The sequence below is a fragment of the Chroicocephalus ridibundus genome, chromosome 6, assembly GCF_963924245.1.
Source record: "Chroicocephalus ridibundus chromosome 6, bChrRid1.1, whole genome shotgun sequence".
NCBI lineage: Eukaryota > Metazoa > Chordata > Aves > Charadriiformes > Laridae > Chroicocephalus > Chroicocephalus ridibundus.
This window is the reverse complement of record NC_086289.1, coordinates 30,672,866-30,775,241: the sequence shown is the minus strand read 5'-3', so window position 1 is coordinate 30,775,241 and position 102,376 is coordinate 30,672,866. Positions and strand designations below refer to the sequence as shown.

The 102,376-nt window shown below is 37.7% G+C and overlaps 3 protein-coding genes across 11 annotated transcripts; 1 reads left to right on the top strand and 2 right to left on the bottom strand.

Moving 5' to 3' along the window:
- Nucleotides 1-1,579: 1,579 nt before the first annotated feature.
- Nucleotides 1,580-32,191, bottom strand: GLUD1 (glutamate dehydrogenase 1). The gene is made up of 13 exons (XM_063337653.1): nt 31,659-32,191; nt 19,744-19,824; nt 18,839-18,894; nt 17,897-17,960; nt 16,099-16,193; nt 11,447-11,626; nt 9,542-9,679; nt 8,444-8,581; nt 8,238-8,318; nt 7,253-7,376; nt 5,920-6,011; nt 3,590-3,652; nt 1,580-2,948 (listed from the first exon to the last, which is right to left on the bottom strand). The coding sequence occupies exons 1-13, from the start codon at nt 32,089-32,091 to the stop codon at nt 2,829-2,831; spliced, it is 1,665 nt and encodes a 554-aa protein (XP_063193723.1). The 5' UTR covers nt 32,092-32,191; the 3' UTR covers nt 1,580-2,828.
- A 334-nt stretch (nt 32,192-32,525) lies between these two features.
- SHLD2 (shieldin complex subunit 2) lies at nt 32,526-74,401 on the top strand. Of its 5 annotated transcripts, XM_063339375.1 has the most exons (16): nt 32,526-32,693; nt 41,300-41,366; nt 42,224-42,267; nt 43,381-43,464; nt 50,906-51,056; nt 52,044-52,159; nt 54,571-54,677; nt 56,378-56,476; nt 58,003-58,875; nt 60,368-60,475; nt 61,265-61,459; nt 63,826-63,960; nt 66,784-66,990; nt 67,873-68,107; nt 71,937-72,052; nt 72,677-74,400. In XM_063339375.1, exons 9-16 carry the CDS (start codon nt 58,083-58,085, stop codon nt 72,847-72,849), a joined length of 1,962 nt encoding a protein of 653 aa, XP_063195445.1. In that variant the 5' UTR covers nt 32,526-32,693; nt 41,300-41,366; nt 42,224-42,267; nt 43,381-43,464; nt 50,906-51,056; nt 52,044-52,159; nt 54,571-54,677; nt 56,378-56,476; nt 58,003-58,082; the 3' UTR covers nt 72,850-74,400. The 5 variants fall into 5 exon arrangements, with proteins under 5 accessions (XP_063195445.1, XP_063195442.1, XP_063195444.1 ...); XM_063339372.1 differs by lacking the exons at nt 50,906-51,056; nt 52,044-52,159 and having other exon boundaries at nt 56,378-58,875; nt 72,677-74,401; XM_063339374.1 differs by lacking the exons at nt 41,300-41,366; nt 42,224-42,267; nt 43,381-43,464 and having other exon boundaries at nt 56,378-58,875; nt 72,677-74,401.
- Nucleotides 74,402-76,546: 2,145 nt separating this feature from the next.
- On the bottom strand, nt 76,547-89,174 carry SYT15 (synaptotagmin 15). 5 transcript variants are annotated; one of them, XM_063339814.1, is made up of 8 exons: nt 89,109-89,174; nt 85,541-85,739; nt 84,737-84,930; nt 83,862-84,157; nt 82,873-83,043; nt 82,239-82,359; nt 79,438-79,617; nt 76,547-78,519 (listed from the first exon to the last, which is right to left on the bottom strand). In XM_063339814.1, exons 1-8 carry the CDS (start codon nt 89,113-89,115, stop codon nt 78,383-78,385), a joined length of 1,305 nt encoding a protein of 434 aa, XP_063195884.1. In that variant the 5' UTR covers nt 89,116-89,174; the 3' UTR covers nt 76,547-78,382. The 5 variants fall into 5 exon arrangements, with proteins under 5 accessions (XP_063195884.1, XP_063195887.1, XP_063195888.1 ...); XM_063339815.1 differs by having other exon boundaries at nt 76,549-78,519; nt 84,737-84,879; XM_063339817.1 differs by lacking the exon at nt 85,541-85,739 and having other exon boundaries at nt 84,737-84,879; nt 89,109-89,161.
- Nucleotides 89,175-102,376: the final 13,202 nt, after the last annotated feature.

Here is a 102,376-nt window from a genome sequence, read left to right as displayed (position 1 = left end):
TCTAACACCGAACTGGAGTTACAGTAAAAAAACCCCAGTAGAGTTATTTATAACCTACATCCCAGAGAGTGAGTGCTTTCTTCAGCTGTGGCTAGGAAAAGGCCAGAGCTGCTTTAAACCCAAGCTTCTAAAACCATGTTAACTCACTTTCTTCTCTCTGTTCCTGTTGCCAGGTCTTGAGAGGTATGTGCCACAAAATTTTATTTATTTTTTAACTGTCTGATCTTAGGACTGAGCGCAAGCACCAGTCCTTTTTGTACAAGGCCATTTCAGAACAGGCTATCCATCATAAGAAGTCTGGACTCGCCGATACAGTTTGGTTTTTGGCTACAACAAAAGGGGCAAATGAGCTGATGTGCTGTAACCTGAAGTCAGATTACAACCCATCAACTCCAGGCATTAATCTCAAAGATCTTAGGTCTTTGATCAAAAACACCCCAAGTTCTCCTTATACTAGCCTTTGCATATGCTCAGATTTGCGCCTTGCAGCTCTCCAACACCAACTCTCTTAACAAGAGGCTGGTAACTATTGCTATTTGCCATCAAGTTGGCTGAGGTGAAATCCAGTCAACCTTAAGGGCTCATCTCTGGGTTTGGTAAAATCCTACCCGGTGGTAGGTCTGCTTTATTTCAAGATGTCCTGGGAAAAGAAGTGGTAATGTGTGGATGTACAAAAGTGTAAGATTCTAATGAACTAGGGAATTCAGGCATTGTGCAGGTCTTGGCTTTTTCCTTCCAAGTACGTAGGAAGTAGAAGATATCCCAGTTAGCTTTCCTATATGCTCCAACATTGAAAGGGTCAATGTTTCAAGTTTGCACAGCTAAACTCAATGTGCTTTACTAGCTGGAGAAGAAATGTTGGGGGGAGGGAGGACAACAGTAAATTAGCCAAGGTTCTTCACAGCTACTTCACTTTGCTTTCAACTTTGCTGCCAGATTATGCAACTCAGCTTTTAAGATTCTTTCTCTTTTCAATAACACAACTCTTTATTAGTGTGTGTTTTAGCCTCCAAGTTTTGGTGGAAGCAGGTTACAATCTTAGTTTCATTTTACTATCCAATAAATGTTTCCATAAAAAGTACAGTGAAAAGTATGATCCAAGATACAGATCTCTAAACATGAGATCCACACTTTGATCATGGTAATTCTTTCATGCTCAAAGGGTTCTCTTTTTTTTTTAAATAAATGCCAGTATATATAAATACTGCATTTAGGTGATTTGTAGTACTTTTATAGCCCTAGATATCAGCATATATGATGGAGTAAGCCACTAATTAAATGCATCACACAGGTTTATTGCTCCATGCTAACTATTAGAATAGTTCTTCACACAAATTTGAGAGGACACAGTAAAGACCCAAAATGATTTACCAAATATACCCAACTTTGAAAGTCTTGCTGACAGGCAACTTCAAGAGACAGAGATCTATATTAGTGAGCCCCTTAAAATAAATCAGAGACGATATCTCATCAGTAGGCATGTAATGAATAAACAAAAGTATGCTGTGAAGATTCACGGACTGATTGTAACTACGGAAAGCTATTGAATTAAATAGAAAACAGTAATACACCAGCATAATAGGTTTGGAAAGGTCAACTTTTTTTAATAACTGCTCTTCTCTCCAGGTTATGTCATGCAGTTACAAAGTAGTTAGAAAAAAAGCATGAGTTTCTGGGAGGGACTAGTTGTCTTTTAAAAAAAACATTCATATTCATTACATAAATAACATCTGGCACTTCAAGGGGACTCCACTGGACAAAAGCCTTACACTTTAAAAACTGTGCTTGATCCAATATTGTGTTGAGGTCCATTTTGTTGTCCTCCAGTATGTTCAAAACTTTCAAGACCTCCTGATGATAAAAAAAAGAGGCTGTGTGTGTTAAGACAGTGGATTAAGTTCATAGCAGCATTCTAGCTCCTCTGTAGTTTGGCCAAGGATTTCTGGGTTCACTTTCACTTTAGTTGTTCACTGAGGCAGTATCTAATTTTCAGAAAGCCTCTGAAAGGAAAAGACTAAAAAAGAATTCCAAAAAACCTAAGTATGATTGCTTTACCAAATTCAGACTATCCCTTTTTTTAAAAAAAAAAAAAAGAAAACAATCTATAGTCAGAATAGTTATGTAGATACTTGATTAAAAACATAACTAGAGTTGCTCGATAGTTTCAGCTTATAAAAATATTAGTCTGCCACCTCTACATACTTCATGGTGATAGTCAAGCTAGCTTGAACAAGCAATAAAAGGCAGTCCTATAACAGCAGCACAGTTAAAGAATAAACATTGCCCAAAGATAATCAGGCCTGAAGCTTTACTACAAATAAAAATTAGACTTCTATCAAAGTTAATCCCTGCTGGAGGCCCATTCTTCCTTTGACAATGCCACAGCATTGATCATACAAGGCCTTACTGAAAGTGCCAAAGCCAAAATTACATCATTAAACAAAAGTGCATGAAGTAATAATGAGCTAAGTGCTCATTTAGTACAGTATCTGATCTGAAGTCTGAGAAGTGGCTCAGGTGGCAAGACCACTCTTCCATACGTAGAATGTACCATTTTGTTTTGTAGGCGAAATACCCAGAATGGCCCCCACAAGCGCAGATGAACTGTTATCTTCAGATGCATACTTGTATACAATTTCCTAATCCATGGGTTTTTATTGTAAAAAAAGACTAGTTTGGACTGAAACTAATTGAGAATAGAATCCACTATAATGTCAGAAGAAAAGAAAATTTTGTGGTTACATGTAAACTTGTGATAAGCTTTTTCAAGAAGAGGGTACATTAATGGCGAGAGGGATGGGATACAATAAGGAGCGATAATGGCCTATTTATGTGAAGGTCAGGCCAGCCTCATTGTACACTTTGAAGACTTTCTCAATTGCATTGACATAGGCAGCTGTTCTCAGGTCCAGACCCAGGTTGTACTTCATGGCAGTACGCATGATTTGCTGAAACGGAAAAGGTTACATGTGATTTCTGCAAGTTTCTCCATAGGAACTACACTAGATTTTGCTTAGAGGATCTAGGTTAGGAGTAGAAAAGCTGCTAGATTGGTATCAGAGCTCAGATCCTTTAAGGATCGAGTCTAAAATTCCCTGATTCCCCTTAAAACTGAGATCTGAAAGGCTCTTTCCCAGGTTACTATATTGCTTCTTTTCAGGTCTTGGATTCGCATGTACCTAAGATACAGGGAGAGACAAGATGTCTCAACTAGTCGTTGCCCCACTAATTAGAAATACTGCATAAAGGGGTTAATCTAAAACTGCTGATGGCAAAGTAAAACACTCTTAGGTATGTGTCCCAGACTAGTCAGGTACAAAGGGACAACTAAAAAAGTTTCTAATTACTACAGCTTCTACTAGAAAATACTTCCTGATTACGTGTATGAGTCTCTCATGTTTACTATACTCAGATAAAGTTGGGCATCCTTGCACAGAGCAGAAATACCTCATACTCACAGTGACTTCCATTATTGTGAACTGCTTATCTACTCCTTTAATTGCAAAGAAATTCTGTACCCCACATTCAAAACTGTCGCAAAACCATGTAAGTTTTTTCCTGTAAGTACATTTACTAATGCAGTATTTACCCGGGCAGAACGCTCCATTGTATAAGCCAGCCCAGAGTGGACAATGTCTTTCTCGGACGCGCCCTGCAACAACAGGAAATAAAAATCAGAGTTTAATTCAAAACACAAAAAGGTGGTAGTCATATATTAGGGACAATGACATGTTGGATTCCCATAATTACTGAGGTCTGCTCGCTCATTTTCTGCTAATAACTAGTGTAAGAAACTAAATCACCTTCACTGTGTTACTTGAAGAGCTAATTATGGTCAACTCAATTCTAAAACCTCAGATGTAAGCACTGGAATCTTTTATATGCCTAGCTTCTACACGCATGATGCTTGCCTTTTTTATTGATGTTGTAACTACTGCTTTCAGCCTTCAAAACACACAGTAAATGTTAAACAAAAAAGCTGCCAAGAGTTAATAACCTAGAGAAACTACTTCCAATTGTTTTGAAGATGATCAGGTTTTAGGATAGGCATGGATCCCCAGTTCATATATTCAATACTGTATTAGCCCTGAGCAACTCCACAATAACTTTGTTCCCATTAAAATTTAAATACACAGAATGATAAATAATTGAAGCTACTCAGTCATTCTAATTTAGGCTATCACCTTCAATGTTTCATCACTATGACTGTTGTAACTGACTAACAATTTGAGACCTGGCTTCACAAAATACATGCTTTTCCTCTAATACCAATTTGGGCTGGATGTAGAAATTACTAGGCCAGTTTCTACAGCTTGTGTTTACAAGATCACCGTAATCATGTTAAGCCACAGAACCTATCTACTGTGCTATTCATTCAGCCTAACATTTATGAAAGTGCTAGCATCATACTGGAGCAGGCTAAAGTCTCTTTCCATCACCTGACAGTGGCACAAGTTTACATGCACTTCCCCCAATTTCTTCCTGAGGAAGCATGGTTTAATGTTTTTCACATCTCACTGGATTGTTTCCCCCAGTCATTTGTCCCATCTCACCCTGAACTTGTGTTAAAAAACAAAACGACCAAACCTTTTAGCTCCTATACATCCCTTGGCAGGGTATTCCACATTGTAACTGTCTGCTGTGCTAAGAACATCCCCATTCTTCATTCTGTTCCTCACTCCGCTGGTTTTGACAGTGCCTCCTTCACCCTTCCTGCCAGTGAACAATCTATCCTTATCCATCCATTTTCACACCACTCGGTCTATGGATTACTGTTGCTACCCTAGGTAGACCTCGGTTAGGCCATTGTTCCATGTATGAGAAGCTTCTGCATCTTTGATTATTCTTGTGATCTTTCTCTGAACTTTCTTCATATCTACAATGTTTTAAGATACAGAGAGCTCACCTGCATGCAGGCTTCAGATGGCAGACACACTCTGGGTTAATACTGTGGCATCGTTACTCAGTCTTTTTTCCCTTCAGAACAATCTCTTAACACCGAGTTTGCTTTTTGATTTCTATGGATTTCTAAGCTTATGTTTTGTCATCCCCTCCAGATCTTCCATTTGAATGCAAATAGATGAGCTCATAACCCTTAATTTTAGAAGAAAATTTCCCCACCATGTATTGCCACACATTAGACAATGAGTTTTAGCTGACATTTCTTTGCTCATTAATTCAGTCCTAAAAGAACATTCTACATTTTTCAGTCAACTCTCGCCTATATTACAGAAACAGCATACCAAACTGTTTGTGGTGTGGGATCTTGTTGAAAGTTGTTTGGAAATCTGTGCAAACTATATCAACGAGATCTCAAAAACTAATTCTGGTAATGTTTAAGGTAGGATTTCCCACTACAAAACCTCTGTAGACGTTGATAGCTAGGGTTCAAAGAAATTATGGAATCTATATATTTATCAGGTTAGCCAGCAGAAATATCAAGTATTTCATAGCAAATAAAAGCATGAGGAAAAAAACCGCAGGTTTTTAAGTTTTCCTTACTGGCCTGCAAAAAAAGAATCATTCCCTACACCCTCCCCAGTAAAAAGAACTCACACAGTTTGCCTAAACAATTGGAGATAACCTGTTGCTCTCAAAAACTCTGAATGGCAACACGCAATCTAACAGTAGTTACAAATAGAAAATGCATCTGTATTAAAACTGTAGCTTTTAAGCAATATTGGAGGTATTTTGCATGGGCTCAAGTAAAAGAAAGAAAAAATTGCTTACTTCCAGTATTCTTAAGCAGTTCAGATCATTTGCTAGCTTTATTTGTTTGGCCATTAGGCCAACTATGACTAATGCCTTGCCTGGGGCAAAAACCTCTGCAACAGCTACAACGGTAAAATTTAGATTGCAGTTATAATATCAGAGTACAGCTACAGTAACAGTAAAAGAAATGCAACAGCAACAACTTACCGATATCCTATCTTGAAATTCTGCTGTAGGCACAACTGGAATAGTTCCACCGTGTTTCCCAAATTTTCTTTCCAAGCTTTCCTGGACAGACACTAGAGAGGAAGAAAAAGCAGAGGCAAGGTAATGGACAAGGAAAGGAATGTGCTCCCTAACAAGAGAGATGACTCCAGGACTTTCAGCATTCAATAGCATGAAATGCAGAATACAGGGGCTGAGGGCAAAGTGAGTCATCTTATTTTTGTTTTCTAAGAAAAGGGGGAAATGTTGATTTATCTGTTTTTACAGGTGAATCCCTCCAATATTAGCAGCAATATTGCTACAGTACAGTCACATGGCAAGTGACTGTGGACTTACTGATCCCACTTCACTAAACTCATAAAGCCGATAGAGCAATCTGGATTAATTTTCCTAACTTGATAGATAGCATTAGACAAAATATTTCCCAAAGTTAAAACAATCAATTATCTCTAATTGCACTTTGCATACACACTACTTCCTATGAAAGAAGCACAATGTGGAATTTTATTTTTTTTCTTTAAGGCATGAGAAGCGCTTTGGTATTCGGAATTGATATTTATTTCATCTTAATTCTTGTAATTTAATTAGTAAGATTTCAAAAACAACATTACAGAGTGTTTCAGATGACACAATCTTTAAGTTAAGAAAGGGATTTAAATTAGAATTGCCATAACCCTCAACCACTTTAGAAACACCTTGAAAGGTATCATTTACGAGAAAATGTTATAGTAAAAAACATTTAGATGTATGTTTTGTCAAGTCCTGTGTCCTGAAATTTTCATATTTTCTACAGAGTACTGTTTAAAATGGAGCGATATCCTGCAGTTCTTCTCCATTAAGCTTTCTCTCTCCATGTAATTGGTATTCTGGCCCTGGAGCTGCAGGCCATAAGCAGATTTCTACAGCACCTGTACCAATCACATTATTGTCCTTTATAGAAAATCTCTATCTACAGAACAATGTTACCCACTCAAACTTTGAATACTTCTCAAATACCAAGAGTACAGCTGAAAGACATTTATTAAGAAGTAATAAATATTTCACATAAGTGCTCTAAGTTTAGTATTTTCACAAAACTGAGGAAAGCATCACTTTATGAATTAAAAGATAACTGAAAAAGTACGCATTTAACTTAAGTCACTAGAGTTCAAGTCAATTAACCTATCAAATCTTTCCTACTCTTCAGTATGCAGCAATAATAGACTTGTGAGAAATTAAGGTGAATTTAAAATAGTTTTGTATTCATTTCTCCCACAGGTGGTGATTGCTAGTTCAATCTATCAATTAAACAGTGAAAGTGGAACTGAGCACTTACTGAGCAAGTGGTAGTTTGAATCCCTTTCATATTTAAAAGTCAAGCGGCCATAGCTGACGTGGTTCAAGTTTTTCAGCCACTCAAAATAGGACACTGTTACACCGCCAGCGTTCAGGTAAAGATCCTGCACAGAAATAGTAAATGGATTGAATTGTTACCATGGGACGAAGACAGCTCTATTGTATTAAGGAAAAGCAAGCGCAAGTGTTATGTACAAAGTACTAGTTTAAACTACAGTACAGAAGACAATCCAGTTCTGTTATTCTTGCATGACAATCCTTATCCTCTTCTGCAGCCCAGGGATAATTTTTACTGATTTAGAGGACTTGACATTAGAACACGTGAAGTTCAGGTGTGCTTGACTGACCACTTTTTTTTATTTTAGTACAAGTTTTTAATTAAGAAAGTTAAAACATTCTTAGGCCATCTTAGTGAGTAAAGGCTGAAGATCAGCCGCTCTTTCAGCAGCATCACTCGATCAGGGCACCCTTTCTCTGGGAAAAGGATATCATTATACGTAAATACGTCTTACTCTTTCAAATTATCACTATAGACAATATTTGTGCTATACAATCTACGATACACAGTTCTGTCAGCGCATCACCCAGAGACACAATGTTTACAAATAGATTGGCCAGTGTATTTACTCTGCCTTCTTCCTTTGCTTAGCGGGCTATTTAGTTGAGCAAACGTCAGCCAATACTCCGAAATGCAAAACTACAGATTTAAGAACTAATTGCGCATTGTTCTCTCTTCTGAATAGATAGCCTTCATTTAATAGTTATCTTTGGTCATTTACAGTTGCAGTGTAAGTAATTACTACCAATCTTAAGCAACATTGACACCCATTTCCCAGATATCAGTTAAAAACCACTTCATGAAAAGGATCGGCTATTAATAAAAACCTTCAATAAATAACATCTTGCTACAATTTACAGAAATATTACCCTTCTACTGAAAATCAAAAGTCATAATAGAATCTTACAGGGATAACCATGATATTCCGCTCCAAGAAGATTTTGTCAGCTTCAGGAGTCGTAGGCCCATTGGCACCTTCAGCAATAATCTGAAAGGAATCACAGCAGAGTAAATCAGAGGTATATTTTAGTTTCCATCCATGCTAATTATTGAATACCAGTATTTAAACAGGCCTTCTCCACTTTTCATTTGCATTTGAGCTCTCCGACTTACTTTTGCTTTAACCTTGTGAGCATTGGCCTTAGTCAACTGCTTCTCGCTGGCAGCGGGGATAAGAATGTCACAGTCTGTTTCCAGAATGCTGCCCTCAAGTGTCTGTGCTTTAGGGAAGCCCATGATTGTCCCGTGTTGCTGTTTGAAGAAAACAAACCAGGAGGTTTTTAGTGTGTGTGTGTACTTGTTTGGCTTACTTGCCCTCTTCTAACTTTCAAAAAAGAAAGAAGGGAGCAGCAACAGTAATAGACAAACAGCACATAACATAATTCCTATCTTTACTTAGCTTAGGCATAAAAAGGAAGCTACAAAACTTGGATAACAGTCCAAGTTGCCATGATTGAGGCATAAGTGCTCTCTGGCCAAAGACACTGATAACCATTTGGGCTCTGGAGCATTTAGTTATTTTGAGAAAGGGGTGATGATGACATTCAAATGCTACCTTTGCAAAAGAAGACACATCGATTAAGCCCCTTAAAAACCCTAAGTGGGAAATCGTGTTTTAGTGCCTGTGAACTGTTCCCTCAAGGCTGCTTCGCTTGGAAACTGAAAGACCATACCCAGTTTTCATTATAAACCACATATTCAAGTCACGCTGCCACACAGGCTTTCATTTTTTCAGAAACATCCCATTGGTAAGAAGCAGCAGAAGTGCACTTTGAAGTCTTAAATGCCACATGCTCCTGATTCTCCATCAGGAATCCTTTAGGAACCTCCTTGCCCTGGTTCCTTGATACATCCTTCCTAGTTTAGTCATAAGAAAGGCAAAATAATCACCAATACAATTCTGAAACCAAAGTAAGCCTGCACACATGCAAGCCTTGCCATTTTTCTGAGAGTCGGGTCAAAGGGTAAAAGAAGAACAACGTTATGAACCAAACAGAGAGCAAAGCGACAAGATCAGTTAGTGCTAACCACCTGCACTCATACTGGGGCTAAGGAGAAAGCTGGAAGAATCAACACTCCTAAGCTATTTTGTAAGTACTAATTGCAGCCTGATTTTAAAAATCACAAATTAACACTAGTCTACAGTCATCCTATGTGCTTGCAAAGCTGACAAAAATTAAATTATTTCCGCTCAGGAGCTAAGTTTCATACCAATTTGTAATCTTCTAGTTCCTTTGGGTCAATCCCATCAGGATTCCAGATAGAACCATTAAACTCTCCGACAGCAACGCACTTTGCTCCAAAACGATGCAAATATCTCATAGAATGCAAGCCCACATTACCAAATCCCTGAAGGCGGAAAGAGAAAGGGAAAAGTAGTTAACCCTTAAGTGAAAATGATGATTACTGCTAAGGTTTCTATAAATTTGAACAGCTTTAAATAGTTCTTAATCCATTGGCATATCTTGGCATTAGATGATGTGTATAGGAGAGACGGAAAAAATCTACGTGTTCTGTTCTAGTCTGAATACCACTGTAGAAATTATGCATTGTAGCCAGCAATGTACAGTTGTGCTAAATGTTTTATACTGGAAATACAGAAGGGAAGCATAAACACTACTATGAAAGTGTCGAAACTATGATATTTATCAACACAGAAACATTATACTTATCTATTTTATAACTGACGCTGTCTTAGAGGGGTTCATGGATTTTTGTATGACTACTCAAAGGTTTGACTAACATTTGCATGCCAAGAAACACTCCCATTTAATTTGGACAAGGGAGGCTTACAAGTGTAAAACCCACCCTACAATGGAAAGCATTAAACAAGAACATCGTTACTTCTTCACATTAAAACATACAACCTAATAGGAAGCTATGTAATTTCTAACACATTTCTGAAGTGGTCCTGTACAAAACAGATTGCCTAAATTTAAATTTAGATAATCTTTTATTTAATTAGCATCTTTTACATCCTCACTGGTGTAGAAAACCTAATTCCAGGCCGTTATTTAACATTCTGGAAGTAAAGGAACACATGTGGTAGACCAAAAGGTCACATGACCCATATCAAAAGTTTATAGTAAGATTATATGCTGGGAAAAAGCTGAATGTTAAATTCCTGTATAACAGCTCCAATTACATTTAGGATTTTTGTTTATATATTAGAAGCAAACTTCAATACAGTAGTTTGTCATGCATTAGGTCTCTTTGTAATGCTGTAACCTTATTTTTGTAGAAAAATCTTCAGCTATTCTTATGGCCGTATTTTCAGTCTAAGTTACGCTTAAGTGCCTGTTGGTTAGCCCTCTGCCAGGCATGAACATGCCAAAGTGCAGGGAGAAGAGTGTGCTGCTGGGTCCGTGCAGGGCAAAGATGTTTGTTTCAGCCCACTGGTTAACTAGAGGACAACTTGGAGGTTACAATTACTCTGCTACTGCAAACAACCAGTGCATTGGTACTAAAACCAACAAAACAAAGTAATCCCTCAAGTTAACATACTGTTCAAAGCTGAACAGACAAGTTCTTTCTTTGAAATTTTAGGAATGATAATGCATATTACTGAATATCAAACTCCTTCAAAAATCAACTATATAAATCCTGAAGTCTTACGAACACCAACAACGTACGTTTAACCCTACATATTTAGAATAAGGTACTGGTTTCTACTTTTCCAATTGCTCATTCCATAGCGGAACAAGAACATAACCCCCAATTCCTTCTCTCTCTAAATTTTTTTTATTACAAAACAGTGCAATGAGTTTTGTGTAGGCAGCACCATTGTCACAGCTCATTGAAAAGTGTGCAATGCGTTAGTTTAAAGAACTCCTGTAATAGTATTTCACTTTTTTCTTTGCAGCCTATGTTTATAAAGACTAGAGATGTGGCTCTGTGCCTGGCCTGTAGAGTGCAATTGAAAGTTCAGTTTTTATAAAACAGTCCAAAATAAAGGGCACCTATGTTGCTTGAGAAGTGTTTCTGAAGTTAGAGACTAAAGGTTAACTTGGAAGTCGTAAAACCCTAACAGGATTTATTGCTACAGCCCTTTTTAAAAACAGCTCTACTGGAAGTTTGTTTACTGCTTTTTCCCTGCAGTCAAAGGAAAAAAGTTACCTGAACAGCAAATGTTTTATCCCCAAATCCGGGAGTCATTCCTAATATACTCATATATGATGCTTCATTGATGAAATTTTCAATTCCGTGGAAAAGACCACGACCAGTTGCAGATATACGTCCGTGGATCCCACCCTGGCTGATGGGTTTACCAGTTACACATGCATGTGCGTTTATATCCTGTAAAACAGTGAAGGACTTGTGAGCTATAGAATTAATCAAACAGCTGGAACAAGAAGTTTTGTACATTTTAGAGATAAGTGAAAACACGAATCATAAGAGTCAGAACATGATATAGTTTATATACATTTAGTCTGTAAAGATGATTTCCTTCCTGACTTTGTCTGAACACCTCAGAAGTACTCTAGTAGATGGCAGGAAAGTTGCATAATGCAATATTGGATATGCTCTGTAATTTTTTGTTGTATTTAAGTGTACATGTTAACTTCAGTCTGTGGTTAATTAATTACGGTGACATCCATGTAGCACTGTTAGCAACGAGCAGGCCTTTAACAAATCATAAAGCTTTGAGGGACATGTTTCTCAAAATAATCTCCTATTACAGCCATAATTTCCATCATTATTCTTGACTTTTTAATCTTTTAAAGGGCTTAAGATGTATCCTTGGACTGGTTTTTAATCATCTTTAAACAGGCTTTAGTGTTCCTTTATACCAAATTCAATTATTTTGAAACAACAATACAGGCCTAATACCTTTCTGTTGTTGATCTCAGAGGAAAATCTATAGTAAGAAGGTATTATGGGAAAAGTTAGATAAGTATTTACTACTTTTATTCAGAAAGGCAATATATACAATCATGCCTCTGTTGTTAATTTGGTGGCAGTAAAATTAGTTTCTCCATATGCTAGACACTCGCCAAGATAAAATAGACCATTTAAAACCAGAGTTAATTTTTCAAATTGAAATTAGTAAGTTGAAAAAACTTCTTCCAAACTAGACACTGTTTGGGAGTCCCTCTTCTGTCACCACTGGTTCCCATGCTCCCACACCCTGGGAACAGTCACACAGTGGCTTGGCATCCAACACAAGTGAAAGAGTAGGGATGAAAGGCAATCCACTGAAATGAGTCTGCCAGCAGCCGGATGGGTTTCTGTTCCACCAACCACAAATTCGCTGGGAGGCTCCCTCCTTTCCATCACTTGTGCCAAATGCATTTGCATGCCTGTGGCGTGAGCACAAGATGCTTGGTGAGAGGAAGGAAAGGAGCAGACAAAAGTAAGTGGAGGCCGAATGGCAGGAGATGACTAGAGCCATGATGGAAACAAATCCTATTTATTATTTGAAAATGATAGTGAGTTAACTATAGAAAGCAAAAGAAAACCCCTCTTTAATAACAATAAAAGTGATGCTGGGCTCACCACAAAATTCTTATTTCAGTTTCCCAAAATGTAGCTGCATTGCTCTCATTAAGCTGTATGCTCCCTCTGGTGGCATATCGACCATAAACAAGATCTGTGGTGGTGTTTTGCTAGGAACAACTTGGCCCGGCATTTTGATGTATTTTTAGGTTTTCATTCTGTTTCAGACTGAAACTACATTATAGCCTTCATGCATTTACAAAGGAGGAAGTATGTTTTATAAATACTTCCAAAGAAATACAGCCTCCCACCGTACATAAGTATGTATTTATTAAAGTCCCTTCACGTGTCCCAAAAGTCAGTTGGATGTGTCAGGAAGTCCAGAAGAGTGGAAAGGATGAATTTAATCAAAAACTTTAGCCATATATAATTCAGTAATCCAGCAACTTACGATGGATTTTCTGGAACAGTTAACACAGTAGTTATTAAAGACTTGCATGGTTTGGCAAGAAAACAGAGCGTGAGGTGAGGGCAGGTCCGGGTCGTTTTGAAACACATAGAAACCACAGTCGGTGTCAAAGTCCTAAAACCTCTGGTTTTAAGTCTATTAAAAAAATGTTTAACGCATCTTGCGACAAAAAGAAAGACTATGGCTTTTAATGAGAAGCTTGTAAAACGGCTTATGGCATTAAAGACTTCTATATCAGTAATAATAGTCGATGAACTTAGCTGGCAAAGTTCAGACACTGAACTTTTGCTTGTTTCTTAACCCATTTCCATGCTGCAATAATATTCTCCTTGTCTTTCCAGCTTCCTGTCTCTGTATGTTAGGTTCCAAGCAGGCTTCCCCTATCTGTTTTTATCTGTTATTTGGCTTTTCCTTTCCACTGCAAGCTCCCTGAACACATCTGTGTGCAACCACACTGACTCATCAGGTCTGCAGATTTCTCACCGAAGAGTTATCTTTTCACTCAATTGAACATAGACCCTTGCATAGCTTCCATCTGTTTTCTGAATTGTGGTTTAGTTTTAGTTTTTTTCAGTGGTCGTTTTCTTTTCTTAGTTCCCTTCCCTCCTTCCCCCACGGTCACATTTATATATCTGGTGGTTCCTTATCACCTTTATTTTTGTTCTTGGTGTATCAACCAGATAGTTATCTGAAACATCTTCCTCTACAAACTGGTTTTGATAGGTTATTCCACTTTTTGCAGCCTCGTCAGAGTTGCCCCTTCCTTCTCCACACCTGGTCATTCTCCACCATAGCTCATAAGTTCCAATATGGCTACCATTCTCTCTTCCACATAAAACGAAGCAAACCAGCAAAATTAAGTAAACTGATTTAATTGTTGTCCTTATTTCAATTTTTTAATTCCCTTTTCAGAGAAATGTACCTAAATCCTCTCTCTTTTTTTTTTTTATTCTTTAAGAATAAGATACTGCCATGCAGAGAGTGCCTAGGAATAAGAGAAGCTGTTGTAGTGTAATTCAAATTGTATTTTTATCCTCGGTAGTTGTTGGTTTGTCTTCTTTTGTTACTGAAGCATGTGTATGTGTAGGACTATACAACAAGCTCAGATGACAAAGTGGAAAGAGTAAGTAATTCAGCCATTTAAAAATCTTTTCCTGTATGAGTGTTTAGTTTTCCACCTATTAAAAACCCTGAAGCTTCTGTATAAAACTGTATGGGAACTATTAACAGATACAGTAAATCTTAAAGGAGGTCATGTGCTGTGAGCCTTCTGTGTCAGTCGTAATACAGCAATGCTGTTGCACCACTGAGAAATACACATTTTAGTGAAATGAGTTAAATGTTATAACTTAAAATGTTATTGTTAAAATGTTATGACTGAGGGAGCAAGTTGCCATTGTGCATGCTAATGTATTTTTGAAGTCATAATTTTGGGGTTTTTGTCAGGTTTACAGTTTTAAATAGAATATTTGTGTTTACATACACAAATAACAAAAAGCAAGTAATGTTTTATACTGATATCCCTATCTAACAGACAGCTCTGTCTAAAAGTGATTTAAAGTCAACTAATCGGCATGCCATAGCCTACTCCCCAAGCATTCCTTCCCTCCTCCCCATCCCTAAGATACCTTAGACTGTATTTCAGATCTAGAAGAACCTGTGCCATCGTCCCCTCCTATTTTTAAAGGCATCGGACAGCACAAGACAAGTATTCTGCTAAAAGGCTGTCTCAGGAAGCCAGGCACGTCTTGAACAGACATGCCAAAGAGAAATACATGTTGGCTGGCTCTAATGCCTTATTACTGGGAGCGCACACCCTGCTCTGTTTCTCAGGAACTATTGGAAGGGACTGCAGACAGTGAAAAGTCTTTTCAACTCAAAAGGAGCAGGGACAGGCAAACATGTGAAACCTTAGCATATCAACACACTAATACAAAGCTATGGCAAGATTCTGTAGCAAAGCATGCCTTGCTGGAGTAGCGGAAACAACGTCTGAAAGAGAAACTAGAAGGTTTGGGTAGCATGGACAGTAGGGCCCTAAGAAATAAGTTATCTGTAATATATTTTCCTTTTGTCCTGTCAAAAGTATACAACAGAAGTGCTTGGTCTACAGTCACGTTTTTGGTAGAGCCAAAACAGGTACAAATAACCCCAGCAACATATGAACAAAGTGCAAATTAAGGGCTATAATTAAAAACTAATTTTTAAAAACTTGATTTTTTTATTGCCTTCTGGGCAATAAATTGTATCAGTTTTACATTTTGGAGACTTTGATTAAGTTTACACTGCTGATTACTTGCTACTTTTAGGGGACCCCAGACAACTTTAATACTTCTACAGATTATATGAATAGTGCAAACTTAATTTACATGGTGTCTTGAATGCACAAAACCAGAGCATTTATTTAATAACTCTTGTAAATTCAGTAGTCCGAAACAAAGATTTCAGTACCTTAAGGCTATACCAAATATTATGAACTAATTGTTTAACAACTTTAAATTAGTAATTATAGCACTAATGAAAAACAGAGGGAAATGGTAAAAAAAATAGAAATCAATTTTAGATTAAGTACGAGACCTTTAAAAAATGTGTATTTTCTTTTTGCTGAACAGTTGCAATCAGTATTGTCTCAAACTTAATTTAAGCCTAGTATAAAAAGATTAACCTTAAGGCTATTTTTCCTCAGCTGCACCCTAAAAACCTCACACCGATTAAGTTATTACAGTTTGCAAGAGTATATTTAGGTCCACGTAATTAAATAAAATTATATGGTTAAGCAGCACAGTAATAAATTTCTAGATAAAAGGATTTCTGTAAAGACCTAGAAAGCTTTTATACTTGAAAGCCCCTGCTCGAAACTTACATAGTGTCCTATGGTACTGGCATAGGTGTCGGCAATCCAGGACATCTCCCTCTCCCCTGTGCTCATATCAGGAGCAGGCACATCAACACCAGGTCCTGTTGGCAACAGTGAAAACAGCTTTTAAGGATTGAACATGAATAGTTATCTTCAACCATTATTCCCTTGGGAACTATGCAGGGCTTGGCAGAGAAGAACTGTTTTCCTGTTTAATCCTCAATTTATTATGCAATCAACAGATTCTTCTGGATTCAGTTGAGTTTTAGATGCTGTATCATGCATTTATACAATACTGTCAAGACCTCCAACCTTTCACGCAAGGCAGTCAGTAAAATGAACGTCAGTTTGTCAAAAAAAAAAAAAAAATTCAGAGTAAGATAATGCAGCAAAACCATATTTACAGTTTTATTTTTTTGTCAATTGTTGCTGTAACAACAGGAAGGGTGATATCTAGGTATGATTTCTACATACCATGATATTAATAAGGGCTTTTTGCATTAGAATTTCCTCTTTGTTTCTGTGTGAGTTTAAAAATTGAAAATATAGGCAGTTCCTAGTCATTGCACTGTAGCACATACATTCGATTTTACACCTCACTTCAAGAAAGAGACATTACATCTTTCTTGATGAAATAAAGCTTTAAAAGAACTTTCACACATCTGTTGTAATAAAAGCAAATTCTGTCTGTTTTTAATAGATAACTAAAAATAGCATTTGCCCAACCTATTTAAGATCAGAGGGACTCGCTCAGCAAGATTTTAAATGCAACTTTGCCTCTACTCATTTTTTTTTCCTAATTATTTTTAAAAGGTTTGTGAAAGCTACCTAGAACCAACCATAGAGCCAAAAAGGAAGACAAATTTAATTAAACCATTTTAATTGTCACTGAACTAACCATCACTATAGCTGGCTTAGTGTATAGTACTCCCCTAGTCACATGTCACATAAATAAGCGTGTTTATACAGAACTTAATTTATATGAGAAATGCTCTGTCTGAAAGAGCAGATAACAAACACTGGCTGAAGAGCAAGAAAATGCAGATAAATGGATATGCATTCCCAGGGGTATTCAGACATCAGGAACACATGACAGACCTTTAACTAGTTACAGGCCTTATTATTCAGTTGAGTAAGAACCTCCTCCAGGTAAAGATCCTCCATTTAATTACAAGTCCAGCTAGTAATATTCAGCTTTCTCCAGAAGAGACTTCCAGATAGAAACTCCAGACAGCAAGCTATCAGAACAACTCAGGATTGAGAGTCTGAATGAAACACCAACTAACATTAGACCTGAGGTTCTGTTACAACAGGCTCCTATGCTTCTTGCCTATGCTTCTTTTGCAGCCTGTGGTTGCCATGGGTGAAGCCATCAACTTTCTCTGGGGTAGATTTTCTATTTCCTTCCTCTGTTTCCTCAGATAGCTACCAAAAGCCTCAACTGAGACCACAGGCAACAGTAACAGTGAAGAGCTTGATATTAGAGGTCAAAATTGCAACAAACTTGGCCACAATTTTATAATCTACCTCAAAGAGAAATGTGATCCATTTTGGATCCTACGAGCTCAGCTTTTGGGGCTCTTCATAGCAGAACAGCCACCAGAAAAAAGTTAAGACACAGTTCCCTTTAAAATGCACTAAGATGCAATGACTCAATTCGTTGTGGCTCTTTGCTGAAAGTTCTATACCCAAATTATTTACAGCTCTCAAAAATATGGTTATTTTAAGGATACTAACTAGTGGACGCTGCCAGTGCACAGTAAGTCAGATTCCTAAATTTTAATAGTAAAATTGCACAACATACCAATAAAGCCTTTTTTTGCCAGCTCCATGGTAAACCTTCTTGTGATCTTTTCCAATTCATTGTCCTATAGAGAAAATGCAATAAATATCACAAGAAATCATTAGTGTTTATGAATATTTGCTAGAACTTATGCCCAAACATAAACAAATGCCCTTTTCTTTTAGAAGAAAGGATGATTCATATATTTATATGCCACTGCCTAACAGACCCTTGGTACTCAGGCAGCACAAGGAAACATTCGGCTTTCTTTCCGTACATTCTGATCCTCAAGTCAGGAGTGCGGCACAGGAAGAACCACCTGTGCTCGTGGCAGAGATTTCCAGCAAACAAATCTGATATCCTATGTGAGAGATTTATAACCAGCAACAGCAGTAGCCAGCCTGCCGGTTGTGTAATCAACACAGTAGAATGACTTCACACAAATCCTTACAGGAGTCTCCAGCTTACGATATCTGTTACGTATTCTAGTATGTCTTTCTGTACAAGTTATTTTAATTAGGGCAAGATGGCAAGCCTGCAGTAAACTTTTTATGAGCCAAGTTAGTTATTATTCACACTGGAACACTGCATAGAAAGGTTTAATGGAGCATAAAACTGTTTGTTAAAATAAACAAAAATATTAACTTTTTTCTAAGAGTAATTTAATTTAAGCCTTTATTAACAGTATCAACTTAAAAAAAAATCAGGTTCCAAATTATTGGTAGTCTTCTGACTTTAAGGAAAAAAGTAATAAATTAAATAGTTTGAAGTATTCCACCTCTGAAACACACATGTTTTAAAAATTCTTTTCCTACCTATTGCATGCACAAGCTAAATTCAGCCTTTACAGAGGCAGAAGTGGCAGGAAGTTTTAAGTGGTCAGTAATGCCCTTAGAAGAGCTTTTTTAACTGGCTGGCTTCAGTGCTGCAGGTAACTGAATTTTTATCTATGATTAAGCTTACTGTGTAGTTCTTGGGATTGATCTTGACACCAGCCTTTGCCCCACCAAATGGCACATCTACAAGAATGCAAAGGAAAATCATTTTACTTTTTCAACAAGGCAATAAAGGCAGAATGCATCAGTAATATGCGTGAGGAATTATAACTTTGATTTTAGCAGTGAATTTGCTTTTGCCACATTTAGGGCTTCACAAGCATAAGCTATAATCTCATCTAGGTACTCCTATAAAATGAGAAATCTCTCAAGCGCAGTTTGAAAATGGCCTTGAAACTCTGAAATTCATTATTTAAATTTTCTATGCTTCAAGCTCTTGTACTTGGCACTTGTAGAAACAGTAAGTTTTACCGTTTATATTTTACTGGTTTAGCGCAAAAATTTTACTTTGGAAGTCTCAAGTGAAGTGTCTCTATATACATTAATAAGTATTTTGTTTTCTTATACATAATGTGCAGATTCTCTCCAAACTCCCCTACAACTTAGCAGCCATGTATGCATTATACTTCTTTATGACCCACAGAGGAATTTTATCCTTCTCTCTCCACAGCTCCCCTACCTGAATCTTTTACAGCCTTCATCTGTTCCCCCTAAAATTAGCCCCCTCCTAATCCAAGTTTGTCATACTTTGATTTGAGTTCAAGAGCAGTACTTTTACAGGAGGGGGTAACTAGCAGAATTCTGACTTTTCAGTGAAAATGTAACTTTATTCAAAGTATTTACAGTAACAGCAGAAGGAATATGTATTATTATTATTTTGGTCACTATATATTTTTTCTCATCTTGCTACAGATTTTAATCAGAGATTAGTGTCTAAAACTTAATTTAATCCTTTAGATGCCTTTCCTGTAAACGACATCAGTACTGATTGAAATTAACGATTGTATCCTTGCTTGAAAAATTGTCACTTACCGACCACAGCACATTTGTATGTCATTAGAGATGCTAAGGCTTTCACTTCATCCACACTAACATCCAAACTATAACGAATACCTGCAAAAGACACACAAGAAAAAAAGGAATTCACTGAACAACTTCACAGGTATTTACCAATTGGGAAAGTTAATTCTAGACCAGCCATCTATAACATGCAAGTATGTAATTTATCAACTTAATTGCTCTAAGGCTTTAAAGAACGATCCCCCATTCCCCTACTTAAATATCTATCTTACAGTTAGCAGAAATTCAATGTCAGCAATTCTCTATTAAGTAGTTTAACAGCAGTACTCAACCTTGGACCAAAAGCGAATATTCCTTAGGAGGAAGATAAGCCAAGCTGATAGTAACTCAGAGCAGACTATTCAGGAGGCTGATAAAGCTCATCAGCATCCCATAAGAACTTTAGCTTTGGACTTCATCCATTGTACCTGAACATAACTTATCACTACAAGTTATAAGCAAGATCTCTTTGCTCAAGTAATGGAAGCACCTGTTATAAGCCTTGCAATGCGTTGGCTGTGGTCCAACAAAAGCATATGTAGCTTCAGAGCTCTGGCTACTAGGCACAGCCACATAACAGAAAGCAGCAAGTCACTCCACAAACTCAAATTTGTTCAAAACATTTTGATGGAATAACTCTACCCCAGCAAGCTTGTGTGAGCAGGCCACCCATCCCACACCTGTGTGGGAGCCAGCCCACACCTGCATTCCCTGCTCTGAGTCATTCAGCAGAACCACAAGTGTGTGCTGACACACGGTCCAGAAGCAAATTCAAATTGTTGTGATCTGATAGTGGCTCAGAGGCAAAATGGGTGATCCCAGCCATCCAGGCAGTTCAAAACTGAGTGGAAAACAATGACACAAAGGTAGGGAGATCTGTCACCTGCCTATTGCCAGTCTTCTAAAAAATGGGCTGTGGCCGTCCAATAAATTGATTGAACTCAAAGTTAAAACTCATGTATTCTGGAGATAGTTGCAGGGTAGAAAATATTTAACCAAACTGATAGGGCAAATATACAGAACTACAGAAGCTTAAACATGACTTTTAAGATCAACATAGCGCCCAAAGTCATGCGGCCACAGCAAAAATAAACCCCTACACCTATATGTTAGCTTCTATCCAAGCTTCTCCTCCATCACTAAGCATATGAAGAACTAACTCTCCCCACCTCTACCCCCCAAATCCTTGTCTGTAGGTTGTGCCAAGTTGCACGGTAGTTTGTAGCAGGCACAGAGTGTCCTTTAGATGCTAGGTACAAGGCATCACAAATTTCCTATTATGTAAAGTGAAGACCATATGCAGGTCCTCGGGAGTGAAAAAAGGCCAGCATACATTATCCAAACTAAAACACTGTGCTGCTATGAAAGCCATTCCTGAATGCTCTGGAAGCAATCCCAGTTTCAAAGGAACTGAGTGCTGCTCAAATAAAGCTCAGGGCCAAGTGCTGCTTTCTTATGTAAGTTCAATCAGTAAAAGAAAGTACCATGCCTCCGCAGAACAGAATTTAGATTTTGTGTGTACATGGAGGAAGGGTGGTCTCCAAAAGCAAACCAACTAGCTGTAAGGTGTTAATGTCTGGGCTTTCAAGAACCTTCTCACAGGAAGTAGTATTTGAAATTTAAGTGGACTCCATCAGAGCCCAACAGACCAGTCAAAGTTACAATGTATGTGGGTTTTTTAACACCTTACTCCGATCCTCCAGAGAAGTGGTCATCCTTCTGTCAATCCCCGAGCAAGAACAAACACCACCTTTGGCACTGACTGTCCTGCCTGGGGACACTGTTCCCTCTTGGCTGAGCAGGTACTCTGGGGACAGGTCTCATCTGAACATTGCTCAAGCCAGACAAGTCTGAAGCCCTGATCTATGCTGGGCAGAAATGAACTCTGCCCCGCCACCCCCAGCTGAAATAGGTCACTGTGTATTTATTCAACCCAGATATTTATTCAACTTCAAGCTGCATACACAAAGCAGTTTTGCTACAACTATACTCCTGCAGGCACACAAAATGCTGTTTATTGATATATGGAAAGCAGCAGTGGGCTAAATAGTTAGGGATAGTTATTTTGTACAGTTTTACCAGGGAAACAAAACATAAAAGCAGAGAGCAGCTTTTTCTGCATATCATATTGAAGGTGGGATCTGAAAAGGTGAACAAGCTGCATTTTAACTAGAAGACTCAAACACATGCAAAACAGTTAGGTCTCCAGTTTCCTTGTATTACAGTCAAGGGTTACTATAAACTTTACTGTAATAAATATTAAACTTTCTACCCAAGGAACTAGGGAAAAAGCCCCAAGACCAACAAACTACTGAAAGGCTTTAGCTGAGATGCCTATTTGTCACCCATGTAAATATACCAGAATAAGGAAAATGTTCAGTCTTGAGGCTGAAACTGTCATTTTTTGGTAAACTTCATATTTTTAAGTAAGATTTAGCTTTTTTTCTGGCCTTTTAAACGCTTTAATTGAAATGGCTTGTCTGTTGGCTTTATCTTTGTCAATTCTGAGAGCTGTGCTGACTTCACTAGCCACTTTGCTCCAGTTTATCTGCTAAAAACTTTCATTACAGTGTCAGGCATAGTTTAAGGTGTGGATTCCAGGCTCCCTGACAGATGTGACTATTTTTTCCCTTCTGTGGCATGAATGAGTAACATTTAAGATGTGCTAACATTTAATTCCTTTTCACAAATTGGCCAGTTACCATTTTCCAGGAATTGTAACTACTCTACAGGAGGCCCACCTCTTGACAGGGAAGTTATTTGTGCTAAGCTGTTAGGACTGATGAGAAGCAGGCATCTGAGAATGCTGTACATTCCATCTGCAAGGGGATGCACAAAGATAAAAGACTTAATTTCTATTCTATTTGGACATCAGTGAAATTTAGTTTGACAGCTTCCCAACTTGGCAGGAGGCGAGTATTGCCATGCATTTGTATGGCTCTTTTGGCAGTGTTACTATGCATTCAATAGCCTGAGTCTAAAAATGGACCGTATACACAGATAAAGTACTGGGTTGTTTTTTTTAAAGATTCTTGATATATACAAGCAAATGAAAGTCACTGCTATGCAGCAAGATTATCATTTTTTTAAGCCCTGGTAAATCCCACGCAGTAAGTCTCTGGAAACTTGTGACTTTTACAGCGAACTAGCTACAAAAAATAGTTTGAAGAAAGCCTCAAGTTACAGTATGACTCACTGCCATGGAAAATACTTTTCACTGGAAAACATACAAATTCTTGTTCTAGTTGAGAATTCTCTTTCCTTGCCACACCCCAAGAAGTTAAACAGTATGCTAAGAGAGACTGTTTTTCAATGCCCAAGGCCGTCTAGATGAGGAAATGTTTTAATTTTAATTTTATTACTGGTCAGCATAAAGAGAAGGCTTTATCATCACATTGCAGTGTCTACACTTTTAAAACTTCTTTTTTATGATCTGTGTTTTGGAGATATTATACTTCACCCAGCTACCTCTTGCGCTGAGCCCAGTAGTTGTTTTGTCCAAAGTAAAATTTTCTCATGATTTAAGCTTAGCTTCTTAGATAGATGCTATGGATTAATTTTCACTTTTCCAAATGGAGGTAGCAAAGCACTTGAAACACAGTGTTTTTTAAATCAATGTCAAAGTAGTAATTATCTGTAAGGCTGTATTTCGGATTCTATAATAACAGCAGTCATTTACCATTTCAATCACCAAGTTTGTACTAGCAGGCATGTGAAAAAGGTCTTGATTTCAAAGAAAACTGGCTATACATCCTACTAGATTTTACGTTGTACAGAGTTCAGTGTGTTTATTATGCTTCCTTTGAAAACATGGTGTACAGAACCACCAACTTTTCAAGGATGATTATTGCCTTTCTACTATGCCTAAAAATCTATATTTAGAAAAGTTAGTGTAATTATTTCCTGACCTTCTAGTCCAGTGATCTTAAATGGTAGTGTCTACGTAGGCCCTTACCACTAACTATGTGTGAACTATTCAAAGACAAGTCTCAAAACTAAACAGTTGCCATAGTAACAGTTCAGAGCAAAACACTTGGTAAACTACTCCTCCTGCACCAAATATCTTGCAAAACTTAGCAAGTCTCTCAAGTTCCCCACAACCTGGAACAGACTTGCATCTCAGTCTGAATTATTAATATCTAACCAAGGCTTTTGTCCTGGTTTGACTTCAGTGTTTTCTTCTAGTTATGATCATCTTTTGATCTTTGAAACTAAGTTGGGTCCTTTACAGATAGCAGTTCTTGTTAAGACCGTACATTTGTTTTGCTCACCTCTGTGTGCAAAATGCTTGGTCATCAGAACAAGTATTTCAGGGCAGCAGCTATCCTACGCTATCCATATGGCACTCAGCAAAACAGATCTCATTTGAAACTTCGTAGAACTGACTACAGCCATACTAATCTCCCAATTAGCAACACTGGATTCTACAGAGGCTCTCTGGGTTAACAGCTTGCCTGACCCTGTCCCGAAAGCTGACATTACATCCAGAGCCTAAAGGGACTTCAATAAAGATGCTCACCTTGTTCAAACTATTCAGCAAAATCCCCCCCAAAAATCCATAAATCAGCTCCAGCATTTATTGTAATGTCTTAGTTCCTCAATGTTCCTCAATGAACTCTGGATCATGTATTACATTTTCATTTAGATGAAGTTTGTGAAGTAAATGAGACTGTGATTATGCTACTATCAAACTCTATGTAATCACTGACACCTAACACAGAAGGAATCGATGTTCCAACCAATCCTTAGGCTCTTTCAGAACAAGAACATTTTTCTAAATCCAGTAAAACAATCCAGCCTTCCCTATAAGGAAACTGCTTAGCGTTATTTAACCATTTGGAAAGTCTGTTAAATAGCACAATGACAAATTTGTAATTACTGAAGACTAAGAAATTCCAGACAAACCTAACAAAGCAAGATGAGTAATTCAGTGCTGGAAAACAAGAACATTCCTAAACTCAATTCACTAACTGCCAAGAGAAGAGATAAAAATATTTATATCTTCCCACACAGCATTAGCTAGCTATAACCTAGGGCAGGAAAAAGACAGAAAAGAAACTCCCCTGTGGACACAGCCCACCATTCTGATTTAACCAGAATTATCTATTAGCAGCCATTATGGTACTCAACCAGACAGAACACTTCAGTATACCACTTCTTGTATACTTTCAATAACTTGTACTTATACTTGGAATATACTTAAACATATACGCGTATATGTTTATTTCATTCCACGCAGAGAAAAGCCAAGAATATTCTCCATTTAAAGAAGAGTGGTGGATTAGTAAGATCTTGTGTTTTTAATGCAAACGTGGCAAATTTAGTATACCACCAGGCAAGGAGATATTACCTGAATTCATGCACTTACAATATGGCTATGAAGTAGAGTCTCACCTATAGAACTACCTCAACCCTACCTAAAGGATTAAGTTGCTCGTTGAACTGCACTCACACTGTAATAACAAGGACTGATACAGAAAGATGCAGTAACACTACTTCCATGTGGATATTAATACCACGCGCATGGTTATGTGCAGAGGGTGGAAATAACACACGAGTTGGCCCTGACTAGTCCGAATGCCATAGCAGCCACAAAACAATAAGCCACCATAGTGCTGACATGAAGCAAGCAAATTCCATGCTTGCCTATAAGTTTATTTCCTAACAAGACGTAGCTGTTTTTAATTCATGCAACAAAGAATACCTGCTAGGATGACCCAGAGAACAGGAGGGAGACTACCACGCAAGAGATTCCCCTCCTCACTCTCTCCAACACGTGTTTATCCAGAAAGCCCAATGCTGAGAGAGGTATGATCTCTCTATAAATAGACAAGGAGCCAACAGCAGCAAGGGAAAACAACTATTTAAGATCAAGGACAAAGCTGGCTACTGCATGAACAATATGAGCTGATTATACGAAAAAGCTGAAAAGCTTTTGAAACAAAAAGATTGATTGAGAGCCAGAAGAGCAAGGCATAGATAACCTCCTGCAAGAATATCAAAGGTAAAAACACAAAACAGATATGGTTCACTGAGAATTGCAACTAGTTTATTAAAGGACAGCAAAAGCATGGGACGCCCGTTCCTTGTCCTGTTTTTTCAATTTGCAATTTAAATATATATCCACTGTTGTACTATTTGTAAATTTAGGTATGCTCTACAATAAGAAAACAGAACAGTATGAAAATAAGGCACTGATATAAACTTTAACTGTAACACTGCAAGTGGTGCTATCACAGTTAGGCTAATTACCTTTTTTTCTGTAAAACTCTCGTTTTCCTTTGTAGTTAGATCAGTTTCCATGGTTTATTTCAGGTTACAGATGGTCTATGTTATGGTTCCATCTGTTTCATGGTCCCTAGGGTATATTTCCACGTCTTACCCTCTAAAACCCCTGGGCCAAAGACATGACCTCAGAACTTTCATCCATGCATGACTTAAAAAAGCAAAGCTACCAATACAACCACAAAATAAACAGAGCTCTGCTGAAGTGAAGATACCTTACAGCACTACTTCTTACTTCCCCCACTTACAAAGGGGAATAAACAATGTCACGGTAGCCAAGACAACACATGGAATTGCACCGGTCCAACTCTTGCAGGTAAACCTTCTTCTTTTGCAAGTAAGGTTACCATCATGATGTAAATATATATTTTTTTAAACAAGGTAATGTGTGCAACAGAGGCTATTTGGTGACTGGGCACTGATAGGTTTCTGCAATTGGAAAACTGCAGCAAGCATAGCATGAAAAAATGTCACCTTATGCAGAAAGAAGCTCATTAACATGAAATCATTAAGTCAGGTGAGGAAGATAAATCCTAATAGGCAGAAGAAAAGCAGCCAACACCAGAACACAGGAAACTTTCGTAATGCAGAACAGTTCCTTCCACTAACCAGCCGAAGCAGCACCACCCAGAAAATCAGATTCATTCACCTCCAAGTCAACTGAACAAATAAAGTAAGAATCATCTATCTTTATATACAGATAGTGAACTTTGAAGTAATGCATGACAAAGTTTTTCAAAATCCCTATGTAAGTGAAAGTCAGCCTAAATCGAGTCTGGAACTAAAGATGGTGTTAAAGCTTTTCGGAACTGTGGAAGCCATTGAGACTTGGTTAAGGCAATTTGGGTGAGCATAAACAAAAGGTTAGGCTGTTTCCCAACTCTGATTCATTTGGTTTCATTGATAACAGACTTGTTGGACAGTCAGTTTACATGAAAAGGCTTTACAGAGTTTTAAACCACTTAATAGCTTTACCCCCACAGCAAATGCTGCCTAACAAACATGGAATCACTTCCATGCTACTAAGCAGGTAGGAATTTAATAAGCTTATTCATACTTGCACATAGGTTATTTTCACCAGTCTGTTCTCTGAAACTGACCTATTAATGAAAACAGCCGTCAGCAACCACATGAAAAAACAGTGTAACCAGTTTTATACCTTTCATAGAACCTGATAAAATCATTTACAAAGATTCATTATTTTAAGTAGGAACGGCCAGAGTACTTTTCAACAGTCATCTGTATTCAGCCATCTCATTTCCTGTACCCCATTTGGTTTGTTTTAGTTCTTTAGGCAGCTGTCAGTGCAGTGAACAAGAGCAGCTGTGGTTTCCTGTTAGTGCTGGCCACTAGCACGCGAGTCACTGCGTAAGCAAGGGAAAGAGTGATCTGACCCACAGCATTACTTCAGCTACCAGGCAGCATCAGTCCAGTCATACAAATACTAAGTTTGGATCATAAGCAACTTGAGTTCCAACAGACAAGAAAATTGCTTATCTCCATGTTCTCAGTGGGATGAGGAAGCTTCTAACTAATTTTCCTTTCCAGCAAATGGTTACATTGCAGAAAACAAAGTCTTTAAAATCTGTACTTGCATGCTGATCATACTGCAAGGCCTACCGCTTAAATGGGTATATGCATGACCGTTTTGTAAAGATTCCTAAAGCACAGAAGAGAAACACACCAAAAGAAAAAGAATCACCACCTTATTGAGTTGCAAAGGTTTCATTTCTACAACAATTAAATAGGTAAGCGCCACAGGATGCAACAATAAATGTTATTTCTGGGTTCTCAAAATGAGGTGGAAAAAGCCCACAAGTTATAAACAGAAAAGAAAGCATGTTTCAGTACTTAGTGGCAGTTTTCCTGAAGAGCTCTTCTCTTGACCCAATGAAGAATCACCTGCACTACCATGTAGTGACAAGTTTGTCCAACACAATCAAATTGACTTGTTTCTACACCCGTTTTGTGGGGAGAGAGGAGAGAAGGATAAGCCATTAAATAACTTCCTATTTTTATTAACTAGGCTTTAGATTCTTAGAACTAGGGTATTAAGAGCATCATCCTTCTTGAACAGAAATCTGACAGTCGAGTTACCCACCAAGGTGTAGAAGTTTGTCTATGCAAAAAATGTAAGACAAATCTTGAATTTTCACTCATCCAGCCCAACCCATGTGGTCTGCCATTCCATTTCTGTATCAGGCCACAGTCACCCATCCAGTCAGGCCTCTCCTGGCATTCACTCTGCTGAGTTATTTCTACTTGCAGGTAACAGAGAAGACAGCAGAGAAGGAGGTACAGAGGGAGCAGTAGTCAAGGAACTGCTGCATTTCTACTGGCAGGTGTCATCTGCAGGTGCATGTTAATTTTAAACTTGCTTCATAAAGATCAACCTTGCATAAGAAGTTTGGCACTTTCCAGATTTGGGCTAGACTACTAAGCAGGGGTTGAGGTTTCACCCTAGAAGAGAATGAGCAGGCAAGGAAACTGAAGATGATGTCTGTGGCAGAAGGAACATAATCTAACTGCTATAACGTTAAGCTAAAAACATTTCGTAGAAACAGAAGGTGCTGCTAAAGTGCAGATAATTCAAATGTTTATTTAGTCTCTGTTTTGTCAAGTAATTGAGTTGTCTCCAGGTTTAGAGCATTTCAATCGAGATCTTTTTTTAAAGTGATTTACAGTATAAATTCTTCATTAGTTCATGGTTAAATCTGTATATGACCTTATAAACAAAAACAGTATACAAAAGTAACATAAAACCACCAATGAAGTATTTTAGTATGGGTGTATAAAAAGAAATGAGGAACAAAATTAAAGGAAGACAGCCTTTAAATGACCTAAAAACATTTGTTTTCCTGCATTCCATACTTGAATCTTAAAGTGCACTTTGATAGTTTGTCTAATCTGCATACAGAACAGTACTGAATATTCTTTAAACAGCATCATATCCTTTAGCTTACTAGAAAGTAATAAATGGGCATACTTTGTCTGCAAATGTACCTAGAGATGTAAGGCCAAATTTTATTACAATTGATATAACATGTAAACCTCAAGAAATACAAGAGATGAGCATTTAAAGTACAATGCTTCTTGAAAGAATGACAGAGATGACAAAGCATCCCTTCCTGCTAGCGATTACGTAGCAGTAACTAAAGGCTGTCTCTTTCTTAGTAAAAAACACAGATCCTTAAAAAAAAACTAGTATGGGGAACCTTATTTTATCAAACTTTACTTTTCAGTAAGTGCAGAGATAGAGTTCACAATTCTGCATCTGAAAAGATCTGGAAGCTGTGTTCCTCCTACTGCTCTGCAAGCCTTCCAGATGCCAACTCACCCCTTCTTTTAAAAGGTGGCCTTATGTCCCTTAGTGTTTCTTGCTGGTGTGAATTACTTGCATTGGACTCTGGACTCCACAGAGTGTGAAACACTCACTTCAGCAAGTTTTCCTACATCATACTACTATGGAGGTTGAGTTGCATTTCACTGGGCTTTGAGTTTTTTCCCCTGTGAAATTTCCTAGGACTCTAATTTAAAAAAATCACTTTTAGACAAAAGCTCAAGTTGTTGGTGCATTTCCAGTAGATCAAGTGTACCATAAAGGCAGAAATATCTTTACTACCCCTGTTCTCTGCAGTTTAAGTAGAAATGTTCTATTTCCTCCCACCTTTTTTCACTGCAGGTTTCAAGCAGTTGATCTACACTTATCATACGTCCCATTTAAATTTACTACAAAGCCAGATCTGTCATCTGAGAGTAAGCAAATTCCTAGAGAGCATTAGAAGGTGAAATCCATTTATGATCACTACGCTGAAAAGAGTGGAAAGGAAATATCATTTGCAATTCCTTCCCTAAGCCCGTGGGGGGTGGGGACCAGCAGAGGAAGAAAAGGACAGACTGTTAAGAGGCAGTACTTTCTTTAGCTGTCACTTCCAACTGCCTTGAAATTTACAGTTGTAACTTTCCATAAGTGTTCCAGTGTTTGCTCCAGTGTCAGTGCTGACAGGCATAAGAAATGCTACTGAAAATCAAGATATTCTGGTGAGGATTTAGAAATGTAGGTACCAGAACAGAAAGTATCCAATCACCCAGCTGCTGGTTTTTGTTCATGTACAAAGTGTTTTATTTATAAGTCTTTGTTGTGAAGACATTAATTCTTTCAGTTCTGAGCAATACTAATGTGAAATATTAGACATTATCATACATTAAATACTATCTTGTTACTTCATTTGCCACTGAACTGTATTTTGTTATGCAAGTGGGGATCTTAAGAGTAACAGGCTGTACAGAAAAGGACTTCTTGTAAGGAGCTGCAAAAAGTAACTTAACCTAAACAGAGACAAAACAGAAGTGTAATACCCATCAGTTTTTAAAAGAAGTAATAGAAATGGCAGAGAAACAGTAGCTCCACACAGAATAAGCTTCAGCCATACCCAACTTCAGCTACAACTAAGTCTGATGCCCGTAACTCTTGTTCCAGATAATCACCAGAAATTATTTTGAATCAGCCTCTTTTGGGTAAGAATTAAACATGCCACAGGATGCTCACCACATATTTGATTTTGGAAAGTTAGGAACCACATTAACAGGACAGACTGTTAGTGCTGCAAAGAGAAAAATTCCCATGTCTATATACACACCAGATGACTGATTATCAAGAACCCATTTACCTAAAAACATCCTTCCTACTCTATTCTAGGAGTCAAGAGGTCTCCACCCATAAAAAATCAGAGAGAAAACTTTGCTTCCTGCAATCGTCATGATTTACCACAAAGCTGGTCTGCGCTGAATTAAGAAAAAATTGATTTACAGGCTATAGAAGCTCTGGTTTGAGACACAGTCCTGGAAAGGACTCCCAATACTTAACTATCCGCAAAGACCAGAGCTCCTGAATAAATTATGCTGAACGACATCTGTGTTTGTTTTTCAAGGAAATGCCATCTACCCCGGACTAAAAGGGAGCTCGATTCCTCCGGGATCGGAGCTGATCCCACGTGAGCCCAGCTCTGATCTCGATGCGACCCAGCAGGATTCTCCCTCCTGGCCGGTCCCTTTGCACAGCCACGCCGCTGCCCTCACCTGTGCCATGTCAGCTTTTCCCTTGAAAAAGCACTTTGGGATCTTCCTGTGTATCCAGCCGCTAACTGGGAAAACTTGTCATTTTTCTCTACTCGGGGTTTTCTGCGGGAACACTCGGGTTTCCCGAGCACAGCAGGGATGGCTCCTCCAGCTGCCGGCTCAAGAGCAGACACCTGGAGCCGTGTGTTTTCCCACACAGGCTACCGAGAGGCCTGAGCCACACCGAGCCGTCCGACGGGCTGCCCTCCCGCCCCCCGCCTTCCCCGACGCCGGGCCAGCGGGCGAGGAGCCCTCGGCACTTCGGCTGAGCGGGAGGTCACCGCCGGGGAGCCCGAGCTGCAGGGCCGCGGAAGAACCGCTCCCACCTTCCCTTCACAGGCGGCGCGGAGCCAAGCGTCTACCCCCCGGTACCTCAGGGCGGCGAGAGAGGGCCGGGGAAGGGCGGGCAGGGCAAGTCCGCAGCGGGCCCGGGCAGCGGGGCGTGAGGGGGCGCGCGGGGGGGGCGACAGGGCGGCGGGTCTCACCTCCCTTGCAGGGGGTGCGGTGCTGGCTGTGTTGCGCCCGGTAGCCCTCGATCACCTCCCACTCGCCGTTGTCGCGCTTGATGGGGAAGGAGACGCTGAGCACATGGTTACAGGGCTTGATGATGCGGAGGATGCCGCGGACGCGGTGGCGCCGGTCGTCCATGCTCTCCCGGGTGCGCAGCCCCTCCACCAGCTTGTCCTCCACGATGCTGGCGCCGCGGTCGAAGAACCCCTCCACCATCTTGAAGAAGTTGGGGTCGTCCTCCTTCTTCGCCGCCTCGCAGTAGTGCCGCCGCGGGCACCGGCCCCCGCCCCATGCCGCCGCCGCCGCTCCCCCGGCTGCCGCCGCCGCCGGCCCGCCCGGATCCGCGCCCGCCAGCACCGACCCGGCGGCCAGGCGGGACGCCAGCAGCTCCCCCAAGTAGCGGTACATGGCGGCGGCCGCCGGTGCTTCCGCTGGACGGGAGGAACGGGGAGGCTGTGGCGGAGCCCGGCGCTGCCGCTGCCGCCAGAGGCGCGAGGCGCCGCCGCCGCCGCCTTTAAACGGACCGGGGTGGGGAGGGGGGAAGGGGGTGCGAGGGGGGGACGACTGAAGGGCCTGGGAAGGGGGGGGGCAGCCCGAGGAACGCGCCGCGCCCGCCCGCTGCGCCTGCGCGAGCTCCGCGCTCCGCCCCGCCCCCGACGGCATTGGCGGAGGGGAAGGGGGCGCGGCGCGCGGGCAGCCTCGCCATGGGCGGGACAGAGGGGGGTGTGGCGGGCATGCGCGCGCGGGTGGGAGGGGGGGAAGGGGTGTGAGGCGGTGCGCGCCCCACGCCCCGCCCTACAAAGCCGCTCCCGCCGCGCGCTTCCCTTTCCTCTCGCGCCTGGGTGACTGTTAACGGCTGCCGCTGGCGGGGCGCTCGTCAGCCTTGGCACCGCCGCCCTGCGCTGGGCAAGGCGCCGGTGCCCGTGAAGAACGTGGGGCAAGCAGCCTTCCCTGAAGCCCAAGTGTGAGCCTGGAGGTGGCTGCCCGGGTCCGCTCCGTGCCCGGCGCGGGTACGACAGGGTTCCGGGCGAGGGGAGGGAGGCCTGGCTGGGCAAAGCCTCTCGTACCGTGGGTGCAAATACAAGTAAGGGTGCTTCCACATAGCGCAGCATGCAAAATTCTTCAGGGAAAATGTAGTTTCTGTGAAGACCCCTTTTGAAGGGAGCCTGTTAGGCAAACACAGCTTATCCACGTGTGTTTAATTGGCTGTCCAGTTAAGTGGGCACAGAGGCCTCAAGTTAATACCTGCGTCATCTGCTAACAGGTCCTGTTAAGGGGAATTTGTTGTTACGTAGCTCAGACTTCTGAGTACATCTCTAAGAATGATGTTCTGAACTGTCAGATCCGCTTTTGGGGCCTGCAAGACAGTGTGTTGCAGCATTTTTACCAGGTTTGCTTCAGAAAGAATAAGCGATTTGTTCATTTCTGTAGGAGTTGGGCTGCTAATTAGGAAATACAGATTTGGGTTTCTTTCTCTTTAGGCATGTGGGAGACCAATGCCCTTAGGGCAGGAATAACTAGGAAGTTGCTTTATCTCTGTGGGGAATCTCTCTAACCACTATGGACATACAAGGACTGTGCTGCAAGGCTTGTGGGAAAGTAATATAACTTTTGTGTGTATTTGTCAACAGGAAATTTAGTCACAGACTCTTTTAATATGCATAAATTTTTCAGGCAACTGATACTCAAATTTTATCTTGATTTCATGTTTCTCTGTCTTAAGATTCCTGAGAAGTTGTCATAAGGACCAGTAATAAGGAGAATGGTTGTCTCTTATCTGTTGTGAGGATGTTTTATAACCATAGTCTTGATATGGTTGTGATACGGATAGTATGTGATATGGGAACAAAAGCAAGGAAGGAGCTTATTCTTAGGTCAGTTTCTTATTTGGATGTTCCCACAGGGCTTCAGAAACAAACTTACTGATTTATGTTTTTGTGTCCATGCTCTAGGTGGTTAGTAGATAATTTCCACTTTGGTGTTCATTTTCAGTTCACAGAATAGCAGTGTTCTCAGTGGTTCTAATGGTTTTGAGCTACTATTTGATTTCTATCATCTCCAGATTCTCATTAGCAGCTCAACTTGTATACAAGGTTTTAACTTTTGTAAATGTGTAAGAAAGAAGGCGGTGAAAGATACTGTCCTTATCAGCTAATTATTTTCACCTGGTTTGGTAGGTTATTTAGAATAGTATTTCACAGGTACAAAGGCTGAATGAAAAATATGATTAACCAGTTTGTGCAAGTGTGTATACTTAGGGTCGAAATAAGGTTAGCATGCTTAGCTCCTGTCCAGCCTTCAGCTGTGGCATCTCTAATTTAGCTTTACTCAATTATCAGCTGCTTGCAATATTGTGCTGTGTTTGCAGTATGCATTTGTGAATGTATTTGAGACTGAGTATGGGACATGACAGTGTGAGAACAAAATGGATCTCTCTGTGGGTTCAGTCACACAACTCCATTTGGAGTAATGGCAGCACCATAGCTGCCCTCTTTTCTAAATGAGACTGGATTTCAGCAAAATATTCAACAAGCTGTGTGCTGAATGCTAAGAATAACTGAATCAGTGTGTTAAATTTCTTAGTCTTAAAATATTGTAAATTAAAAAATAGGTAGGGATTTTTATTTGCGAGTTTTTATGAATGAAATAATGTGTACAGTTCACAGGCACTTTACCAACCTCAGCAAGTCCCTACTGTATTTTTGTTTGCTTGAAATCCCTTGTGGAGGCAAGAGTAACCACATTGCCTGAGGGGTATTCAAGAAAAATAAGAATAGGAGTCGTATGCCCTATTCCAATATTCTTATATGGTAAGTTGTGAGCAACTGAAGCAAAATCTATTTGTCAGAGGAAATTAAAATTCACATGCTTTAGAATGAGTTTTAGCAGGTATGAAAGGGATAATTGTAATAATAAATGGTTAACTGTATCTTTGTTCTTGTATAGCATTGGGGGTGCCATCAGAAGATTCACTTTTGACTAGCATCAGTGAAAAAAAAAAAATCTCTTGGATGAATTAAAAAGTAACTTTTTGTCTTCGCAACCAGAAGTTTCACTAACTTTGTTAGTTTCATATTGAATGTTGGCCTTAGGCCTGCATCTGAGAGAGAGATACACTCAGAAAACTTAGTACATGTGTGGTAGGAGCTGACTGTATGATTCATGGACTCTACAACAACGTTGTATTTAATTGTGTATGTATAACAGATTGGTATATGTTTTTATTTAAAATTTGTGCGGTATAGGTGAGAGAGACAAGCAAGTTGATTTAATTCCTAACCTGCTTCCAAAATATCTTTATGTATAATTTTAAGAGATTATTTTTATTATATATAAGAGCAATAATAAAAACTGTATTGTGCCTTCCTGAAACAATCCATGGTTTTAAGGTGTAAATTAGCAATTTCATAGCAAGTGGAGTCAAATTTATGTGTCAAATCTTAAAGTTTTATTGAAAAAAGTGACCTCAGACAGGAATCCAGTACTTTCTGCTTTAATCCATGATATTATTTGAAGTATTAGCTATTTCAGAATATGTAGGTGACTAGGATAACCTTTTTCCTGTGACTAACTTCATTAATAAAGTTGTTGTAAATGAAAAATATTTGTTTATTAAAGTTAAAAGTCAGTTAGCTTAATGTTGTTCAACAAAGTTTGTCAATTTGGCTAAAATGTTCTTAGGATGTACTGGTACTGGATTCTCTCAGAAGCTAGGATTGCTGTGCCCAGTTTGCATCCCAGTCTCCTTACTACCTCATCAAAGTAGGTGAGAGAGAGCAGAGAAGCTGGAAATTAGGGATCCTCACAAGGCTCTAATTGCCTGTTGTCTGGTTAAGCCCCTTTGAATCCAGGGTAACCCTGGGATTTACCTCCAGTTCAGGGGCTCCGGAGTCTAAACATCCACTGGACAACAGGTGGAAAGTTGATTCGTACAGTGTGCAGAAAACTAATTCCTTTCAGTGGTTAAACAAACTTTCTTCTGGGCACAGGAATGGATTTTGAAGTACTCTACAAATGGAATTACAGTTGCTTCAGGAAGCTTCATTTTAAGCTGTCAGCTGTATCACATGAAGCGTTTGGCAGTTAACCTTTGCTTGAAGATATGGTTGAGATAAATTCCAAATATTGGTAACACTTAACATACGATGACGTTTTTTTCTAGTGATTCCAGAAATAATTTGTCAAGTTGTAAAACTGAGGTTCTAGTCCAGTGGGATAATTTAGAATATTATACAAGCTGAAACATGTTCTTGTTCCCCTTTGAATTGACTATATAAGCAACTATGTTTTCTTTCCTCATTTTACCAGAAGTTGCAAAAAAAATTGCGTATTTTTCTTGGACGTAAGTGTTATGCCGTATTGCTTTATGTAGACCTTGGTAGTGTAACTAAACAGTTGAGAGCTGGGGTTATTGTTTTATGCCAAACTCTTGTTGAAGAAAAATTGTTCGGCCTCTGAGTTAACAGACCTGTGGATGGCTGAATAATAGTTACTCGGAGAATGGGAGGGACTGAATCTGTCAGGAATACTAACTGTGGTCCTATTCATATTCCTCTTGGTTGAAATCCTGTGTGTGTGTCTGTTAAATAGAGGGTATGCAGGTAGGCAGCAAGTGTGTAGGGCTTCACAGTAATCGTACTGCATTGGAGCTGCCTGCATATTGTGTCAAAGTATGTTAAGATAGTATCGAATAGCGATCTAATTCTTTTGCAGGTCTTTAGCTTGAGATATTCTCAAGTTTTATGGATTGTATTTTCCACCTTCACAGTGCTTTAAAGTAAAACTTCATGTATAATTATTTTTGGCATGGGATGTGAAAGTAGTGAAGAGATGGCTGTTTCTTTATCTGCAGGAAAATGTTGTACCAGCATTCAGTCTTCAGAATAATGGGGGGAAATGTTGATAAGGCATGTGGTCTTTTAAATATGTATATTTTTATAAAATAAATACACTACAGTTTAAAGAATCTAAGGAATTATTAATGTAATCTGAGTCTAATTTTGATTCTAAATTTGTGAATAAGTTATATGTATTTGTCACTTAGATATGAATCTAAGTGCCACATTTCTTGGTTATATTTTTCCCTTTTTATGCCAAGCCAATACATGATATAACAGAGATGAAATGAAAAGGGTGGCGCAGTTGTCTAGCTTTACAGTGTTGCTAGAGGGCTGGCTCTGTAAGATGCTATTACAGGCAACACACAAATTAGGTGAATCCCAGAAGATGACTTTAATTTGTGACCTGCCTATATAAGCACTTTTACAAAAAGAACACCTCACTGGGAATCTTCATTTCAGTCATCTCTTTATAACCAATTAGACACTAAAGCTGACAAAAAGGCATTTCACTGGTAGCATAAGGTATCAATACTTAGATCTTTTGGTTTGCAGACTAAGGGGGAGCCAGCTGAATTTAAAATTCTGGTAAAGACCTATGAATCACTTAATTGAGGTCTGTGAGATACTTTTTCTTTCCTTTATAAATAGCTTCAGCTGTGTTCAGCCATACCAAAGCTGGAGAGCAGGCTGGCAGGTTTTCATTTTTTGCTGCCTTTGCCTTGATACAAAAGAACCTGAATTTGGTGGTTTTCCAGGCAGGCTGCAGAAGTTAGATTTGCATATGCTGCAAATCTGAGATGTGCTTTCTGTAGTGCTGCAGAGTGGGAGAAGAGGTATATGGATTATTTCCTGTTGAGATAAAGACTTTAAAGTGTCCAGTATTTTGTGTTATTAGCGAGGTGCCTAGGTACCTGTAGTCTGACTATTTAACATTATTTTTGTGTTTTGCATTAAATGTAAGTATTTCATGATTGCTAAATTCAAGTATAAGCTGCTAACATCTTGTTCATATATAAATAGTAGCTTTTTTGCCTGTCTGTAGCACTGTAAAAGTAGGGAATGAAACTCAAGTGTACAAGTAAAGTAGGAAGTTTAGAGGCTTAGGCTGGTAGGGACTTTCTTTAGGAAATGCTAGTCTAAAGTGAGAGTCCTGTTTTCTGGATTTGAGGTACTGATATAAAAATAAGAAGTAGGTGAGCAAAATAATGATTAAATTTATTGCTTAAGCAATCATAAGACTTTTTTACTTTTCCAGATTTTCTGCAAGATACTGTTCTTATTTTACAGTTCTGACAATAGAATTATTAGTCTGTTTTCCATAATGTAAATTTGACAGGGATTCTTAATTCTCTCGGTGAAAGGTCCTTGAAAAACCTTCAGAAAGTGGACTAATCTGCCAATGTTTCAGAGCAAGTGTCAGAGGGCAGTTTTCTGAGCTTTTAAAATGTTAATAATTCTGCTGCAGAAGTCAGAAAATATTGAATGAATCCTGATAAGTACCTCATGAGTAAATACAGTTTTGATTGCCATGAAAAGTGGTGGTGCTTATGTTTATCAGCTTTGAAGACTGTCTGTCTCCATCTGTTTATATTGTTGCTGTGCATGATGACTGAGGTTGCCAACTGGTTACTTCAGCTTTGTGACAGAAGAGATATAAAAAGCTCTTCATGTATACAGGAGATAATGTCCTCATCTCTTGTTTAGACAGTCTATAGATAGGCAAAAATTTTCTGTGCCATGTTTTGGTGCTGTTACAGTCAATATAGTACTAACAGGCATTGCCAGAAAATATATCTGAGAAATATAAAATATGCTTTTTGTATATTTCCCGTAATGCTACTTAGGGTTTTCAGATGTCTAGGACAAAAAGTAACTTTCTCTGAAAGCTGCAGATCTGATCTGAAGCTTACTGAAGTCAGTAACAAATTAATATGATTTCAGTGACCTTTCAGTTAACATTGCCCTACATGAAGTGATAGAGGCTTTTGTAGGTTAATGTGAAGGCTCTACCGTTCTCAGTTCCTCTGTTGGTGAGAATCTGTTAAAGCAGCTGCTTTGTGTCTATGTGGAGTAATCTGTAGCTTTTGCTTGGTTTTTGTCTCATTTCTAGTTTAAAAGACAGAAGAGGGAGTGATACAGTTATCAAACTCAATATATTTGAGATTCCCATTTACATGTTAAATGTGTTTGAAATTAGCTGATGTAAAAGGCTAGTTATGGGAAAGCTGACAGGTATACAGGCATAAAAGCCTTCACAGATGCACTGTGAGCATTTGAGCTTTGTTGCCTTAAATAGGGCTAGGAGGGAAAGTAAGTACTTTAGTTGGTTTATTTCCTGGAAATGATATTTTTTTGTAGAGAATTGCTCTCTATTTTAGTAAACACAGCAAAAACCAGGTAGCAGAAAGTATGGTTTGCCAGGAGTGAACTAAGAATTGTTTGAAAGTGACATTTACAATTGAAATTAGTTTGGTGGGGTTTGGTGGGGTTTTTTTTGCAACTCTTTGTGTCCTTGGCTGGCTGAAAATTATACCTGAGATCTTAACAGCCTGGAATCACAGCATCAGAGACTGCAAACCAGTTTTTTCTTGCTTTAATACTCAATTGACAATCAGAAGTTGTTGACGTAAACTAAGTGCCTATTGTTTAAATAACAAACATTGAAGCTTTTATGAAGTAGAGGATACTAGTCTCCTGTAGTGCTTTTGTTTGCATTTCTGTTAACAAAATCAATTTTATCCTCTTTCACTTTGGAAGACTGTTTATAGAAATCCATATTGGTAAAATACATTTGAGTGCTTAATCCTTTGTGAAAGTTGTTGGTGGATGAAGCTCAGATCCAAAGGAATTAAGAATTGCCTCTCAAGTTTGTTGGTACAGTTGAAATTGGTATTATTCATCAGAAAATCCAGGAGGACATTGGTTGGAATTTTTCAGCACATCATGTGTTTCCCAAAAAATATATATAAATAAATCACTGTTTATGCTGGATATGAAAAATGTGTATGTGATATCTTTTCTTAGTCATCTTTCACAGACCTCAGAATTGTTCGTGGTGCCCACTGTGTGTGGAGATCCAGTGCAAAAAGTCACTGGAAAAAGATCCACTGCAAAAAGCTCACCCCAGAGAAATCTCAGAAGGGTGAAAATAGATCAGAATAAGAAATACTTCTGTTTTAATTAAATTGTCCCATCTTGAGCACATCTAAACAATTTTTTAAAACACTGTATTTTAAAGAAACAGTTAGATATTTTTCCAGTCCTTTTGGTCTGTCTTCTAGTTAAATGACCTGGTTTATTAATAATATCCTTCAGTGGAAATGCTGGAGTTCATTAAAATCCCATGTTATATATAATGTTTAGATGCCCATATGGCAATCGTGTTCAATGTCTAGATATGCAGAGCCAGACGTAAGTGCCAGTTTATGGAGTCGTGGCAAGACCTGCACGGGCAAAATCTGTGTATCTTGGAATATCTTCTGGAGGTGTTGTTGCTGTCACTTGGTGCTGGTGTAGGAGCTGTGGACATCTGAAGGAGCAAGGGTGGGGTGGACCTAGTGGTGTCAGGAGATGTGAGAAGCATCAAAGAGATACTGGCAGTTGACATGAGAACAGTTTGCAATTGCTGCCATAGAATTTGATTTAGATAAACATACATTTTAATTAACAAGGTGAAGATTTTGTGCTGTTTAAGCTTTTCTTGATTATTATTTATTGTCTAATCTTGTCACTATTGGCAAGATAACGTCTAATTTATCTGTTCTACTTTATCTCTTCTGTTTTTTCTTTTGGAAGTCACTAGGTTGAAGGTAAGCTTATTTTGAAATACTTACAAGGTAGAGCATCTGCACATCATTGGTAACAGATTTTCTGATTTCAAAAGGAGTATTATATTGCTGTCATCTGGCTCAGTGAGTTAAAATCATCATGGAATTTGTAAAAGCTTATCTTGATTTCTTTTGTCTTGTCATTTTTTTGGATAAGCTGGTGTTTGTCTTTGGTAAAGGAAAACTAACTGGCAATCTAATTTATGCTTTCAGATTGTTCAATTATTGTTAGAGGTCAACTTTCTTGCACAAGTGTATCCTGTATGTTCATCTCAGATTTATAGTCTACATTAGCACTGTGTCAGTTATTTATGTAAATAAATGTAACATTGGCCTATATAAGCAGAAATTCAGCTTCATGTGACGAGTATCTCATGAAGGTAATAGAGGAGAAGGAAGGAAAAAGAAGCCAATCTCCTTCACTGTTCTGTTCCCTTGTATACTTTACGCCTCACCTAACAGTGAACCCATACTTGTAGTGCAAGTCCATTAGTGTTATTTAGTTTTAGGCTTAATTTATTCTTGTTTATTACATGGCTAATTCAGTGAAGGTTATTTTAAGTCAAAGAAATTAATGGGCCTGTTAACTAAAAGAAAAAAGATACCTAATTTGGCAAAACATTGTACCCCCTCACCTTTTTTCTTCCAGAGAGTATGAGTCTTAAAGTCATATCAAGACAAATTTTGAAGTAATTCTTAACATTTTGAAAATTAAGGCTTAGTTGTATGGGTAGGTTCTGTGCAACACATAAGGTAAGAGAAAACCTCTTTCAAATAGTGTATGAGATTCAAGAACTAAACAACAAAAAAAGTAACACCAGGTGCCCTGTGTTAATACCAACTTTGAATAATTTGATTATTTTATTGTGGTGTAAGTCAGCACCTGAGACCTCAATAAGGAATAAAAAGCATTTGACTGAGGAGGACAATACATTTTTTTTATTGCAGGAAGAGATAAAAATCACAGATATAGAAATGGGGTAACCAGAGATGATGAATGTTAAAATCTCAACAGGTAAGCTGAAAAGTTGAGATAAAATGGGTAGTCTTGTGACTTATCAAACTGGCAAAGGATTACACATTTGGCAATGTGTAAAGTATGGGTATGAAAGAGTCGCAGAGAGTGAGTTCTCCACTTGTTTCAGGTTACTGTGTGAGCCAAAGTAAATTACTTAATCTTTCCTAGCCTCAGTTCCCACATGAAAAACAGATGATAATTTATTCCCTACTTAAAGGTGTAGGGAGGCCAAATGTATTAAGTATCATTTGGAACTGAGCTGGTTATACAAACTTGTATGGTCCTCATATCTGAAAGAATATAGGTCAGAAATTACAGAGCATGGGCAGTATTTATTCTCAATGAGAAACTAATGGAACTTGGTTTTCTAGTAAACTGATACAGTTTTTCTTTCCTGTCAAACTTAAGTTTTCTCAAGAAATACAGGAAACTCTTAGATTGTCCTCTAAGTGATAAGTGAAATACTTCTTGCCTTGAATGTTTAACCTTTATTAGATCATATTAAATTTACTCAGGTTTTTTCCTTGTTAGGAACAGAAACAGTGAGCTCTAATGGAACTACAGTTCATTCACTTTATGTTGAAGATCATGAAAAATACAAGTTATGTAGGATTTTCCAGGTTCTGTTGGATTAAAAAACCCCATAGAAATTGGCGTTAGAGAAATAAGCAGAAATTCTCTTGGAATATCAAATACTAACTGTAGCTGCCTCCATAAGCTACTTTAAAGTGTCAGTTTGGATAAAAGGAGTGATTGTCAAATACATTACATACGTGTTTTTCCAGTAGACTTTACTTCAATCATTTCCACACCATGTGCTTAAAGTGTCTGAAAAAAAATAATCTGTCTTTCAGCAGGTCTTCATCCAGCAGATTGGATGATGACAGGTGAAGAGAAGGTAATATAACTTGACCTGTGACTATATTTGGTTATAAAACTTTCTAAAATGCCAACTAAGGTGAAATTACTCAACAAACAAAGGAAATAGATACTGGAATTGGCATGAGTTCTTTGGGAATGTGCCAGTGTAGATATGATTGTGCCTTTTTGCTGAGAATGTCAGATCAGCTTCTTTAAAGCAGTATAATTCCTTGAGCTTTGTCTGTATTTGCTTGTTTGTGTTTTGTTTTCCCATTCTAGATCCTAATAGAATATAAAGTCTGGAGATGTGATAGATCAAGGTGATTTTATTAGATCTTTAACTACATGGACTGCTCATTCTAACTGACCTATTGCGAGTATGGACATTGCAGTTCAGCTACTCCCCATTCTTCCTGTGTACAGCCATGTAACCCCAGTGGACAGAGCTCTGACTTCTCAGGCATGAGACGTTCATTCTACAGTAGGATAATCAGTCAAGATCAACCCCCTTATTGCATCAGTACTTGTAAAGCACCGCTAATCCTAAAGATCAATGACAAGCTTTCTTCCAGTAGTACTGCACTTGACATCTAGTTCTTGACCTAAGAAGTCAGTATTTCCTCCTTAGGATAATGGGGCTAGACTACTCATGAATTATCACGAGTACTATTACTAGTATGAGGCATGGTGGCAAATTTCTACCATGGAGCCTGGAACCATACTGGACCCTAGATAACTTTTAAATGGGAGCAGCTTCAGCCTCCACTTAGCTGCATTTTGATTCATACAAGATGAGCAGCTGAATAGGTCAAAACGCATTCTTTCAAAGTCTCAAGTAAGATTTCCCTGCTACTTTCTAAAATGCTAATGTTATCTGCAAGAGTGAAATTTTCTTTTTTTTTTTGAAAGATAAGTTTGAGTCGGGACATTTTTTTATAGTCTTTCATTTTATGTTTACAATTTAAGCAGCTGGGCTCTGATTGAGGATGGAAAAGCTTTGTGTAACACCACCGTTCTACATAGTGGTACAGTGCAAATGGCTTTGCATTGCTCAGCAGTGGAGGATACTACTGATGGACAGCCCCTCTCTCTGCATTTTTACATGCCTGGTGAAAGTCTGAGATGCCCACTAAACACTGTGTCGTTTCAGGGGTACTTGGAGAATGGTATCTGCATAAAGGAGGTTTCAGGATCGGGGCTTCAGACTTAATTAAAAATTACCTAGATTTAAAATGTAAGTACTTGTATTCTGAACACTGGGTTTCCCAAGTTAAAGGGACAGGCATAGGTAAAGGGACTTGACAGTTGGTTCCCATTTAGGATTAGAATTTTAACTTTCTTAAGAGCTGGTAGAGTAAAAATAATTTGTTTGCCAAACTGGAAACGGAGCATAAAGTAACATCATAATGTATACAAGAATTAAGAACTGTGTAGTCATATTGTGTAGTTCTTAATTCTTTTATATGTTATGATGTTATATCTTCCCTCTTCAATATTTGCCTTTTTAAATGAGGAATACAATTGAAGTGGACGCTGCTTTGAATTTTTTTCTTCCTGGCTTCATCAAATCAAGTACTTACACTTGCTTATGTTGTAAAGATTAAAGGCTTCCATCCATACCCTGTCATTTACTAATTTTTTCTCACTGTGATATGACTGTTCCGTTTTCTGCATGTTTTTTCTGTTGGCAGCTGCAGTTCATGGTATATTGTATAATATATTGTAATGTCATACAAGTTCCTGTTGAGAGAAAGTTTTAATTAGCAAGGTAATATTTTGCTTCTCACTTGTCACTGAATACCTTGTACTTAATGAAAGAATCCTGTCTTCATTTTGGAGAAGATGCCTTCAAGTATTTTTTTAATCTGATTTCCATACCATAAATTGAATCTCCATTTGTTGCTTTTTAGATTTATGCTGACAAATGTGATAGTTTAGCATTTTGTTTTTATGTATTTTTATTTATATCAGATTTTTCTTCTGCTCCAGTGTATCATAATGGTTAACATGAACTGTTACTGTATTTCATTTAACATTTGTTGTTCTGAGCTCATTAACTGCCATTAATTTGGATGGTAAGTTAATTTTAGCTGCAAGATAAAGCTTTATGTTATATATATATATAGTATAAACATCAGTATAGTTCTTGCAATGAGATGTCAGGTGGCTCAGGACATTAGCTAAGATAGAACAAATTGTACTGCTTTTTTAATTCCTTTCTGGTCAGTTGTAAGGGTTACTAATCTCTGGAGAAAGATAATAGGTCATATGTTTAATGTAATAGCTTTTTGGTTTTCTGCTTTATCTGCTAATTTTAAAATCTTTTAAAGTAAGCTCATATAAACATGTTTTAATGTGAAATTTATGGGAAGGACAAAACCAATGTGTATTTACTCATTACCTGTTACATGCTCAATACTACAATAGATGATTATTTGTATTCTGTGTGCTCCCTACTGCAAGCAAGTAAAATCTGGTGTTATTCAAATCGTTAGCTAAATACATAAAATAGTTTGATATGGAATGGATAGCTAGTTCCCTGTATTCCCTGATAAATCATAATTTACTTTACCTGTAATTTTCCTCTTTCAGGTCTTCACAGAAGGTAAAATTCACCTGTGGGAATTTTACAAAAGAATGAATTTTACAAAAGAATATCCAGAGCTAATTTATTACCAAACTAATTTGTGTATTGTGGCATTAAACAGAACTCTTCTTAAAGATACATTTTTAATGTTGACCCTGCCATTTCTGTTCTACATGAAAACTTCCTACTAGAGTTTTTAAAATACTTTTCTGGAGACTACTGTGATTGTAGCTTTGTATAGCCGCTCACATGGTTGTGTGGATAAAAATTACGCTAGTACACTAGTAGACACATTTGCCTTGTATACACTATCAGTCATACTGTTTCTATCCTAGTAAAGATCAAGTATAGAACTTGCAAACATTTGGCAGACAGGAAAAAAAAAATATTTGCAAACAGTATTGCAGTTCCAGTACAAGAAGTATTAAGTAAACTATGAGGTGTGCATTTGTTAAATCTAGTCTTTCCTGATTATATTGAATTATACTCAGAGGCAATTTTTAGTTTTACTTCAGCTTGAAGCAGCTTCTGCATGAAGACAGTGGATAAATAGATAACCCTCTTTTGCTTCCGTCCTTAACTTTTCATACTTCAGGAGGTTTGAAATTTGCACAACTTAAAATTTCATGGTTCCAGCACATTTTGTATTTTTGGTTTTGTCAACATAGTTTGGTGGTAAGATTGATCATCTAGAGTACCAGCTTCTCTCTGAAGAAAGGTGCTTTCCTCTAAGTGGGTTGCTGGTGTATGTGAAAGTGTTAAGTCTGCATATACTTGGCTGGACTTTCTCCCAAAGGACATGATGGAAAAGCTAGGGTGGGCAGAATATTCCCAGGTATCAAAATGGTGAGAGGGAAATAAATGATATTGAAGACTTTTCAGATTATCTGTGAGTTAGGCATATAGGGCTGGTCTGAACCCCTTAGTGTAATACACCTCAAAAATGAGGACTATATAGTACTGCAAGTAATAGAATAATTTGTAAGAGTTGTTGAATTAAGGAGAACTAAATTAAGATAGACAGAAATAGTCATATAGCATGGTACAGAAAATAGAGTTATTGCCTCTAACATAAAAACAGTGAAGAAAATTATGCATCTTTACCGAGAACATAGATGGGTACAATACGGTTTTTTATCAGTGATTATGCTGCTATGCACTATGACTTACAACAGTAGAGGGAGACCCAAGGTGACTTGTAACGCCACACCCTAAGTTATCTGATTTTGCTTGAAGTGTTTTCAGACAGCTGAATTACCAAGGAAAAGGGTAGATATATGTACAGGCCCTATAAATCAATGCTTCAAGCATTTTATTCAGATTTTGTTCAATTGTGATGATTTCATTTAACTTTTATGGGCATAGTAGGATAGAAATCGTGATCTACAATTTTTTTTGAAGCATAATCAATTAAGCTATTTTGAATAACTAGTCTAAGTGCCTTGCTGCCTCAAAGTCTGAGAGATTAGTTACCTCTTTGAAATAGGGAAATTTGCATCTAAAAGGCACCTTTGGCTCAGTCAGCTGTGTTGATAGTTACTCAGTGTCACCTGTTCTCTGTTAAAGCTTAACCAGTTTGCTAAACTAACTTCTATCTAAACCATTGAAATGTAAAGGCTTATATATTAAAAAGGTAATGCTAATTTCCTTTATGCATCATATCTTAATTTTTTGCTAGGTAAATGCTAAAGGACTTAAAACTTTCTTTCTGTTTCCAGAAGTTTCACTGTAGTTTTCACTAACTTAAAATACTCTAAAATTTTTATCTTTATTTTTCTGCAGTGCTTTAGTAAATTAACAACTTTACTCCTTATCCGTAATACCTGTGAAAGAGTATTTGCTTGGCTGATATTCCTACAGCTCTATAAGGAAGTTGGTAGCTATGTTGCTTCTGTAGCCACAATAAGGAGCAAATGTGTGCAGTGAACCATCTGTTATCTTTGTAGTGCTAGTTACTATCTTACAGAGACAGCTTGGTCCAAGTCTGAAGGTGGTATTTCCTTAAGGGAGCTTTATTTCTGAAAAAAATCTTAAACCTTTTAACTTCTAGATAGAAGAGTGTATCTTTTCCAGTTGTTAATGCTGAAGTGTATTCTTGAGGGGTGTGTGTAGTGTGTGCAATAGGAAGATCCTAAAATAACCTGGAAATTTCCTTGAATTTTCAAGAACAGAAATAATAGTGATTTGGCTATAAAAATCAGTACTGTCATGTAGTTGACATCTGTCAAGGGTTTTATTTAAAATACAGTGCTCACATCAGAAGCATGTTCTATGAACTTTCCTTTTTGAGACTTTAGTTTTATAGAAATTTTTTTGTGAAACCAGCTTTCCTCTTCCTGAGATATGAAAATATTTGGGAGATCAGCTATTTAGTATATCAGATTGGCAGTTATTTGAACCTCACAAAGATACACCAATGATACCACATGAAGGATGAGGCTGCATACTACAGAAACAGATAAAACGTGCAGAATGTGGCTCAGGGTGGGAAAAGAATAGAAAAGGTCTGGTGCCATAGGTTCATGCCTGTCAAAAAATACTTCCTGTTGTTTCTGTTTACAGGAAGGTTAAATATTTGCTCTTCTGGAGAGATCCTGCTTACACACTGAGGAGGTAAATGAACTCCTGATGGAGCTATTGGTCTAAAGAGATTTTGTGGGCTTGTATGCCATCTGGCTGCTTCTGGAGCTGCTTGTTGCACAGCCTTGAAGCATGTCTTGATCTAGTGATGACTTGTGTGCTCCTGTTATGACTTCTTTGAGCAGGTGGCTGGGTTTATTTTTGTTAACAGACATCTAACTTGAATTATTTAATGATGCTGTCAAATGAGATATACTCCACTCGCCTTAAATGTAAGAGGAAGTGTGGCTTTTGTTAAAGGCTACTGCTAACGTGTCTACTTGTGGTGAAGAGTGAAAGGCATTTTACTAATGCTAAGTAGACTCATGAATGATACCTCTTCAGTCCCCTGTCGCCCATAGTACAAAAGCACAGGCACAGGATAATCTTACCTACAACTGTTGTCCGAAATGACAATACCCCATTTTTGTCTGTGAATGAGCAGCCAGCATCCACTTTTCTTGTTAGAAAACTTCATCTTTTTTGAGTGAGGCTTTTATAAAGGTGAGAAATTAAGAGTGGTGGCTTTGTAGTGCAAATAATTTTTTTCTGCCATAGCGTGGAAGCCACATTCAATGTGAGGGAGTAAATTCTTTCCCAAGCCACTAAAGCAGCTGCAATTGAGAGAACAGCCTTTGATTGTGGCTGTCTGTCTGCTATAACCAGTTAATCCCAGTGATGTATGCAATTGCTGTGGAAGATGGATTCCAATAACTTTCATAATGTGAAATACCAGCTCATGTGATTTGAGCCTAAATAAGAATTTTTTTTTGAGAAATACAATGAATTTGTGCTGGAAAATGTACTTGATTAATACTATAATGCCTGTTGCACAGTATCGTAGTGATGTTCTGCCATTTGTATTACTAAGTCAAGCTGAAAGGTATTTGCTGTTCTGGAAATAGATTTTATAGAAATCCATTGAATCAAAGCCCAGAGAATTGTTGCTCAGTTTAGGAAAAAAAAGTCTATTTTCTCATTAATCAAAAAAATTCAGTTTAAGAAAATGGAAAAGACTTTTACAAGAAGAAAATAAAAGCTCATGTGAGCCTGTTATCTTGATTTTTATCTTCCAATCCTAATAAATCAAATCTACAGGCAGTTAATCTGATGGAAATAGGGCTTTTATGACCATGTTTTTGACCAGTTGGCTCATTTTCATCTTAGGTCCTGTATTGTTTTATCAGCCTCAGTTTATCAGAAGATTTAAGTCCTAAAATAGATTTTCATTGCTAATGATCCCTATGGATAATTTTCTGTAGACTTAACCATTTTTCTAAAAAAAAAAAAAAACCTGTGATGATGTCATTCTAATATTGTGAGTTTTTTAAATATGCTGAAATATCTGGAATATGTTTCTTGACAGAAGGTATAGCAGTTTAGTAGTTTAAATACTTCTCAAAAATAAGAGTTTGGGAAATGAGTGTTCTTCAACAAAACATGCACAGCACTTTTGTGTATCTTTGACCTTTTACCTTTATCTTTCCTTCCTACTCAAAAGGTCACTGTTCTTCAGGACTTTTAACTTCTTCTGTTAGTAACAGCCTCTGTATGTTCATATCTCCTTAATTATGTATTTTCATGTATTGCAAAACAAAAATCAATAAATAACATTTACTTAAAAGGAGCTCTCGCAAGGCACAAAAGCAGTGAGGAAAGAATTATCAAGTTAATCACAAAAGCCTACTACCTTTACTCCAATTTTCAAACACAATGAAGACCATCTCAGTGGCCAAATTGAAAATGTGTTATCAGTGTTCGGATTGTTGCATCGTTTGGTTCCAAAAAATAATCCTTTTAAAGTAAAATGGCTGATGAAACTGATGAGTGGATGCCTCCATGTGATCCAAACTCGTATTTTCAGAATAAATCTCTCAGATCAAGGAAAATATTTTCCTTTTAGGGCACAGTTCTAGAAATCACAGGCCTTGATCCTGCAGATAAGTTGGTACTCATTAAATGTTAGCAATGCCATTTGGTTGCTTGCCTTAGTTATGTATTTTATAATTCAGTAATTGTTATGAAGAACAATTTAGTGTTTCTAGCCTTTTATTCGGTATTTTGATTTAACTTTTGGAAAGTGACAGACTGTATGGAACTTCTCAAAACACCGTTTTTGGTTTAAATCTCTGATCTCCCTGCTTATGCTGCAGGAGTATTTAAGAACGTTTCTATTGCAATGCCTAAATCAGGTATTTCATATTCAAAAAAGCGTTTTGTTACTGAAAGCATTTCAGATAAGGAAAAAAGTTTGGATACATGTTGTTTTATGGCTATATATATTGCAGAAAACAGCTTTTATGTATTTGTAAACCAGCTGTATCTGTCTTGAGGTCAAATGGTTTTGTAGTCCTCTGCTAACAGCCAGTGACAAGAACTAAATACTGAATGGATTAGTATAGCTGCAATTTAACATAAATAAATACTAAAAGAAATTACTGTATGGTCAAGAATAATCTATATCCTGATAGCGTTTAGAGGTAACTTCATACTAATTATTACAGGCACGGCTGTAGGCAAATGAAAGCTTGTGACTTACATAAATTTAGATACTGAGTAGCAGGATTCTTGCTGTTCCACCGCGTCTGGTCGACAACTGCCTCTGTGTGCTGTATTCCAGAAACATGGCTTTATTATGTGAGTCAAATAACCATCTCTGAGTAAAATTATGTTTGGTTAAAAAGGTCAGTTATAAATAGGACTACAGTCTTTGACTGAAACTTTGTCTTAAAATTTAGATTAAAGATAATTGGTGATTGCTACTATTGCCAAACAAAGCATGACAAAAATAAGACCTGTAATTACCTGTCCTGTCTGTTTTTCCAGTTGCCCTTATGCACGCGTACTTTCTTCCACATGTGTTCTCTTGATTTCTTGTTAGGTCTCACTAGCCTAGTCTAAAGCAATCCACTTTGATTCCTTGAGCTGCCATTCACTTAGAGGTATAATCTTCCTTGAAGCCCATATGGTACATCCCTCACTCTTATGTAGAGTATAAGATTGCTTCAGCTATGAGTTGCTTAGTTTGATTTATTCTGGCAGTTTTTATTTTCCGTTGGGTTCCTCTTAATACATACATATATATATTTGGGGCCAAGCTTGTTGTTGATTTGGTGTGGATAGGTGCTGTTTCTAGTATATTGATTCACTTGCAGTGCCAGTAGGAGTTGTTGGCATAAAGATCATCCCATCCTTCTTGTTTCTTGCACAAGTTGCAAGCAAACATGTAATGTGTTCATCACTTCATCCTGGAGTTGTTTCAGATTCTAAGTGTGTGAAACTTACTACACTGCTTGCTGTTACTTCAGTTTTTCAAGATTATTATACAGCTACAGTACCTGGCTTTAAAAGACAAATTGAATTTTGGAGGAAGATTTGAGTAGCATGGTAAAAGTGCCAGAAGAGTTTTCTGTAGTGGATCAGAATTCTGCATCCAGAGGTTTATTTCTATTTTTTCTTTGGTTGGCAGGTGTCTTAGATTTTCTACTCTACCATCATATGGGAGTAACTGTAAAATAAAAATAAAAAATAAAAATCCCAACCAACCCTACAGCTTGAATTGAACTGAAAGTAAATACTCTGAAGATGGCTTTTAATAACTCAGTTTCTTCTTTTGTAAGGTTAGTGAAACAGTCCTTTAATTCTGTTTATACTACAGTTAGAAGTGTAAAATCAAGTGTGCAAATGAGGGAGGGGAAAGCTCACAGTAGAAGTTAAAATTTAGAATTTAAAGAATATCCTACTTTATTTATTTGTTATCTACAGGGCCAGCTTTTCAGCAAGTAAAGGATGGTATAATTGCTTTTGCATATTGCAGGAATCAAGTTATTAACTACTTAGATTAGGATGTTCATCATCAAGTTCTATCAAAGCTGTAAGTTAAAAGAATATACTGTTTTTACTCCCAAAATCGTCAGTGTTGGGGGGTGTGTGAGAATTCTGGAGAGGAAAAGAAGCTAAACTTTTGCATTATATTGCACTAATCCTTTGTCTTCTGATGCACTGCTGTCTTTTATGTCTGTAATTTTGTTTATAGCTTGAAGCTGTAGTGTGAAGCAAAGAAAGAAACCATTACCTGGAGGTGGAATTAGCGTGGTTTACTTTCAGTGTATAGGACTTAAGTAAAGACTAGATGAAACTATATTTGGATGTAACTTTTAAAAACAGGAATTTAGGCATCTCACTACCATTAACATTCAAGAGTGACAGGAAGCTGAAGCTGTGTCACCCTCTTTAAATTAGTTTGGCCTAATGCTTAAGTGACTATCATGGTGGGCGAATACTATCATGAATAGTGAAATATGGAATAAAAGTAATGAATACTTCTAAGGTATTTTAAGGGTAACTTAAGGCCATGTACACATGGTCCTAGAGTATTTAACCATTGAAAGAGAATTTTTAAAACTATTTTTAACTTTTTCCTATCTGTAGCAAATTACTGGAGATTAAGAAACTGTTAATGACATAATTGTTCATTTTTAAAACCTTTAAATTTAGGATTCCTGTCTTATGTACCGTAATGTATTTCTTGTAATAGGTATATTAAACTTTAATTGCAGTGTCATGGAAATGTAAAACTTGCTGACGTAGTTGCTGTTTTTGAATAGATCATTGACCCGTCAATCAGACTCTGACCATTTCAGAGATAAGAAGCTGGGATTTCATTGGCTATTATGACTAGAGCACCTTTCCACATATTAAGAAATGGTGTAATAATTAACAGGTATAATGGATATGTGCATTCAGGTTTCATTTATATCTTTATGAGCTTTAGCTCCTGTTATCTTTGGTTTAGTTAACCCCCTGTCTACCCACAGATAATTTAACTGCAGTATAAAAATGGATTTTTTTTTGTGGCAGTGGCATTTTGCTAATGTGATAAGTGGGGTTTTTGCTCATTTTTTTAAGATCTGTTCTTTCAGACTTTTTCTTTAAAACAGAACTTCACTAACAAAACTCATTAAATAAGTAATAATGCTGTTCTAAGGAATCATAGCAAAGATTCTTTAAGCAAATTTGCATATGGAGAATTTACCTGAACTTTCTTTTTTTTCCTATTTACAGACTTAAATGGTTATAAGTACTGATGATTCCTGGTAGTGGAGTTCGGTATCTTTGACCTAAAAAGTCACTCAGAAATTACCAAAGCATGTCATTCAATAGTGGGCTCATTAGGTGAAGCAGGAAGTAGGCAGAGGTCACTTACCATTCCTAAGCTCTAAATATCTTAAGAAAAATAAAAATTTTAGGTTTTGAAAATATAAATTATATTTTAGTTGCAAAAATTCATTAAATAATATCAAGATTCGATTGCTTTGATGTAATATACTTGCACTGCAAAATATGAATTAGGAAAGAAAATCCTAAGTTTAGAGAAGTCACAGAACTGGAAAGCTAAGGAAAACTTTTTGAATTTATGTGTAATGTTTATTAATCTTTAAACATGACAAAAAACAAAAGAGACGTGATAGTTAAAATAAGAGGCTGATAAAATACTATATAACTGCAAGTTTACCAAGGTATAGAAGTTATTTTTGTTTTGAAAAGTGTTTTCCTAGTAAAGTATTGTTGTCATCTTAATTAGTTCTGTTAGTCTGATTTCACATGTATTATATGCAATACTGTTTCAGGTGTGTTCTTATATACCAGATATTTACACAGAACACACTTGTATAGAGGCTCGCATTTTTGCTAAGCTCACTTCTGTACTAGAAGTTGGCATTGCCATCATCCTATTGTAAATTCAATTTAATCTATTTCAGGGAAATTCAGTTGCTTAATGATGTCAATTGTCCCTATATGTACACAGTGGTAGATCTTGGCAGTGTTCAGTTTTTGTGATCAGTAGTTCACAGATTTTTGTCACTGGCGTTTTAGTACTGTAGTAAATCAGTCACCACTTATTATTCATACATGTTTGTCATGTCAAAGCTACCTGGCTGTAAGGTGTGCTTATAAAAGCAAATACTGAGGTACTTGTCTAAAAAAAGTATTTTCAAAATACTTCTTAATATTAGTCACAGATTTTAATGTGCATTTATAGTGTAGATGTAAAAAGATGAGTTACTTTGGAAGAAAACACAGAAATTTTTCAATCATATTGGTCAGTGTCATGCCTGCTGTAACTTGAGTCCAAAACATTGCAGTTACAAGAGGAATTAGCTTTTTTAGAGTATAGTGTGAGGCTGCCAAGATCTTCAAGGTCCACAAAATGAAATCCTCAAGGCAAAAAAGGTGGAAGGGGCATGGTAGTTGTCTTTTTCTGCCCTGTTTATAGTATCTCAGTGCATGTCCAAGTAGGTAGTTTACCTTTGTAGAGATGAGAGGTAGTGGGATGTAGTCTAGATGCACTTCTGATCCAAGAGCGGCTTACATTGAGATTCTGGAATACAACCTTCCCTGTTCCTAACCTAATCTCATAAACCTTCCAGTTATTTGTTCCCTTATTTTTGATAGTCTGTTCTTTCATTAATTGTCTCATGTTGCAATGAACCCTTACTTCCTTAACTGGAGATACATATATAACTACTGTCTTGCTGTATTCTAATCCTCACACACATACTACTTAATATTGTAGTGCAAGCAAAACTACTTAAAGCAAACCACAGAACAAGTTAATACATAACAAATGAAAATCATTAAACATAATTCTGCTGTAATCTTTATCTTCCTATATCTTCATTTTTCCCCTTATTTAAGTCTAAACTAAAACTCCTGTTTTGCCACAAGGATCCTATCTTAATGTAAGAAGAATTCATACAGTTCAATCTCAAGGATAAAAATAGTAAGTAGATTTTTATGAAGACCACAAGTATGCCAAGATAACAGCTTTATCTAATTCAGACTCTGCATAAAGAGTTTGTGTGTGTGTATATATATATATGTATACTGAGAAGAAAGTTTGGGACTATTGGGATGCATTTAAATTTACGTTTTGTTGTTTTCACAGATTAGTAAAGCTTTTCATTAAAAATAATATAGTAGTGCTTGGGAATTAAAAACAGCTAGTTTCCATGGTTTTAATGTGGGGAATAGACAGAATTGCAAACAAACTGCATGCTTTAATATGATTCTTCAGTGATATTTTTCCTTCAAGTGTTAACTGATTAATTTGTTGTTCAACCCTGATTACAGGAAGAATACACTTGAAATATGAAACAGGATATCTCTGGAGGTAGAGTGAAATACAACTGCATTCCTAGGATCTTAAACTTTTATACTGAACTTCAAGTATTGAAAAGGTATGTTTAACCCATGAAATATAAAGTTATCTAAAAGCTTTCCTTTGTTACTGCTTTCTAGTTTGCTATAAAGTGCAAAAATTCTTCTAGTATGATATGTGAGGCCCTGCTTTATATTTATATGAAGTAGTCTAGTACACTTGACAGTTTTTTAATTTTAATGTTGGGTGCTTTACACTATGGCTTCTTAAGCACCAACTTCTCTACGAATACAAAATCTCTGAAAGGTCTTGCAACTCCAGGTTGTAAACTGGCCTCTAAACATACTGCTCTAATAATCTGATCTATTTAGCAGCCAAATTGCCTTTCTAGTGTTCTTAGAACTCGTCAAGAACTGAAGTATCCAATGGGATCATTTACAGTGTTGTTGAATCTCAGTTTTTCATTATCAAACTTAGAACTCTGTTTTTTATTAGCTTACTCTGAGGGTATAGAAAGTAGGTAAGCAAATTATTTTGTCCTGAACATATTTTAAATTAATGTTAAATTAAATTCACTTAATTTACGATTTCTGTCTCCCTGAAGCTTAATGTACAAAAGCTTGAGAATTTTTGTGGAATTAGGAAAAGCCTTTGAAATCTCTTCCAGGTTACAGACATGTAACAAAACAGTAAGGCTTGAATAAGACATTATTTTATATCTGTGACAGGTTGGTATTCAGCCCTTGTAGAAGAAGGTACAGATTGAAGTGAAAGAGCTGCTCACTGTACCAAAGCCCAGTTTGGAAATAACTGATTATTTCATTAGTCTTTGTATGGTATGCAAGTTCTTTAGAAGTGGCTCAGACTTGTGTCAGAATTCTGCTGTTCAACCTCTTCTGTACTATATGTGTAGAAGAAAAGTTTTGTAATTCACTTGAACCTCCTTATTGAGAGCCATTTATATTGTTATACTATAGAGTACCTAATTAAGAAAGCTACTCATCTGTAATGGCTGTAACCAAGGTAATAAATGAAAAAAAATACCAGTAGACTTACACATTTTGAAATGGAAGAAATTATTTAATCTCATCAGTTAGGTTACACCTCTGAAGTTCGTTTGAAGTGGTGGTAATGTTTTCTATTTGTCATGGGGGAACTGTTACTGAAGTTGTTTTTACATCAGATATTGGGCAGCCTTTTATCTACAAAACTTACTTTTAACATCACTCCTTTAGGGATTCAGCCTCACTGTCACTTTGCTTTGTCTTTCCCTTTTTGCCTGATCCATTATTTTAGTGTTGAACTGTAAATTCTGTCTTTTTGGTTATTTGTATATTACCATTCTTTAATTATATAACTTAAAACTTTCACAAGTATGGGAATTGTCCTTTAAAAGCTGCATTCTTATGAACCTGAATTTCAGTGAACAACTGTAGAAGTTTTGGTACTTCAGTCTTAAGTATTGTGCATTTTGCAATGGGCATAAAACAGAGTGATACCAGTTACTGCATTTTGTAGCTTCTTTGTATTATGACATGATATATCTAATTTTAGTTTTTGTATATTGTTTTTCCAGTTACACCTATAATATACCCAGGATCAGTGTTCCAGGATGTTCATAGTTTTTCCATGTTACTGTGAGCTTTATGAGAGTGAAGATTTATCGACCCCTAGTGGATTGTTAGGAAAATGGTTGTTAATTTAATAAGTGCTAAATGAAAAAACTAAATATTTTTAATACTGTTTGTGTTTCAATGGTCTTTTTTCTTCTGTTTGCAGCTGGATTAGCTCCTGAATTTCGTTTCTGGTGTTCCTACCTCTGCAGAATTACCTATTGCAGCAACTTATATTAGCAACATTCCCAAAATATGTAGCTAGGTGTCTGCATTTTAATGAACACTTGTAGCTGTAGCTGAGTATTTTAAAATTACAGTATAGCTTTTTTTTTCCCCCCCAAAAAGGGATCTTTTGTGCTGTGTAAGGTGGGCTTATTTTTAATAAACTAGAAAAAGCTAGTAACTTCTTGGTTAGTATGATACTATGTAAATGAATTAAAGCTAATTCTAAATCATCTGCTCAGGTTTCACTGACATCTTAGTGCTTATTAAATATTTATAATTTATCAGTAATATCCTGAAACCTTCCATTTCATGAAATAATCACTTAATACAGTATTTCATGCTAATCGAGCATGTAAAATACTGCATTTCTAGACAGCTTTTAAACTGATTTTAGATAGCTCTAGTATTTTTAATCCTTTAGTTGAAACTGTAATTTTCTGGGAGGTGAAATATCTTCTAAATATACTGTGACAGTTTCCCACAGGCATTTATTTCACATGGATTAAAATGAAGTACTGAATAGTAAATTCACATTTGGCTGTTTAATTAGCAATAATAAATGAAGATAAGCCTGCTCAATAATTAACTTAAATTGAACTTCACTATAATTCTGCATTTGCTACATGTTTCCAAGTATCAGAATCAGAAATTAAGCCCTATTGTAAATAACTTCTCTTTCTATGGAAGTTTGACACAATAAATAACTCACTTTTTTATTTCGTACATTTCATTTTATAGGCTTTAAGTGGTAAAGTGGTGTTTTTACCAGTTAAATTATGAAGTAGTCCTTTGAATTTTAGGTATTTTTAAAATGTTACAAAAAGGCCAAATATAATTTTTGGCATTTACTAATGCTTAGTGTTGTATTTATTGCATAAACCATATTGTTTAAAGACAAATTTACACAGTGATAAAAAATGTCAAAAAGACCTCAAATTCATATTTTTGTGGGAGCACCCAGTATTCCAAGCCTGCTGGAGGTGTCAGTGCAAAGTAGTTCAGCACCTGCTGCTGAAAAATGGAGAGAACTCCACTACTCATGTGACATACATCTTTTTTCAGAAAAAGTCAAAGGTCCTGACCATGTAGTGTTTGAGGCAGAAAGCTCTGTAGTCACAGCAGTTCCTACAGATGATGACAGCTCTCAGCAATCTAAACAGGGGAGATTAATGGCAGCAAAAGAGTATTTGACATCTTTTATACCTGTGGCAGTAACTTGTAGCAGCACACCTAAAAAGACTGAAAGCTTAATTTATTCTGATTGTCAAATATGTAAAGATAAATGCACACACGCAAATGTAAATCAAGCTGCAGACCAACACCTTCCTCAAAAATTTGCAGAATCAGATAGGCAGGATAAACAATCACATGGCTGTTATTCAAAACTCACTGAAAGAAAAGCCAATCATTTAGAAGTTAACAGCTCTGACATTTCTGATTTGGTTGCCAGTACTAAGCAGATTAGCATACATCTAAGGTCTGCGGGACAAGGTTTTCAATCAGATCACAGAAGTGATTGCCATGAAGATCTAACTCAATATCTGGATATGTTTTTCCCCAAAGATCAAGAGTCAAAACTGAAAGGAGAACCACATGATTGTTCAGACCTTGCAGTGTCAACTGATACTGAATTTCGTAGTATAATGACTTCAAGTCAGATGGCTGTTTTTGCACAGGATCGGAATGAGATGCAGAAAAGAATCATAAAACTATCGGAAACAGAAGCAGGCAAAAAAACTAAAGAAAGACAGTATGACTACTTCCAATATGATTCTGATGTTGGAATGTGTTTTGATGTGGCTGAAAATGAGTATAAGGAAGAATATACAAGTTCCCTTGAACTTTTCAGTTCTGAGGGTGATGGGAAAAATGTTTGCTTTGGAGCCATAAAACAAGAAGGAAATGCTCAGGAAAATATAGAGAAGTCTCAAGAACTTAATGTTCCTGTTGAGCAATTTGTAAATGAAATCCATATTGAACCACTGAGCTCAGGAATATTGTGCTCTCAAGTAGACAGTTCTCATAAGAGTTCTTCTAAAAGAGCCCGCAAGTGTGAAGATTCCTTTCATATTTTTCACTCAGTGTTGAAAACACAGCTGAAATCAAAGAGAGCTAAACTGAATTCTTCTCCAGCTGGTCCTGGGATGAGAGTGGATCAAGAGAGAGTGACAGAGTTCAAGAAACTTCAAAAGAAACTATCACCACTTAAGAACTGCTGCTGCAAAAATCAGAAGTACAATGTTTTGGTCACAATAGTACATCCTTGTCATATCAAAGAAATACAGGTGAAGACTAGACCAAAACCTTCTTGTAAAGTTCCTGTAGCAACAATTGTAGTTATTGACCAGTCGGAAATTGAGAGAAAGGTGGTGCTGTGGCGTGGTGCTGCATTTTGGTCACTCACTGTGTTTCCTGGGGATATTGTACTGCTTACAGGTGAGAATTCCTTTATTTGCCTTTCTAAAATGTGTTTCTTTAAAATGCCTGTTTAAAATAGAACAATATGTAACCAGTAATTTGGAACTATGGCTAAGCACTTGTAGGTATCTTTCTTGCATCACTTGCATTGCTCAACATCACTTAGAATTCTCAGTCATCCTGCCAGTGGAACATCGACTGTCCCATAGAAGTTTGTACATCTCTCATGTATAGTCTTTGGTCTGAGGCACAGCAGTGCCATAGGTAGTCAGGTATATTCTGTTTCAAAACAGTTGTTCATGAAAGGTGAAAGTGCTACTACAAAGTAGATGTGCTAGTTATTTGATTTATAGACTTTTTGTAATTCTCTGCTGTTGGACTGGTAGATGGACTGGAAAATTGTGATTTTGCTCAGTGTCAGGATGAGAAATACTTTTCCTCATAGGAAGGACTTTGCAGCTTAGCATTAGCATCTTGTGTTGTGAATTAGTAACTGATGTAGACTGCAGAAATATAAAATGCTGTTTGCAGTTCACTTTCTTCATAACATGTCAGCTAATAAAGAATATTCTTCCTGATAAATTCTTTGTACTCTTTAATACTTAATAGGAGAAAATCCACGTGTTGTGTAAGAGAATGCCGTGCTATACAAATGATATTGCACCTAATTTAAGGCTGGAATTGACCAGAACTTGAGAGTGATCTGACCATTTAGGTTTTGCAATATGCAAAAAATTACACAACATAAAATTGCTTGAATACTTATAAAATCATAGAATCATCTAGGTTGGAAGGAACCTTTAAGATCATTGAGTCCAACCATAAACCTAACACTGACGAACCACCACTAAACCATGTCCCTAAGCACCACATCTACACATCTTCTAAATACCTCCAGGGATGGTGATTCAACCGCTTCCCTGGGCAGCTTGTTCCAATGCTTGATAATGCTTTTGGTGAAGAAATTTTTCCTAATATCCAATCTAAACCTCCCCTTGTGCAATTTGAGGCCATTTCCTCTTGTCCTATCACTTGTTACTTGGGAGAAGAGACCGATCCCCAACCTCCTTTCAGGTAGTAAGATGCTGATTTCTCATTAAGAGTTCTTTAAGTGCTTATAGGTAGGTGCAAAGGTAGATATTTTAGGCAGTGAAGATAAGCTGGGCTTTTTCTTTTCTTCTTGGACATTATTGTCTCAAAATACATCATAAGTGTTTCTGGGTAAGCCTCGTACTTTATTACTCATCCTGAAATGTTGCACTATAATAATTTACCCTATACAGTACCTGCCATGAGGCTATTGACTATTTTATGACTTGAAGAATTACATCAAACTCTTGAGAAAATCTTATTAACTTGTTGTAAATGGTGTTGGTAGATTAAAAAAACTGCTTTGTTTTCAAGTGATCTCTTTCAAACTGTGCTTCACACCTATATGTATGATGGTTCTATAGTCAAGAAAAGTACGATACACTTCAATACTGTTGATAAGGTTGCATTTTTCTTGCAGATATAATAATGTATGAGAATCTTTGGTATGGAGAAATCATGCTGCAATCTACATTTACCAGTCAGCTACTGAATCTAGGAAACTGCTCTGCCCTCAATCCAGAAGAATGTAAGATTATTCTGCATAAGTTTCCACAAAAATCACAGTAAAATAGCTATTTAAAGTACTTCTTCTTGGGAATGCCTCATACATAGGATAAAATGGAAATGTGAGCAACTGAGAGATACAAAACACAAGTATGAAAGGAACACCTGTGGACAAGATGACATTAGATAAGTGTGTGAAGTTCATGGTGAAGTTGGGTGGTTACCATTCAGAACTCTGAAAACCTGAATTCTTTGAGCTTAGTTTAAGAAACAGCAGTTATCCCAGGACTCAACCATAAGATGTCTGAGATTTCATGAGGATTAAATTTCGAGGAAAGTAATTCACTGCAGGCTATTAAGCACAAAGACTTTAAAGATACCTGAGCCATGGAGGGCTGGAGACTAAGGGGAAAATACAATGTAAGTATGACCATGAACTTGCATTGTTCTTATGGTCTTCCTGATGTCCATTATTGCCAGCTATTTAAGGCAAGTTCTGGGGTAAATAATCAAGAATAGCTATGTTTCTTACCAACCTATGATAGAAGATTTTTTTCCTATTTTTGGTGTAATTTAAAATATCGTAGTTAGCTTAACTTTGAGGTGTTATGGAGGAGGCAGGTGAAGGAGACAGGTGAAGTACAGTTTAATTTTGGATCAAGTGTTACACATCTCAAGAATTTCTTGCCTTAGAATTATTGTGAAATGGTTTTGGTTTTGTCAGTGTAAATATGTACCAACTGATAAATTTTTAAGTTCTAAGCTTAAAAAAAAAATATGTCCCTTTAACTTTGTGGTTTTTTTATACAAGTTTATCCTGTAGTGGATGGTGGTGTTCTCCATGGTTTATTGGCATACATATCATCAGAATTTCCGCACTTTGGAGACATTCCTCGAAGGCAAGTTCAGAGACTGGATAGTGTTCAGTATGTGCAGCTAGACCAGCTCCAGCCAAATGCATTGGTTCACTCAATCTTGAAAATCGTCAATATTGCTGTATTAACAGGTAAGTTCAGGCACTAGACTTCGACTTCCAGAACTTCAACAACAGATGAAACTTAAATAATAATTTCGCAAGGCAGTTCTGGTTGTTTCCTATTTCATACACCAGTGCCTGACATAGGAGTCACAAGGAAAACCTTTTTAATGATCCACTCATGGGAGGCACAGCAGTTAAAGAAATGGAGTTAGAGACAGGAAGGAAATATTGACTGTTGTCATCTGCTGAAAGGAGGTTACTACACACTAGTTACTAGCACTGATCAATAGCATACGCATCTGTGGGAGAAGCATGCAGGCAGTGAGCGTGAAGTACTGAGAGATTGCTGTGTTTTCTCTAAGGAATGACCACTCATCACAGACCGCAGTTACTAATGTATTGACTTGTCAGTGAGATTGCTTGAGCATCTCCACAGCTCCAAATAGTGTGGACCTGATCTCCAATAAGATGGAGGACTGAAGAGAGATGCAGGTACGAAGTATAGTGTTGGCAGCAGGAACATCTTAGATATGTGGAATGTGGGCTTGAAATCCTTTTCAGGGAAGATAGTTGTGTATAGCAGGAGTGCAGAAAAGAGGGAATACTGCAGTTATGGTGGAGGAACATAAATATGTTTTTTTAATGGCTCTTGAAATTCAAGAGGTACATTCTTGCTGCAGCCCACTGCTTGAGAAAGGGGCTGGCTTATGAAAATGTCATGTGGAATAGTCAAGCTTTACTTATTCAAAGTAAAGCCTGCCAGCTACCTTCATGTAAGCATCCTGTAATTAAAATATGATTGCACTATAAAACAGGTGTTTTTCAGAATTAAATAAGTTCTTGATTATTTTAATCTGTTACAGGATTTGCTTGCCTTTCATACTTTATAGTGGAACTGTGTTGCTCTTTTCTAATGTTTTATTCAGAACACTTCTTGTTTATGTCTTTCTAATTTTTCCTACTTAAAATAGATTTTTAAAGCTAAGCATTTCTGGTTTCTTAAATACATGCAATATTTCTTTATAATCCTTACTTGTGTGCCTTTCTGTACAAGTTCTTTTTGATTTTCAACACTGGAAAATGCACAGTGTGAAACTATTAAGATATCTTACTGTGAAACTCCTATTTCTTTCACACAGGCACAACAAAACTACCTTATTAATAGAATTTGTTTTGGAAATCTGAGTTTCCTGTATATTTTTGTTGTAAAGACTCCTCTCCTGCAAAGGATCATGGTCAATGGTCCATGTACTGATTTTTTTGAGTTTGTTCTTCTACCGTAAATTACTTTTCTTCTAATAGTGAATGCAGTTACTTCAGGATTCCTTTTGCTGAAGCAATTTTCTATGCTAAAATTGATAATTTGTTTCCATTTCTTCATGATTAAGCCTTACAGCTGCTTCCTAGCATCTTCTCCACCTTCTGAAATGAACAAAACCAAATTATCTTGGGGCATTCTCAGTATTTCATGCAGTGTCTTACCATGTTTTTTTAACATGCTTTGGGCAGTTAAAGACCGCTGTTCCCACCTGGAAAAGGAGTTGTCTTTTCTTTCCCCTGCATAACTGTTCTGATTATCTTTTCTTTACAGTACCACTGTTTCTCAGTGCTTGACTTCAAGCTTTGCACATAAATTTGATCATATTGTGCTATCATCTGGTAGTAGTAAGATACAAATTTTTACCTACACTGTCAGTATTATGTTTATTCATTATAAATGGAAAATTTTGAAGATAGAAATCTTGATAATTTACTATTGTACATAAATCTCAGAACTGTTAGATATTTAAAGCAAGAGTTCTTGTTTAAAAAATACTTGTTTATGAAAAATATTCTAGTCAGTTGGAACTGAAACTTACAGGTAGTATCCTGGGTAAGAATGCTGGAGAGATCTTAATTTTTTCAATTCATGTATACTGTTACGAATCCTCTTAATGTACTTGTACATGACTATAGTTTTCTTCTATGTGAAAAAGTCTGGAGAAATGTTTCAGTGCATTCCACAGAAGTTACAGGAACTTTGACAATTATGACGGTCTGTTGCTGAGAGGTTGAGAATAATTTCTTTCCACTTATACCAGTCAGGATGAGTGGGAACTGAAAGATGCTTAGATATCTGCTGTTTCAAAGGGAGGTGCCCAGTTGCTGAGTATTTAGGTAGACAAAGATAAAGTAATATACTTTATGCATTCCTTCAAACTAGATTCATGTTGCTGAAGAAATAAGCTTGCTTTCATTCTAGCCTGAAGAAATTGTAGTTATATTCTTCTTTGGTTATAATAGTACCATAAAATACAATAGCAGCATGATTTCATCTTAATATTGAGGTGTGTGGGGTTTGTGTGTTTATGTGCTTTTTACTGTACAAGTCATGTAACTTCAAACTTTTTCAGAATCTGTGTATAGCTACAGAGGTGGCAACCAAAGAAAAATTATTCTAACAGTAGAACAAAACAGAGATCAGCAATATAGGATGGTGCTGTGGGGAGCAGGGGCTGCCTGGTGCCCTCAACTTCAAAGGAAAAAAGGTAAAGTCCTTGTACTTATAGGTAGCTTTGTGATGCTATTGATATCTTGAAAGTGGTCAGCTGGTAACCTTTTTCCATTCAACCTTTAAATACTCCCTTTAGAAGGGCAACATATGTGATACCGATTTTAATGTTTCCTCTGTTTAGAAGCAGTGCCATCAGCAACATAATTTGAATGCACTCGCTTCAGAAGAGTGAGAAAGCTTGAGCATTTAGAAAAGTGAATCTAGATACAAGGTGCACTGGTGCCTAGTCATGTAACTATAAAAAAAAGAACTTGAGCATTAACTATGTTATCAGTCTTCCTTATTGTTGTCTGCTTTAGCATGACTTGCTGGTTTTTTCTACTTTTGATTTTCATTCTCTGCTTTCGCCTTACTACAGTGTCAGGCTTGATAGCAAGACCATTAGGATATAAAGTCTAGCTGTAACTGACTAAAAGCATCTCTTGCAAAAATTACATAGGCTGTGTTTTAGCAGTGACTCTACTGAATTTTGGGTTATTCCTGGTTTTGATTTTTTTAAAAATAAGTGAAACTAGGTTTTTGCTAAATTGATAACTTAACAGTTTGTATTTTCTGATCAATGGATATGCTTAGGAAGTAAATGTATTACTTGAAGTGCTGAATATGTCTGCCTAAAAGTCTGTTTTTTGAATAGCACAAAGTAAAACCCAAAAGTTTAAACGACCTCATGGTGAATCTTTACTTATCAAATGTAGTCATTCTGAATTCTGCCCATTGTACTTCAATTTATAAGTAATCTCCACTCCTAGAAATCATTTAACTGCAAGACCTACCTCTTAAACTACTTGAAGGTGGTCCAATGTAAGCATTAACCAGTTAAATTTACTACATAATACCTACATCGCTCTTATTTTTGTGCATACTTCAGTGTGAGCAGGTATATACTGTTTGTTAGATGCTTAGCAATCTTACAGAATTTAGTATGCTAGAATATTACACTTTTCAAAGTACAGAATTTTGAATTTTTTTGGAGTTACTAAAAGACGATACAAAAGGTAATTTCTAAGACAAAATAATATATCATTCTCTGATACTTAAAGCAGAAAAGTATAAGATGTAGATATCTGTGGTATTAAGTTTTGATTTAAATTTTGTCTTATTTTCCAGCTAGTATTATGTGCATCTAGAAGCTGGCATTTTAATGATTAAAGGATTACCTGAAATTAAAGATAAGAGTGATTTCTCAACTGTTCAAGTACTTAATCACAGACAAACCATGAACATTTGATCCCAGTAAGATAGCCAAAAAGATAAATTCACATGATACTAAAGCATACACAACACAACTGCTGAATAGTGTGAGCGGGTTACAGGAAGAGCACGATGTCTGTTCTTGCTAGGAGTCATAGATCAGCTGTGGTATGTGTTTACTGGTTGCACTAGCAGATTAGAAACCTCCATAGTCTTGTAGAGAAAGGTATGGAGAGTTGTAATTTTTAAACTATCTACATACTTAAAGTGCATAAGAGCATAAAGTGCATAGAGCATCTAGAAATTGTTGCCAGAAAGAGTTAAATTTACCTTCATCTCTTGCTAAAAATCAGTCCAAGCTTCCAGTATACAGTTGTCAGACAGACATTCAATTCATGCTTTACGCTTATCTGGTTTAGGTTACCAAAAGAGAAAAATTTATTTCATTAAATACATTTCTGTAAACTTGATTACTTATAGTTTACTCCTGTTTTGTGATCGGTTTTCTAATCAATAGGGGAATGTTGAAGATCTGAATAATAGGTTAAATTCAGGTATCAACCAAATCTTGTACCCTAGTTAGAATGTGTCCTCTACTTCCATATATCCCCGCTTGCCAAGTGCCTCTTTGTTTCCTCCTGTTTAGATTTTCCCTCAGTGTTGCTCTAGTGTTACTGCCTGAATCTTGCTTTGGACTGGATCATAGTCAGTTCTGGAGAGCTGCAAGATCTCTCTTCAGATAAGAGGTGCATGAAACTGGACTGATGCTCAGAGGAGAAGGTTTTTTTGGAGTATTGTACTGTAAAACTCTGCATCTGACAGCAGATTTTTCAGGAGCTTGCAATTTTACCAAGCTACCACCAAAAACCAGACTAATCCAAAATAAGAAAATACTGAAACATGGTAATAAAATGCTTATGCAGACACATGAGTAAATTAAAAAAAAAAAATCTGTATTTTTCTAACCTTTTTTCCAAAAATGATTGTTTTGGCTGCAACTGTCAGCTTGAACAAACACAGGGAAAAAATAACAGCTAAATGGTTATCAGACTTGATTAGTAGGTGAGTACTGGATTCTTGTAACAAAGTGAGGGACAACCCAAAATATATTATTCTTCTATAATCTCCATTTTAAAGTATTTTTCTTTATTACAGAGTCAGTTGGAAGATGGGAAATTAATATTTTTAAATCTGAACATTACGGAGATAGAAGACTGAAAAAACAGGGACATATTAAAGATGGAAGTTGATTACTTACATGAAGATTTTCTTTTTCTTCTAGACATTGCCACCTTTTCCTTATTAGAGCTGAGAAGAAATTTCAAAGCTGGTTTATTTTTTCAAAAAGTTGAGTTGTCCTGAAAGCTGAATTCAGTACAAGTGAAATGAAAGCATCATTCTGTTATGGGAGAACTTGTGCAAAGTTTATAGGGAAAGGAAACAAAAAATCCTACATGTGATCAGGCTTGAAATAAAATTGCCAGAGCTGACCATATAAGAATGTCTTGCTAATTTGTTTCTCAATCTTGTGAGCGACCTTGGCTTTCTATACATTAACCAAGGTATAGAAAGCAAACTCTTCTCTTTGCTTTTTTTTTGTCTGTAGATCACATATGGGACTTTAAATACCTTCTCGTTCAACACAGTTCTGTCTCGGGTGACTTTGAACTGCACACAACTCCATGGTCATCCTATGAGTGCTTGTTTGATGATGACAAAAGGGCAATTGAATTTAAAGAAAAGTTTCAGAAAAGCAAAACATCCCGCATGCAGATGACAAAGCTCTCAACACATCTGGAGGAAAAATGCTCAGGTAAAGTTGTTATCCATAGCTCTAATGTCTGTTGTGCAGTGTATAACTAAGCAAAACAGACGCTCTGTTGATCAAGTAAAATGCTTTTTTTTTTTAACGTTAGCACAGTTTTTGGAGTCTGAATTTATTCTGGAGGCTGCTGCTCAGTACCCAGCCAAATTGTGAATGCAGCCTTCATTCAGTGAGCCCAGAGGTGAGATAGGTGTGGTATGTGGTAGCTCTAGAACATAGGGAGAAATGCTGCCTTTTGTTGTTCATGCCAACCACTCTAGTAATGATGTGATTAATCGCTGAAAGTTTGTTGAATAGTTCTTCTGCAAAAATAGAATTTTCTAAAGCAAGAGTAAAATAGATAGTGCTATTGAAAACTCCTTACAAAAGAACAAAGAATACATTTTACTCACAGTCACCCCTTCCAACATAAACCTAGAAGATTGCTAAGGCTGGTATTAAATGTTAAGTAACTAAATAAAGTTGGTATTGCAGCATTTAAGTCCAGCTTATGTATAAATAGTGGAAAGCTAACTTGTTAAAGCTATGCTTTTCAGTGTCTCTGAATTAGCAGGAAAGAAAAGCAATTGGAAATTATTTATACAATTGTAATCTCTTGGTCTCTGATTCAGGCTCTTCTGTGTTGGCATCTACCACAGCAGTACCTAAAAATGTAACACTTTTGTACATTTTAAAATAATATTTAACCACAATGATTTTTCACTGCATAAATGGTCTCTAAAAATATGACCATGTGCTACTTAAGGAAAAAAACATTCATAAAGTTTTATTGATAATTATTTTGTGTTTGAATCAGCTGTAACCCTTGATTTTGCTTTCAATTATAAATAAAACTGAATGCAGATTTGATTGAAATTGTTGTTTTTGTAGGAGTCATTCAAGTGAAAGCCCGTATCTTAGAACTGAAGTTTACTGTTTCAACTGGTCAGTACAAGCAACTCATCTTCCGTGCTGACACTTCACTGGAGTGTCTTTTGGCTGCTCTGCCTATGATTACATATTCGGGTTGTGCTAAATGTGGTTTGGAACTGCAGGCAGATGAGAACATGATCTACAAGCAATGTATTAGATGTTTGCCGTACAATAAAGTAAAAGCATTCTACAGGTAAACAAAATAAAACTAAAATAATGTGTACTATTACAGAAGTAAACTCCATTTTAAGTTCACCCATATATAAAATTCTATATTTAAGGTGTGGCTAGCAATTTCTGTTTTTCTAATGAATTTTCAAGGAGCTGTTCCTGAATTGCTGTATTATATTGCCATTATTTATATGTAATATTTTGTTTAAATCTAACAGTTATTTTTTTTAATACTGCGTCATACAGTAACAGGGTTTACCCAGTACTGTCAGTAAGCTAAGATGGAGTAGAAGCTTGAGGACCAAAGGAAGGCTCCTTAAGTGTTTTGTTTCAGCCTGAGTTTGAAATCGTGTGAACGCACAACCATATTTTTAAATTGATTAATCAATTTTAGCCTTGCAGAAATAATATTAACAAATGTTTTCAATGAACATTCTCATAGTGAGGAGAGATACTAAGTTATCAGCAGATGGCACTGTGAGACAAGATGTATATGCACATTTACTTGGAGAAAATAAAAACTAAACAGATCCAGGTGAAGTAGGAACAACATTATTAACTGATTGTTCAATTCCTAAATTTATCTTGGGCTTTCGAAATGCAAATATAGCAACTTGCAAGATGTGTAGGTAGAGAAAGTTGAAACAATCATAGACATAATAGAATTCTAGATTATGTAAATTTTCTACCAAAATTCTTTTTAAAATTATTCCTAAACTACTTCATATTGAGTTTAATGAATCATTGCGTACTCAGTAGTTTCTCCCTTGGCTTTGATTGAAATACTAGATGCCCATTTGTCTAACAAGGTAGTGACTTAGTCTTTTTCCTCTGCAAAATAGTCTTGCATCTTCTAAGTTTGCACGCTATTTTGTGATGAGGGAGGTTTAAGTGCAAAGAGTTTGTTCTTAACTGAGAAGGTTCCCCCTCTCTTTTATGAGATTAATGTCTCATGTTAGTCCTGAAGGACCTCAATTTACTCTCTCATGCAAAAGGTGATAGGAAAAATGGTAAAGACTTCCAATACTTGTATTCTCAGCATGTAAACACATCTCGATGTGGAACTTAAATGCACAACTTTCTTAAAGAAAGTCTGTCATTTTTGCACTGAAATTTTGCTCTGGTTAGTAAGAATGCATCTCCTTGGTAGTATTTCCAAATTCTTATTGTAGGATAACTTAGTACATTTACATCTTAACAGGAGAAAAATCTGTCTCTTGCTACAGAAATACCTTGTTAAAATGAAATTAGCTTATTGACTAAATATGCTGTCCTAGCATTATTGCACTACTCAAGAGCTTGATATGTTAATGGTTAGTTGTAGTCTTGTTTATAAAAATTGTATGCACAACTATTAGAAAATTACTTATTTTTTCTGTAGTTTACTAGTTTGTGTCCTCTTATCCCAGATTGCTTTTAATCCGTCAGCATAAGGGGGTAGGAAGTTGTATGCTCTGTTTTAGCAATGTGATGCTACCAGCATCATCTTGGGAGTAAAATCTCCATATTGTTTTCTACTTAGTGTGAGTAAATGTAATAATACTAAATACTGCAGACTTCTTAAAACATAGGATTAGTCTGTAATTTGATTTGCTGCTTTAGTTCAGGGAATGTAGCAACTTATTAACCTAACATAGAATTTCTTTTATTTTAAGGGTGTGACTATTTAAGATATGAAATAGGCACTACGATAGGAAAATAGATATGTCAGAGATCTTGGTATTTAAGAAACTTACATAGCCTTAAAATCTTGGGTTTCAGTACTGTAGGTCAGTGAAGTTATCCTCTATCATCGTTTTCCTTTGAAATGTAGGAGCCTGGTTTTGTTAATCTGCTGTGATTGTAATGAAGTTTGTCGTTTCCTTCAGATTCTGAAGACACAAGCTTAAGATAGATGCATGAGTATATGCTTAGATAACTTTGGTTTTTCTTCTATGTTAGGTACCCAGAATACTGAACACTTTAACGGTAGCAGTAATAATGAGGCAGAAGATTCTAGAAACTTACACTTAAGTGCTGTCATATAATGTGTGTAAATATTTCCATATTCTTTTTGAGCTAGGACAATATGAACATCAAGCTAGAAGAAATCATGAAAACTAATAGAAGGAAAAATACTTTGTTGCCCACCATTATTTGGGAAGCTGAGCATATAAGTGTACTGTTGTTAAGCTTTCTCTCATGAAGAGACCCAGCAGTCTTTAATGACTACAGACAGTGTGGGCCTTGGTTTCTGTCTAAACCAACAGATTTGAAATAATTCCACAGATGATCAGACATGGAGTTCTCTTATCTCTTTTGATCACTTCACTTAAGATTATGAAATTTAGCACTAGCTTTTAGATTAACAGATGGCAAGTCAAATGGTTTGCCTACTGGGAAAGTGGCATATTTGCAGTCATTTGTCTTCATGCCTCGCAGGCATTCAAATTAGTGCTGTTAGGAATATTCTGCATCATGCTAACTAAATAGATCTATTAATAACTCTCCAGTTGCCAATATACTGAAGTACTGGCTGATGGTCCTATTTGACAGTGCAGGTCTGCTACTCTCTTGAAGTGACTGCCTGCCGTTAATTTCTACCACCTTTGCAGTGAGCACATTTTCTTCAGTTGGGAGGATCTCCTATTGAAAAGTTCTGCACTGTAGATGATTGTGCACTATTTTATTACCTTATTTAACATAAACTGGTTTGGTACTCTTCCAATGTTGCTCTAACCAGGATTTACATTACTGTGATATATCCTGATGTTTACTAGTTTAGTTTCTTCTGTGGGATGGTCAGGATAGAGCATTGCATCCTGCTGTGATCAGAGCAGTGCAGATTTTCTAGGAAGTGTGAGGATTGCGATGGTGCAGATGTTCAAATTGTCAATAGTCTCAGCGTAGTCAAAGAGCATATGCTGGGTAGAAGCAGTATCAGCTGTATAAGTGATTAGGCTTAGTAAAATAATTCAGAAACTTGAAAACATGCAGAAACTACCTGTTGAGTAGTATATACCAGTACTATAGAGGACTGGTAAGGTAGCATCTCACAGAAGTATAGCAAAAACCAAAACTTATTTGGCAGAACAATAAAAAAAGGTATGGCATCAATAATGACAGGTTGGAAAGACAAACAGTCAAAGTACAGGGAATACCTGTACTAAGAAAAAGATCACTTCTTACCAGCTGCTTGTCATCCAGTATAATTTTTGAATCATGTGAAACAGCAAAACTTGGAAAGACCAGTGCTTGTAGGACAGTAGTCCCTAACCAGGTTCATTTCAGACCTAATAGGCATACTATTGACCATACCTTATGTAGGAAATGGTTTCCAGCAAGAGGAGAAATTTTTACTTGTTTAGTGGTATGTGAAACTATTTGGTATTTGTCACAGTAGAAGAGATACTATCTTGGTATTACGTAGTGGCTATGAAGACAGACAATATTACGTGATGTTGATACAGATGATACAATTCCAAGTGATACACTTAAGCCTGTCTCCCTACTTTGCATTTCAAATTTTTATTTATTCCTTGTATATTTGTAGGTATGTATACTTACACATGAACACTTATTATTTTTTTTAGTATTTATTTGGCATTGTTTTCTGCAGTTGTCTGAAAGTAAGGCTTACTTGATAGTTTTAGGAAGTTGTTTTAACATTGAGTAGTAAACTCAGCATATATCTCAAACTCATTCCAACTCTACAGTTTCGACAGAGATGAGTGCATATTTTCTAGTTTTTCTAGTTCTTGGTGTTATATTGGGGGGGTAATATTACATTATATTACTCTCATTTAGAAATTTTGCTTCAGTCAAAAAAACATAGCAAGTAACTTCCAAGAGTGTCTTGTTTTCTTATCTAGGCCTGCTTTGATGACAGTAGAAGATGGAGGATATGAAATTTATGTTCATGTGGTGTCTGAGTTGATGGAAAAAATCTTCCTCAATATTCCTGCAGGCTGGCTGAACAGATTAGTAGGTACTGTTTCATGAATTACTTCTGACAGAAACAATCAGTAAAGTTCACAATGGAAATAAAATTTTTAATTATTGACAGTTTAAAATTGGTATGAGATTGTTCTGGAAATGTGATTGCTCATATTGTATGAGACTTACAAAAAAAAAACAAACACCAACCTCCAAGAGAAAACTTCAGTTGCCTTCTGACAAACTCAGAAGTTCAGAGTTGAGGTAGCAACAAGAGGTGAGATGGTATGAACATTTATTATATGTTATATAACTAAGTATTCAGTAGCTAAATGGATTCCTTATGTGTAAAATAGAATCTCTTAGCAGTTTTTAGAAATAGCTGATGTGCTTTCATGATGTAAATAACCGAGTGGTGTTTCAGACAGGCTTCCCTTGAGAAATCCTGTTTGGCTTCTAGTGAGGTGTTTCACATGACTCACAGGTGCTACAGTTTAATGAGAGTGAGTCTTAGCATCTGGTTTTTAAAAAACTATTTAAAACAAAAGCTAACTTTCTATTCAGATGTTGAGCTACACTTCCAGTAATTCAGTGTAGTTTTCATGGAGGTTGATCTTGAATGTTAGGTGCTATTATGAAAATAAAGAGTAAATTGGATTTTTCTGTTTTTTTGCAGTCCCCTCTTCAGATATAACTTACAGCACAATAGTAGCAGATCTGTGTCATTTGCTGCTAGCAGATATGGAAGCATCCTATTTGTTGGAAATTAGGAGCCATTTTGTGCTAGATGAAAACAGCTATCCTTTGCAAAAGGACTTCCATCTGCTAAATTTCCATCCTGATCTTTGAAGCATTGACCTCTGCGATAACTGAGTAACAGAGACTATAGGAACACACAGATGGCCAACAGAAGAAAAATGAATTAACTCAAGGAAGCAAATATTTTTAAAAATACAAGAAAGGATTTTGTTTTTAACTTACACAAAAAAACACCAAAAGGACTGGTATGGAATATCTGCTAATAGTATATACTGTTGCTGTACTACTGATAAATTGTTATAAAGTATATTTTTATACATGTATTTTATCTTAATAAACTCTTACTGGGTATCTGTTTTCCTTTCCTCCTCAGGAAAGCTCACTAGTATGGAGAGACTGAGTTCTTCTCAGATATAGCAGCTTAGAGGAAGACAGACACAATTCAGTAATGTTATTTTAGTTATAAGATTTTTGTGTGTCTTATCCTGTACATTATCTGTAACTTGGTTATGCATTTGCTTGCTTTGTTGTGGTTGCTTACCTTCTTTTAACAGCAGAATTTCTGCCACTTACCCTCAGCAATTTTGCTGACACTGTTTTCTCTTGTAAAACAGAACTGTCTCACTGAATCTAATTTTGTGTATCTAGAAGTTGTTGCACCAAATTAAGAGGTTTTAAACAGCTTAAACTGGTGCATTCTTTCATGGACTGTTTAGATTATTTAATTTTTGTAGCATTTATTGTTGTAGTATCTATCCAGCATAAGCTGGCAAATAACTTAATTGCCTTAAGCCAGTTTAATCAGTTTAACACTGGTCTGTAAAATTTTCTCCAAACTTGATCAGATTTAGAAATTAATTTAAATCTTTTTAAAGTCTTAGTGTATTCTGATAGTGATTTTTATCAGTAAAAGACTGAGTACATTATGACTGTACCTGACTTCATAAAGTAATAATCTCGTAACTATTACTCTGTGAAAGAGATTAAATATATAGATCAGTATTTTTCTCTGATATAAGTGTCTTTCTCTGACATAAATTGTGCCTCTTACTGAGCCTGGTAGAAGCCATAGGGTATGAATCATATTTACTTTCTGGCTTGATCCTTGCAGATCTTCGCCTGCGCTGTTCTCATGTAGAAAATGTGTTTCCACATACACTGTTTCAGCTGTCCTCAGGCTTCCAACAGAACTGTTCTCAAAACTCAATTTGATAAATCAAGTTGTCAAATGTATTATAATGCAATTGATATGACTGTTGAACAGCTTTTGTATGTTGTTTCTTGGAAGTGGCTACTTCCAATTGAATAGCCATGTTTCTTGGTGCTAGTTTGGATTCTGTTGTTGTATCTCATGTGAAACCAATTTGGAACTGTCGGGTTTTTAATGATGTTGATTAGAGCTATGTGTAAGCCATGTGTTTTCTTGTGTACCAATAAAAGGGGAAGGTAGTAATGTGTTTGATCAGTCTGTCAGCAAGAGGGAATCCAAAGAATTATTGGATGACTTTGAAGAACTGAATTTTCAGATGAAGTTTCACAAGGTCACTGATCTTATTTCTGTATTTAACTACTTGTGTACTGATCAATCTGGTCAGATTATATTGATCAAACAAGTTTGTGCAGCACTGCTTCTCACAGCAGACTTAGTCTTCTGGTTTAAGCCCTAGCCATCTTGTGATAAAATAATTCCCCAGTACTTTTGTCTATCTCTGAGAGTTTTGTCTGCAAGCATAGAAATGCTGATCTCACAGCAGCAAAATCAATTTCCTGCTGTGCCAGGATACCTGAGACTAGTATAAGAAAGACAGCACAGTGACACCAAAAACTATGCTCAACACTAGCACCACTGGTGTGCAAATTGGGTGCAAATGGTGTGACAAAATCTCCAGAAACTAGGTAGTCCCTTATACAAAGGGAACACTGCAGACTCTCTGTAGAGGAATGATAATTTCCACAATGTCAAGCCTAGGGCAAGGGAGGAACCAGTTACAGAAGAGACTAATTGTGTCCTCAGATGAGTGTCTTCATCTGACAGTCTAGAATGAAAACTTACTTTTGCTACTGTTAATAAATTGTGCTAAAGATAATATGGAAAATCACAGCTTTGTAAAAGGAGAATGCAAGAGGCTTGCAATGACTGAATTTTGCCTCACTGTAAAAGCACTTTTTTTCTAGTTTCATGTGACTGGCAAAAACAGGATGACATTGTCCTAACCCATCACCTTGGGGAAAGTCCTAAGCGTCTGTGCCTTTTATACCTTATTCTAACTCTGCTTTTCTCAGAAGTGTCTGGTTCTCGAATGTGAATTTCTTAATGCCAGGGAAAAATATGTTGAAGGGAAGAGGAATTTCAGTGTTTGGATTTAAATGAGGTATTAGCACCAGTGCTAACATATGAGTGAAAACATTCTAGAAGCATTTTGAGTTTAGTAAGGCTCTTGAAAACCGGATATTGATTACATGAGAGAAATTGTAAAGATTGTTTTACCTCCTGTCAATGTGCATTTCATTAGGATGATTTGATAGCTTTGGGTGGAGGCCATGCTATCTGGATTGGTGAGCTCTGTGTGGCTAACCACCAAGTTCTATGTACTATGGTTAGGACTCTACAGCTGACTTGGACGTGACTGCCTCATTCCCCTTCTTGACTTTTCAGATCACCACTCTGACTCCTGTTTAACAGTATTCTGTCTTGAAATCCAAGCTACAAACATGACAGATACCATAGTTCAGTGTTAACTTTAATAAATTTAACAACTTCTATTGTTTCTTTGGTTCCTATATTCACTTTATAATTCCATGTAAAATTTCTAGGTCCTGCTGCCTTGTGTTTACTCCGTGCCTTTCAAATAGGAAGCCATTTCACTTTCTGTGCCTCCATCTGGCATAGAAATTTCTTCTGAAGGAGCTTTCTGATCCTTTATCACCTGTAATGCATCTTGCTCCCTTTCAGTTTCATCAAGCTGCTGCTTTTAGGATATATAGCTTGGTCTCATTTCCTCAGAGGAAAGATAGAGTAGTGCAGATTGCAGTCATCATTAGGCTTCCTAAAAGATTAGTATAGGTATAATTTTAATTGGGAGAGAAGGTAAGGTAGACACTGATCCACAAAGGAATAGAAATACTGAGTAGGGCTTCTTCTCCAAGATCCTGTTCTCTAGAACAAGAATGTAACCATTATTCGTGTCTGTTCTACAATGGTGCTAAATTGCTGCTTACTGTCATTTGAAGGGGTTATACTTTCATGAAGTTACATGTTAGATTTATTTCAGAGCTTTAGAAATCCCTGTATCTGTCAATAGTAATGGAAAGTATCGAGGAAGGGGTCACATTTTGTATGATCTTGTATCTATTTCTTGCGTACTTCTTGAGTGAGGGTTTTCTGGGCTATGCATCTTGGTAAAATTTTAAAATTTTTTAGAGGAAAAGAAGAACTGTTAGGCACTGTGAGGTCTTGTAATTATTCCTTCTTCATCTTGATGTAAGTCTCAAGCACAAGACCAGATGGATGATCTGTAAAAGGCAGTAGGTAAAAAAATTGCTCTGTTGTGTGTCAATTGATAAGACTGTATTATAACTCCTTATTTAATAATGTTTCTCACTTTACTGGAGTAACTCTCTTCTTCAGGAAGAGTCAAAAAGGGCCTTTCTCCTTTACTTCACTTGGATGACCTTTAGCAAAGTCAAGTACATTGGTAAGTGCATTTAAATATGTTTCTCCATGTTTTTAACTGTAGTTATTGAGCACACAAACTGGAAGTGTTGGTACTTTAAGAAGTGCAAAGAAAAGAGACCACGTTAGTACAATGCATTGTTTTATTACTTGGACCATACTGTACATCAGGTCAGACAGGTGACTTCCCACTTTAGAAGTTATGTTGATAGACACTGTACCTTACATGAATCTTCCTGTGCAAGCTAGTAAATCTAACTGCCTGAAGCATTCTTAAGTTTGCTTTTAAGGTCTTTAATTTTTATTGGTATGATTTAAATCATAGAGGGACACAATGTATTTGGTAAAATTGCTTTATAGTAGTAATATAGTTGTCATAGAGTTTATGTATAGTTTTCCTTCCCAGATTGAACGTGTTGCCTATTAGATTGATTTTCAGTGGTTTTGTAAAATTTGAAAAGGAGCTCTTTGGGGTTGGGAGTGCTGGCATTACTCATTTAACAGATATAATGAGGTTTCAACATTTTCTAAAATCTAATCCAATGGAATGAGTTTAGGCTCATCTTCTATCCAGATCCAGTGGTGCAGCTAGCAAGACAGACATGTAACATTTCAAGTGGGAGATCAGGTGAAGGGGGGGTCTGTTATCTTACAATTCTTCTCAGATTAAATTCTCATTCATAATATTTCCTTTAGAAAATAACAATATTGTCAAAATGGAAAGTGTTCTTATCTCCCCAGATAAATCTTGGTTTTTAATATATTGAATTAATTAATGTTGTATCCTGTTTCAAAGGAAGCTGGCTTTATTTCAGCTGCACAGATTGGAACATAATTGTACATAATGTTTTGCTGCAATAGTCTGTCGGTCTGTTTTATGACTATGTGGCGTGAAAGGTACAGAGTTCAGGTCCCCAGTGAACAATCAAGAAGACAAGAATGTCCTCTTTAGTTTATTTTGATTAAAAATAATTGTTCTGAATTATTTTACAGAACAGTAATTTACTTGAAAACTCTACCACTAAAACAAGACATATGTCCTAGCGGCTTAAGCTATTTGGATTTTCAATGTAAGAATGGCCATACTAGGTCAAACCCAAGGTTCTTGTAATCAATGCTCTGTCTCCAGCAGAGATGTGTTTAGGGAGAAATACAAAGACAGGACAAGTCCCTTGTATTACTTTCTCAGAGTACCCCAGTACTTCTGTAAGCCTCCAATCCTTTGTGACTTTAGGACTTCTTTTATACTTCACCCTTAGTGTCAACACAGTGTTGTACACTGGGGTCATCTGAAAACATCTAACTGAATTACTGCAAGAAATTCACTGTCCTGAGGGATGTGAACAGGTGCTTCTAGAATTTTTGATCAATAAACAGTTAGTGCTTTCCACCATTCATATTCAAAAGAGGATTTCAATATAATGCTGCTATTTTAAATAAATTGTAAATGTAGTAGTCAACATCTTTTGGGCTTTGTCTGTTTTGTCATGCTTACTGGGCTTCCATTCATTTTGGTGAAGCTACTCTGTCTGGTGATGCAATGCAGGTGGGCAGTTAGGCCTGGTATCATCACTGAAAATTCTTATGTCATTTTGGGTTCTATCCACATGATGGATGATTGTTTGTGCCCAGAACTCACGACCAAGAATTGGAATTTACTAGTCAAAGTAACTAATGCTGGGAGATCATGTTTGTCATCCCAGTTGTTTTTAAACTCTGCTGCATATTAACTAAATTGGAAATATATTTTGAAGAGAGGAAAGATAGAGTTCCAGCCTAGCAGGGACCAAGTTTTCTCTTTGTGTTTGGGCAAGGAAAGAATTTACTTCTTTTATTCTTGTCTACTTTGGAGTGTAAAATGGTCAAAGATTTTGTACTCTTTTATCATTAGATTATGAAAGATAACGAGAGCTTTTCCATTTTAAGGTTGGTTTTTTTTATCCATGCTATTTACGTGCTGTGGCAGAGAGTGTGCCATCGTTTAACCAGCTCCTTGGGCTTGCTGATCATTTCATTCCAGTGTTCTAGTTCTTTGCCACGGGTGTACATGAAAGGCCCGACTACTACACGTCCTAGCTGATGTGTTTCTGGGAAAAAAAGAAAGCAGTTAGTGATTAACACCTGTAATCCTTACCTAAATTAGAATATTGACTTGTATTTCTCTAATGCATGTTCTGAAAGTTATTTTTAAACTAAAATTTTCATCAAGGAATTCACTCTAGATTTCAAGTTCTGTAGTTTCTACGTGCTGAGATTCAGTGTTAAATATCCATTCAGTGTGTATTTAGAGAATTCAGGCGTAACCCATTGCCTGCACTCTGAACTAGAATCAATTTAATCACACTGTGGGAGTGTGCCCTACTTGTGGGCATCAGGGTATTGATGTTTCATTATTGAGGTCGTATTTGCACTGCAGGGAAATTGTTTTTGTTGTGAGCAGTAGAAGTATTGAATTCTGATTTGCTTTTCTAAGCAGAATTCCTTAATGGGTTCTCTGACAATTAGTAAAGGGTGACCTTAAGCATCAGGTTTTCTGATAAGGAATGGGGATGTTTATAGGCTGTCTGTTGTCTTTCTCACTGCTTGAACTGCTGTGATAACTAAAATTCCTAGTCCTCTTTCAAATTTGGTTAGGGAACAGTGAATGGCTTCAAAATTTTGGAGGTTGTCAATTATATACACAAGTGTTCACAGAACGTAAATGTATAAGCTAGTTTTCTTAGGATACCAGCATGAAACAAAAGTACACCACCTTGTACTGACAGTGACTAGCCTACACTTATTTTATTCATGTCTTCCATTAAAATTATCCTTAGTCTCTGAGACACGCAATTACAGCAAATACATTTTTCTGCTTTTTAAAGAAACAGCCTGTGAAATACCCCAAATGTTTTGTATGTTTTATGATTATTGCTGAAAAGGAATTAGTTCCTCCCAAGCTTAAGTATTTCTGCACTATGTAAGAGATTTAGGACATCTTAACTGTAATAATTTATATAGCTTACTTTCTCCCTTGATATTCTGGAGCACAGATAGACTCAGGCTTGCTGTATCCAGCTCTGTCTGGTCTGCCTTGAAACTGAAGGTTTCATTATACACTGGATTGGGAGATCCCAGAACCGCTGCTGTCTTTTTACTTTTGATGAATTTATTATGGTTCATTAGTGAGACTTTGACATAGACACCTTGGAGAAAAAAGAAATTCAAGCAGAAAATACATCAGAGGCAGCTGGGAGAAGAGATATTAAGTATAAAATTAGATGATGAACGATTCATGAAACATATATGGCGGCATGGCAATGCATAACATTAAGCAGGGAGTACACAAAGTACTTAGAAAATGCACTGCAAAACTGCACCCTAATTTAAGAGCTCTTAAAAGGAGCAGCCATATTCTTACCCTGCATCCTTGATCTTATATTCCTGTACCTTCCCTTCATCTGATGGAGACTTTTTTTGAAGGCTTAGTTTGTTGGGTCAGTAGTTAATTTCATGTATTTGATCACATGATTGTTTGATCCAAACAAGGGAGGCCATGAGGGAGGAGCTGCATTGTAGAGCTGCAGCCTGTGCTTGCATTGGATACGTTTCAGGGGAACATTCTCCTAGTCAAAGAAGAATCCTTAAACAAAAGGTTTTACTAATGACTTCCCTGTGGTAGGGGATTCTGTAGATTTGAGGAAAAAAAATCAATGATCTCTGTGCTTCTAGGAAAGAAATTTGAGTGTGGGGACAAGAACAAAAAAATTTTGCTTTGCTTCCTGAAGGGGACCTGTATTGGGTTGTGGTCTTATTCAGCAGATCCTTGACAATGAGATCCAAAGCTGCCGGAATCTTCCATTCTTCCCTCCCCTTCTACAAAATTTAGTGACAAGCATGTAGAAATTTCATCTTAATTGATGGCTAAAGATCTGTTCTTTTCCAGTGAAGCAGCAATAGATCCCATGCTGCTACTGTGTTTATTACTCCCTGCTGTTCAGTTCATTAAGGTTCATCTGTGCAGCAAAAATGATTAGAAATGTCAGGACTGAGACAGCATTGATAGACTCCTAATGTCTCGTTATTTCCGCAGATCCAGTAGGCCCTCATTACTGTTTCAGAGGGTGCAGGATTACTGCAAAAGACTTTTTTTTTTTTTTTTTTTTTTACACAGAGCTGCTACCTGAGTGCTATGTATGGAAAAAGTTACTATGTAAACTACTAGCACAAAGTCTGACTTTTCATTACTTTCTTATTACTTCTTAATACATTTAATTCAGTAATTTGAATCTAAAAATAAATGTCTCCTTACTGCCCTATACTGCGTATCTTCCATCAAGGATTAGTGTTGCACTAATCCCTGTTAATATAGAAAACTTTTTATTCCAGTTTCTCCAGGATTTCTTCAGGACAATCTGTGGACCCTAAATCATACCTGAAGGGCATTATCAAAGGAAATAACACCCAATTTATTTAATTTTCTGTTTTTTTCACACTTAGTAACATATTCTGGAGAATCCCCTTCTGGCAGCTCTTCCTTCCAGAGCCGTGCCCATGACTCTTGCTTATTGTGATAACCTCAAGTATACCAGCAGTAAAATAACATGACAGATTAATGTTAGATTTGTAGAAAGAAACGCACGGAGTTCACGCAGTCTGTGCTACAGAACTTCACAACAACCTCCAGGCAGAGACATGATCTATTCAGAAGTCTGTTCTTCTAAAGCTATTGAGATGATGCAAAATTAGAACATTTACTCTTGGTTCATGATGATACTTAATTCATCTGCCAGGAACCAGTCATATTTTTTCTGGCCATCCTTATCTTGGTTATTTGTTTTCTAAAACTAATACATTCTGTATTATAGTTCTTTCAACAAGTGTACAGGGTATGATTCTGCTTCTTGGAAACCTCTATATTCTCATCATTTTACTATGCATGACTTCATTTATGAGTTTTACCCTAAGCAGAGCAAATTGATCTCTAATATTATGAATATAGATTTACTCATTCAGAGTGCATTGTTTCTAAAGTTGAACATCCTGGTACCAGTCCACTCAAAGAAATCTCAAAAAAACTTCATAGTTGATGTGTGTGTGTAGAGAACTAAAGCTCTTCTTTTAACTGCTAGGTGTATTTTGCATTTATATTGTTTAGTTTCAAAGCCCTTCAAAAAAAAAACCACTACAGATCCAACCACAAGTTTGGTTCTTCCGTCTATTTTTGCTTTGAGTGTTTAGATTTTAAACAGCATTTTGAGGTAATCTCTACACTCAACATTTCCAAGGCCAAGGATGCACAAGCATGATGTACCAGGAAAACCCCCACTGCAGTAAGAGAGAAAAATTGTGACTCTATGACATGGTCCTTTGAACAACAGCCAGGCTTTCCTACAAATGGGAAACTTTTTGTAGTTTGGTTCTCCCCAGGACAAGTGTTCAGTTTAAGCAGTTGTCCTGCAGCTCTTACCTCTGGGCTTTTGCCTTGAGGCAATTCTGTTAATGTCAATGTCTCCTGAAATACCACCTTCTCTGGATTGGAGTGCAACAAAGGGATGTTGCTAACTGTATTAAAGCAGGAGAAAAAAAACCTGCTACTGATTACGTGAGACAAGACATTTGTTATGAAACAAATTCAAAACATAGCAAACTGAGCTATCAAAGTCTAATTACCCTAGTAACAAAGTATGTTGTTTCCACTCAAATCACCGGGATGTTTATTTGTTCTTTTCAGAGTCACTCAGTGCAAGCCTGGGTGGACAGATGAGGAAGGAGCAAATTAAAACAGGAATTCTGGAGCTGATAGCAAAGAGGAAATCACACTTACTGACAGCATGGCTCTCCTCCTGGAGCTTTAATCCCCTTGCCCTCAGAACCACTACAGTGAGACGGCCCAGGTAGTCATTGTAGCTGAGGGAGAACTGGATATCACCATACTCTGAAGGAGGCTTTGGAAGCAGAAGAATACTTGTCAAATATATCTGAAAAACTCCCTTCACACAGACAAACCGGAGGGGGGCAGTTCTTCATACTAGCGGTTTCTGCCATGCTAAGGCATGTGAGCGAATTGTAATGGCTTTATGCTGTTGTGAATTTGGTAGAACCAATTAACCTGCTTTCTTGAACCTTTGAGTTCCTATCTCTTCCAGGTGATGCTTATTTCCTTGCTGCTTCTGCTTTTTTTCTGCTTTTACTAATTCAAAACAGAAGCAAATAACAAAAGGTACTTTCTTATGTTACTGTCTCCTAACTCATGTGACTGTTTCTGAGCAGATGGATAATCCCTATGTAACAGCTATGGATCTGCAGGTTGGCAAGATGGGAATTTTGATTCCAACTGTTTTTCAAATCCTTTTGCATTTGATATATTTGATACAACAAACTTCTGCTTCAGCTGTACCCCTTCAATACTTGTAAGATGACAAAAGTTCCACAACGCCAAGCAGCCTGGTATCACGTACCTCCAAGTTTTCCTTCTCCAGATCTCTCCATATGACTAGTTTGTTGTCACCAGTTAATGTTTCATTTTTCAGTGGGAAGATAACTTGGCCTAGGAGATGGTGCTTTTTCTGTTTATCAACATGATAAACCAAAAACTTAAGAGTCCTTTGGAGCAACATCTTACTGGAAACCTGTACAGGAAAAGGAAGACTATATTAATCGTTGTAAAACATGTGAGACTTTTCTACTCTAGCATGACTTCAAAGGAAGGACTTTTCAAAGTGTGTTAGAGGTAGGTGGAGATTTCCTTTGATTACTTGAAGTTCACTTTCTTAATTTGCCTAAAGTTTTAGCTATGCAGGAGTCTAAAGATCCAAGCTAAAATAGAATGAGTTCATTTGCAAAATGTGAAGTTAGCTGGCAGTTTTTCAGCTCATAGATCTAGTGTTAGATGTTGCATTTGTTTCCAGACACAATGTTTAGAAATCTGTAAACATTAATTTTTCAGTTGTCTGAAACAAACTTTTTTGATTTTAAAGCCTTTGTCTTGTGGCACTTGCTGAAGGCCTTTTGGCATAGGGAGCCAAGCTCCTAGCTTTACAGCACTATACATACAAATAGTATATCAGGCATCTCATGAGTTCTAGTTTCTAGTCTACTTCCACAGCAAACTACAAGCTATGAAAATATTACTTCAGTCTGGATTCCTTCTGGATTTCTAGAGCTGCTGGGCTGAACTGCTCAGCCATAGTTCAAACTGGAGTTTTGACTCCAGGGCAAATTCTGGAATCCTCAACTTTGATCTTACCTGTGGTCTGCTTCAGTTCTGGAGCCAGAGACTTAAGTAGCCCAGAATCTCCAGAAGCCCCAGTAATAAATCCTATCCCCAGTGGAAATGGCTTGTATCTTGGTAGCAATTTGTAGAAAACTACTTTTCACAAAACATGTACTGTAGTTTGACAAGTCAATATTTACAAACAAAAATCTGCTTCATCAAAAGGAAAAGTACCTGAAAAACAAAGTTTTCATCAAACTGGGGGTTAAGAGTTCTGCATTTTGTTTTGGACTGCAAGTAGCTTCTTTCATCGGGCAGCAAGTAGATTTTCACAAATGGACTACAGGAGTCAGCAGGAGGCTGCAGCTTTCTGACTTTGATCAAGGAGACAAGGAGCCTTTCTGACTCTTGCTCATATTCTATGGAGAACCAGAGGCGGCCAATGTTGCCTTCAGGAAAATCCGTCTCGCTCTTGTCTTCAGGAAACTTGTACAGCTCTGGGTTAATGGTCCCTACAACATAAGCTCCAGCTTCATGAAATAAAAAACAAGCACCCTTGGATTAGTCTCAAGACTGTAGCAGGCATTTTCACAACAACTGCTATATTAGGGAAATCACATTAATCTATTTATTAGCAATCCATTTTTGCATAAACCTGGTATTTTAATTCCTTTTCCCTCAAATTTGGGGGAGTAGTTGTAGGCTGCACCACTTTTCTTTCTCTTATTCCTATGACTGTACCTTAATAGTTTGGGGTATTCGTTGTTGCAGTCTGCAGCTGGTCACACTGCTGTTTCTAGGGTCAACAATCAAATATTTCCTGACTTACACTTATGTTGTGCCTTTACAAAACGCGGGAGGAGAGATTGCTTTGTCTGCTGTATGTGCAAGGTCCCACAGCAGTGGGACCACAATGGCTACATTCTGGCCCAATTCACATATATATATATATATACACACACACACACACACACATATATGAAATTATATATACATACAGTGTTTAGGGCTTGTATTGTGTAATGTTATGCTTGGTATGCCCCTAATAAACAATGCTTCATAATAATAAAGTTAACCTTAAAGAGAGTACCGTGTTTGCAATGCCATACCCAAAGAATGAAACGATGACCGTGGCCCATCCTGAGGAATCATGTAGGGGTCACTGTCTTCCTGAACTTGTTCTTCGTTCGTCAAGTTAATCCAGTCTCGCCCATGCAGTGTTGGTGGAATGATAAATGGAACGCTTCTGGATCTGCTCAAGACAACAGCTACTGCCTTTTCTGGTTTAAATATGGAAACCAAACTTGGCAACAGTAATAAGTTTACTGTTCTGTTCTTGCAATTTTGTAAAAATTCTATGGAGATGCATAGGTAGAAAAGATAAATACCCATTGTTTTGCAATTGATTTTATTTGTATAATGCCTAAAGGTCCAGTGAGGTACATCAGATCTTAATTCCTCAGACAGATCCCTCACTTTTTCTTCTTAAGAATTGATCTTTCAAAGAAAAGGAAGAATTAACTGCAGCTGCTTGTTTTAGAGTCCCAAAGCCCTGCAGTAACTAACTTTCTAAGAGAGTCCCCTTTCTGCACTGAAGGCTTATTGTTTGGTTCTCAGGTGTTTCATTATGAGACCCCCAGGAATGGCTCTGGAACATAGGCCTAATTTGTCTGATTACACTTGAATTTATTACCTCTTTTACGTGAATCACAAATATCATTGCATTTATAGTTACAGATAGTACTATTTTCCTAAAAGAACAAAACAGAACACAATTGTTGTTTTCATATAATTTAGGGATCTCGTTTATTTCAGTACATGCATATATTTAGATCACCTCCTCATTTGAGATTTGACAAGTTGAAATAAATTACCAATAGTGTATGCTTTAAAAACAAAACAAAAATATGTACCTTGTGCTTTTTAGTTGAATTTCAGAAGTTGACTGATCCTGAAAAATGGCATTTGCCTTTGTTGTTTTGACAGGACTGGTGAGCTTTTCGTAAGAAAGGAGGCGGCAAAATTTCTTCCAGAGCAGGTATGCAGTTATTCCAATGAGAACAAATAAAAGGATCCCTCCTATTATACCTCCAGCAACAGCAACTGCTTGTTCTGTTCAAACATAGAGGCACATAAAGCATCACGGGAGCTTTATGTATGTTTTGGGGGTAGACAGGAATATTAAAGCCCACAAATTTGATTTACATTCCAAAATTATTTCTAAATGAAACATTCCACTCATGTTGCACGCTTTTGTCTTTGGTTATGGCATGGTGCAATACCTGAAGATGTTTGACATCAGCAGTGAGAGATTAGAAAGTGTTCAGATATGCTGGCAATGTCTGCAATGTAGGAGACTATAGCCAGAAAAAAACACAAGGAGTTGTTTGGGCTCATATTTTACATTAGCATAAGAATTTACCTTAGCATGGCAGAAGTGCTAGAGCTTTCATAACAGAAGAAAAAGAAAATGCAGGAGCACCTAATACAAAAGGTACCATTATTTTGGTTTGGTTTGTTCTTCCAGCTATTCATCTATGTTGAACTGAGACTAGATCCTGGAAAAAGGAACAAAGCAAAGCTCTGGGTTGTTTTCTTTCTAAGGATGCATGTGTTTCCTGATCTGTAAAGTTAAACTTAAGTATCCATTAAACACAGTTTCCTGAATCTTGATTACTTCAGATGAAACCAAATCTTGTATAATTTGGGGTTTGGTGGTTTTTTTTTTTTTCCCCCCACTAATATAATTGAAAACTTAATAAATGCCTTTAATATGATCATGAGGTATTCTGATGTGAGAATTTCTCACTAGACCAAGGCTAGTCAATTAATAATGGGCTCAGTTTCTTGTTTTCTCATGTTTGCTGAGTATGGTGAAGTAAAAGGCTGGAAAGACTACTTCTGCACTGTACCTCATACCCAGCCTGCCTTGGCCTACCACTAAACCAGTACTGGTGCATTGAGATGTGACTAGGTCTCAACTGAGAATTGATCCTGCCAGAGTACCCTCTGCCTGAAAGTGTGCCCAAACTGCAGAATTATCTTCCACTCTGCAGCCATGGGAGGCAGCTCAGGATGAGCCGAGTACTGTGTACTGCTTCAGTTTCAGAGGAGACCCTGAGAACTGGCAACAAAGCGACCTGGTGTTCTCTCACAACTGATGTTGACTTTTTTTTCCCTCTTCTCTGCTTTTAGGTAGAGATAACTGATTATGTTTTATTCCTTTCATTTTTATCTGTCTGTGCTTGGTAGATACCTTGCAGTTAGCCACCTCTATATGATGGTATAAGTAAATAAAGACAATACAAGCACAAAATATTCAGTCAACAGTAATAGTAGTTTTGAATAAGAATTCAAAACTAATTTGGTAGCTTAGTTTATTGGTTAGAGCTATAAAGAATATAAGAAGTGAGTTGCAATACGCGTATTACTGATATTTTCCACTGTTGCCATGTTGCAATAAGTGATATGAAATGTCCTTCAGCTGCAGAACATTTATGTAAATACCTTGTGCTATAAAATTAACCTGGCCATAGTGCCTCAAAGGCCTTTATCTGATCCTATCTCATTTTCCTGCCTTTGGTACAGTCATAGGAGCCAACTTATTTTTGCAGCTCCCCTCCAGGTGTGTTGCCCTAGCTCTCTGCAGGAATTGGCTGGCTAATTCCCCATGAGTCATATAATCACTTGTGTCTCCCAGCTCCAAGGAGCAACTACAGCAACAGGCACTCCGCTGTCCTTGCAACCAGTAGGTGGGCTGAATACATTCCAGCACTTAGTCAGGCTATTAGCACAAGACCTATTCTGAGGAACAGGAAGGAAACTAGTACCTATTTGGTGTGGGTAATGTTAATACAGAGCCAAGTCTGGTTGTGCTACACTGGAAATTGGTTTTCTTTCATAAGAATGCACAGCATGAGGAAATGTGTAATAAATGTAGTCCTGACCGTGGATATTCTGTGTGTGTGTGTGTGTGTGTGTTCCTCGGTTTTGTAGGGCATGCTTGAGTATGTCTTCAGTCAGATTGCCATTTTATTGCAGCTTAGAAGGCCTGACGTAGGAAAAAATGCCTTAGTTTAATGCCCATGAACATAATAGAAATTAATGGTTTGCTTCGTACAGGTGTACTATCAACAATATAAATGTTTATATGGCTGGTGGTTTTACTGTCCGACGTAAGTATCTTGAAGGTTAACACTTCAAGCAAGCTCAACAGGATTCTGTTTAACTTGTCCTCTCCATTCCCAAATCTTGAATGCTCTCAGCAGCAGTCCTGTGTTTCCTCCATAACCAGTTTGTCACCATTTGCCATTAAGGACAGCAAGCTGAGGTGCACTGTAATGCAATATGTAGTACAGCAGCTGTGCACTGATTTTGGGGTAGGAGAATGAGGTTCCAATGTCTTTGTTAATGAGTTTAAGGTACTGAATTAGTTCACTGCAGAATTATGCTAAGTATTTACGACCCAGCCACTGCTGTTTGCTCAAATTCTGCTTATTTTTACACAGTGGTAGGCATAAGGTAAAGTCTTACCCATTTCAGTAAAGTTAACTATGATTTAATGAGGGTAAGGAGAATTTGGCTCAATTCTAGTCTCTCTTATCTGATTAGATCAGCAAGAGAACCAGTAGTTTAGGGCACAATGTAGCACTAGTCACAAAATAAACCAGTTGAAAGAAGTTGAATCCATTGTGTGCAGGGAGAAGACATGTATCTTTTAAAATAACTACCTGGCATCATGAGAAATTGATGTATTTTATTCTGCTGTGGTACAGGATCATGGTAACTGGAGATGGAACAGACCTGTTGGACCACTTCATCTCAAAGTGGCCTGTGCTGGGAGACTGTCCACCGTTAATAGGTGCCGGGTTCACCCTAGCACAGAGAAATGGTGATGGTCATCATCTCTCTCCTTTGGGATTAGGTCCCTTTTTGTCTGATGGTATGCTTTTAGTAAGCTTTTCTTGAACTTTGCAGTAAGCCTTTTGGAGTTATGACCAGGCAGTTTTATATATATATATATGTTTATATATATAAAGCCTGGTCAAAAACTTTAATCCCTATATAAACACTCAGGTTCGTTAACACTTACAGTATAAGCATATGTACAGCATAAATCACATTATTTCAGGTGGGGGGGTAAACTCTTTGGGCTTGCTGTGTCTGTGTCTCAGTGCCAGGTTGTCCTCTGACACCAAAGCGCTCCGGGCACGGAATGAGGATGGGAGATGCCTCGTGGCCCTGCAGGATGCAGGCTGCTCTTCCCTCAGCCGGCTCCAGAAGAAGAGCAGATCGGTTTGCAGCCCTTTAAGTTGAGAGGCAGGTTTCTTACCCAAACTTCCCGAAGCGCTAGCGCGGTGGCGGGGAGGGGAGCGGCTGCCCGTTTCCCCAGGAGGGCAAAAGCGAGGGGGCCAGCGGGGGTGCGGGAGGAGCCGAGCCCTGCCCTCCCCTCCCTCCTGCCCGACCCCGGCCGGCACTTACCGGGCATGTGGGTGCTCGGGCTCCCGCAACCACGGCCTGAATCCCGTCGCCTCCCCTGCCCGGCGGTGTGCCAGCCGCCCCCCCACCCCCGCTATTTAAGGGCCGGCAGCCCCTCCCCGGCCCGCCCCGCCCCCGCGGCCGCTGGGCTCCCACGCCGGGGAGGCTGGAAACGCGAGTTACAGTAGAGACATCTGCGGAGCCGATCAGGAAAAAGGAAAGGGAGGTTTTCGGCAGAAGTTCCAACCTTACCTCGGCTCTTTCTGCCGGCCCGCGCTGCCAGCACCAGGAGCCGACTTTTCATAGCTCTTCAGCTGTCATGGTTGGGCAAGGAGGTGTGGGAATATGCAGAGAAGTAGCGATTGTACTACATAAATCTTCTGTCAGCCCCTAAAAAAGACCTGTGCAGCATTGGCTGTGTGAGATAACTTCAAAAACTACAGTTGTGCTCGGAAAAAGATTTTGATATTAGTAGCTTAATTTCACAAAATTCTAGTGGGCAAGAAATTCGCCTGTACTTGTTTCAAACTTTTGACAAAATGTATAAACACAAAGGAACATATTTAGACAATTGTAGTCACAATTGTCTCTTCCTGTTTGTATTGAGAAATGTCATGATCTTGAATCTCTTGTGTGAGTAATAAATATAACCAAACAGATCTTAACTAACAAAATTACTTATGCATAGTTCAGAAACAAAATTATTCCTCTTCACCCCTTCTTGCCTGATAATGCTTCTTTCTCAGCCAATATGACAAGAATCTATACCTTAAATTTAATGACTACTTGTATTATACGTGCTTGTTCTATTCACAACTATTGCACACATTTGCACACTGCTGTTTAATCTAAAAGCCAGAGATGCTTAGGAATTAAACCAGTAGGATTCTAATGAAATATCATCTGTTTCTGTGGAATGTTAGAATTCTTTTAATTGCACTTAAAATGTCCTGCTGTAGGTATAGCATGGTGAGCTTTTTCTATTAATTGTTGAGTCCTCCATAAGTAACAAAGTATTTAGATCATTTTTACTCTAAAAAGAAAAAGCTCTGTGTATTTCAGTTTTGAACTTTTAATATAGTTAACTATTAAATAAATATTGCATAGTCAATGCTTTTGCTATTCTTATTTCTGTATTGAATTAGTAGTAATATTGAAGTACAGATTTTTTGCTTAGCAGTTCCGCGCTTGTCAGGGGAATGTCTATAAGCAAGTTTGAGACAACTGAAGGTTTTGAGTTGTGTGGCGAGACCAACCACTGTCTGCTTTCTATTACAGTGTTCTTGCTTGAGCTCACTTTTATGTCTGTGTAAGGAGTGGTAAAGTTGCTTGAAACACCTGACTGCTTTGCAGAACACTACTGAACAGTTAAAATGATCCTAGCCAGACGCAGTGTCTCCCGTGTCTCCCATACAAGATGTGCTTGTGTAGAGGGGTGTGAAGTGTGTATATCTAGGAAGCAATAACCATCTGCTGATTCAGCTCTTGTTTCAAGGAGTCAGTGGGTGGGATGGGGTGAGCTTGGAGGAGCAGATCTCACACTCTCCAAGTTCCTGTGGAAAGAATTAATGGTGAAGTTGCTAAGCAAGGAGCTTTAATTTTGAAACTTCCTGTTCTCCAGTCTTTCTGTGCTGAGTTGTAGCACCAGTTGGAAATCAAAATAAATACAGGACGTGAGGAGCACAATTATACCCTCCTTTATGCCTGATTACTAACCTCTGTCCTAGCCCTAATTCTTTACAGGTTCCCTGTTTCATCCTATACATTACGGCACTTGAAGGAACTAAAAGTAACTAATATAAACCAAACACAAATACTGCTTGCTGCATGTGTCTGAATGTGTGTGCTTCCAGCATGTAGCCTAGGAGAGCCCAGGAGCAACAGATGAAGGATACTTCTCTGCATCCACTCTGTGCCTGATTATGGTCCTGACTGCTTCCAGCCAGAAGATGGTATGATTTCCTTTATTGTTTTAAAAGACTAGCTCTAAGCTCAAATATAAGATAATACTGATCTGCCCACATTCGCATACTGTAACTGCACTGTTGTATCAGAGAGAATTCTGAAAATGTCCTAAGAGACTGCCTAAGTTTGGGCATTTTAACAACTCTGTTCATTTCAAGTATGTAGCATTGCCTTAATAAATACGTATTGTGCATATTCCAGCCTTGACCAGGATTTATTTACACTCTCTGTTTCTCAGTTGATGCTATGAATATTTATTCAGTTGTGTTTCTCACCTGCTGGATTTGAAAAATAATTTTTATTTCTCAGAGAAAGTTTATCTCTGGAACTGGTGAGAGCAAGCCGAGAGTTTAATGTTTTGGGGACCTAGGCATTGTACTATAAATACTCTAAGTTTATGGTGCATTTTTTGTAACATAACGTATACATTTTTCAATATGTATATCCAGGTCTCACTTCTTACAGTAAAAACTTGGCCTTTGAAAGCCCACATAAAAATTCCATTTGTAACCACAAAATTATATTTACTGTACTTCAGGATAATCACCAAGATGTCGTAGTTTAGAATACAGGGTAAAGGATGCTGCATTCTTCCCACTTTTTAAATTATTTTTGTAGTATTAGCAACAAAAGTAAGAAGTCCCAAATAGTAATACATATTTCTTAATTATCTTTTCCTTGGTGTTCTGTTTTTCTAACTCTGGTGGTGCATTCCTATCATGTTTTTGGAAGTATACATTCTCATGAAATTGTATAGCTCATCATCTGGGGAGATACCAAATACTATAGTTTTTACTGTGTATGGCTGACACCACTTTCCTTATAGGCAATTTTCTTGCTTTGGTGGTGATTAGTCTTGTTTTGAACACTGAAATGATGATACCATTTTTAATGGCAGCTCAGGTGGAGGCTTTCTTCTTGCTTTGGCAAAGCTGAAACTGGTGCTGAAAAGGCAGACGTGGTCACTGGGAGAGATGTGTAGAAAAGGTAAGCCCGAAAATCTGCTGTAATGTTGCTTTTAAACACTCTGAAAAATAGAAAGAGAAGTTGGAAATGGATTAGAGTCTCTTAAGGAATTGATTTAAAAAGTCAGAACACTAGAACTGAAGAATACTCTGTCACAAAACAGTTTTCTAAAATGTGTTAATTTCAAAATACTGTTGTCACATTGCTTGTGAGACACCAACTTAAGTAACACATTTGTGTCATTTATCATATGATATTCTTATAATTTCCACTAGAGTGGGTGAAATTGAAATTATCTATTTTTTTAATTTGATATCTTTGTGAAATACTTGCTCAGCACCTTTTATATCATTCTGTTTACAATCAAGTTGACTACATGTAATTACTTAATGCTGTTTGTAGGAACACCCCATGACAGAAGATAGAGACTTAAAGAAGATATAGCTGTAGAATCACAAGCATCAGCAGATCCTTCTGATACATAGTTCTAGAATAATTCAGTTGACAGTTTCCCTCTAAAGTCTAATTTATTAATAATCTTAAAGTTACAACAGATCCCTTTCAATGAAAGGATTTTTTAAATTTTCCTCTCTTTTTTTTTTTTTTTTAAATTGTAATCCAATCTGGCAGCCTCAGAATAATCTTTAAATTCAGGTATTTTAAGCTAAATGTATTCAAGTTGTTCTGCTTTCACACCCACTTCCTTGTATTTTGGATTTTTGACTTTCACATTGCTGGTACCTTCAGCTAGAATGGCATCTAGAAAGAGGCAGACCTTTTTTTTTCCAATTAAAATGTGACTAATTTTATTGAGGTTGGTGAATCAGGATCTGCACGGAGCATTGATGGGCACCCGCACTACAACAAATAGATTACATGGAGAAATATAATCGTGAATGGCAGAAATAATGAGTATATAGAATTTCTATAGTGCCTTTCATTCCCAGGCTCCCGATTTCTGCACCAGCATTAATTACTGGTAGTTAGCCATCACAAAAGCTTTTTGAAATAATAGTTATTGTTATCCTTATTTTATAGATTGTTTAATGGCTGGAGTTCCTCCAGATTCATACTTGTGTAACTGAGATAAGAATTTCTCCCACAATCTACTGTTGGCCTTGGACTAACACCTAGTTCTTAGCTTTAGCAAGCTACAGATAATTGACTGTTTCAGAAAAGAAAATGTGAAAGAAAGATGTACTCTTTCGTAAAATATCCTACGGAGTCATTCTGGGGAGTCATTTGTTAGTTTCCTTTCAAAAGAAAATATGGGAATGGGCAAGTAAGTGCACCCAGAAGGGAATGAGTCTGCCAGAATTGTTTTCTCTGAGCTTTGCTGTTGATGGTAGTTGCCTTTAAGCACTCTAACTCTGAGCATTTTAGGTTACAGTCCAGAACAGCTCTCCCAGTAAAATTATAGGCATGAAATGGGGATAGAGACAGGGCCAACAGGAAAAAAAAAAAATTCTTCAAAAGCTGTCATGTTTGGTACCTCTAGAAGGGCCTAGGGAGAAAGACAGCAAAAGAAGAAAAGGGGGGGGAGGTAGCATTAACCCTACTTAAGGGGTTTGGATTCCTACTTTGGTATTTCATCTTAGCCCAGTAAAACCCCTGACACTGCTGGTAACCTTGATATTCTTCAGGGAGAGGCAGGCAGAATGCATTCTGGACCTCCGCGAACGTTCCACCCGAGTGTATCTGTCCCATCAGGTCCCTTCTGGCACAGAACTGGTCAATGGAGCCTTGGGCACGTGAAAAGCTGCTACAGCTTGCACAGAGCGGGCTGTGCAAGCCAGATTTTTTTTCCATGCTTTGATATTCATCTTTTGCTAGGTATCTGAAGTCCCTGTCAGACATGAACACACAATGCATTTGCGTCCTCTTTAGGGCCTTCTTACAGATCTTTTCAGCAGTGTTATAGTTTACCTGCTGATATGAAAGTATACATAGGTAAAGTCTCCATATCAGTGCTTCTACAGAACTCAGAAGCTTTCTCTCTCTTTTTACCTTTTTCTTTTGTTTCTAGTACAGTTTAACTCTTGGTGTTGCCTAATAATGCAACTATGTGTTGCCTAATTTATGCAAGCTATAGCACCACCTCCTGTCCAAAGTTGAGCTTTGGTTTGAATCAACAGAGCCAACCAAAAAGTTCTCTTAAAGGTGATTGATTTTTTTTTTTCTTTCTGTATGAAACAGAATGTAGAAAATGTTGAGCTTTTACTCCTTTCAATTGACTTTTCCTTCCTGTGTTTTACGATAGGAATTTCAGAAATACCAAGTTTGCTTTTACTGGAACATGTTGTCATGGTTGTGGGGTTTTTTGCTAGTGTAAATTGCATTAAGAAAGTTAGCAGGTGTTGCTGTTTTACGAAAAAACAGTACAAAATGTTCCTTTAAAATTGCTTTTATTAATAAGCTCCAAGTTCACAGATGATGTGCACATGGCCTGTAGAGATTTTTGCAGAGAAAATTACTTGTGAAGCTCTGGCTGGCATGGCTTTAAACCTTTTTGGGGGCAATATCTGGCTTTTTGTTCTGCTTTTGTACACCACCTAGCCTTGGTAATAGTAATCTAAACTTTGTAACTTTGACAAGGCCTTGCAAGATTACTTATGTACACATGCAAAATAAACTGTTCACACAACTGTAGTGATGAGCAACAAATGCTCCTCTAAGGCAAGACTGGTTTTTATTTTACGCAATGTTTTCTAACTCTCACTCCCTCTGGAACAGATAATGGATTTAGGCCAGACATGATGTAAATAAGGTATGAGTACTCTAAGACAGATGGAGAGGGATTGCTGAGCAGGCAGATGAATCTGTAGACAGGAATGCATCTTAAGATTTGGGTGAAGTGTAGGAAAGCAAAAAATCATATACATGGCATAGCAGTTATACCGTATGTGATATAACCTTAATTAGTACAGCCTTATGGGATGCAAACTTTTAACTCAGAGCAAAATTTGATGTTTGTTTTTGGGAGCATATACAACTGGAATGAGATACTGAAAGCTGAAGAACTGTTTGTCTTAAGTCACTGTTGTTTCTGCAGGCATGTGCACCTAAAACTGTGCTGTGTATAGCAACAACAGATTTACAGATGTCATCCCATATATTTTTGTGGTTAAAATAAAAATAATAAAGGTGCCCGAAAGCCTGGGCAAGACTGTAGTGACATCTTGAGGGTCAAGGATGTAAGAAAGTAATTTTTAAAATCCTGAGTGTAGGAATAAAGAATAAACTTTTCAAATAATTAAGTCCTTATTTCATCTGCGTAAGTGATCCCTTTCTCTTTGCGAAGCGGCCGGGAGGCTGCAGGGTGGGCTCCATCCTTGGGCACCCTCTGCAGGCTTTGCTTTGCAAACTGCCGCACAGGGCAGAGCTAAAACATGACTGACATTATCCGCACCCAGTTTCTGGCTCTGCCAGAATAAACGGTTCGATGTGATGACAGAATCCGCTAGGAGACCATCCTAATGTATAAAGGGACTTAGTAGAAAAAGGCATTGTGCCTGCTCTTATACTGCTTTTGCCACAAATAATAAGGAATACCTGATCCATTTACAGAATATTTGTCTAGTACTGATAGTGTCTAGTATGCATCAAAAACACATAATGACCTCTCCTAAATATACCTAATACGATGGGATTTGGCTCCACATACATTTAATTCCAAGTGATATCAAACGGCTTTGGTCTGTGTCTGAATCCTCAATACACAGGGCTAGAAATTAAATCAGGTGTAGTGTAGATAACAAATGTCACATGGGCAACATCACGGCATCTATGTGAACTGTTCAATTGGCAGAAAAAAAAAAGCCAAACAAAGAAAAACCAACAAAAAACCCAAACAAACAAAACAAAAAAACAAACCAAACAAACAAAAAACCCACAACCCCAGAAAACAAAAAAAGGTTCATCTTAACTCAAATCCTTTCACAAATCTAGGTTAGATCCTAGCTAGGAAGGGCCAAAAGATGTTGATGGTAGGCATACTTCACGTAGTAATCACTAGAACCATGACTGCTGCAGCAAGAATGCTGCACGATCTTCCTGTTGTTAGCTTCTCACTTAAAATATATGTGAAAGTGTTCTAGGAAATACAAGAAATACAAGAAGGGTGACAGGATATCTTTCAAATTAAGAAGAATCAGTGTCATTCCCACGGATGTTGTTGCCTTGCTTTACTCAGAAAGGTAATGTCTGAATGCTACAAAGCAATATTTTTTCCCGTAGGAGCTAAGTACACAATTTCTGTCCCATTCCCGGGCTGGGGCTCAAATGGTACATTCTGTGTTTGAAAATGCTAGCGTGAAGGACACCTGACTACAATTAGCCAGCTTATTACATAACTTGGGTTGTACATATGTAGAAGTACACTGGGTTTTAGGACTTCAGTTGATATCTTCCCCCCCACAGTGTAATTTTGCCTCAAAGAGAATGAATGAGATCTCTGACAATCTATTTGTTTATTTGCCAACCAGGGGCTGAAGCATGGGAGAGACTTAAAAAAGGAGATTTTCTTTAGATTCCTGGGACCTATGAGTCAGTATGTCCGTGAGCAAAGGTTACATAAACTAATAGATTAGAACAAGATTTAGTTGCATAAACGCTGTTACTGCATTGCAATCTGTCACAGAGTCAACCCTGCAGATTATTGCAGGCAGAGCTAGCCTGCAGTTTACAGGCTATCTCGCTGGGCTGCCTCTGGCACTGGATACACTTGAAATAGCATTATTCCCGTGCTGTGGGGCTGCTCTTAAATCCATGTGTACTACTTTATAAGTATTATTTGTGCAAGCCTTATTTTATATACAGTGCTCTTGCTCTCATGTCTAACTTGGAATGTCACACTGGTATATTGGTTGCATAATAGTTTTGTCTCTGTTTCATTTAACAAAGGGTCATGCCTCTTACGAGTGTGGTCCAATATAGGCAGCCACAGGGACTAGATCCAAATCCTCTTCAAATTCCTCCAACTTTCCTGAAGCCTCTGTCTCTCTTCCTTCCATCATACTCTTTCCCCAGCGTATCCTGGACGAGCCTCTCAGCTCACTTGAGAGAAGTCAGGGAGACAAGCACAGGAAGACTCCTGCTGCATGGGGCAGAAATGGGGATGGGTAGATATACTGCCCACTATATTGTCCAGGGAAGGGAGGCTGGATTAGGAGTGTTGAGCGGGCTGGAGTCAATCTGCAGGCTGTGGGGCCAACATTATAATGGCAGTGGTCTAAATTGTGTGGGAATATTCCAGGTCATATGGGAAGACAAAGCCTTTCTTGCAGCTGCAGAGCTATGTTTTTTCAAAGTGCATCAGGGCCAGAAATTATGCTCCCAGGCTGCAGTACTTTCTTCTTGTACAGTGTTTTCCTTGGTGCTTTCCCCAGCTTCTCGCTGATACCATTTCCTCATTTTACATCTGGGAATTGAGGCCTCAAAGTTCAAGCCTTTATTTAGATTCTTGACTCCCATTTTTAGAGCTAACTGTCTCTACAGCATGCTTTGTTCACAGCACTCAGCCCTGGGCACCACCTAAGATCTAGAAAACACTCCAATACTTGTGTTTCGATGTGTTGTCCAAAGACCAAATCATTTTTTTTAAATCATACCATTTGCAAAAGTAAACTAAAGAAGTTTAGTATATACACGAATGCGTTTTTGAAAAGAGTTCAGATCCAAATTTGCGAGAGTGTTTTGGTGGACAAGTCATGTAGGACAGAATTATTGCTGACTTTTCAAAGTGTAATGTTTTTGTACTGTTTTTTATCTGGGAGCAGGCCTGGGGAGCCCTGCCGGCTTATGTGGTGCTGGCTTGCCTCCTTTCCACTTGAGAGTAACGGAACAGATGGAACACTAGCAATGAAATGCAGAGCGAAGCTAAACATGTGATTAAATTCTCAAAAAGGCCAAAGCCCTTATTGCATGAAAGGCAGCTTAAAGCTACCCCAAAACTGGCTTTAAGGGTTATTTTTTGTGTGATTATTTATTGCTTTTTGCTGCTGGATATTAAGCAACTGTAGAGAACAGACAGGACATTCTGGTGGTTCTGCACGGGAGGAAATGAGGTCTGGGAAAAAGGAGAAGTGAGAGCAGAGTGCCCATGTGATAGTCCCTTGATTTGAGATTTAAGGTTTCATGAAATCTTTGGTTTGTAACAAAACATACTTAAAAGAGGGATCTTGTTTGCATTCTCCGTAATCAGCTGTTGTTCTATTAATTTGATAAACAAACAAAAAAATAGTGCTGTGTAGAGATTTGCTAAGTCTTTGAAATACATGAGATTGCTTGTATCAGCAGGCTGCCTTTTGCAAACTGCCAAGGCAAAATAAAAGAAAAAGAACCGGTCTGCTCCTGTTGAGAAAGCTGCTCTTAAATCCAAGATGAAAAAGAAAGGAGATGACACTGCTCAAAACCACCGGTTTTCACAGTACTAAATAGCCTGACAGCTTTCAGAAAGATTAATCCCACAAAGAAGAGTACTACATCTATGTTGCTCCTTGAAAAAAGTCATGCCAGTAATGTTTTATTCCCAAGCATTATTCCCAAGAAAGATGAATGTAGATGACCTGGCAGATTTCATAAAGGCTTTACGAAACCAACAGATGAGATAAACCCACACAAATCATGTTCCTTTTTACAGAAAAATAAAATTGCAGAATAGAGGCTTATTCATAGACCATACTTGCTACAATTGGGCTGTCTAACCAGCAGTTATCTTCTCCCAGGCAGAAGAAGCAGAAGTCATCATGCAGCTCGCTAGATATAAACACTCTAAATGTGTCTGACAGCTATTCTTTTCTAAAAATAGATATACAGCCCCCTAACCTGGCATATCCTTAATTATGTGTATAAAAGTGGCTTTTTTTCTATTGACCTATGTGTCTTCGATATATAATAGTGGAGTCCATAAAGAGTAAGGCTGTTAGTGCTTTAACGGTGGCTTTTCATTAGGCTATCATATGCATTGTGATGCAACTCAAGCAATAAGGATCTTTAGGAAAGGGGTTCAGTCTCAGTTTTTAAAACACAGAATGCTCATTGGATTAAATGAATAAACCTTAGAACAGAGACTGGACCCCAGTCTGCTGTTCCTGTATTGACTGATCACTAAAAAAGATTGCCATGTTAATTCTCACTTTTTCCCTAATTGTCAGTGAATCTTCAAGTTGCTGATGCCAAGTGTTGCCTTATGTCAGCTAAAAGTATTCATGCACAGTAGCCCAAGCAGATTGTTCTGCAGCAGTCAAGGCCAGTCCAGGGTTGGTGGGGTTTTATACAGACACAGATCCGCACACCCCCCCAGAGATATTCACACTCTGCCTTAGCGCTAGTGCTCATCTAACCCTGCAGTGTAAGGGTTTCACTGTGGAGTCTGATGAGTGCCAGGAGTGGTAGAAGGGGAAGAAATGCAGAAATAAGGCAGACTGGTTTACATTTTGGGGAAATGACAGTAGAGGTAAGCCGTGATTCTGATGATTATTTGGACGTGGATACCTAAACACTACTTTCTGGGTCTAGTTCTTAGTCAGTCAGTACTGGGAAGTCTGAAAATTTGAGAAGAGCTCATTTTCTTAAACAACGCCTGTACATGAGAAGATGGTCTATAGTTACAGGTATTTTTAATGTTAAGCATTTATATATATATGGTATTGCTTTCTTAAGTAGAACATTAACATAATCAGATGGATTCTATCTATAAGTTATCTTTGAGTTACAGCTGTTGCATGTTTATCTAAAACTTTAATTTGAAGTTTTTGTGATATTGCTTATTTGATAGAATTGCTCTCTGTAAAATTCTCTGTTAGAAATAATTGCGCTTCTTACTTCAAATAGAAGGTGATGGTCAGTTTTATGTTTTCAAACAGTCTCAGGTGCATTTCACTTGCCTCAAGTGTGCGTGAAAACACTTGCTGTGATAGCTCCTATATTGGACTGACTGGAATTATTTTGGGTATCTGAACATAAACAAAAACTGAAAATCTGGCACTGCATACAAAATGCAGATTTCAGAATTATGGAAATTACAATAAGCAGTTCATTTCAATGCCCAGGTGTAATTTCAATAAGGAATTTCAGTAAGTATCTACAGTGGAGAGCTTCTGGCTGGTTATAGGCAGAGTAAAAGTTACGTTTGGCTATGGTACATTAGTTATTATTTGAAGGCGCTCTCAGACTGTGCTGAAGTGCTGTTACTCTTCAGAAACACTCAAAAATACTTTACAATGGAGATATCCAAGACCTGATCCAAATTGACTGTGACAGATGACATTCAGGCAAATGAGCAGTGTTACCCACAAGACAGTATGTTGTTCCTGGAGGGCTACATTTTTGTTGTGGGCCAGAATGTATTCCAGAAATGCATTAAGCTAAAATCAGCCTGGTTGCAGGTGCGGTTTCACTGGCTTCAGTGGCTTTGAATCCACAGACAACAAATACCAGCCTCCCAGGGCTTGCATCCAGAGCCCCCAGACAGAGATATATGAACAAATTGCAAGCAGCGTTTTTGTGAGTCAGCTCAGAAAGGCACTTCCAGCGGGGCACTCACCCGCCGGCGACACTTGAACCTGCCTCCTCAAAGAGCAGCTCTGCCACCAGCAGAGCTCGGGGGGCTCAAGGCTGATGGAGGACTTCACCAACTGCAGTCTGGACAGGTCTAAATCACCCCACCTGGCATGAAAAAGTTACTACAAATGACAGCAGTCCAGGCAGTGCAAGAAAAGGCTGTAGGGTTATAAATGGGAAGGGGCGAGCAGAGGGGTTCAGTACACCTTCTTCGGTTTCATAGGCAGAAAGGAAGAGATCAAGATGGTTGTCCCACCCCATACCCTTATCTGAAGAGGGGTAGCTGGCCAAAGTGGGATTAATGAATTTTAGGTTAGACAAAGGGCTTCTGGGCTAGGAGTAGGCTGCTTCTCTCTTGGATGTGGAAGCCCTGATTGCCTGGATGGAGGCTGAGGTGACAAAAACTGGCCTGCAGGTCTGACAGCTCTGCCTGGTGGTGTCCTCCTTCAGCAGGCAAGCAGAGCTAACTGCCTTTCCTCACATGAAGTGACTCAAAGTCATGGGGCTGGTGGCTTGCTTTCTTATGATCTTCAAGCACCCAAATCAGTAAACAGTAATTTTGAAAGCTTTTTTCCATGGCTGGGTGTAGGACTTTAGTTTCATGAAATTAAACGCATTCTCACATGTTTAAACTCTGGGTGTATTTCACAGGGAAACATGAACATTAGTCAGGCTGAGCAACAGTGGCAGAACTGTCCTGCAAAAATACTGTTGGAAAACAATGTTTCCCTTCTTCCCAAAGCAAATTCATCAATGTTGTCTGGATTTAGCCTAATGTATCTGTAGGCTATTGACTTCTCAGTTTCCTTAAATATTAATAAATTCTCCAAATTTAATTTTGAGATATCTTTGCACCTTTTCTCATTAAATGTATAATGAAAAAGCGGTATGCCAGTTGCATCATTATAGATGCCCAGATGTGTAACCTCTTGAGGTAAAAGTTGGTCACCAGTATCTTTCAGTAAGCTCACTTTGATACTTTTAATGAAAATAGTCAACCTTCCTGGACACACCAAATCCAGGACAAGAGAACTATAAAACTTCCTCCCGTAGACAGTTTTAAGAAAAAGAGAAATGCAGTATTATCCTCACACTGTATCCTTTGTATGTTCTTGGGACATCATTTGGGTAACTTGGGACAAATTTGGAAGATGCATTTGACTGGAAGGATCACATGCTGAGCTGTTCCACAGTTGGACATGGGCACCCATGGAACAATGTTGGAATAGCTACAAGTTCCAGGGGCATCTCCCGTCATGCCAGCCAAAGGTTTTTTGATGGAATAAGAAAGGAAGCAAAACACTGTAGAGTTGTCCCCTCTCTGCAGCATCAAAGCAGTCCTATACCACTGTCGGAAGAGTCGCCTGGGCATGATCCTGGCCCACCAGGAACACCGATAAGAGTGCTCTGGGAGGGACGGGTTCAAGGAACTTCTGTTTCTGGCCTTGCCAAAAGGATGCACAAGGTCAGCACAAACAGCTGACTACTCTGCTTCATTGCTATAATAAATGTGGCAAGTAAAACAAAGCATCCGGAAAGCTGTTGCTGAGCCTTGCATGCCTGTTAACCCCTGAAATGCTTCCTGACCTGTAGCCCCAGGGAGTAATCACTTGGTGAGTGCACGGCGGGGGGGTGGGGGGTGGGGTGTCTTAGGAACAAAGCCTGGAAACGCATAGAAAATGACTGGGTTTTCAGCCCATTTTGAAGACTCAGAGAGCAATCTTGTGTTCCTAAAAGCAGCGGGGGCAGGAGGGGTGTGTCTTGGTCCCCCTCTCCCA

Excerpts from the sequence above, each read along its gene's own strand:
- GLUD1 (XM_063337653.1), bottom strand. The coding sequence starts at position 32,091 with ATGTACCGCTACTTGGGGGAGCTGCTGGCGTCCCGCCTGGCCGCCGGG. Across the intron at positions 8,319-8,443 it reads CTCACAAGGTTAAAGCAAAA|ATTATTGCTGAAGGTGCCAA; the intron begins GTAAGTCGGAGA and ends GATTCCTTTCAG. Across the intron at positions 2,949-3,589 it reads CAATGGAGCGTTCTGCCCGG|CAAATCATGCGTACTGCCAT; the intron begins GTAAATACTGCA and ends TTTCCGTTTCAG.
- SHLD2 (XM_063339373.1), top strand. The coding sequence starts at position 57,357 with ATGTCAAAAAGACCTCAAATTCATATTTTTGTGGGAGCACCCAGTATT. Across the intron at positions 68,108-71,936 it reads AAAGTAAAAGCATTCTACAG|GCCTGCTTTGATGACAGTAG; the intron begins GTAAACAAAATA and ends TTTCTTATCTAG. Across the intron at positions 72,053-72,676 it reads CTGGCTGAACAGATTAGTAG|TCCCCTCTTCAGATATAACT; the intron begins GTACTGTTTCAT and ends GTTTTTTTGCAG.
- SYT15 (XM_063339814.1), bottom strand. Across the intron at positions 84,931-85,540 it reads ATTCAACTAAAAAGCACAAG|TTTGGTTTCCATATTTAAAC; the intron begins GTACATATTTTT and ends ACTGTTGCCAAG. Across the intron at positions 84,158-84,736 it reads GTCATCGTTTCATTCTTTGG|CTGGAGCTTATGTTGTAGGG; the intron begins GTATGGCATTGC and ends TATTTCATGAAG.